Raw genomic sequence first — 144,179 nt, forward strand, 5'->3', positions numbered from 1 at the left:
AGGCCGGATCTGAGATCAGAAGACCTAGTTGTGAATCCCAGCTCTGCTACTTTTGTTGTTCTTCAGTCATTTTCTGTCACGTCCGATTCTTCGTGACCCCATTTGAGGTTTCCTTGGCAGAAACACTGGAGTGGGGTGTTTTGCCATTCCCTTCTCCAGCTCATTTTACAGCTGAGGAAACTGAGGTAGATATGGGTTGAGTGACTTCGCCCAGGGTCACCCAGCTAGTAAGTATCTGAGGCTGGATTTGAACTCATGGAGATGAGTCTTCCTGACTCCAGGCCCAGTGCTCTATCCACTGCACCATGTAGCTGCCCTCGAAGTTCTGCTGCTTATTATCTGTTCAGTCTTGGGTTCTTCTCTAGCTTCAGTTTCCTCACCTATAAAATGGGGAGGGGGAGGGTGCTAAATGTCCTTTCCAGCCTTAAACCTATGATCATAAAGGAAATTTGAGAAGCCTTGCTCCTACATCCTCCAACACCTTCAGTTTCTTCACTGGCTCCTCTCCCTCTTTCCTACAAATATACACGATTCCCCTAGCAAGAGGGGGAAAAAATTTTCCCTTGACTGCTTCCTATTTCTCTGCCAATCCACCTTACAAGTTGCCATCCAATTAATTCTCCTAAAGGAGGAAACAAGGGGGCAGCTAGATGACGCAGAGAGTAGAGCATCGGCCCTGGAGTCAGGAGGACCTGAGTTCAAATCCAGCCTCCGACACTTGACACACTTACTAGCTGTGTGACCTTGGGCAAGTCACTTAACCCCAATTGCCCTGCCTTCCCCCCTCAAAAAAAAATAAAAGAGGAAACAAAACATCATTCTCCTTTCATAGGCCACCCCCCTGCTCAAAAGGCTCCGCTGATTCTCCATTGTTGATAGAATAAAGTGCAAACTTCTTAGTCCAATGGTCCAGGCCAACATATAACCCTCAACTGTAAAATGTGGGGATCGGATGAGATATCCTCTGAGGTCTCTTTCACCTCTAAATCTATGCAACTGTCCGCCATAAGCATACTTCTTCAGAATTCCTACTTTTGCTCTCCTCAAACCTTCCATCTAAAATGTCCTTTCTACTCTTTTTCCATTCCTAAGTTCTCTTTCTCTTAATTCAACCAATCAGACAACAAGCTCGTGGTTTACCTTCTTCTTTACCATACCAGCCTGTACGTCATTCCTCTTCTCACCTGAAAAGCATTTATGTAAAGAGCACATTGGACTTGGAGTCGGTAGAATTGCAGTTGATTCCCATCTACTAGATTGTAACCTCCTTAATCATTAAATTATATTTTGCCTTATCTTTGTGTAGCAGGGGTTGTATTGGAACACACCAGGAAGCACATATGGGAATACGCCTGGGCAAGGGGGCATCCCTTGGAGTATGCATGGGGCTCAGCCGAGCTTCCCTCACCAATTTCAGTGGCATTCAATGCAGTGCTGACACACTTCTCCTTTGGGATAATGAAGCAGTCCTCTCATTGGAACCCTGGCCTCCATGTTGGTAGATCACATATTTTCTTCTGCACTATAGCTCTTGTGTCTTCATTCAATCAATCAATCAATGAATCAACCAACACACATTTATTAAGCACTCACCCTATGCCAAGAACTAGAGAGACAGACGTGAAACAGTCCCTGCCTTCAAGGATCTTATATTCTAATGGGAGAGACGAGATGTAAACATATAAACAGAATATACAAAAAATTAACTCCAGTAAGACTGAGGAATAATCGCACAAGGAACTGAGAGGTTTCTTGTAAAAAGGTGGCACTTGAAGAAAAACAGAGGTTCCAAAAAAGTAGAGGTGAGGAGGGAGTGAATTCCACGAATGGGGGACAATGATGGGAAATGGAGTATCCTTTAAGTGGAACTGCAAACAGGCCAGTATAGATGGCCCATAGAGTGTCTGGATGAGAGTAAAAAGTAAGAAGACTGGAAAAGAAGGAAAGATACAGGCTGGGAAGAGATTTAAATGACAAACAGAGAAGTCTGTATATAATACTGGAGGTAATAAAGAGCCACTGGAATTTATTGAGTAAGAAGTATGAATTATTATTTATAATCTATTAATATTGTTTGAACTTAGCTTTATGTGGCTAGAAAATTGTCTAACCCAAAAAGCTTACTGTGGAGGTTAGGCTGACCTCAGAGATGCTCCAGGGAAGGTGGATGGTTGTGAGGAGTGCTTAGATTCCACCCAATGCTTGTGCTGGGTCCCCTTAGGTCTTGTTTTAGGTGCACCCAAAGCATGTGCTCTGGATTCCCCAGAGCAGACTGACTTACCTGCTGATATACATCTCAAACTGCCCTTCTGTTGGAGACTACCTATTGCCCATATGAGGTCAATCAGGCAAATATCCTTCTGCCCTTGTCTGAATTCTGCATAACGTGACTTCACAAAGACCTGAGTAGGGAGCTACCCCTTCTTTACAGCTCCCTCTCTACCAAATGATCTAATGAAATTTTTTTTCTAAAGCTATTTCAGATTTTGGGGTTCATTCTCGCAAATAACAAGAGAGTACCATGTATTTTAGGAAAATCACTTTGGCAGCTATGTGGAAGTTGAATTAAAGTGAAGAGAGGTTAAAAGGAGGGAGGCTAATTTAGAGGCTGTTGGAATAGTACAGGTGAGAGTTAACGAGGTCTTGACCTTGGGTGGTCATTATGGAAAGAAGGAAAGGAATCAGTGAGATATAGAGGTAGCAATAGAAAGATATTGGATATGTGGGGTGTGAGGAGTCCAGAATGGCACCTAGGTTCTGAGACTGGGAGACTAGGAAGATGCTTATGCCCATAACAAAATTAGTGAAGTTTGGGAGGGGGATGGGTTTTAGGGAAAAGACAATAAATTCTCTTCTGGCCATGTTGAGTTTGAAATGCACATGGGACATCCAATTAAAAATGAACAATAGGTAGTTTTTGACATGGATCTGGAGCTCAGGAGAGAGATTTGGGCTGGATAAATGGGTCTGGGAGTCATCTGTATGGAGATGGCAATTGGGTGCTGAGGGTCACCAAATGAGAGACTGTAGAGAGAAGACAATGTTTGTCAATCTGACCAAGGCCTCTGATAATGTCAGTTCTGAGGACTTGTGGAAGATTGCCACAAAATATGGTTGCCCAGAGAAGTTCATCGGTATTGTACACCGGTTTCACAAAGGCATGCTCACATGGGTTCTGGATAATGGATGACACGCTTGCAGTTTCCAAGTCACCAGTGGAGTGAAGCGGGACTGTGTGCTTGCTCCTAAGCTTTTTAGTGTGATGTTTTCAGTAATGTTGGATGACTTCAATGAGGATGAAAACAGCTACTCCACTGACGGTAAGTTATTTAAAAAGACTACAAGCCGAGCCTAAAGTGTAAGGAGAGTTGGTGCTGACTTTGTTCGCAGGTGATTGCGCCCTCAATGCAGCCTCTGAAGCTGAGATGCCACAGAGTATGGATCGATTCTCTGCTGTTTGTGCTAATTTTAGCTTGACAATACCGAGAAAACAGAGGTTCCCCACCAACCAGCACCGTACCATCCACATGTGGAACCATCAGTTATAACATATGGAGAAATTCTGAATGCTGTAGATAAATTCACTTACCTTTGCAGGAATGTACACACAGATGATGAGGTCGATGCATACATTGGTAGAGCTAGCTCAGTGTTTGGGAAGCTCCAAAGGAAAGTGGGGGAGAGAAGAGCTATTAGACTGACTACCAAACGGAAGGTCTACAGAGCTGTTGTGCTGACCTCATTGTTGTATGCCTGTGAAACCTGGACAGTCTACCAGCGCCATGCCAGGAAACTGAATTACTTCCATTTGAACTCTTAGGAAGATTCTGAAGATCACCTAGCATGATAAAGTACTGGATACTAAGGTCCTTTCTTGAGCTGAACTGGCAAGCATTCTAACTCTACGGCAGAAAGCACAACTCTGAAGGGCTGGCCAGGTCGTTCAAATGCCAAACATATGTTTGCCTAAAAGATTATTTTACAGAGAACTCACAAAAGGCAGGAACTCACATGGAGGTCAGCAGAAGTAATATAAGCACACTCTCAAGGTCACTCTGAAACTGCATGACATGGAAGACCCTGGCACAGGACCATCCAGCAAGGCCTGTCTGCATCAAAGAAGGAGTTGTGCTCTATGAGCAAAGCAGAATTGCAGGAGCTCAAAAGAAACATGGGATGTGCGAATTTAGTGACTTCTCCATTCCAAATGTTCATGTGGACTATTTGTGCCCAATCTATGATAGAGCCTTCTGAGCTTATATTGGTCTGATCAGCCACAGTCTGATACACCATACCTTGACCCCTATGTTGTGAAGTCATTTTGGTCTTCTCTGAGCACGAAGGATGGCAATCAATCTATCTGGACAAAATGAAGAGCTCAGACCAGAGACTCCTTCACATCCTAAATCTCTGATTTTTTGGTGTGGTTTATAGCAACAGAGAATTGTTCCCAAAACAAAACAAAACCAACCAAACAATTACAGCCAAGAGCTACAAGCAATTAGAAATAAGGGCTGGTTTGACATTAGCTAACTTTAAAAAAGAAAGAGAAAAAAGCATAAAAAATTTAAAAGAAGAAACCTAAGTTTGGGTCAGCAAGTGCCTAAAGGCTGAACAAGCAAATTGCTAGCCTTTCAGAGCACTGAGCAGAATCCCTGGACACAGGTAGGAACACTGTTTCTCTTTTCTACCTTTAAGTGAAATCACCTTCCATACCTTTATGGTTTATAAAGTGCTTTCTTCACAATTATGGGGTGGGGGTGAGGATGGTCAGTAGTGTAAATATTATCATCTTTGTTCTACAGATGAGGAGACCAAAGCTGGGAGAGATGCAGAGGATTGCTGAGGGCCACACCAAGTAATTCTTACAGCCTGAGGTATAAGTCTCCAAGACCACAGTTCTTTCTTTTAGTATCATGCCTCTCTTAAAAGTACAAACCAGTTCAAATTATTTTTAATACGTGGGGGGTGGGAGTGGGGGCAGAACATTAATGTCATTTCTACATAAGAGCTCTGACCAAAGCAGCAACCAATCATGGATTCAGTAGACTGAAGCTCAAGCATGCCTCCCCCATTCAGGTAGAGAGGTGATGGGCTGGAGGAGCAGGGGTTCTTAACCTGAGATCCAGGAACTTAAAATAATTTTTTGATAACTATATTTCAATATAATTGGTTTCCTTCGTAATCTCATATATTTTGTTTTGTACACTTAAAAGATTATTCTGAAGTGTCCATGGGCTTCAGCAGATTGCCACAAGAGTCCATGACCCACAAAAAAATTAAAATCCCTTGGGCCAGAGCAACAGAACGAGACACACACTTTGAGACATGGCCACTGTGTTGATTTGTTTTGCTCGGCTATGTTTACTTGTTACAAAGGAAGACTTCTATTTGGAGTTGAGAGAGGGGAGTTGCTAAGTAGCAATAAAGATACAAAAAGGAAAAAAATGAATCAATGAAACATTTAAAAGTACACAGCAAAGAGCAGAAGGAATTTCATAAGGGGATACAGTCAAGCGGGTCAGTTATGTTACTATTAGTCATTAAATTTAATATATACTCATATACTGTAACATAAATTCACAGTTTGACATATATTCTTTTTTATTTTTTCATATATTGAAATGTTCAAGTTTTTTAGAGTCACAACAAGACAGTTCATCTTAAAAAGAAACCAAAAAACTCTAGCCATTAAAATAATATATTTTTAATTTTTACCACAGTGAATTTGGACCAAGTTTGAATGGTCTTAACCACCATGCCTGCCTCATCCTACCCTGCTACAGAGGAAATCTCAGTTCCCTAAATCTGAGAACCATTCCCAATGAATTCGTCAAGGTGGCCTTTGTGTACTCCAAGAATAGGAGGTTTCTTTATCTCTCAAGAAATAAAGGCTCTTCCCGAATTCAGAATCTGGTGTTTCTACTGAACAAGTCATTTCACAACTGCAAAAGTCATTCTGCCATTAGATCCAGTCCAGGGAAGGACGTGATCTGAACATACATTTCATTCATTTATTTATTCATCAAACATTTATTAAGCACCTACTGTATGAGGAGCAGTATACTAGGAATTTGCAAGAAATACTAAAATTTAGATGAGACAGCATTCTTTCCCTCCAAGGTAGTTGAAGGATAAGACACAGATACGGACAACATATGAAGATTGTTATTGACAGGGGAGGTCAGAGAAGGCTACAAAGCCTTCATTGTGTTGAATGCTGGGGGCATTTCTCCTTAGCCATCTCTGTCCCATTGGAGTTACTCAGAAGAATAAAGAGTTTCTATTTAAAAGTATGCACAGAAGTGGATATGGCTAGAGAAGGGACAGGAGGAAGAGCCAGCAGGAGACAGGAGGGGAACATGGGAAGCTGAAGGAAAGGAAGAGGACTCGGTCAGGTTGTGCCTTCATCTTCCACAAAATGATGACACGGGAAGACTGAAAGATGCTGGAAAGTGGCTTACATGGCCACAAGAAGTGCCATGAGCTAGGTAGCACCTTGAATAACACACAGAAGTTAGAGAAAGACTACTCACATTCCCTGTAGCTTTCCTGCGTTCCCTATTTTCCCCCAGTTTGGGTTCTCTCTCTCCTCAAATATTTCTAGAACCCTTTGTCTAGATCTCTCCTTTGACACATCACCATATACCTCGTGTAATGGGGGAATGGGCCAATGAGGGCCCAATCCTGAGAGCGTGAGGAATATGCCCTTCCTGGTACCAAACCACACGGAGGCCTGATGAGTATGCTTCAGGAAATAGGGGATGGAAGGATCTCCTCTGACTCAATGAACTCTGGAGGTACCGCGTAGTGATGAGAAATGTTTTAATTGATTACTGAGCTGGAATTGGGGGTACATAAGCAAAAGGCTTACTCATACAAGAGGTGATTTCTTGCTCTCTTCCATGATGGTGGTGGTGGAGGAGGAGAAGGAAGAGGAGGAGGAACATCTGTGGGCCTCCCAGTGCGGAGGGGGGGGCGGGTAGGGAAACAGGAGGCCCTCTCTCCCACCTGGCCAATGTGCGTACATCAACACATGGCACCTCTTTCTTTGGTTTCTTATTTTTTTCCTGACCTTAGGTGAATGGTTATTTCCAAGGTGAAACAAAGTTATGACCTTGTGAGTTTCAAAAGGTCAGAGGGCCATCAGAGTAACTAACCTCAGTAGCTAATTTTGCAGCAACTGGAGTCAGTAGCTGGGTTTCACAGCAGCTGAGTCCAATGAGACACCATTCTAGCGGAATGGCCTCCTTGACCCAGTCCGGCTGAGAAAGGGGGCAATTCATTCTTTTTTTCCCCCCCACTTAATAGTATTTTATTTTTTTAAAGATATTTTTCAATTAACCTTTATAAGATTTTGAGTTCCAAATTTTTTTCTCCATCCCTCCCTCCCTACCCCAATAGGGCAAGCAATCCAATATAGGCCATACATATACAGTCATATCAAACACACATTAGTCATGCTGTGAAAGAAGAATCACCCAAAAGGGAAAACTACAAGAAAGAAAAAACAATAAAAAGAGAAAATAGTATCCTTTCATCTGTGTTCAGACTCCATAGTTCTTTCTCTGGATGTGATTTTCCAACATGAGTCTTTTGCAGTTGTCTTAGCTCTTCTCAGAAATATAATAATCTAAGTCTATCAAAGTCGGTCATCACACCATGTTGCTGCTATTGTATACGATGTTCTGGTTCTGCTCACTTCACTCAGAACCAGCTCATAAAAGTCTTTCTAGGTTTTTCTGAAATCCTCCTGCTCATCATTTCTTACAGCACAACAGTATTCCAGTACATTCATATAGCACAGCTTGTTCAGCCATTTCTCAGTTGATGGGCATCCCCTCAATTTCAATTCTTTGCCACTACAAAAAGAACTGTTATAAATATTTTTGTTCATTTGGAGCCTTTCCCTTTTTTTATGATCTCTTTGGGGTACAGACCTAGTAGTAGTGATATTGCTGGATCAAAGGGTATGCACAGTTTTACAGCCCTTTGGGCATAGTTCCAAATGAGCAATTCATTCTTTAGGCATGCCATACTCAGAAGTCAACCTCATGGGGACTCTTTGAAGGGAGAAAAGAACTCCTAGGGGCCAACAAATACACTCTGCCCCTCTTAGGTCATGCAAGCAGGGGGTGGGGATGGGGGAATTTTGTAGCAATTAAACATGGGCTTTCCCCCATGTCTGAACTCTGTCTTTCTAGCTTCCCTATCTTGCTTTAAGACTCAACTAAAGTCTCATCTTCTGCAAGAAGCTTTTCTCCATACACCATAACCTTAGGGTCCTCCCTCTGAGACCACCCCAAATTACCCAGTATATTTGCACATTGTCTCCGACATCAGACTGTGAATGCCTTCTGGTCAAGGATGGTTTTTGCCTTTCTTTATATCCTTAGCGCTTAGCACAATGCCTGTCACGTAGTAGGCAATTAACAAATGATAATTAATTGACTGGCAACCACTTTAAGTTTGAGTCCACTTCCCCAAGAGTGGAGAGGGTGGTAGAATGGGGACAGCCTTCCAGTTCAGAGGATGCTGCTGTACTTTATTCTTTGCTATACCTTCTCAGTAAATATCGTTCTGTAAAAACTAATTGATGTTAATTGTTTAATTGATATTGGAGAGACGTTAAACTGTTTAAATGATATTAGGGGAACACACCACATGGGGGCCCATGAACACTAGTATCATGTGGCCCCCAAGCCCTCAGTTACCTTTAGAACCCCAAAAGGAGCAGTAGTCAGCCACTCTGTAGAGATCCCACCTTTTGTGAGTTGGGAGAGTGAGCCCAGATTATGAACTATATTTGTTTTATATTAAGCACTTGTAAACACTTCATTGAATTGAAAAAAAAATACATCTTGTCTACCTAATATAGAGGATAGATAATGATCTTGAATCCTAGATAAAAAAAATAAGTAGAGATGGGGAGGGAGGGAATTAACATTTATATAGCCATCTACTATATGCCTGCTAGAGGCAGCTAGGTGGTTCAGTGGATAGAGTGCCTGGCCTGGAGTCAAACATGACGCTCACTAACTGTGTGACTCTGGGCAAGTCACTTAACCTGTTTGCCTAATCCACTGGAGAGGGAAATGGCAAACCACTCTACTATCTTTGCCAAGAAAACCCCATAAGGGGTCATGAAGAGTTGGACACTACTGACCGACAAAAAATATTATCTCAATTGATCTTCACAAATAAATAACCTGCAAGGTGGGTGCTGCTATTATCCCCATTTTACAGTTAAGGATACTGATGCAGACAGAAGTTAAGTGACTTGCCCAGGGTCACACAGTTAGTGAGTATTTGAGGTAGATTTGAACTCAAATCTTCCTGAATCCAGGCCCAATCCTATCCACTGTGCCTCCTAGCTGCCCTTGAGGCTCAATTGCCTTTGGGAAATTATGCAGAGCTTTTTTAATGACCCAAGCTTCTTCAGGAAACAAAAGGCTATTTTTTTCTTTCCAAATTTTCTCTTTTTAAAATTGTGTACTTAACAAACATAACTATTTCTATTTACCAAGAACAGAAAAAGAAGACTATATGTGAAACCATGCACCTCCACCTAATGGTAAAAATTGCTTCCTTGTAAAAATATGTATGAAATTTAACATGGTAATACCAAACACCTTTAGTGACAGGACTTGTTTTATGCTTCATTTCATATCAGTAGTCAGAGGATTGAATAAAGTGATTAAGGAATTTTTAAAAAATGATTTTATCATATGCATGAGGAGCAGCATAGGATAGTAGATAGAAGGCTGGCCTCAAAATCCAGAAAATCTGGGTTAAAACTCTACCCTTGACTTATATTGGCTGTCTGTTCCCAGGCAAATCACTGAAGCTTTCAGTATTTTAAGCAACTCTAAGACAAAGGTGTCAAACATGACCCTGGGGTTTCTAAGTCAGTGGTGTCAAACTCAAATATAAATAGTTCCCTACAGGCTGCATATTGACCTAGAAAAACACACACATTAACATTATCTATACTGTATTTTTATTTATTTTGTTAAAGTTTCCCAATTACTTTTTAATCTGATTTGGCCCCACCTGGTAAGGCTTAATGCCCCTCCCCCCTTTCTATTTGAGTTTGACTGCTCACAGAAGATAATTTGGAGGGAAGAGGTAGACCTGAATTTGCTCATCTGAGAGTTCACTATACAAGCCCACAGATGCCGATCCCTATTCTGGTGTAATGGAAATATGAGCCCAGCCCTTATAAGCACGTACAGCCTGCTCAGCCTGGTGAAAAGTATGGACTTTGGAACACGGGCATTTCTGGTCGGCTAACCACATGGTGAAAAAAAAATGATCTTTTGGGTGACTGCTGAGCTGGAATGGGGTGGTACTAACAGGCCAAAGCAAATCTCTCTCTTTCCTAGATGGTTGTGTTTGTTCTAGTGGGAAAGCAAAGAATGCTGTAAAGTTTATGGGTGGGAAGAAAGCCATGAGCACGTGGCCTTTCTATTACTTCTGTGTCTAAGGCATCTGTTTTTTGCTTTAGGTGAGGGAGTTACTAGAGACAGAATGGACTAGGCTAGGACCTTGTGAGCTTCAAAAGGAGAGCAGCAGGATTCCAGGAACTGGGATACACGATGCCAAAGTTTGCAAGAGTCAAGCCTGGTAAGGAGCAAAGCCCTGCTTGACTCAGTCTAGCAGTGGAATAGGAAGATGCTGTTTTTGGAGCAACTTTGTTCATAGCTTTAGCCATGTTTGGCAGTGAATTGAGGGATTGGGGGAGGGGAATACTTTGTAGTGACCACTTTAAATTTGAGCTCATGGACACGGACCACAGTTTCACAGGATGAGAAGTCAATCCGTACAATGAGAGGTAGCATCTATCCTCCTTATCTAGATCCATTGAAGGAGATAAGTATAGAAGACCAGAGGAAGAAATAGAATAATCCTTCCCAATATTTGCATCCCCTACCCAAGGCAGGAATATTCATCTGGTTTAGAAACCCAATTCTAGCTGAATCAGCACAAGTGCCCAGTGTGTCAAGGAATGCTAATTAACAATCATATTAGCTGATGTGAATAGCTCAAAGGCTTACAGAGCATTTCATATAAACGTGATCCTTACTATATCCCTGAGAGATTGTTACAAAAGAAGCACTATCACTATTTTGCAGATGAATAAACTGAGGTGGTTACCTGCCTATGCACCCACAGCTAGTGTCAGAAGTAAAACCTGAACCCGGGTCAATTCCTGACTCTAGCTCAAGCAGTCCTCCTACTAGGCCAGGTTATCTCCCTATTGAAAACAGTAAGAATAAGACTGAAGAAGATGAGTTTATTCCATCCCTGGATTACTTTTCACTTTGGAGAAGGGCTGAGGGTGTAAGGAAGGAAGACATGGTTGGCTGGTTCCTCCCAGAGCCTGCATTTTTAACCAGGAGGCCCAGGCCAGCCTCATCTTCACTGATCCCCATCTCAATCCACACTCAGCTCCAAAGGATTTTCTCTGTCATTCCTCCCACTCCCACCCCCTTTCAACTCCCTTTTATGTGTTGTCTTTTCCCATTAGAATATGGGCTCTTTCAAAGTGGGGAATGAATATCTTTTGTTTCAGCTTTTAATAGTATTCCTAGAGTTTAGCACACTGTCTAGCACACAGTAAGTGCTTAATAAATGCTTGTTGACTTGAATTGTATTTGTGTACTGGCTTCAGGCCTCTCTGTAGTGAAAGCTATGCTTCTATATACACAATGATCATATTAAAGAAACTAACTGGCTAATTCAAGCTCCACCAACCAATAAAAAAAAAACGCCTTTTTCCTGAACATTTCAAATAAAAGTGGTACAAATTTTCCTAGTTAATGGTCTCAGTTCTTTACTTATTAAAAAGTTATTTTCTGTTACCTTTTGTTTTCCTGGTGCCTCTATTTCAGAATATATGTCTCCTCTCTTCCCTAGACAGTCAGTCAGTGAATATTTATTAAGCATCTACTATGTTCCAGGTATTGACTAAAGAGACAGGCAAAAGACTTAGTCCTTGTCTCCAAGGAGTTCAATCCAACCTGAGAGACATCCTGGGAACAAAATGAAGACTTGAAGCTGGGAAATGATGAAGTGACTACCATGGATCCCTTCCTTAAATGGAGGACCTGGGAAGAGTTCTATCAGGTCCATCCTTTACCTTCTTCAATCAGAGGAAAAGAGAGAGGGACCTCCCTCCCCTTGAGAAAGGGGATACTTAGTCAATGTGAGTCTCAATTAGGCAGACTATAGGCACAATAATCAGCCTGAATGTGAGTCTCAAAGTTGATGCACTCTGGCAGGAAGACGAGTTTCTGGAGACAATGATGAAGTCCAAGAGAACAGTTCAGTGAGAAATGATTCCCTACCAAGCAAGCCATCTCTAGTAACAAAGCATTAAAAAGGAAACAAAAAATTTAGGAAAATCAACACCAACCAAGTTTGACCACATAGGCAATATTCCATACTCACAGACCCCCATCTCTGTAAAGAAGAGAAACACTTTTTTAAAAGATTAATTTCTACTTTTTTCAAAGAAAGTCAGCTTTCTCTCCCACAGTCTCCACTCACTCACTCACCCACTTCAAAAGCAAGAAAAACAAAACCACTTGTTATAATGTGTATAGTAGAGCATAGTTAATATTCACATTGACCATGTCCAAAAAATTATGTCTCAATCTGCACTTTGGATCAATCTTCTCTATCCAGGAGTAGGTGGTGTTGAAGAAGTTGATAAACTGTGTACTGTGAGTTTTTTGGGGAAACATCTGCTTACTAGAAAAGCACCTTCTGAGACCAAGGAAACATAACTACAGGGTTGTGTAAGTAGGGAGACTCCCAGGCTATATTTTATTCCCTTCCACACTGTCAATTAAGAAATAAACCTGACTGATTCTTTTTAGAAGGAGGACTCCACTATCTTACAGATAACCTTGCCACATCAGGCTATTCCAGCAAGATTAACTTCAGAGAATACATCCCACAGAACAAACTTGATCTTTGACAACTCTTGAGACCCCCCCTCCCCCCACAAAGGACAATTCCATCACACTCAAGAGGTGCATTTTCTCAGTCCTTTTCCAGGGCCAAGATTTTTGGTCCCTATAATTATACGGTAATTAGTTTTGGTATTGGGTTGTTGTTTCTATTTACATTGTTCCTGTCACCACCTATAGTATTTTCCAGGTCCTGCTTATTTCATTCAACATCAGTTCAGGTAAGATTTAAATCAATAAATAAACACTTACTAAGCACTTAGTATCTTCTAGGCACTGTGCTAAGTACTAGAGAAATAAAAAGAGGCAAAAAACAGTGCTTGCTTTCAAGGAGCTTACAATCTAATGAAAAAGACAGCATATGCATGTATATACTCTATATACAAGCTACGTATAGGATATATAGGAAATAATTAACAGAGGGAAAGCACTGGAATTAAGAGGGGTTAAGAACACTAGAAAGCATAGGAATAAATAGAGCTTACCTTAAAATGAGAAGTAATATTTATCTAAAACCACCAGCAAGCATTATCTGTAATAGGGATAAGCTAGAAGCCTTTCCAATACAATCAGGGTGAAGCAAGGATGCCCATTATCACCTCTATTATTCAATACTATACTAGAAATGTTAGCTATAGCAATAAGAGAAGGAAAAGAAATTAAAGGAATTAGAATAGGCAGTGAGGAAACAAAACTATCACTCTTTGCAGATGATATGATGTTATACTTAGAGAACCCTAAAGAATCAACTAAAAAACATCTTGAAATAACTTTAGCAAAGTTGCAGGATACAAAATAAGCAAACAAAAATCATCAGCATTTCTATGTATCACCAACAAAGTCCAGCAGCAAGAGACAGAAAGAGAAATTCTATTTAAAATAGTTGTAGATAATATAAAATACTTTGGAGTCTACCTGCCAATACAAACCCAGGAAATATATGAACACAATTACAAAACATTTTTCACACAAATAAAGTCAGATCCAAACAATTGGAAAAATATTAATGGGTAATGGGTAGACCAAGTCAATATAATAAAAGTGACAATTCTATCTAAATTAACCTATTTATTCAGTGTCATACCAATCAAACTATAAAAAATTATTTTACAGAGCTAGAAAAAATAATAACAAAGTTCATCTGGAAGAACAAAAGGTCAAAGATGTCAAGGGAATCCAGGGAAAAAAACATGAAGGAAGGTAGTCTAGCCATATTAGATTTCAAACTGTATTGTGAAGCAGTAATTATCAAAATAATCTGACATTAGCTAAGAAATCAAGTGGTTGACCAATGGAATAGATTAGGTACACATTACATTATAGCAAATGACCATAATAATCTAGTATATAATAATCCCAAAGATCCAAGCTTTTAGAACAAAAAAACATTATTTGACAAAAACTTTCTTGTACAAAATGACTAAAATGGAAATGTTTTACACAACTGTACATATATAACCTATATCTGATTGCTTACCATCTTAGGGAGGGGGGAGGTGAGGGAGGGATAAAATTTGGAGTTCCAAACTTAAAAAGTTAAAAATTTTTTTAACATGTAATTGGGGCAAAAATAAAATAATAATAATAATGATGATGATGATGATGATGATGATGATGATGATAAAGAGGGGTTGAGGAAGGCTTCCTGTAGAAGGTGGGATTTTAAAGAGAGCCAGGGAGATCAGTAGTCAGAGTGAAGGAGGGATCATTTCAGGCATGGGTGATGGCCAGGGAGAATGCCTGGAATTTAGAGATGAGACTCTCTTGTCCATGGAAGAGCCAGGAGGCCAGTGCCCCTCAATCAAAGAATACATGTTGGGGGGTAAGGTATAAGAAGCCTAGAAAAGAAGAAAGGGGATAGGTTATGAAGGGCTTTGAATGCCATACAGAGCATTTTGTATTTGTTTCTGGAGGCGATAGGTAGACACTGGAGTTTACTGGGGAGGGGTGTGTGAGTGTGTGTGTGTGTGTGTGTGTGTGTGTGTGTGTGTGTGTGAGAAAAAGAGAGAGAGAGAGAGAGAGAGAGAGAGAGACTTGATTGTGCTTTAGGAAAATCCCTTCAGTGACTGGAGGATGAAACTTCCAAAGCTTCTCTTAATTCTTCATCTATACACTTTCTTATGGTGAGTTTCTTATGGCCATGGCTTTTATGGGGAATGATGGGCATTTACTTTTTTTCCAGTTCTTCTGTACCACAAAAAGCACTACTATGAATATTTTGGTGCACGTGGAACCTTTCTGTCTTTGACCTTCTTAGCTAGCAATGGCATCTTAGCAATGTAGACACAAACGAGTGCCCTAAGGGTTAAAAAAGAATCCATTTTTGTCAATTTGGGGGCATAATTCCAAATCCCTTTCCAGAGCTGGACCAGTTCTTTATTGAAAAAATAAAATTGTTACTTTTTTTTTTACATTGCTGTCACTTACTAATGACTTCCCATGACATTGTACAAGACCTATTCTTTTACCAAAGAAGTACAGTTAAGCAAAAACAAATGAGCAAAATGGCCTTATGTGACCACTTTGCCTCATTCTGCACAACTAGAGTCGATCAGCCTTCTAGAGGCAGGACACTTCATCATCAATCCTCTGAATTCTCTACTAGTGACTGCATTGATCAGAGTTCTTTGTTCCTCACTTTACTTGGAGGGTATGGACAGTGCCTTAGGTCCCTCTGCTTCTTGGGATCATAAAACTGGAGCTAGAAGGAGCCTCAGAAGCCACGAGGCCAACCTTCTCCTGCTATATATGAGGAAACAGGCCCTGAGAGGGTAAGTGATTGGAACAGGAAGGAAGGAAACAAAGATTTAAGAGCCAGGCACTGTGCTAAACACTTTACAAATATTATCTCCTTTGATTGATCCTTATAGCAACCCTGGGTGGTAGGTGCTATTATGATCCCCATTTTACCGCTGAAGAAACCAAGGCAGACAGAGGTAAAGTGATTTGCACAGGGTCAACCACCTTGGAAGTATCTGGGGCTGGATTGGAACTCAGGCTTTCCAGACTCTAGGCCCAGCACTGTATCCATTGCAACACCTAGGATTTAAACCCAGGTCATTTTATTCCAAATACAGAGCTCTTTCTACTAAACCCTTATATTCCCTTCAATCTCCATGAGGTTAATAATGTCCCACCAACATCATTATGGAGTTAGGTGGCTAAATTTAGAGATTCACAGGAGAAAAGCTTTTGGTTTAAAAGAAATGGGGTGGGGGGCAGCGGGAGTGATGCATACAAAAAGAATGAGTGTTCAAACTTCATTTCTTTTTATTTTTTTTTACTTTCTGTACTTGTTTTGCCCTTGATAAACACACAGTAAAACTTTCAAAGCATTCTAAAATTTGCTTTGTATTTGTTTGGTTTTTTGGGGAGGAGTAATTTTTTTAGAGTTTGTCTTTCACTTCCACAGAAATGGTGGTTTTGCAACCTGGTGGGTAGGCCTTGACTTTACTCACAAGTACGGAAGGATCAAAGAGGCAAACACCTGGGCAGCTGGGAAACTGGAAGCAGGGCTATTGACTTCCCTCCGTTGTTCTTTCCTGGGTTTCTCTTCAATAAACACCTAAAGTTGCAAGATTGGGTCTTAGGACGGGGAGGAGAGCCTGCCTTGAAAAACAAAGCCAGATCTGGGGAAGAGAGTATTTAGCACTTGAAAAGGAAACTCTGGGCTTGGTGCTATTATTTGGCTGAAATGGTAACAGGAACTTTGAATAGAAATTATAAACGGGTTAAAACTACAGTGATCCAGGTCACTCTAACCCCACAGCACTTGGGACCTTTTTTTTGGAGGGGGGGCGGGAAAGGGGCAGAAAAGGGCTTGCTTTGTAACCCTCACCCTTCGCACAATGCCAGACACACAGTAGGAGCTTAATAAATGCTGGCTGATTTTCTCTGAATACCTCATCTCAGCTATATGTCTGATAACGTAGCGGTCATTGACTTAAGTCTTACATACTGTATTTGTGCTTACCTATTAAATGGAAACATTCTCCAAAGCCTGTCTTCTATTTCCATTTAAACTTCCAACCATGCCTAAAACAGTGCCTAGTTCAGTAAATGTTATGGAATAACAGATGATCTGCAAAACAATGAAAATATGACTCCTAACTTCCTGGGGAGCATTTGTTGCAAGGTCTTGCTAGGGTGCCTGTTTACTCTTCTGAATTTACCTCTCTATTCTTAGATTGCTTCTGCAGGGATGAAAACAAAAGTTAGGGTTCATTTTTTAAATGTTCTATTAAATTGGCACCAAACTTTTTTCTTGTAAGAAAAATTATTGCAGACATTATTTGGAGGGGAAGGGGCAGTCAGGAGGAACTTCTATTTGACAGATGGGTAAAAGAGGTACTAAAGAATAAACGTGTGCAAATTTTAATCATCTCTAACACTTGGACTTGTGAAAAATTGCTTACTATCTTTCTAGTGCCTTTATACAAAATAAATGGGTCTGGGAGCCTGAAGCAAGGAACCAAGCATTTATTAAAGGCCTACTATGTGCCAGACACTATGATAAGCCAGCAGAATAGTTTTCAATGGGGTCAAAAGCAAATTTGCTTGCATGGAAGAGTTTTTACTACTCCATAGTCTCCTGCTTCATGACCTTGAGAATTATCCCCACTGGCAAAGACAGTCAGGCAACTGACTCCCAACTAGAGCAACAAACACACAGCTCAACATTTTTTTTTCCTTTCAGAGAAACTGAGAATAATATTGGCTCTTTTTATAGCACTTTAAAGGTTATGTGGGGCTTTCTGTGCATTTTCTCATTTCAGCCTCACAACAATTCTGTGAGGCAGGTTCTACATGTCACTTCCATTTCACAGATGAAAAAACTGAACGTTCCTCAGGTTAAGGGACTTGAGCATGATCACATAGCTGGTCAGTGTGAGAGGAGCATATAAACCTCATTCTTCCTGGTTTTCACCACACTAACCTTCAATTCCAGTGCCTTCCCTCGGTTAATTATTTCTGACTTTTTTCTGTAAGTAGCTTGCTTTGTATATATTTGTTTGCATGCTGTCTCCCCTGTTAGATTGTAAGGGCTGGGACTGTCTTTTGTCTCTTTTTGTATCCTCAAAGCTTAGCACAGTGCTTAGTGCTTGGCACACAGTAGGCACTTAATAAATATTTCCTGATTGATTTCTATTGCTTCTATGTCCCCATCTACAAAGGGAGGACAATAATACTTTCGCTGTCTACCTCAAAGCATGGTGGTGAGCAAAATATTTTATAACCAAAGCACTCTAGGGGAAAACCGAGGCACTAAAGGCATGAAGCTTGAACACCGGATGAAATGACCTCTCTAATGAAGACTGAGAAGACATCCATGATAACCTGGTCACCAGACAGAGTTACCAAAGGTGGCAGATCAGTTCTGACTCACTGCAGCTACACCTTTGGAAAGTCAGAATGGTTTCTTCCACTTCTGGAGTGTTTTCCTCTCAGCAGCTCTGAGCTACATATTATTATCACCATCTCCATTTTATAAACGAGGAAATTGAGGTTGATTGACTTGGACCGGACCTGCGGTCACACTGCTATAGTTTGAGGAAACTCCTTCTACCCAGGAGAGTTGGGACTTTTTTACTTTGAGAGAGCTGCCTGGAGCACTAAGTTAAATATTTATTACCCACTGTTACACAGTCTATGTGTTAGAGGCAGAACCTGAATCCACATCTTCCTGAAACACTACATCGTTATGAGTGTGACAGACAGTAACAAACTTGGACATTTCCTTATGCAGAGAACAGAAAAAGGACAACCCATGAAACTATGAATCTCCCCCATATACTGCTTGTCTTTTTTCTTGTTTATTTCAAAGTTAACATGGTAGTTACAAAGTCTGCCTTGCTTGCCTGTGTCTCCTTCTGATCAGTTCTCGGGCAAATTCTAAAAATGTGGTTCTTATGGTATGAAAGAATACCACCAGTAATACTTTTGGTGCCTTCAGTGGTCCCCCAGTCTTAGGATACCTAATCTACACAAGTGGTTGAGGCTCAGAACTATACCCTACAACTGTTGCCAGAATTTCTATACACTAGACAATTAAAAAGAAAATGAAAAATGTCAAGGACAGATTGCATTAAGGGTAATTGCTCTAAATAAGTGGATTCTCCCTGTGGCCTGTAGAGCAGGAGTTCTTAACCTGGAATCTGTGACCTTAAAAAAGATTTTTTTTATAACTATTTCAGTATGATTGGGTTTCTTTTGTATGCATTAAAAACATTATTCCGAGAACAGGTCCATAGCCTTCACCAGACCTGCCAAAGAGATCCAAAGCACGCAAAAAAGGCTCAAGGAATGTAGTATGATTTAAGGTGTGAGGACCTGGGACTATAAGAGCCTGTATTTCTTCTTTCACTGTTGACCTGAACCACAGCAGGTCATCTGGCCTCTGAGAATCTCAGTTTTGTCACAGATGAACTGCAGGCTGCCTCAGTGCCACAGATGTCCTGGGTATTGCTTCCATTAAAATCTGGCTTTATTACTTCTTGTCAGGAGAAAGTGCTGCAGAAGTCATCACTACTGCTAAACTGGGAGAATCCACCCTCAGGAGGACACTAACTCCCGGGAGAACGCCCAGCTAGGGTATCTTTTACCCACAGACAGGCTTTCCCAAGCTCTTTCTCACACGCTGGACCCTCTGGTCTGTTGCTGCTCCGTTTCAGGATGTCAGCTTCCCAGAAAAGAGGAGCTAGACTGTTTGACCAACCTAGTGTTTGGTCTAGCACCTAGCAGGGTACCTATGATGGTGACTGGTTGGAGAGAGGATAGGTCACGGAGTGTCCTGGGGAAAACGTGGCAAGTCTTCTCTCTCTCTAGGCTCTTTTTTCTTGAGTGGCCATGAGAACCCACGGGGAGAGGAGTCCCCAGACTTCAGTCTTTCGCTTGTGTCCGCTGAACTCCGTGGGTCACTCTGGGCCCCAGAATCAAAAGTTAAGCTTTAGAGTTAGGGATGTGGATTGGCCAGGCAGGGACTGGGGGAGGTGAAGGAAGGAACTGTCCTCAGTAGGAGGCTGGGGGACCCAAGTTCACGCCTCCCCCTAAATCCCTCCCTGGACTTGCAGACCAAGCCCCGCCTACGGAAGCGATTATCACCCATCGGTGTCTAGCGGGGCCGGGGGTCAGGGGGCCCCGGCTCTTCCACTCTGCGCTTTGATCTTCCCTCTCCTGTACCTTCCCGCCCCGCCCTCGGCCCTGGGAACTGTATAATAGCGGAGGGGTCCCCGAGTAACTAACAGGATGAGCACCCCGTCTGCACCACGATGGCAACAGCGGCGCCCAACCAGCTCCAATTTGGGGAGAGCCCCCAGTATCCCGCTTACCTGCCCAGCTTTCCTGGGAATGCTTATCTCCCTCCCCCAAGCCCCGGGGGTGCCCCCTGCCAGCCGCCCCCATCGGGCTCCGGCCCAGACCTGCGACCCTCGGCGGCTGCAGCCTATGAAGGGTACCCGGGACCTGGATCCGGTCCAGCTTCACTTCTTCCAGTCAGCCTGGCGCCTCCAGCACCGCAACTCAAGGGTCAGCCAGCCACGTCGGGGTCTGGGTCGGGGTCGCAGCGCAGGAAGAGAACGTCTTTCAGTCCTGAGCAGCTGCAGCTACTGGAATTGGTGTTTCGAAGGACCATGTACCCAGACATCACCTTGCGGGAACGCCTGGCCGCCCTCACAAGGCTTCCTGAGTCCAGGATCCAGGTGATGATGCGCCCGGAGGAGCGAGGGAGGGATAGGGCGGGGAGGGTGGAGAGAATGGGGCACCTGGGGAAAGGAAGAGCTCCGGGAAGCCTTTACCTGTCCTCCGCCCCGACCATGCGAGTAAAGTTGTCTGTCCTACCTGAAACTCCTCTTCGCACGTTTCTCTCCTGTATCCTAATTATTTCTGGATATAGCTATCGTCTCCCTCTCCCTCCCTTAAGTGTAAACATCTTGAAAGCAGGACCCGTGCCCTGCTCCTAGCATAGTGACTTGCACCTTTTTTTTTTAATTGAAGGGTGGGGGAAGGAAGAAGTTGATTTAAACCGGTGATTTGGTGATTTCTTCAGCGCGCGGAAATTCCCGCCACCAGTGCAAATCGGGGACCCACTTGTAAGTTCCTAGGATCATAGATAAAGCGCAGGAAAGGGCTTCTGAAGCTATCTGGGCCGACCTCGTTTTACAAATGAAGAAACTGAGCCCACTGAATGACTTGCCCCGTGTCACCGAGGTAGTAAGCATCAGAGGTATCAAGTCTCCAGGAGTAGGAAGTGCTCCATTTTGGGGTATCTCTATCCCCAGGGCCGGGTGTCAGTATGTTATTCATAAATCCTTGCTGATGATTGTGGAGGCAGAGGGAGGTCAGATTCACCATGCCAGACTGCCTCTCACACCTTAATGTTTGTTGAATTGTACTGAATTGTATTTAAACCACTTCTATCGATCAGCAAGCCTTTAAATGCTTGCTTTACGTTTACCACTGACCTAAGGGCTTGGGGTGAGGGTTAAGGTTTTAGTTATATTAGGAGAGTCTAAGGTTTCTCTTAGAGGGATCAGTACCTTTGTTAATAACACTAGAAGGACCAGGCTGGAAGAAATTTGCCTGGTCCTTGGAAGTATTTTTAAATTCTGATGCTTCTTCAAAATAGGGAAAAGAGGAGACCGGGAAATGGGAGATCAGAACTTTCTAGTAGCTGCTCCTCCCTGTGATCAATCAAATAAGCATTTACAGAGGGGCCCACATAGGCTAGGCTTTGGGGATAAAAAGCCAAAAGAGAAAACAGTCTCTGCCCTCAGTGGGTTTATGGTGTAGATACGGAATGTCTATAGACCTATGGTATACATGCAGGTTTATACAAAATAGATAAAAAGTGATTTTAAAGAGAATCAGAAAGGACCTCAGGTAAAGTGAAATCTGCTGTGAAGAAAACCAGGGATGCTGAGAGACAGGTGAGGAAGGAGTGCAAAGACATGAATGTAAAAGATGGAATCTGCTATTTGGAGGGGAGAATAAAGGAAAAGGGAAGAGGCATATATATAGCACTTATTTTGTGCCAGGCATTTTGACAAATACTATCTCATTGATCCTTACAACCCTGCAAGGTAGGTGTGATTATGATCCCCATTCTACAGTTGAGGAAATTGAGGCAGACAGTGGTTAAGTGACTTTGTCCAGGGTTGCACAGCCAGTAACTGTGTGAGGCTGGATTTGAAGGAGGATCTTCCTTACTCCAAGGCCAATTCTACTCTCCACTGTGCCACCAGCAATCTCTGTTGCCCCCTTCTGAGATATAAATGGCTAATTTGTGTACACCCAGTGTGTACGAAGGGTGGGGCTTCTTCAGCGATACATCTGTTAAAAGTTGAGAAGGGAAAAGGTGGGGAAAATGACCTGGAGAGACCTCTCATTGCTGGGAATCCAGTGTCTGATTCTCCTTCGGAGTGTAATGATTTGGTTTAAACTCCAGGGCTTTGGGAGAGATTTCCAGACTAAGACTATATGCAGAATTTAGTAGTAGATGGAGGGCACATACAAATGTATATAAGAATGGGGCATAGGGTACTTCCAGTTAGTTCCTGGGCTATCTCAAATAGGGAAGTGCTTGGTGGGGTGTGGTAGAAAAATCATTGAAATTCACCTAGAGTCAAGAGACTAGGTGGGTGACCACAGGCAAGTCACTTAAAATTAATCAAGTCTCTTTGTAAGCACTTACTATGTGCCAGGCGCTGTACTGAGAATGAAACAATCTCTATTTGTAATGAACTTAAAAGCATAAATATAAATGTAATAAATATATACACATATTTATTAGGCTAATAATATATAAAATATACATAGCAGAAATTGAGAATCGAATTAGATAACATGGACAGTGCTTTGCAAACTTTAAGGTGCTATATAAATGCTATTAAGTATAAATTTAATACTTATATTATGTACAATGCTCTCTGAGCCTTAGCTACCTCATCTGTAAAATAAGAAAAATATCTGTATTATCTCCCTTACAAGATTATTGTATGGCAAGTACTTTAGAGCACTATAGAAATGTGAGCTAATTTATAAAATGCCCCTTTTTATTCCTGGTCTATCATATTTTTTCTCAGTTAATTCAATTTAACTGAACAAACATTTCTACTGTGTGTAATTTTTCTGTTTACCCATCTGAAGTAACTAAGAGCTTAAGGTGAAGTTGATTCAATTTAACAAATTTTTTCAGCATACCCACTGTGTGCCATGAACTGCCCTCGGCAATGGGATTACAAAGACAAAAATGTTCCTGCCCTTAAAGTGTTTACATTTCAGTGGATGGTTTTGCTTTTTGTGGAGGAGTGAGAACTTGGGGAACAACCTGTGTGCTAACAAATTCTTGCCATGACAGACACCATTAGACACCAAATATTTATTGTGTCTATTAAGTATAAAGAACATATTGCGAGCTGGTTGAGAGAAAAAGGTGGATGTGACACACACTGTTTTCAAAGGATTCAGAAGGATTTCACCTAATGGGGAGACAGCATCCTAGCTGAAACCCTAAAGAAGTGAAGGGAATCCACTTAAAGTAAGCAGGAAAACTAATGCACAGAGAGGACTGGACAAGGATAGATGACAGTAGCATGAGAATGGGGAATGTGATGGAAGGAGAAGTAGTACATTTTGGTTGAGTATGGGATAGGTGTGTGGGGCAAGGGTGAGGGAACTGTGTGAAATAAGGTCGGAATAGATGTTGGATAAAGCTGGATCCTGAAGGGTTTTGAGTGTGAGGCTGAATTTATACTTACTTTGGTAGGCAGTTGGGGATCAATAGAGGTTTTTGAGTGACAGGACTAGAATGGTGCAGTAGGAAGATTTACTGGGGCATCCACAATGTAAAAGATGGATTGGATCAGGAATAGGCTGGAGGCAAGACAATTAGCAAGGCCAGAGAGGAGATGAAGTCCTGAATGCTAAGGGTGCTTATGGTAGGAGTGACAAGGTAGGGAAGATATTTCAGGAAGCAGGATCTAGAAGCTAAGGCACAGCCACTTTAAATGGTTATGGAGAGTAAGGAAGGAGAAGTCAAAGAGAGCTTAAGTTGTGAACCCAAGTGATTGACCACAGCTGATATCAATACAAATAGTAAATGAAAGAGGAGGAGGCGGCTACAGAAGAGGATGTGGAAGAGGAGGTGGAGGAAGAGAAAGGAAGGAGGAGGAGCAAGGGGAGGAGGAAGAGAAGCAGGAAGAGGAAGAAGAGGGATGGGTTTGTGGGAAGGTGATGAGTTGCTTTTTTATGCATCAAGTTTAAGGTGCTGGACAGACAGCTAGGTGAAAATTTCCAGCAAGCAGCTGGAAATGCTACAACTGGAGTTCTGGACACAGTTTAGGGAAGGAAATAATAGTTTTGGGAGTCATCTGCATGGCAGTGATAACTGAACCATGGGAAGAACTGACCTCTCCAAAAGAGAGATGATAAAAAGGGCAAATGAGAAGAAAGCCCAGGGCAGATTCATTAGGTTGTTTTTTTTTTTTATGTCAATGGTATGGTTATTGTATTTGTATAGAGCTCTATAAAAAAGCTTTTGGGAAAAAGTTTTATGTTATCTTAAATGTGGCACACTTTTACCTCTACAAGAGTACTTTTTCCATAAATGATCTCACTTCATGCTCACAATGTCTCCACAAGACACAGAAGTACAGGTATTATACTTATCTGGCAGTTGGAGAAACCGAAGCATAAGACAGTTAAGTGACATCCCAAATCAGCTGATGGGTACCCAGCTCTTTCTATTAAATCACAGGGTTTTGTATTGAATGTTTATTTTGATCATCCCACAGTGGTAATAAAAACTAAATCAAATGCAAATTTCTCCTCATGTTCTCCTAGGTATGGTTCCAGAACAGACGTGCCAAATCCCGTCGGCAGAGAGGAAAGTCTTATAATCCCTCAGGAGGACCAGAGCTCTTCCTCAACCACCCTCCTCTTGGAACCGAAGGGGAGCATCTGGTTCCCCTGCTGCCTCTTGAGGTAGATGTGAACTGCCTGCCTGATCCAAGCAGGGGTGGAGTTGGGCTCTCTGGCCCCAACAGCCAAGGACAGAGTTTTGGAACCTTTTCCCCTATATCTGAAAACACTGGTTCAAAGCTAGACTTATGGGAGGAGCGTATCTTATCTACCTTCAGCAATTCTTGACCAAGATCACAGGAAAATGTTGGCCTATGATCTTGGACAGGTACAATGGACTATAACCCTGGATCAAGAGACCTATCAAAAGTTTCATCTATTCTTTCTAGCCTACACATTAAGGCCACTGGGTTCAGCTTTCTTAGTTTTTAGTTTGAAAAATGCGCTTAATTCTCGGTCTCATTTGTCTTCTTTGCTGGGCCTTCTTCTCAACTATAAATCTTAGTCATGTCTTTGTGTCTTTCTATACTCTAAGAATTCATTTACTCAGCTTTACAAACCAAAGTTGCATGTCCCAGGCACAGCCTTTCTTCTCCTTGTCAAATCTACATTTTTATCTGTTTACACAGTATTTCCAGTTGGATCTTTGGAGATCCTTGACTTCTCAAAATAAGTCTTGTTTCATTTACAGCAAAGCAAAGTAGATGGGTGTTGGATTTAAAAAGTCAGGAAAGTCTAGTTCCAGATCCCACCTTTGATAGTTACGTGAGCACGTGACTATGATGGCCAAGTCACAATGAGCATGCATGCACCTAGGAACACCTACCTCACAGGGATGTTGTGAGGGTCAAATAAGATCACATGTAAAGTGCTATGTATACTTAACATGCTATTAAGGAATGGCTAGTATTATTACTGATTTTAGCTTCTCCTTTGCCATCACTAGTATTCAATCTTACCAACCCTCAAAGTCTTGACGTCTGTCATCTTTGTATATCACTCCTCCTGGACTATCTACAAATCTTGCTGTTTTCTGGGTTTAGTCCTTTCTCTCTCTATTCATAATCATGGCCCTAGTCCAGGTTGTAATCCCTTGATGCCCTGGCCACCTCCTTGCCTCTGGCTTTTCCATCACTATCTTAATTTGTGTCACTCCCGGCTGCTGAGTCTAGAAAAAAGACAAAGTAGGTGGTTGCCTTTGGTGCAACATGTCAGGCCATCACAATTAGGGTCACCTGTTAATAATTTTTAAAAAATATATGCAGATTTTTAAAGGTCAGAAAATTCCACTCTTCGTAGCACACAGGTAAAAGCCTCAAAGCACCTAAAGGGCAATAAACAGGGAGCCCAATTTTCAAATCTTACCTAGAAGCCACAGTGAAGAATGCCTCATCCAGCTATGACATTACTTTTTAGAGAAATGGTAGTTCCTAATCACCTTCTACCAAATTAAAACCTTTATTGGGTAATCTTTTTAGTCTATATAATTATGCTTCCTGTCTCCTACCCACAACCTAGTCCCTTCAACTACAGCTATTGTTGATATGCTATTCTTCTCAATGGAAAAACAAAACCACTTTCTTGCAATATGGGTTAAGAATTACCTTAGAAGGCTTTTTGCTTCAGCCACTTTGGGACTACCCTTAGCACTTGTGAATATGGACTGTACTTTTGCAGAACTTTTGTTGGGTTACATAATTTTAACATTGATGTTTTTTATGCCACAGCACTTAATACAGTGCTTTGCACACAATGGATGCTCAATAAATGCGGATGATGACAATATAAATGGTGGCCATGGAAAAACAGTTTAAAAGAGTAAAATAAATTTCTGCCAAAGAAAGTTTAATATACACAGCTATCAGCACTGGTGAGAGGGGAGATACTGTTAACACTAACACAAGTTAGTGTTAACGTAACAGATTAGTAGTTTGGGGAATAGCTTTGTTTGTTTTTTTTAAAGGCATTTCTCCTTTCAAGAAAGCCCTCATAAAGGTGGTTGTTTTTTAGGTTTGTCCCTCCCAAATTAATAACTATTGATATAAGTATGGCACTATTTATAAACCAGAAACCTGTTTGAGTTTCTAGAACCTCAAGAATTTAACAAACTTTTAAAATCTAACTGTATATCAAAGTTTGCCTTTAACTCACGTTTTAAATTATAATCATAAGAAGCCATAGGAAGGAACTAGACACACTTGTCATACTGCTTCCAGAAAGTGTGACGAAGCTCTGAAACCACTGTTAATGTTTAGGTAGAAATTTTAGAGTTAGAAGGGACCCCAGAGCTCACTTAGTTCAAGCCTCACAACTGAGACATGAATTCTCTATACAATGTACCTGACAAATTATTTATTATTCTATCTTTTCTAAAAGACCTCTATAACCTTATATGGCAGACTACTGCATTTTTGAACAGCACTAATAATAATAATTTTTTCATTAAAACTGAAATAAATTCACATCCTTGTAGCCTCTTCTCATTGGCTCTCGTACAGGTATTTGGGTCCAAGCAGAATGACTGACTTTAGTCTTCTATGTGATAAGCTTTCTTAGCTGAAGACAGCTATCATGTTTACTCCCCACCTTGCCTCCAATTCTTTCATTTAAGGAATTCCTATTTCACTCAAATTGAGATCCAAATCCCCCTCTAAAGCACCAAGGTTACAGATCCCAAAATTCTTTTGGGACTCCTTTCAGTTTATCGATGTCTTTCCTCAAAAGTGGGAACAGGACTGGACAGGCTAGTCTAGATGTGATCTGACCAAAGAAGATCACATCTGGTTATCATGTCCCTCATTCTGCACACTGGGCTTATGTTAACATTCATTCAATATTTAGCTTAAAGTTCACCAAAACCTTTTGGTCTTTATCATATCGACTGCTTTCTAATGGTATCTGGGCAGTTTATGTTTTTGAACCCCAATGCAAGCTTTTACCCTATTATGTTTCATCTTGCATACAGCCAAGTGTATCTGATTCTTATGCGAATGAAGGTTTTATTCAAACATTTTGCTGCTGAAATCCAATAATCAAATGCAGTAAAAAAAAAAAATGGATAGCACTCTAGGGCAGTTCAGACGTGAGGACAATGCTTTGAGTTTTGCAGCAAATTCAGAGTTCTGAAACATTTAACTAAAATTGATTTCAAGTCCATGTTAAATGAAATGACACATTTTTCTGCAACTCTAACTTTTTTGGCCAGTATTAGTATTGGGTGTGACTATAAAATTAACATGATGACTAAACAAGAACAATACAAGAATTTATCCATCCAAAAGTAGTCATCTCTGACTTAGTAAGAAGAAGGTTTGTTTGGGCATTTATTGGGGCTATCTGTTGTATCAAAACTATCAATAATTGCTCACCATTTTTTCCAATGAGTATATTCTCATTTCAAAGGCTGTCACTGCTCAAAACATTCTTGAAACTCCCTTTGAAATCATACATAGGGCCTATAGGATATTCTTTTAAAAATCTTCAATGATGGCAAATCTTCCTCCTTTGAAGGGGAATTTGGTTTTTATAAACACAAAAAGGCCATTTGGAGTAGGTGAATACAGATGATCAAACTGGTTAATATTCTTTTGAGTTAAACTAAAATGTGACCCTAAAATAATGGTTTTTTTATTTCCTCTACGTGGCTAATTGACTTTAAAGATAATTCTAAAAGGCAGTTCTAAAAAACATATCTAACAATGACAGCATTACTGGAATCCAATGAATAGCCTCTCAATGTAACTATGCTGAAGGGGACAACACTCTTTTGGATAGATATGTTTTGGTATGTTTGTTAAAAACAGCTTCATTATTTTGAAGATAGGGAAGAACTGCCCTCCTCTAATCCAACCACATATTCAATTATGCTTAGAGAGTTCTAGGAAGACTTTAATAAGTACATGGCCAGTCTGTGGCTAAGTACCAGGGCATTAACTCATTTGTTTCTGCTGTAAAATATAACACACAGAATTTTATTCACCAATATGTGAAAAATAACTAGTGACAACCAACACTATTAAATGGCATTAAATTCTTACTTCCAAATGACTTGGATTAATTTCTATGGTTTCCCTTCAAAATACTGAGTTACTGTTAATGCACGATTTCAAACCTTTTCTATGTCAGAGAATAGCTTTGTTTATTAAATAAGATTTTTAGAAAAATACCAACTTTCATAGGTCAATTTATTTATAATTACAAATGTCATTGAGAATAAAAGATTTATGGATTTCTTAATTAACTGAATAGTTTAGCTAAATATATACTCTGCCCTAAAGTTTTGCAGTGGCACCATACCAACAAGGAATACAGAAGCATTTTTTAACTATACAAAATTTTCAAGTCGAAAATAACCTTGTTTAAATTTCTTTATACATTAACATACAAAAAGCCTCATTTTATGAGACGTTTAAAACAATCAAAACCACTTCTACAACTATTTCCTAAATTCCAAATCTGGAAAAAAATTATTACACTGAAACTTTACAATACTCTATATTAAACAAAAAGAAAATCCAAATACATACTTTTTACAAGATTAACATTCCAGAATAGCCTAGGTAAGTTTTTCTTTTTTTAAAATTTTTTTTTCCTTAATGTTTCATAGCACTGGTTATTTTTGTTTTCTTTATAAAAATCTTTATATAAGTTGTATACCATTAGATTATAACCAGTTATCTAAATTTAAAAGTTGTGCAAACAAACAAAAATATGAAAATAGTGTGTTACCAGTCATTCTTATAAATTCCAAAACAAAAGCACCTTTTGCCCTGAACTGAGGGGAAAAGACATGCCAAATCCACTCGTTGGAACTTAGCATTCTGCAGTACGTTTTTTCTGCTCCTTCATTTTCCTTCAACAGACAAAAGACAAAGGCTTCTTTCATAAATTATGATAAATTAACATATTTCAAAAGCTATTAACTCATCTACAGAACTACACCACACTCTCAAGCACACATCTTGTCCACTTTTATAGTCCATATTTTCCATTCATATTCCAGTGGCATCCTTAAAACTAGGAATTCACACACCTCATTTTATCATCTTTTGAAGACCGAGATATGGCAACCAACTAGAACAACTAAAGTTGTAGTTTTCTAGATGAAGCAGCTTCCATTCATTTAGCCACTGATTCGCACCAAGACCCTTTCTCTTCTCATTTTTCACTGTGAGCTGTCTGCATGAGCTGTATTACATTCGTCCATATTTTTAAAATGGTTTATATAGTCTTTGTGGAAGTTATATTAAAATATATTCAGACATTTTCAGTTTAAAACAATACTTGCTAATAAACATATGTACCTTAAGCAAAGCTCCTGTACTTGTAAAATAAACAATAAAATAAATATAATGCTGGTCAGTAATGCTGGTTTATGAAGCAGCAACGGTATTTTTTAAATGCCTTTTTTTGGAGAGTCTTTCTTCTTGTTTACCAGCAGATAGGTTATTTGGTGTTGAAAGCCTGTATAATGGAGCAAGATTTTCCAAAACTATGTCTTGTACATTTGGAATAATTAAACTTTCTTTTCAGTCTCTGTTGGTGTTATTAGCTGCAAAGGCATGTAAGTTTCCCATCTGACTCAGGCCACTCTGAATATGTGCAACATGGATCTCAACATTATTCTGAAAACAACTAATGAAAGAAAAAACATAGTTAACTAACCATATTTCAGAATTCGAAGGAATATGTTGGAAAAAAAGTGAGAAGTTACTTAGGAGTTGGCCAAGCAAATGAGCTAGCTGACAGGAGGGAAAAATAAATTCCCTCCCATTAACACATTAGCTATAATTACACTGAAGAAACACTTGAATATAAGGATACGACTTCTATGCATTCTTTATAAGCTAATCAACTTTACAAAGTGGTACTTCAATGTTTTTTAAAAACAGATCAAGTAGGAAGGTACACTCACTATCTGTACCTCACTGAAACCTTTATGTAAAAAAAACAACGACCCAGTATTAAGTTCCTACTCTGTCAGCAGATTCTGTCAACGAAAAGCTATTGTAAATTTATTTAAAGGATATTACAGTCTAAAAAATTTAGATCCATGCATGCATATCCATTTTCAATAAATTAGTATAAAGAAATGTCATGACAGCTTAATAGCAGAGTAAATGTAAAATAAGATTACAGTAAAAGTTAATTACCTGATATTGGAGGCATCTATTGAACTCTTAATGTCATTTAGTGAATCAGTAAGTGATTTGAATTCAAAGGAATTCAGGTCACCTCCTTCTGCTAGACACTAAAAGAAAGGGAAATTTCAAACTTAACTACAGCTTATTTGCTAAAAAATAAAACTTATTAAAATATAACCCACCAATTTAGCAACAAAAATTAATACTATTCTTAGCATGAAATGAAATTTTTCCCAGTGATTCACCTTGATCTGTAATAATATTGCTGTAAGTCTAGAAATCAATTCAGTAAGATTTTCATTTTCAACACAGGGTTGTCCTGTGGATGCATTTGCATGCCTAACAATTTCCTGTGCTTCTTCTTCACACCTGCGTCTCATATCTGTTGGCTGGTCTGCAGGTTGGAGTCCTTGGTCTGGAGCAAGCTGAATGAAAAAAAAAAAAACCATTCATTTACAAATCCTTAATGTTTTCTACATTTCTTTTTTTTCTTCTTAAATTATAGCTACATATATTTTTTAAGGTGATGTACAGGTATGTAAGAAGAAAAATATCTAGAGACCATGTTATCTTCATCTGTGATCACAATAGTTTTCTAAGAAATAAAATGCTTTAAAATATAAAATAAAATGCTTTAAGAAATCCAATCATCATAAACTGTCTTTGGGGCATACAAAAATTCAACACAAAATTATATATTCATGAATGAAAACTTCCAAATACATATAAGTTCTACTATAATGTCATTTTGTTTATATTCTAGCATAATGTTATCAAACTCAAATACAAATGGGGCTACTAATCCATACTTAAGAATCCCTTTGGGTCCATATTGATTCAGTTTCAAAATGTTATTTTTGTGTTATGTATGTTTTATTGTACTTCTATTTATTTTGTTAAATATTTCCCCATTACATTTTAAACTGGTTCAGGTCATGTGCTGCTGGTCACATGTGGGCAGGCAGCATATCTGACACCTCTGTTCTAGAGAACTATTCTAGAATTTCTAGGAGAAATAATTATTTGCCAGGATAGGAAGGATTCTTTGACACTGAGATTAAGTCAGCACATAGGAAGAAAATGAAGGTAATGATATCTAATGGAATGAACCTTTAATGTACCTACTATAGGATTTGGGGAACTATAATTCTTTCCCTTCACACAGTTTGAGTGAGCTGGTAAGACTATCTAAAGAAGTTGGAATGTGTCTGCAAAAAAGTTCACTTAAGAAGTCAATCAGAAGTGATTTCCTTCAAAACTAAAATACCTAGTTTCCAGAAGTTCAAGGTAAATTGATCTCAATTACTGAGTAGCATAAAGTGAGAAAGGGAACCAAAAAAATTTAGTCTTGAATTCTCCTCATATTGCAATAATATATACATATACAATGGACAATTTTCAGAGTAACCCCATACTTAAATGTATTAGAAGTATAACAAAATAAAGCCAGTCATTATAATTAAGTGCCACTTGTGTACACATTACCAGTTCTGAACAGACGCTGTGGGGAATTACATAGAAAATATAAGTCATGTTCTTGTCCTTAAAAAAACTTACAAGCTAACATAATTATTTCAAAATGCAGAGATAAGATGAGTGAGGGAGAAAATAAAAAGAAATTTGAGGCTATCCCCCCCCAGGTAAGCACAGGAGGAAAGTACCTCATAACAGTACTGCTGAACTTTATGTAAAACTTTGTTTAGATCCTTGTTCAGCTGCTCAAGATCTAGAACAATAGTTGCATATCTCCTCTGAAATTCAATGCTGATGGGCATAGAATAGGATTTCTGTGAAGAAAAACATTTTATTTTTAGAAAGCTCCTACTAAAAGAACAATGCAATCATACATAAAAGGAGAGAAAGATTCAGCTTGTATTTTGCTACTTACATTTCCTAACAAAACCAGGGTGACTAAAAAAGTGTTTTCAAAAATTAACTAAGGATATCACATTTGTATGTAATCAGTCACAGATTTACGTAAAGCTTGAAGTAAAACAAACCTAATAAAGAACTTAAGTTTTCTCCCTTGGATGTAAAACCTGAAAAAAAAAATTTAAAAACCCTATTTTGCTGACTAGCATTCTTTTCCCCTTACTTTCAGTTTCTTATGTACATTCCCCTGCCTGACTTTCAGGCCCCTGCCCACCCCTGCCACAAACATCTTCTGAAACATTTGTATTCCCCCAATGTTGGATCTCCATTTAAAAGTATGGCTAAAAGAAATTTCCAACAACACTGGGATGAACTTTTTATCTGTATCTCCAAGTTGCCCCTGCCATTATTATTACACTGAAGGGGGGAAGGAAGGGAAGTCAAGGGAGAAAAAGGAGTAGGTATCATACTGGCTTCAATAAGGTGATTTCCCATACATGTAGTTACCCCTGACCCTTTACTTCCCTTCATTTGAACCCCTCATGCTCTCCTTTATTTTTCCCAATATCGTTTCTATCTCTTTAGATGCTTCTTCAATGATCCCCATCACAACTGTATTTACTTCCATCAGTTTGTATCTGTTTATGTTTACTTTTCCCATCTTTACTCATGATGCTATTTTTGGTCCACTAGCAGTGTTTTCGGTGTTATTTTACCAGCTCCTAAATCCTAACTGTGTTATTAGGCCTACCGGATTATCAAACAGACGGTTCACGGAAATTAGAAAGAATGTGGTGATTGGTACTCGTCAAACATGGCTTCACTAAGAATGAATCTTATTTTTGCAAAGTCACCCAATTTCCTTTCTTCATGGGTAGATGAGGTGAATTTTTTATCTTGACATAAACAAACCCCTTATCTCTTATAATATCTTTGTGGATAACATGATGAAATGTGGGCTGGATGACAGGATGGTTACGTGGATTCAGAACTGAGTTAACTCTAGCCAGAGGCTTGATTACAGATTAATGACTTTGTAGGGAGGTCTATAGTGGAGTGTCATAGGACTGTTCTTTCCTGTTCAAAAATTCTATCAATGATTTGATGAAGACATAGAAGGGATATTCATCAAATCTTCAAAGTGGAGAAAGAGTTAATATGACAGATGACAGAATCAAGATTCAGAATGGTTGACAGGCTGGAACAAACCAACACGATGAAATTAAACGGGGGTAAATATAGGACAGGTGACCATTAAGTAACGAGACTCATTTTTAAACAAACATACCAGAACTTATATATTCAAATGAGTGCTGTCCCCTTCAAAGTAGTTACCTTGGGAGGCTTTATACTTTTTCCAACGATGCTGCCATTGTTCAAAACACTTTTGGAATTCCTCTTTTGAAATTGCCTTCAGAGCTTGCAGCACATTCTTTTGAAAATCTTCAATGATGGCAAATCTTTGTCCTTTGAGGGTGGATTTGAGTTTTGGGAAAAATCATTCGGAGTCAAGTCTGATGAATAAGGTGGGTAATACCATTTTTGTTCACAAACGAGGTGTTACTATAAAGTAATGAGACTGATTTTCTTGTGTGGCTCTTAATAAACTGGCTCTGAAGGCAAACATCTCCAAGTCCTGCATTTTAGGTTCAACCAACCAACTATACAAATACAGGATGGGAAAGACCTGGCTTGGCAGCAGTTTATGTGAAAAAGATCTGAGGTTTTAAATTGACCATAAGCTTAAAATGAGCCAAAAGTGTAATAAGGCTGTTAAGAAAGCTAGTGCAATCTTAGGTTGCATGAATGAAGTATAGTATTGAGATCATGGGAAGTAATAGTCCCACTGTACTTTGTGTTCAGCAGATTATACCTGGAATATTGTCCTCAATTCTGGATTTCACATTTTAAGAAAGACATTAACAAACTATAGCCTAACAAGTATAATGAGAGAGGTCCTAGAAACCACATTATACATAAGCAACAGTTAAAAGAACTATGGAAATTTAGTCTGAAGAAAAGACTAAGGGGAGACAGAATAGCTGTTTTTAAATATTAAAGGATTGTCACATAGAGGAAGGAGTAGATTTGTTCTGCATTGCTCCCTCCAGAAAGCAGAACTAGGACAAGTGGGGAAGTTGGTGGAGAAGGAAGTTATAAGGAGGCAGATTTTGGTTCACCTTTAAGAAAGAACTTTCTAATAACTTGTGTTATTAAACAAAAGAATGAGGGTAATAATTGCATTGTTAAATATTGAGTTATTCATCATTGGAAATATGTTATAGAGGCTGGATCTGTCATGAATGCTGTAGAAGGATTTCTCCATAGGTAAGAGGAAGAACAAATGATCTGAAATGTCTCTTCTAATTCTGAGTCTATGATTTTGACCTCTATCCTGCCAATCTACTTGCCTTCTAATGGAGACTATATTTATTCTGGGAGCAGAGCAATTGAACAAACAAATTTGAACTTGTGCCTTTAACTTTTCCCTTTCAGGACAGAAGTAGTGATACCTGTTATAAAAGTATCCCTTCTAGGTACACAGTGGTCATGATATCACCTAGACTGCCTCCAGAATAAATAGAGCTTCCACTCAAAGACAAAGACCATCTGAGAGCTCCAACAACCCAGCTCAATGTCCTCTCCGGAGTCCTCATGGCTGAGGTGTGCAAACACAGAGATCTACTTAGGGAAAACTGACAGAGGAAACATGGATTTAACACCACAAGAATTTAGGAGCCTGGGAAAGAAGTCAGGGAGTTCTGCCAGCAAGTTTAAAGTTGTATTATAAAGATGGGTAGATGAAGAACAGTTGGGATTATTAAGAGACATCTTAAAGAGTATTGGGGAAAACATAGGAGAGAAGTAAATGTTTATTTTAAGATGAGGGATACTTAAACATTTTTAGATTTTGATAAAAAGACTATGAAATGGAAAGTCACCTTATATTCAGGCCTGTATAATAGGTATGCCAATCTTTTAGTTCACAATATACTTTGACCTATATAATAGGTGGAGGCAATGTAGTGTGAATAGTGCTAGACTGGGAGTCAGGAGACCCAAGTTCTAGATTCTGCTTTGATACTAACTAGCTGTATAATTGTGGGCAAGTTGACTTATCTTTCCTGAACTGTTTTTCATCTGTGAAATGAAAGTGCTGGACTAGATGGGGGGTTCTTAATCATTTTAGGGGTTCTTAATCACAGACACCACCCCTCCCCTCCAACCACGCCCCCAGCCATCTGGTGAAGCCCTTGAGCCCCTTCTCAGAATAGTTTGTAAATACGTAAAATAAAATACATAGAATTACAAAAGAAACCAATCATATTGAAATAGTTACCAAGATATTGGAAAAAAAGTTACCAGACCTCAGTTAAAAATCCCTGGGCTAAATGATCTTTAGCACCCCTTTCAGCTCTAAAATTACATGGATGCTTGAGTAAGAGTTCCAGTTTTAAGTGGATCACAAATTTAGAGCTGGAAAGACTCTTAGAGGTCGTTAGGTCCAACCCCCTCATTTTACAGATGAGGAAACTGAAACCCAGAGAGGTGAAGTGACTTGCCCAAGGTCATACAGGTAGCATCAGAGATGTGAACACAGGCCCTCTGGTTTCAGACATGAGGTTCTTTCCACTGCACCATACTGCCAACCCCTTGATATGACCCACTGTTTCCACCATCTACCCCCTCATGATCCCCACTACACACACACACACACATGTATATGCAAACATTTGATAAGAATAAAATGTTGTTATAGTTTCCCTATCTTTTTCTTTATGTAAAATTTTTTTAGAGTATCAGTTATCTCTCACTATACAAAAATCTGGATTTTTATGAACTAGGGGATAAACTTTATCTTATTTGAAGATTCTGAAATAGCTACTTCCCTGTCTTATCAATTCTAAATGAAAAAGTTTTGTTTTGTTTAACAAACCATTTAACTGTAGCTAACCATTTTCAAAATGGGAAGCTAACTTTCCTTCTTGCTGTTGTTCTATATATGCAGATGAATCAGTATCAACTAAAGTAAATGTGTGACCAGCTTCTTGACACTGTGACTAAAGTGAGCCAGACTTAGAGCTCTCAATGACATAGAGACAAAAAAGTCTCCAGGTACCAATATCACCTCATTTTCCTAGAACCCCCATTTAAATATGAAATCAAGGGGCAAGCGGGGTTTAACTTCTAGAATTTCATCTTATGGTAAATCTGTCCAAAACATACCTGCTGCATTTTGTAAGATACTTATGTTAAACAAGGACTTGTAAAATATACCTATTTCAACATTTTCTTAAATAAGGCTTTAAAAAATCCTTGTAAATAGCAAAGTTCAATATTTTAAATTCAAAGAAACAAAAAACTGAAATGTCCTTACCAATTTTTCTGCTTCTGTGTTCATTTCCCTTAATTTCTTGATGTGCTCCTTCTTAATCATGAGAATTTTTGATAATCTAGTCTATAGACAAAAAAGAAGAAATGTTTTGGAAATAAAATATAGATAGAAAGTAATACTAAAATAAAATGTGTTTTATTTGTTTATTACAAAAGGCCCAGATAAGATATAAATTTTAAAAGGCAGCAGATTTCCAACTTCTCACTCAGTAATTTTAAACAATGGATTTTGGTAGTTCTCAACAAAAGATATAAAGACATAAGGTATCTGATTTTTTTCCCTACAGGTTTTTTTTTTCACACAGATGAAAATATAGTTAAAAAATTAAGCTAATGCTAGCTAAACGGCTAGTATTTTAAGTTCTCACTACTGACTGATGTCAAAATACATTAAAAATTATGAGTCCAAGTATTACATAGGAATATAATATTGACATTTTTATCTTCATTATTCAAAGGGAAATATCAAAGACTTTAGTTCCTTTAACACAGTCATCTTTCATTTTAAGTCATTCCATATACCTGTTAAAAATTAGAATAGATCCTCTTTTAAAAACAAGCTATATATGTTACAAATTGCATGAACTTTTAAATGACTAGTGACTCTTATAAAGACAGGTAATTAACTAGTGATTTTTATGCTACATCACTTGTGTTTTAGTTAACAGAAAATTTCAGTTACAAATGTGGATTACAGTCTTTCCATGAGAATCAAACTTGCTTGTAATAGGGTATACTTCTATTAAAACTTGAAGGAGATATAGTTTTTTTAAATTTATTTGATATTTTAGTTTTCAACATTGATTTCCACAGGATTTTGAGTGACAAATTTTCTCCTCATTTCTACCCACCCCCCCATTCCAAGATGGCATATATTCTGATTGCCTCGTTCCCCAGTCAGCCCTCCCCTCTTTCACCCCACTCCCCCCACCCCCATTCCCTTTCCCCTTACTTTCTTGTATGGCAGATTTCTATGCCCCATTCCCTATATATCTTGTTTCCCAGCTGCATGCAAAAAACAACTTCATTTTTTTAAGCATTTACTTTTAAAACTTAGTTCCAAATTCTCTCCCCTCTTCCCTTCCCACCCACCCTCCCTAGGAAGGCAAACAATTCAACATAGATCATACATGTATCATTACGTAAAACACTTCCACAATGCTCATGTTGTGAAAGGCTAACTATATTTCCTTCCATCCTATCCTGTCCCCCCCTTTATTCAGTTTTCTCCCTTGACCCTGTCCCTTTTTCAAAGGTGTTTGCTTTTGCTTACCTCCTCCCCCTATCTGCTCTCTCTTCTATCATCCGCCCTTTTTTATCCCCTTCCTCTTACTTTCCTGTGGAGTAAGATACCCAATTAAGTGTGTATGTTATTCCCTCCTCAAGTTGGATCCGATGAGAGTAAGATTCACTCATTCCCCCTCACCTGCCCCCTCTTCCCTCCCAAAAGAACTGCTTTTTCTTGCCACTTTTATGTGAGATAATTTACCCCATTCTATCTCTCCCTTTCTCCCTCTCTCAATATATTCCTCTCTCACCCCTTAAATTTATTTCATTTTTTTAGATATCATCCCGTCATATTCAACTCACCCTGTGCCCTCTGTCTATATTCCCTTCAACTCCCCAATACTGAGAAAAGTCTCATGAATTACACACATCATCTTTCCATGTAGGAATGTAAACATAACAGTTCCACTTTAGTAAGTCCCTTATGAATTTTCTTTCTTGTTTACCTTTTCATGCTTCTCTTGACTCTTGTATTTGAAAGTCAAATTTTCTACTCAGCTCTGGTCTTTTCACTGAGAAAACTTGAAAGTCCTCTATTTTATTGAAAATCCATGTTTTACCTTGGAGCATGATACTCAGTTTTGCTGGGTAGGTTATTCTTGGTTTTAATCCTAGCTCCATTGACCTCCAGAATATCATATTCCAAGCCCTTTGATCTTTTAATGTAGAAGTTGCTAGATCTTGTGTTATTCTGATTGTGTTTCCACAATATTCAAATTGTTTCTTTCTAGCTACTTGCAGTATTTTCTCCTTGATCTGGGAGCTCTGGAATTTGGCGACAATATTCCTAGGAGATTTCTTTTTGGGATCCTTTTCAAGAAGTGATCAGTAGATTCTTTCAATTTCTATTTTACCCTCTGGTTCTAGAATATCAGGGCAGTTCTCCTTGATAATTTCTTGAAAGATGATGTCTAGGCTCTTTTTTTGATCATGGCTTTCAGGGAGTCCAATAATTTTTAAATTATATCTCTTGGATCTATTCTCCAGGTCAGTGGTTTTTCCAATGAGATATTTCACATTGTCTTCCATTTTTTCATTCCTTTGGTTCTGTTTTATAATATCTTGATTTCTCATCAAGTCACTAGCTTCCACTTGCTCCAGTCTCATTTTTAAGGTAGTATTTTTTCATCGTGGCCTTTTGGACCTCCTTTTCCATTTGGCTAATTCTGCCTTTCAAGACATTCTTCTCCTCATTGGCTTTTTGGAGCTCTTTTGCCATTTAAGTTAGTCTATTTTTAAGGTGTTATTTTCTTCAGTATTTTTTGGGTCTCCTTTAGCAAGTCCTTGACTTGTTTTTCATGGTTTTCTTGCATCGCTCTCATTTCTCTTCCCAATTTTTCCTCTACTTCTCTTACTTGCTTTTCCAAATCCTTTTTGAGCTCTTCCATGGCCTGAGCCCAATTCATATTTTTCTTGGAGGCTTTTGATGTAGGGTCTTTGACTTTGTTGACTTCTTCTGGCCGTGTGTTTTGATCTTCTTTGTCACCAAAAAAGGAATCTAGAGTTTGAGTCTGAGTTCATTTTTGCTGCCTGTTCATGTTCCCAGACAACTACTTGACCCTTGAGCTTTTTGTCAGGAATATGACTGCTTGTAGAGTAGAGAGTACTCTGTCCCAAGCCTTAGTATCCAAGCACTGCTGTGTTCAGAGCTACTTCTACTCCACCATCACCCCAGGCTCTGTCACAGCAGCACTCCTCCTCCCCCAAGAACTGCCTGTAATCCAGATCCACGCAGGGCACAGCAAGAGAATCTGCCTTTGTGCCCACAAAGTGATCCTTGCACTCCCGCTCTTATCTGCTGCTAGATTCCTCCCACCATGTGAGCCAAGGACTCGGGAAGCAGCTGATGCTAGAGTTCTGGAAGCAGCCTCAGGAGCTTCCTGCTTCTGCTACTGCCACCACTGCACCACCTCCTTCATCCCCAGAGCTGGTGGCCGGATAGCTCTGAACTCAATCCCGCAGTTTCCCAGTAACCTGCTCTGCATTTGTGGGTTAAGAAGTCTGGTAACTGCCACGGCTCACTGTTTCATGGCCCCAAGGCCTGTTCCATGCTGGCTGATTCCAGGTCTGGTCTGTCCCGGCATGGTGCACGCTGGGCTGCCCTCCACTCTCAGCACTGTGCGATAGACCCTTCCTGGTGACCATCCAGGCTCTCCTGGGCTGGAGACTTGTTTCCCTCTGCTATTTCATGGGTTCTGCAGCTCTAGAATTTGTTCAGAGCCATTTTTTACAGGTGTTTGGAGGGATTTGGGGGAGAGCTTAAGCAAGTCCTTGCTTTCCAGCTGCCATCTTGGCTCCCCTCCAGGAAATACAGTTCTAAATATAGCTTCCTAATTTATCAAAGAAATATGCTATTTTAAAAAATTAATTAATTTTTAGTTTTCAATGTTCACTTTTATAAGATTTTGAGTTCTAAATTCCCTTCTCCCCTCCTGAAGAAAACACACAATCTGATACAGGCTATACAAGTATGATCATATTAAACATTCCATATGTCATGTTGTGAAAGAAGACTCAGAACAAAAATCAGAACAAAAGCATGAGAAAGAAAAAACACAAAAAAGAGAAAACAGTCTCCTTGGAGGTGCATTCAGACTCCATGTTATTTGTCTGGATGAGGACGGCATTTTCTATCAAGAGTCTTTTGGAATTGTCTTAAATAAGAAATATGTTATTTTCACAAATGGCTCTAAGTTTTAATGTCACAGCTGTTGCATTGATGTGAACATGACAGTTGTTATGTACCACTATAATGATACCCCATCTACACCAACTCAAAATTAAAGTGCTGTCTTCAAAAACTTCAAATGGATAAAGATCAGACAACATACATAACCCATTTGATCACTCATAGATTCATACTACTACTTCAAGAACCAATTCTTACTGCAGGTAATTAAGGGATAAAATGGGAATAATATATTAAGATATGTGACAACCAATATCCAGTTAATAGGTTATATCAAAATAGCTGTTTAAAAAGCAACTGCTCATGTCCAGAAAAAAGAGCTTAATTCCTTCTGCCCATATAGGTAATAAAGGTATTATGAAATTCAATAAGTTGATTGGTGATCGTGAAATGATTTGAGGTAACAACATATGTATAAAACATAATTTATTAGTATACTGAAAAATGTCATGAGGTTTTAATAATAAAATGGCAAAATAATAAGAACTAGAAAAAATAAGTTCAACACGAAAGATGAAAGATTTTCAAATATCAAAGTCACTATAAAAGTTTTTAATTTACTTTTTATTAGAGGTTAAAATCAGAGTTCTTAGAACCAGTATGTGTTGACAAAAAAAAAACACGTAAAATAAATTTATTTTGATACTGTTTTGAGTATGAAATGATACTGTTTTGAGTATTAAAATATTCAGTTATAATAGCGATAGCATAAAATGTCTGACAACAAAAAAACTTGCTATTCATGCTATTTAAAGAAATACTTACTACTTGGATAAGGAATTCCACTGGAAAACCACCTAATGTTTCAGTATCTGAACCAGGAAGTTTGCTTCTCCACGGTGACTGTCCTAACAACGGATCATTATCCTACAAAAAAGGGGGGGGGGCACAGGGAAGGAGAGAGTTGGAATAATTTAACAATTTGCTGCATAAAAGAATATATTTTAATTTTTAGTATTTCAGATACAGAACAAATTTCATTATCCCAAATCCCGTTTCATTGAAATCCTAATACAACGAAAAATATTTCTAAGTATTTCCTAACTGTTCAAAATTCAATTATTGTCCTATGGAATAAAATAATATGTTATGACATATCACCTATATCCCATATTAATAATGTACCCTGAATTACTGAAATCCAACATGAACACAAAACACTGACAGAATTTTCAAAACTTTACTTACTGTAATTGGCGACTGGAGAGGAGGAGTGTAATGTAACCGTGGTGGAGTCATGAAAAATCGAGATGGCCGTTGTTTTTGTCCAAAGGCCGCAATTGGCATTGTTTCATGAGGTTCGTTACTCTTTTGGGAGATGGAAAATGCTTCATGTTAATTTCCATGAAAGTTCAAAACATCCTACCAGTAATTTAAGCTTCATAGAATTTATATTATTATGTAATCAGTACGCTAATTAGGTCATAGCTTATCTGCTAACACATGTTCAATAAGTTGGTCATCAAAGATCAAAAGTTTAACTTTTCTCAAGAGTTTGAAAATCATGTTTTGTTGAGGATAACAAGTTGCATCAACTAAAAAGGGAGGGAATAGGGCAGCCAAACAGATCATTAGAAAATTTAAGACTGACACAGGCATTCTTTATGCCAATCTTTAGAGATTTCTCGGTCAGTCCAGATGTAGATATTTTTCTAATGAAAACCAAAGTAAAAGGTTTTCTGTCTAGGGAAGAATAGTTATTCATCCTATGAAGAAATTACATGGATAAAAGAAATCCTTTTTTGAAAAGCAAATTTAAAGACTTTATCTATTAACTGCGATAACCCTAAGGTTAGTATACACTGACCTATAATCAGAGAGGACTAGAAATGAGCTATTAATTTTGCGAGGAAGCAAACTTAGATCACTAAGTATTAAAAATAATTATTTGTAATGTTATAAAGTTATTATAATAAAAAGTGAATTATTAAAAACATAATCATCCAAGTCTCTTCCCCCTGTAAATGTAAATGGGTGAAGCCTTCAAAGTAGATAAGTATAATGATTTACTTTTTGAAAACAAGAATGGTTACTTTCTTCTCTCTTCTTGTTTCAAAGGTTAAATAATCTATTTCGTAAATAACAAATTCATGTCCTTGACTTTTATCAATGTTGTAATCAAGAACGGCGGCACCAGGCTGAAAATTGATCTTTCAACTTATAGCATAATGTTATATTATATTGATCTTTCAACTTATAGCATAATGTTATATTATATTATAATATATATATTATATATATTTATATATATTATAGCATATTTCAACTTATAGCATAATGCTTAGCAGCATTAAAAAAGCTACAGCTACACTATCTTTTTTGGGGAGGAGGGCACATGTGATTACAATAATATGAGAACACTGGCAATTTATTTTTAACTTGAGGTTAAGAGAGTTGCTTGGATCACTGGCTTTCTTTAAGTCTTAGCGAATGTCCCACTTTCTGCAAGAAGCCTTTCCCAGTTCTCCTTAATCTTAGTGTCTTCCCTCTGAGATTTTCTCCAATTTATCCTATCTACATCTTGTTTGTACATACTTGTTTGCATGTTGTTTCCCTTACTATAATGTGAACTCCTTTGGAACAGGGACTGGGTTTGTTTGTTTTTTGCCTTTCTTTGTAATCCCAAAGCTTAGCACAATGCCTGGAAGACAGTAGGTACTTAATAAATGTTTTTTGACAGTTCATTCCTAAGAAAAGCAAACTACAATTATTTTAGTTATTTGAAATCAATTCATTCCAAATTAATTTTAAGGACCATTAACTTGGAGATATTTTTAGGAATAAGTAATACAAGTAATGATCACATTAGCTCATAATATACTCAATTAATATAAAATTGCTGAATTAACTCTGATCATCATGATCACGAAACAATGATCTAGTAACTTGGGAGGAGTACTTGACCATTAAGTTGGAAGATTTGTATGTGGGCCCAGCTAGTCCATTAATTAGCTCTATGACCTTGGATATATTTGGAATACAGATAGGAACTAGATGTGTGATTTCACCAGGGAACTCCCTGGTAAGGAAATTCCCCCCATGAAGCAAGTCAGGCCTTTCTATCTCAGAGAGCTGCCTAGAGCACTGAGAGGTTGAATGATTGGCCCAGGGTCACATAGCCAGGGTGCATCAGGGGCAGAACTTGAACCCAGGCCTTCCTAGCTGCCTGTTCCCTAAGCCACACCGCTTCTCTCTAGATGCATTATTTGTCTTTATGACTCACTTTACTCCTCTGCAAAATATGAACCAAAAAAAAAATACTGTTCCTCATTCCACACGATTATATTGGTAATTAAGGTGGGCTTTTAGCACTTATTCAATCAAGTGCCCTTGAAGAGTTTGGCCTTTGTTTCATTGATTAAATTAGGAGTCATTGATGACCTCCTTGCCTCAAGGGAAAACCTAATTTACATGGGTCTGAGTGACACATTTGTGACAGCAGAGGCTTTAGTGAGTTTAAGCCACATTGTTGTGATGCTTTTATGTCACACGGGTAAGTTGCATGTGTGACTCGCCTTTGACCCCTAACAAGATATATAAACCCAGAGGTTGGCATTCTCCCTTGGGGCTCTGAGCCACAGAAGAAGTGGCAAGTGACTCAGGGCCAGCCATTGTTAAGAACTCCCCGGCTCATGGACCCAGATGTTGATGCTTTTTGGTAACTATGAATTGTGATTTGGTCTGTTTTTAATGTATGTTTGTAATTTGTTTGTATTTGCTCTGAAGTTCAGGATGCTGGCTTTTCCGCCTGAACTAAGTGAATGATATTTGTATGTTGGATTAAAGTAAGATTGTTAACCCCTTAACGTTACTTTCCTTAATAGAACAGATCAAAAGAACCTGGGCTGGCAGCATTCTTGTTGTTGGGCTTGTGTTGGTCTTTCACCCCCACAACAGCTACTAGCCAAATTGTTACTACAACGATATAGGACAGCATTTTTAAAAACAGAAGATTCTACACAAATACAAGGTACTTTTATGCTTGAGAGCTACACAGGACCTAGACTAATAGGCTTTGAGGCATAATCCTGAAGTCATTACAGCCATTACACATTTAAATCCTGCTTTGGGTAATGGATCACAACTGGAGTTTACCTACACAAAGGGACCTGTGAGCTACAGAAAGTTCAAGCACAGTTTGGGTCTATGGGATTTCTCTGTAGATCTACGTAGTCCCAAAGAACAGGACTATGCATTTACTAATCACTCTTCCCATATTCTCAAGTTTTAGATCTATCATGAAATATAATTTATGTGAATATTTTATATCCTATACTTAATAGAAAATCACATCCAAAATTATACTAGAAATACTACTCACCAGGACTTCATAATCAGGGACAGTATGAGTTCCAAGTCCTGCTCTATCAAACGTAACTCTGTAAGTAGCATTAAGTGTGTCTACAGCATCTATCTGTCCAGTAAAGAGGCCATCATGAACACCACGCAATCGTGCTGAGAAAAGAAATAAAGATATAATAATGGTTGGAGGATGCAGAGAACCTTAAACAGAAAACTTTACTATATGTACTTTATATACTTAACAAGTATATAAATGGAAACACTATGATTTATACCACTGAATACCATTTCAAAGGTGGTAGTAAGAATAAAAATGGTGGAAATTAGTTTTAAAAAGGGAAGCTGATGATCAGTTACTTTGATAATACTTTACGTGTGTATATCTCAATGATATAATTTGCCTTGTGGCAAACTAAAAAATAGTCACAAAAGGACAAACTGGGGGTTGATCTAAATGATTTCTAAGAGTTCTTCAGCTCTAAATCTATGATCCTATGTTAAGTACATGCACTTTCAATGCAGTTGAATTCAAAAGTTTATTAAATACCTGTACATACAGAGCACTATGCTAGGTGGTGGGGGAGATAAACATATAAATAAGCTCAAGTACCTATCTACTTTAATGGAGTTTACAATTTAGTAGGGGCATGTGACACATACAGAAGAAATACAAAATGTTTTGTAAATGTGTGAGGAGTATAAAAAGCTAAGGAAGTATATGAAAATTATTTCTGATCTTTCACAGTAAAACTGAGAGTTCCACCAATAACTTGCTACGAATTCAAAAATAACAAATACACCAAACAAATCCAAATTCATTCTTCATCTTAAATATGAGATCACGGGTTGCAAAAATTATAAGATTCTTTTAGTAAAAGGAGCTTTTTCTATATGGAATATTATGTTGCACTGAGTGATCAATCAGTATCCTGAGTTTTAGGACTAACAGGTCCTCTAAACACCTATCTAAATCTTTTTTTTTTTTAGTTTTTTTGGGGGGCAGTGCAATTGGGGTTAAGTGACTTGCCCAAGGTCACACAGCTAGTAAATGTGTCAAGTGTCTGATGCTGGATTTGAACTCAGATCCTCCTGACTCCAGAGTCGGTGCTCTACTTTCTGCGCCACCTAGCTGCCCTTACACCTATCTAAATCTTAAGTGTACATTTACTTATTGACACTTCTATGTCTTCTTTCACTTCTCCTTGTTCTAATATAGCTCTCCCATATGAAGATTATATCATAGAGCACTGAGAAGTTAGGTGAATGGTCCCCAGTCATACAGTCAGCATGTGGCAGAGGAGGGTCTTGAATACAGGTCTTCTTGACTCTCTGGACAGTTCTTTATCCATTATGATACACTAATTAATAACTGATTTTGGTCCTTTGCCCACTTGAATCTTCGTTCAATTTATCCTAAAACAGCTTTCCTCTAGAACAACCCTTCCTCTAATGTTTACCTTGATATTCCCTTACATCTGTATAAAATGTAATAGGTCTACCTCCTTCAGGAAATGTTCTCTGATTAATACTATCTATTCTCCAATCACAATATAATCATTAACTTACCTTTCCTTCCCAAAAACATACTTGCTATTTACTAACTTTTTATTTACATAAACTTAGGTCAAATATTTATCTTCTATTCTCTATTGGATAGTATAAGCTGTTAAATCTAGCTCAAAGTGGGTATGTTTTGTGGTACTTCTACAATAATGCTTTCTTATTTTACCATATTACATAGTCACTGCATGTCTGCAAAGTCATTGGTACAAATCAGAGGAATGTGCATAAAGCTATATTAAATTAATGGAATAATTTAATATTATTCAACTAAGAAGTAGCTGTTTCTAATTTCAAGGACTAGAGAAAGCAGCACTTATGAACAAAATATGTAAACTAGAAAATAGGTGAAATTTATTAAGATTAGAAAATATCAGGATGAGAAAATATCTAAAACATTTTTATGGACAATTTAAAAAGTCTTGAGTCGAGTTATTTGGCAAGTGTTAAGAAATTCTAAATTTCAATTTAGTGTTAGTATTTATTAATTTGTTGAACTCTATTTTGAAACAAATATGGATATACAGTTAATCCTCAACATTCACGCATTAAACTTTCATGACTTCAAGCACCTGCATGATTTTTTTAGTAACCTTATTTTCACTTTCACATTGGCAACTATGCACATTTGCAGTTATGCAAAGCAGAGAAAAAAATTGAGAGGTACGATGCCCACAAGTTTGTGGAATAGAATAGCTGGTATCCTACTGGGCACTTCACTTAAATTGTCTCTAGAACTTAGTTTCAGTCTAAAATGCCTACTTCAATTTGTTCACCTTATCATTGTAAAGAGCTCCCTGGGCACTTGATACATATTTTCATTATCTGCCTTTAAAACTCAAGTTTTGCATTACAATTATGCCCCCAAAGTGTAGTACAAGTCCTTTAGACTCTAAGCCCAAGGATGCAGAGTTAGTGATGTGGCTTAGTGAGAAAATAAAGATGTGAGATAGACTTCATGCTGGAATGTATGCAGCTGCTGTCAGCTGGAAAACCCTTAAGGCCGTCAAACAGCACATGAAATGGACATCACTGACTGATTATTTCAAGCTGGTGTGTCCTTCGTGATCTCCAATGCCTTTCCCCAGCCATGAAAGACAGAGTGTCAGAGGCGATATTAAAAGCTCATCAATTTTGGCATCTTTTTTTTTTTTATGGAGAAGAACCGTGATCAATGAAATGAATCATGCAAAAGAAGAAACAGGACCAAAAAAAAAAAACCCAACCCAAAAACAAAAAGAGAGAAAAAGGAAAAAAAAAAAGAATGAAGGACAAACAACGAGTACAACATTCAATAATTGTGGTGATAATAGGCATTGTTGCAAGGAAAGCTCCATTTATTCCTACTCTCTCTAGTGTTTTTAATAGAAATGAGTGTTGTACTCAATTGGGTATCTTATCCCACAGGAAAGAAGGAGGAAGGAGATAAAAAAGGGGGGATGATAGAAGGGAGGGCAGATGGGGGAGGAGGTAATCAAAAGCAAATACTTTCAAAAAGGGGCAGGGTCAAGGGAGAAAATTGAATAAAGGGTGATAGGATAGGAAGGAGCAAAATATAGTTAGTCTTTCACAACATGAGTATTATGGAAGGGTTTTATATAATGATACACATGTGACCTATGTTGAATTGCTTGCCTTCTTGGGGGGGGGGTGGTTGGGGAGGGAAGATGGGAGAAAATTTGGAACTCAAAAGTTTTAAAAGCAGATGTTCAAAAAAAAAAAACTTTTTGCATGCAACTAGGAAATAAGATATACAGGCAATGGGGCACAGAAATCTATCTTGCCTTATAAGAAAGAAAGGGAAAAGGGGATGGGGGGAGTGGGGTGACAGAAGGGAGGGCTGACTGGGGAAAGGGGCAATCAGAATATATGCCATCTAGGAGTTGGGGGGAGGGTAGAAATGGGGAGAAAATTTGTAATTCAAACTCTTGTGAAAATCAAATGCTGAAAACTAAAAATTGCAAATAAAAAAAGAAATATGTTGTATTTTGTTAAAAAAAAAAATCTTGGCATCTTCTGAGAGCAATGAGTCAAGTCCCAGGAACCTCTCCCTAGGTTTTTAGAGAAGTTGACAGCATTACAGAATACAGTAGAATGCCCTCACAATGCCATTTGACACAGTGGAAGGCAAGATTCTAGTTAAAAATTTTTTTTTGCAGAATTTTATTTGCTGTATAGTATTTCTCATATTGTAGATTTCGTATGTTATGAAAAGTGAATATTGTCTGAAATCAATGTTTCAGGTTTTTTAAAATTAAGATGTTAGCACAAAAAGTACCAGAATTCTAGGGAATTACTAGTGATAAAAATGTTTTGTATGTTACCAATTTTATTCTGTGTACTGCATTTTATGGGTTATTTCATGGTTCTGTGTTAGGAAAAGTGAATATTATAAGAATTAATGTTTTATTATAAAGAACTGTATGCAGAAAAGGGTGAAACATTAAGTTTTTGGTGGTTGTGGGAACCTAATATTCTATTTCCCATAGGTTCAGGGTATCAACATTCACATTTTTCCTTGGAAGGAACATTACCTCCATGAAAATTAAGGAGTGACTGTATATATAATTTTTTTCTTGATGACTAAAAATCATGTATGTCAAACGTGAAGAAGCAGTCTGTCTTCAATAAATAATTGCCAAGTTTGTGAGCTTAAGCCTCTAATTTGTAATTAGCTGCTCAGTTCATGCTCTTCCTGACACATTTTCAGATAACCTCTTTATTGGAGTGTGGTGTGTCTGCCTTCTCTTACCTGTGACCTTTGTCCCAATGACCAAAGGGAGAGGAATCTCATCTGGAAGATCTTTGAATTGGGAAACATCTGCAACCTTCCTTTGTTGTAGGAGTCGAATTTTTTGCCGCTTCTGTTTTAATGCTGCTCGTTCCTCCTCAAAAAATGCAGAAGAACACCTAGGATACATCATTAAGTTAGCTAAATCGAATCCTGCTTATTTAACTTAAATTCTGACCTCCAAATCAAGCTCTTATTGGGCCCCTTATTCAACCTCATTCACAAGAAGAATGATCTTTTATTTGTGAAAAGCACTTTTAATGTTTTTAAAAACAGTATCTCACCATGTTGAACAATAAGTAGGCATGGGGATTATCTATTTGTTAAAGATAATCTGAAGCAGGAAAGTGACTTGTCCAAGATCATTTGATTAAATTGTCAGTCTAAAATGCCTACTTCAATTTTCATTTCAAAAAATTGTGCTATGTCTCTCAGAAGCCAGGGATCATAAATAACTTACATCATACTGCTAGAATTAAAAGAAGAGTCATCATCATATTTAAAAGTCTGAAATGCTTTAACTGAACTAAAAGTCAAAACATTTAAGTAACTATTTCTAAAGTTTGGCTGGCTCTTGTTCTCAAATACTTGGGTGAACACAAAAAACAATGAGTCTTACTATTAGTAGTGGGCAGATAAATGATTTAACTTCATACCTAACAGAGAGGGAATATGGTGCCCTGATGATACTACAAAGTGGTATTAGCAAAACTGATAAGAAAGACGACAGCAGACAATGAAGGAGGAGGGGGGCTGATCATGTGCTTAATATGGAAGTAGTATAACACATTGGGGTATTAACCTTATATTAATAATATCTTATATTTATATGGAAATTTAAAATTTGCAAAACACTTTACAGATATTATTTCATCTCATCCTCACAATAATCCTGGGAGGTCAGTAATATTATTATCTCCATTTTACAGATGAGAAAACCAAAGGAGACAGAGGTTAAGTGACTTGCCCAGGGTCATAAAGCTAATAAATGTCCAAGGCTGGATTTGAACTCAGTTCTTCTTGATTCCAGTTCTGGCAATCTACCCACTAAGCCATCTGATTGATTCCTTAACATTATTACTTCAAAGTATTTGAGAGAGTGAGAAGTGTGTTTGAAGGAAAATAAGAGAAGGAAGATAAGGGGATATTGCTCTATACAACAGCTTCATTGACATTAAGACTGAAATAACTGGTCTCTGATGGTTTGAAACTATAATTGCTTGTTTCTTCTTTTTATGTAGCTTTCCTTTTTATTTTCTTTCTTGTTCTGATTTTCATTCTTAATTTCCAAAATTCTGAAATATTGATTGTGACAGTAATTTGTTCCATACCTTTAATATGTCAGAGAAAAAGAATAATAAAATTACAAGTATTAATAAATAATGCTATGTCGTTTCAGCCTAGACAAGTAGGGTGAAGGATAAAAAGAAAAATAAACTGTTCTAAAGAAGTGAACAGAGGACAAATGAAAACACAGACATTTTTAAAAAAATTAAATAAAATAGTGTAATAAAGTGGTAAAATGATGAGTAGTAACTAAGGTCATTCCAATGGATGGGAATGAGAAAAAGTGTGACTAAATGTGATCAAACATACAAAGTTAAAGCAAAAGTGCTATAAGAGAGTACCCTAAAATAATTACCCAAATGGGTACAGTTAGGTAGAGTTTTTGTTAAAGAATTTTGAATGTTATTCCTAGAGTCCATTAAACTGGGTGGAACAATTCCCTAAAACATGTAGAAGCTACTACAAAAACAGGTGGAATTACCTGAATAAAGTCTTATGAGGTTAGTCTTTTCTGTACCACAGAGCTGGGGACAGGAAAGAAACAGGGAGAAAAAAAAAAGGATTGGGTTGAGCCTTAAGAAGAAGTCCTTATCTACTCCCACCTCCAAAATGAAACACACAACACAGGAAATTGGGAAGAATTACAAAAACTGAGCTAATAAGTAATTTAGAGGAAGGATTTAAGAGTTGGGATTATCATGTAAGACAAGGACAAGGGTCTCTTAGAAGGGAGACAGCACAAAAGAGAGAAAGTCCATTGAAACTATGGCTAGAAATTTCTGGTGTTTATTGATGACATCTGCTTCCTCCGGTTTTGGCCACCTCAAATGACTTGTGATTATTATGTGTGTGAGTGTAAAGACCATAAAGAAAGTGTCAGGGTAAATGAAACTTTGTGATTAAGAAATCTTTGAAATTCCATGTTTAGTGGTCATTTGTCCTACCTAATCTTACCCTGATTTTGTTTCACATTCTAATATCGGCTGGACATTTGACATTAGATTTGATAGCTGACAAAATGACACTACAAAACAAACAAAAATCAACCGTGTCAAAAATGCTAAGTTTATATACTAAATATTTTTGAAGACGAAGTATAATAAAACATTAAGAACTTGATAGAAAATGTTATAAAATTTATGTCTGCACTTCTGATACATAAATTAGGAAAACCAAAATGTATCTTAATTAGCCAAATCAAATAGATTTAATAGTCTTCAAGTATTCCCACTAGTAAAATGGAGAAATTTCTATGTAGAATAGCTCTATTAAATAGTAAAACAGAACAGTAAAGATTAATCTTTTTAAAAACTCTAGAATTTTTCAATAAAATTAGCATAAAATACCCTTACTTAAAAAAAAAATCAACACTGCACCATAAAAGTCATTCTATACAAATAAACAATTCTCGAATACTACCTAGGTTTGCTTCAGGTATTTATTAGAGTAAAATGAAAAAATAATTTGTGGGAAAGCTCTTCAGAAGATAAAGAACTTCAGGGAAGACAGTAACAGGCAGCATCATAACAATGTAACCTTCTGTCAGGGGGATCTCATGTTACTTGTAACATTTTAAACTAAAGTTAATAAAATACATTTAGGATATAAGAATGTAATCCCAAAGTTAATGGTATGGTATGGATTATTACACATACAGTTATAATGATAACAAATCAACTTAAAACTAAACAAAAAACCACAACTCTATTTTTACCTCCGTGGTTTTCCCATCAGCCGTCTAATTTTTCCCCATTCCACTCTTGTTAACTTTCGGGTCTTCAGATTAGGAAAAGACTCTTTCAGACAGACACAAAAGTCATTATCTCCTTCAAATAGTGGTCTGTTAAAACAAAGGTGACATTTTAATAATTTTCAAGTGATCGACTACATTCTTAAAATGAATAACAAACAATGCACACTAACTTTCTATGATCACTTTTGTTAGTTAAATGGTAAACTTTTCATTATAAAAATAACTGCTATTGCTAGCTACTATGTATTAAGAACAATAGCTAGCATTATTACACAGTGCTTTAAGATTTGCAAAGCACTTTACCAATAACTCATTCGGTCCTTATGACCACGAGAGGCAGCTGTTATTATTACCCTCATTTGTCAGATGAGGAAAGTAAAATGTCTGAATAAATTACTCAAAATGCTACTGCTTAAGATATATTAGTCACTAACACTTATTATGTTAAACTCAAAAGTTGGACAAGATTATTATCTGCAAAGGAAATATGACAAACCAGGTTGCTGTTTTTGTGTCATTCAGTTGTGTTTTACTCTTTGTGACCTTGTGGACCATCTGTCCATGGAGTTTTCTTGGCACATATAGTAGAGTGGTTTGCCATTTCCTTCCCCAGTGGACTAGGGCAATAGGGGTCACACAACTAGTAAGTGTCTAAACCGGATTTGAACTCAGGTCTTCCTGACTCCAACTCCAGTGATCTATCCACCTAGCTGCCTCCCAGACAGACCATATCACTAATTTAAAATTAACTATAAATATATTTAATGAATGTTCCTGCAGAAAGCATATATTTTCTTGTCTTAAGGATCATGTCTTAGCTGACTTCAAAACTGCCTCGAGCCCACAATTAACACCAATTAACCAACAAGTATTTACCAGTATAACAAGTATACACCTACTATGTACAAGGCACTGGGTAAACAAAAACAAAAAAGAAACAGTTCCTGACTTTGTAGAACTTACCTTCTAGTAGAGGAAATAACATGTACATGTCCAAGTATAATACAAAATAAAGCTATAAATAGAACAACTTTTTTGGGGGGGGGGTAAGATGAGGGGGTGGGGGTGGCAGGGAGGAGAGCACTAGAAGCTGAGAGAATCAGGAAAGGCCTCATATAGAAGTGTAGTGCTTAAGCTAAGCTTTGTGATGGAAATGAGGGGTTGGGGGGGGGGGGATATGCATTCTTGGTATGGGAGACAGGATAATGTATGGCATGTGAGGAATAGAAACAAGTATATTTTGGTTTAACTGCAAAGTGAATGAAGGGTAGTCCTGTAGGAGATTAATTCAGTTCTAGGTATCCAGGAGTGTGGATGATTGATTAATGGTTCTAGGAGTTTTGACTGGCTCCTGGGAGTCCCAGTGGAACTTTTGGGTAGGAAAGTGAAGACTTGAGTACCACCAGTAATGCTTTCATTACTGTGCCCAATGCTTCATAGGGGAAGGGTAGATTTGGAAAGTGAATAGCTGGTTAAGAAGAAGGTAACTTAGAAATGAGCTTGGATTTCTGGAACACGGCTTAAAATGCGGGAATGCTGGGATCTTGACTCATAATAGAGAGTACTTAGAGAAAGAACTGCTTAAAAAAAAAAAAGTACTTGCCAGTAATCCTATAAATCTAATCAAATGGGTTCTTCCCATTGGGCTTCACTCATTTTGGAATGTTTTGACTTTTCATTATGCCCCAAGAAAATTCATCATTGGGAAATCTCATCATCTCATAAGAACTAATTAATTAACCTTGTTACTTTCACCTAATCAAAGGCTGCCCCTCTGATTTGAAGGTGGAACTACAAAATTCTTCATTTATGGAGAAGACACAGGACAGACATCTCAAAGATGACTTGATTTCCCACCTGGCTGCACTCATTTTGGAGTGCCTTGACTCCTCCACCAACCCATCTCCTGGGTACTTCCCCATTTCCCTGCCTGGTCCCCTTTTCAGCTTTCTTTTATATATAATCTTCCCTCATTAGATTGTAAGCTCCTTTAGAGCAGGAATTTTTTTTCTTATTTGAATCCCCAGTGCTTATCACAGTGCCATATAGCAGGCACTTAATGTTTAATGACTATTAACTAACTTTAAATGAAAAAGGAAGAGAAAACTTTATCTACATCTAGACACACACACAGACACACACACACAGACACACACACAAGTGCGTGTGCGCACACACACAAGTATCCACCAAACTAGACAACAGAGAGGGGACCTACAATATAGGGAGAAATAGTATAGAGATGCCAAGAAATGAACAAAACAAAAACCCAAGAAAGCAGGCATTAATAATGACTTGCCTCAGATGTCAACACAAAATAAACAAATTATAATTAACAAATAAGGTAAAAGTATATAGACAACTAACAGGAGTATATAAGACCAAAACCCATTCTCCAATATTTAAGTAGCCAAAGGATGAGGAAGAAATCATTCTCAAAATAAGAATTACAGGCTATTAACAACCATTTCTTTCTCAGTTCTGCTTCAGACTCTCCAGACTTCACCACTATTCCTCAGCTGCCTTCTCACTCTGGATATCTTCTGAGGGCTACATTTTGGGGAGGGGCCCAAGCTAGCCATCTTTCATTCCTTTCCCAGTTTGCTTCTGACTCTCTAGACTTCCTACCCCACTGCAACCCCCATGCAGGTGGTACTTCTCCTTTTCTTCCCCTTCTTTCAACTTCCTTTTATATACTGTATTTCCCCATCAGAATGTGAACTCCTTGATGGCAGATACCGTCTTAATTTTTGTTTGTATTTGTATCCCTAGTGCTTAGCACAATGCCTGGCACATAGTAAGCACTTAATAAAGGTTTATTGACCTTATGAGAAAGAATGTTCCAAATCATTAATAATAAGAGAAATAAAAATCAAAACAATCCTGAAATTTTACTTCAAAACCAGTAAATTGGCAGAGATGATCAAAGATGGGAATAGTCATTGTTGGAGGGGTTGTAGAAAGATAGGTATACTGATGCATTGTTGGTGGAATTGTAAATTGATTTATCAGTTGTGTGAGGTAGTGAGAGAATAAAGTGTGAAGGCTTCATAAGGAATATGTGTGTACATATATATGTGTGTGTGTGTGTGTGTGTGTGTGTGTGTGTTTATATCTAAAATGTCTGAGAATCAATATTTAGAGAAAAGGGAAATGGGATAAATCTGAGTCTGTGAGTCTGTGGGAATCTGATTATTTAGCCTTTAGGAATGTCTTTCTCCCCCTCCTTCTTCAGATTTATAGATGTCACCTCAGCTGTGACTGGAATATAAGATTATGAAAGCTTCCCTATGAATAGCTCAGGCAAGGCAATATTCAAATAGAGATAGTACAAATTTAGTTAGGATGTGAACCTCACTAGGCCTAAGTTTCGTTTTCCTGTAAATCATATGATTTCGGGGAAACTAGATGATATTTCCCTCTCCCCCTCCCCTAGCCTACTTACAAATGGTCATCTTAGCATTAAAATTTCCCTATAAGGTAATTCTGTAGTTTCTGTGCTTGTATTGGGTAAAAACTTATTCCTGGTTAGATTGTGAGGCCACTCATCTCTGCAAATGGCGACAGGGGTCCAGCCTCTGGGGTGGGATTTCTTAGAATTGTTTGTACAAGGGTATATATCTCCCTGCTTGCCTTCTTTCCCTCGCCTCTCTTCACTGCTATCTCTGCCCTGGTAGTGAGAGATGCCCAATTCTCACAAGACTTGATCAAATAAAGTTTCTATTTTTTTTCTGCCTTGAGAAACTGAGACACCTCTGTTTTTTTTTTACTTGAGTCAGTAGTCTTTTGACCCACACACAGTCTAGAAAATAATTGGAATAATGTGAGTAAAGTAATTAAAATATCTGTATCTTTTGACCAAGATTCTTCTTCTAAGGCATATACCCCCTCAATGAGGTCAATAAAAAAATGAAAGCTCCAAACATACCAAAATTTTTAGAAACAAAGTAGATGCTCATCAAATGAAGGAATGACTGAACAAATTGTGATACATGAATGTAACAGAATATTACTGTTCAGTAAATATGATAAACAAGATGAATACAGAAGAACATGGATAAAGACATACATGAAAAAGTCCAAAATGATATAAGTAGAGTCAGAAAAAATCTATACATTATACAAAATGACAACAAAAATGGTTAAAAACAAGAATCACAAAACAACTGAAACAGAATACTGACAAATCATAAAGAACAAGCTTGGTTTCAGAAGAGACAGAAGACATTAGCCAGGGGCCATGAATATGGGACATTACATATAAGATATCGGATTTTTTCAATATGTTCTTTTTTTCAATGCTTTGTTTTAAGGAATGCATCTTAGGGAAGGAGGAAGAAGGATACAGGAAGAAGTCTAGGCAATGTAAAAATGAAATATATCACAAAAATCCATGTTTAAAAAGTAAGATTAACTAGAGATTCTAGTGCAAGAAGACAAATTTGGCCTCACAGATACAACTGAGATCTGGCAGGAGAGGATTTACATCTGGAATATGGAAGGGTATTCTTTATATCAAAAGAATTATAGGTAAAAAGATGTCAGAGTAGCATTGTCTATTAAAAAGAAATATTTGCAAGTGGAATAGGAATAGGAGAGAGCAGGATAAAAGGAATTTGGATGAAGATCAGTAGAAGTAAAACAGAAGTGATATTGTCATCAAAATACAGTTCTCCAGAGAGAAAAAGGAAATGGATGAGTTTGGAAAACAAATCACAAGCCTGGCATAGAAGAATAATATAAGAGTCACAGAGAACTTGAACTTCCTAGACACTTAATTCCATACCACATTTATTAAGTAGTTATTCTAGAACAGGTACTATGTTAGATGCTAAGAATACAAAGATAACTGGATGGAACTCTCTTCTCAAAGCAAAATAGTCACCTATTTCTTGCTTACTGATGACTTGCTTCTTCTTTAAAATTAAATTTGTTTTTAATTATGAAAAATTATTTTTTCTCCCTCCCATTTTCCCTCAATCCCATGGGAAAAGAAAAAGGAAAAAGGAAAAAGAAAACCCTTCTAACAAGTAAGCACAGTCAAGCAAGACAAATTTCAATACTGGCCATGTCCAAAAACGTGGGCTTCATTCTACATATAAGTCCATCACCTCTTTGACAGGAGACAGGTGGCATTGGTCCTCTTAAATCGATCCTTTAAAAAGAAGAGTAACCAACAAGAGAAACTACTATTCTGAATATAATTCTTGCAAAAAAAAAAAAAAGTGGGCGGGGAGGGTTTGCTTTGGTGGGTGAAGTGGAAATAATGCTATTTTGTTTGTGGTGAAGTGACCACAACATCTGAAAATTTGTGATAAAAAAAGGAAAGGAAAAACAAGTCTAGTCTGATATGTAGCCTAGATTTGAGAAAAGCTAATTTCAAAGGTTCAGAAAAATGATAAGCAGAATCCTTTCAGTTTTGCAATACAGCTCTCAAAGGGTACATCTTACTGAATAAAAAAAGAGATAGCTTTGTATATTCAATGCTACAGCACTGTATATGCTCTAGGTGAAGCCTGCCCATGAAGAATGGGAGACTCTCAAGAATAAAATTATGAAAACACAAAGAAAAACAATTCTGATGATGAATAAAAGGGACAGCTGTCTAAAGAGGTCAATAAGGATGCTAGGAAGCTAATCAACCAAATATGAGTTTCAAAAGATATGCATGTAAGATGGGAAAATGTCCCAATTCTTGCGCTTGGTTTAAAAACAATCAACCTCACAAGTAAATGATGGGAGAGGCATGGCTTGACAACAGTTTATCTAAAAAAATTCTGCAATTAGTGCAATGGATGGAATACTAGGACTGGAGTCAGAAGAACAGAGCTCATCTGGCATCACATAATTACTAGCTGTAAGACCCTGGACACATCAATTAACCTTTGTTTGCCTCAGTTTTCTCAACTGTAAAATGGGAATAATAATAGTACCTACCTCCCAAGGTTGTTGTGAGGATCAATTGTAAAGTGCCTAGGAAAGTGCTTGGCCCATAATAAGCATTATATAAACGTTACTGATGATGATGAATCAAAAAATGCCAACAGGATCTTTAGGTTGTATTAAGAAAAGCAGAGTGAGAAGGATGATGAAAGTGATAGTCCTACTGTAGTACGCTCCAGCCATACTACATTATGTAATATTGTCTTCAGTCCTAGGTGTCATAAGAGAGTATATTCAGAGTAAACCAACAAAAGTGGTGGCGGCCTAGAGATGACGCTATATGAATTTCAGTTGAAGAAACTAGGGTTCTTTAGGCTGAAGAGAAGACTTAGAGGTGGGAGCAAGAAGCTATGGTAGTAGTCTTTAAGCATTTGAAGGGAGAGACTTGTTCTCCTTGGCCTCAGAAGGCAGAATCTTACAAGGGCAGCTGACAGAAGTGTTAGAGAGGCATATTTATATGCCTGATTCAAGGAAAATATTCTTAACAACAAGAGCTACTCCCTGTTATCCTTTTAAAATTGGAATAGGTTTGCATAGGTACTAGAAAATTTCAAGCAAAGGCTAGATATTGTCAAGTATTATTGTAGAAAGAATTCTTGTTCAGGTACAGGTCACCACTCAGGTCTCTTTTAGTGCTGAGATTCTATGATTTTGATTCTGTGGTTCAGATAAATTATTACCCTCAATAATCTTTCCAAACTCATTAGAAACCTGGAGAGAGGCACGAAACCATCTCACTCACAAGTCTCTAAAACCAGCAGCCAACCTGGGCCCAGAAATCATTCTATTTCTTAACACAAAGTAGTTGTAAATCCCTTGAGCCTGACCCAATTAAAATCTAAATCTTCATGGGGCTCAGAGTTTCTAGACTAGAGTGGAATTAGATTACCAGGTAGATGACCAATAAATCGGAGAAGTTAGAAGAGAGTGATTAGTTAACAAAAAATAGATTTCTAGCAGGTGACTATCAAAATCCTCAGAATTTTTCCCATAGTTCTTATAGCTGTACGGCCAAGTCTCAATCAAATATTTCCCAATTTCTTCCTATTTCTATACAGGACATCTACTAGCGAGTTCTTTAAGTACCTCTTTTGAAAAAAGTAAGAATATTTTCCGAAATGCTATCTGAATAATTTTATCACCAATCATGTCTGTATCATCAAACTAACATAAAACCCCAAGAAAATAGATCTTTCACTGCAGATATTAATCTGTCTTTGAAGAATTAACAGACTGTTCCTTTTTGAGTATCTCTACTATTGTCCTTTAAAAATCACATTAAAAAAGATACTTTCGTTTAATTTATCAACAGATCTTCCAACTCCTCTCTCAAAAAGGAAGAAATAAAAATCAAGAAAACTATGGGCAAAGCAGAAGGTTTATTTAAGAAGGAACAGAAAATTTTATCTAGACTGAAGAGAATAACCATTTATTAAGCACCTACTATGTGCAAGACACTATGCTAAAAGCATTATTAAAAACTATCTCATCTAAAAAAGAATACCAAGGACCAAACATCTACAGATAAGGTTTCAATTTCTATTGCTTGAAAAACTTAAATTTATGGTTCAAAGTAATATGCCGCAGAATACATACTTGTCTATATTTGAGTAGAACCATTCATAGATGCACCACTTGTGCGCTTTGGGAAGTTTGAGAAGGTTGCGCAGGCGGAAGCCAATCTTCTGTGAAGCTTTCTTGTCTGGGGTTGACATTGTTGCTGTGAATTTCTAGGAAATAAAACACAGAGAGTATTTGAAGACAGATATCTGTAATCTTCAGCAGAAAAGGCAAATAGTTTTATAAAACTTTATAAAACATTCAAAATTCCTAAGCTCAAATTTTTTTATTTATATGAGTTTTGATTATTTTATTCCTATTTAAAGTCTAAAGGTTTTCATAAAACATATCATGAAAATCAAAGTTGATAATCATCTTCTTATTATCCACTCCAGATAATGTCCAAGATCTTATCACTATGGGCTATACCTACAATGATAGTTTTATTGGCCCCTTTCTATGCTATGACTGTTTCCTCCTAACAAATGGATGCCTATCTATCTATAATCCTTCATTTTGCTCCGTGACCAACCCGCCTACTTTCCCAGTCATGTATTTTAAAAATATATTTTGTAGATCTCTTGCTTTCATGTTGCCTTTATTCCCAAATCAGGGCTATTATATATGACAAAGATTAAAGAGGCCAAAAGAAAATATCATTTTTATTTTTCAAATTCAGTGTTGATTTTGATCTTTGCTCTAACAAGTCAATGGTCTGACTATACACAACTAACTCTGGAATGCTGTTACCGTATTTTTTGAAGAAGCTTTTTCTAATGGAAGCAAAAACCAAAATTCTCAGGGAAAGAATAGGTTTTAAACCAGAGGACTGTTTTTATTAGTAAATTCAAATTCTTTTTTTTTAAAGTTCATAATTTGTTACGACATTCCATAGGGTATTCAAGCTTTTTTGCTGCAGTGTAATTTCAATAGAAGTAGATAGGTAGATAGTAGAGTTGCTAGAAACCAGAATCCTAGAGTTGGGGAACAAAAATTCACAATCAGCATGTTTCTATAAGAGTGAACTATCAAATGAAAAAACGTGTAACGGACAAAAAAGGAACATATCTATAGACTATATACAGCCTTTATTCCTACACTTTTCTTCCCTCAGACTCTTAGATCTTTTTGCCTACGAGCATTCTATGATTATAGTGGTGCAGTGTTGTCTACTTCCACAGCCTTTGTTAGAGGCTATTTACTCATTCCAGTCATGCTCCAATTGCTCAAGAATTTGGAAAGCCTGTTTTGGAATGGTCTTCAAACTCAGTTTACAAGCCATTCAGTAATAATGATCACACTATAGAAATTTCTGACAAAATGTGTTCAAAATGTGCTCCTCTTTTGACTCCCTATTCCTCATATCGCCAATTTCACCCAGCCAAGCCTCAACCTTGGATCATTCCCATCATTCACTGCCTTCCCTCCTACACATGTGCCGCTAAATGAAAGTGGACGTGGAGAAAAATCACTTAACTTTTAACTATGTCCATTATAAAATTATGCTACACAATCTCAACTGAGCCCTCACTGCCACTAAGCAATCCTCCTACACCTACCTACCTTATCAACTCACTCTCCATTGCAGCAATCCCCAAACTTTTCATTCTTCCTCAAACATTCCATGGTTCCCCGTACTCACTCAGCTGAGAAGTTTGCCATATATTTTACTGATAGCCCTCTGTCATCTCCACTCTTTTCACTCATTTTCATTCTTTCCCTGTCTGGTAGCTTATCTTCTACTGCCTAAAAATATGCCCATGTCTGCCCTATCCTGAAAAAACTCTCACTTAATCCTTCTATCCCTGCTAACAAACATCTTATATCTCTCATGTCCTTGTAGCTAAATTCCTAGAAAAGACCATCTACCATAGGTGCTTCTACTATCTCTTTCAATCTCTTCTTAACCCCTTACAATCCAGTTTCCAATCTTTATCATTCTACTGAAAGTGCTCTCTCCAAAATTATTAATGATCTCTTAATGGCCAAATCCAGGGGCCTTTTCTCATCCTCATTCCCCTTGACCTCTCTGCAGTCTGTGACATTGTTGATCAATCTTTCCTCCTTGATACTCTCACCTCTCTAGGTTTTCAAGACACCACTCTCTTGCTTCTTTGCCTACTTATCAGACCACTCCTTCTATCTCCTTTGCAGGATCTTCTTATGCCCTTTAACTATAGGTGTCCTTCAGGGTTCTGTCTGGGCTCTCTTCTCTCTCCCTCTATACTATTTCATCTGGTGATATCAGCTCCCATGAATTTAATTATCATCTCTGTGCTAGTGATTCTCAAATCTACCTATCTTGTCCCAAACTCTCCGCTGACCTCCAATCTCACACCTCCAATTGTCTTTTGGACATCTCAAACTGGAAGTCCAGTAGACATCTTAAACTCACTATGTCCAAAACAGAACTTGTTATCTTTCTCCCTAACTCCTGTTCAACCTCCCTCACCTTCCCTATTACTGTACAGGGCAACACCATCCTCCCAGTACCTTGGATTGAAAAGCTATCCCAGACTCCTCACTATCTCTCAACCCCCCACCCCATATCCAATCCGTTACTAAGGCCTGTTGATTTCACCTTTGCAACATCTCTCATATACCTATTCACATGTATATGAGTATATATACTTCTCTCCTCTGGTACTGCCACCACTCTAGTGTAGGCCCTCTTTACCTCATGCCTGGACTATTGCAGTGGCTTGTAGGTGGGTCTGCCTGTCTCAAGTCTCTCCCCACTCTAATCCATTCTCCATTCTGCCACTAAAGTGATTTTCCTAAGTGTGGGTCTGATCATGTCATCCCCTTCTTTCTACTACTCAATAAACTCCAGTGGCTTCCTAATGCCTCCTGGACCAAATACAAAGTGCTCTTTGGGATTCAAAGCCCTTTCTAAGCTAGTCCTCTCCTACCTTTCCAGTTTTCTTACACCTTACTCTTCAATCTATTGACATTGCCCTCCTGGCTGTTCCATGAACAAAACAATACACCTCTCAGCTCTGGGCATCTTCTCTTGCTCTCTCCCATTCCTGGAATGCTCTTCCCTCCTCTGCTTTGACTACTGACCTTCCTGACTTCCTTTAAGTCTTAACTAAAATCCCACCTTCTACAGAAAGCAATGGATAGAGTGCCAGGCCTGGAGTCAGGAAGACCTGAGTTAAAATCTCACCTCAGATACTTACTGTGTGACCCTAGGTAAGTCACATAAACCTGTTTGCCTCTGTTTCCTCATCTGTTAAATGAATTGGAGAAGGAAATGGCAAACCACTTCAATATCTTTGCCAAGAAACCCCCAAATAGGGTTACAAAGAGTGGGACACAACTGAAACAACTGAACAACAAAGCAGGAAGCCTTTCCCAACCCCTCTTAATTCCAAGGTGTTCCGTCTGTTGTCCTCCCCACCCACCCCATTCAAGCTCCTTGAGTGCAGGGACTGTCTTTTGCCTCTTTTTGTATCCCCATTGCTTAGCACATAGTGATAATAAACATAATCAATGTTTACTGTTTGACTGATGAAGACATTACCACACCCAGTTTATTCAGCAGACTTGACTCTCAAACTTCTATTTCCAAAAATCTAATACAGCCTTAGAGGCTGAAGATCTGCCACCATAGCAAATATTCTGAGTCCTAATAACAGTACCTTTGCACATTTTTTCCTCTGATGCACTCTGATATTCTTTGTACTATATTTGTCCCCGCTAGATTGAGAATAAAGTCACATTTCATTCATTTTTGTATATGCTCTAAAGATCTAACTAATAATAGATGCTCAAAAAATTTTGTTGAATTAAATAAATACCTTGATGACTGTATCACAGACACTGAAAACAACTGAAAAGTAGTTCAAAACACATTTTGAACAACAGTAACACTGTGTATAAGTGCTTATTATAAGCTCCCAAGGAGTCTGCTTTGAACAGAATAATGATCATTTGGATGCATAAGTTTGGATATATTTCCTTTTGGGGGTAGAGAGAAAGGAGGGGTATGTTTCCTAATTTCCAAGTCCCACTCCAATACTTCATCATAGTGTAAAAGGAAAACTACTTTCTCACTGTACCTGAAATCGGTAGCAGTTTACATAATGTATGCCAATAAAAAGCAAGGGGACTCTCCTTGGGTTGTCCTATGGACACAAGTAATCCTAACTGTGTGTCAGAAATAAGACATATAGTTCTAGATCTCATAAAAATTGGAAAATACATCTTCTGCAGAGGCCCAATTCCAGCTCTGCAAGTGGATGAGAGCTCTTCCATATATTCAAAGCCAGTTCCAGGGATAATGATTATGCTATAAGCACCAGCAATATGAAACAACTGTCTCACCATGGGAACTCCAGTCTGAAGAAAAGCCAAACAAGTATATGATTCTGGAAGAACACAAACCAAATACAACATGGCATCTTAACATCAACCTCTAGCACAGTTTACAAGGCTAACAGGAATGGGGTCCCCAAGGAGCAGGAAGAATCTATGATCCTACAAGTCAGAATGTGTATTTTTAGCTTTGAAGCTCAGGCCTATGGTTATACTGTAAGGGCTTTTATTAAAGTTGCACTGATCTAATTCATAAAAAAATTAACTTGAAATGGCAGATCCCGAGCCTTTATCTCTACTTCACCTACTACCATGCAAATCTCTGAAGGCAGATCTTCTATGGAGAATTTAGAGGAAAATATAGATTAGAATCACAAAGAAAGTGGTACGGAAGGATTATAACAGGAATACCAATATTGATTTTAATTTTTTTCAAAGAAGCAGGATGACAAATCATCTGCTGTAGGAATGAGTTAGTGTTTGGAACAGTTGCACCAGAGAATAAGACAGGGAATGGGTTTGAGTAAAACGATTGCTGAGTAGCAGTGAATGCCCAATTGAAGTCATATACAATTAATTTTATAGTAAGCGAAATCCAATTAGTTTTATCGCTTTCAACAGAAATGTTGAACAACTGAAAAACGAAATGAATGCTAGGTTTACCAAGGATTACAAAACCAAGGAGGTCTTGAAGGTGAGGCATTCTAAAATTAGTTTAGATATAAAAGCAAGTGAATTAGCAAGTGAAAAGCAAACAGTATAATCAGGTGTGTTTTTCTTTTAAGGTAATTATCTGTTTCATCAAAGATATTAGAGCAGTCATTCAGCTGCCAAGTATTTTCTAAGTGCTTACTATGGGCTAGGCACTATGCTAAACACTGGGGATACAAAGGAAAAGAAAGGGAAAAAAAGTTCCTGCTCACTTTAATGGAGAAAACAAATAAAAATAGCTAGGTAAACACAAGACAGAAAGAAGGTACTGTGGGAGGAAAAGGCAAGAGCAGTTGAAGGGACATGAAAAAGCATTCCACAGAAGGTAGAATTTGAGCTGAGTCTTGAAGTCTAAGTGAAGAGGTGAAAATGACTAGACAGAAACCTCAGAGTGGGCATGAGGGGCAGCCAATGCTAAGCCATGGACATGCGATATAGATGGAGTCCTGAGTTTGAGAAACTGCAATTAAGTTATTCTAGCTAGATCATAGCATATGTGGATGGGAATAAAATATAAGAACCCTGAAATGATAGGAAGGGGTCAGATTATGAAGAGCTTGAAATGCCAGATGAGTTTATACTTGATATGAGAGATAGTAAGGAGTCCCTGAAGCCCAGTGAACAGAGGATATGGTCAGACTTGTGCTTTACAAAAATCACGTTAGCAGCTGAGTGAGGACAGAGTTGAGGCAGGGAGACCAGTTATAAAGCTATTGCAGAAATCCAGGTTGAGAAGTGATGAGGTACTGAACAAAGATCGTGGCTATGTGAATGGAGAGAAGGGAAGGTATATAAGATGTAAAGATAGAAAAGGCAAGGCAATGGAACAGATATGTGGAGTAAATGAAGGTGAAAAGTCAAGGACGATACAGAGGATAAGGGCCCAGGAGGATAAAGGGAAGTCCAGAAGAGGTAAGGGTTTAAGGGTAGAAGGGAAGATAATGAATTGTTTTAGACGTGTTGAGTTTGAGATATCCCTGGGACATCCAGGTTGATAAATCCAAAAGGAATATGGTGATAGAGAACTAATATTTGGCTATATAATCTGGGAATCATTTGCATAGAGATGATAATTGAACTTGTGGGAGCTGATGAGATCACAAAGTTAGATATAGAGAAGAAAACAAAATCCAGGACAAAGCCTTAGGGGACAACTATGATTAGTTGCTATGACTTGGATGAAGAATCCACAAAGCAGATTAAGAAGTAGAGGCTGGACAGATAGGAAGAGGAACAGGAGAAAGTAATATTATAAAAGCCTAGAGGAAAAAATACCCAGGAAGGTAATTAAAAGGTCAGTGTACAGAAGGATACAAGGATGAGAGATGAAAAAAGACCATTAGATTTGGCAATTAAGAGATCATTGGTAATTTTGGAGAAAACAGAGATAAATGATGAGGGCAGGTGCCAGACTGCAAAGAGTTTAGAAGAGAGTGAAAGGAGAGGAAGTTGAGGCACTTAGTGCAAATGGCTTTGTCAAGGAATTTAGCCATGAGGCAGAAAGATACAGGATGACAGTAAATCAAGTATAGCAGGACCAAGGTAAGGGTTTTTTAAGGATGAGAAAGACAAATACATATTTGTCAGCACTAAGGGAGAAACCAGGAGGTAGAAAATGAAGATTAAAGAGGACAAAAGGCCAACTCTTCATCTGAGACAGGAGTAAATGAGAAGAAAGGAGGGTAATGTGTCTGGATGATGTGAGATAAGGAGAAGATGAAGTGTCTGCAAATGTTTACAATGGTTTTTTGGGTGAAGTATAAGACAAAAGTCCTCAGCAAAGAGGGTGGAGACGGTGTTTTATAGGACACTTGAGAAGAAATAAGGTTTGGAAAAGCTAATGTGGAAAGTGCAATGGTGGATAGAGAAGGGAGGGGAAAAATGCCTTACTGAAATGAGGGCCCAGTTGAGATTAAATGTTATAAATTTGTAGTGGACTCAGCATAGTTTTGTGATTTTTTCCAGCTTTGTTCAATAGTATATGAGTAAGAACAAAGAAGGTAGATAGTGGGAGTAATCCAAGGCTGGGGTTTGGCAAGGCAAAGTTTATTAGAGAAGGGATGGAGACAACAAATGCAAGAGAAGTGGAAAGCGGAAAGCTGAGGTGCCTCACCCAAAGGTTGAGAGAAGGCAAAAAGGAGAGTAGTGCTCATGTGGGTGTAATGGTCTAAGAAAGAAGTGGGGGGTAGAGGGAATGGAAGTCAAAGTTACAGTGAGAAAGAAGAACAAGGTTAGGGCTTGTAAGGTACAGGGAAAGGTAGAATAAAAAAGCATTACTTAGAGAAAACATTTGTTACACTGTATCACAGGAAAATTAATTACAATCAGACAATACAGACTGTTGCTACAGATTATATGCAATTGTATTTTAAAGAACCCTTCGTTGTAAAGATACCAGCTACATACTAGAAATTTACCTGTTAGTAAAACTAAGATTTTGAAAAAAAAAAGTTTTCTAAATAGCATATTTTCTTATTTTGAATAATCTTTTAATATAATTTGCTTTAGCATAGTCAGTCCCGAGATACAGTGGTTTTGAATTTCACTAGGCTTATTCACCGTTATCAAATTAATACTTAATATCTGATTTTTCAAAGAAGGTTGGAGGCATAACGGAAGTTAAATCAGTTAATATTTTTAAAATGTTGGGGCTTATGGTCATATAACCAAACCCTAAAACCTTATCACAATCAAAGCAAAGCAATAAAATTTCTTTCACTCCCTACAAAACACACTCTTCAATGTTTTATGACTCCTTTCCCCCTTCAATACTGCTCTTATGTTGTCTAGGATGCAGGAGGTACTTGGGGTGGTTAAGAGTAAGAACGTAAAAAACGTGAATTAAGAGGACTATATTCAAGAGACAGAACTAACTAAAGTTTCATGAAACCTTCAAATATTTGGACATACGGCTACTTTTACAAACAACAACCAAAACTTTGAGTTCAACTCTAATCACTACTGAAAAACTGAAAAACTTAGTCAAGAGGAAAAAAAAAAGACAATGGTTGAAACTTAAGAAAAAGCTTAAGATCATTTCACAACCATCAAATTGGGACAACTGACAAAAAGGGAAAATGATGAAAGGTAGAGGGGCTTAAGGAAAAAACTAGATATATTAATACACCTTTAGGGGAATTGTGAAAAAAATTGTTACAGCATTCTGAATTTGGGAATATGCCTCCTAAATTACTGAACTCTGAATATCCTTTGACCTAGCAGCATCACTACTAGGTCTTTACCCCAATGGGATCAAATGAAGAAGAAAAGGACACATGTACAAAAATTTTTATAGTAGCTCTTCTTGTCATGGTAAAGAAATGGAAACTAAGAGGGTGTCCATCTGTTGAGGAATAACTGAACAAATTATGGTACATGAATGTGATGGAATACAATAGTATTGTAAGAAATGATGAAAAAGATGGTTTCAGCAAAACTTGGGAAGACTTGTATGAATTGATCCAGACAGAAGTGAGTAGAATCAGGAGAACAATTTATACGATAACAATGTTAAAATGAACAGTTTTGAATGTCTTAAGAACTCTGATCAACACAATGATTATCCATGATTCCATAGGACTGACAATGAACACCTCCTGACAAAGAGGTGATGGACTAAAATGCAGACTTAGACACACATATCTGGGCATGGCCAACATGGGAATTGTTTTTGTTTGACTATGCATATTTATCATAAGGGTTTTGTTTTCTTTTTCTTTTTTCCTTAGGGATGGACAGAGAGAGAAAATAAAATTTAACTGAAAAAAGTAAAAACTTAAAATAAATGGGCCATTAAAGAAGACACCTCATTCTTTCCTCTGTATAGGTGGGGAAGAGGTGTCTATGGATGCAGAACACCATATATCACATCAGTTTTTCTTTTGATGTATTAATTGCTTTTGCTGAATTTTTAAATTCTCTTCTTCTGAAAAGTTCTTTGTTATGGGGAGAGGTGAGGATAAACGGGAAAATCTAGGTGATGTAAAAAACAAAAACATTAATAAAAATCTTCTTAAATGAGGAAAAATGGGCTATTCAAACAATTCTCCCCTCCAATCTTTCTAAATTCTTAGAGGGCAAGCAAAATTAATACTAAATGTTCAGCTGATATTTATTATGGCTTTCATATCGGTTTTTAAAGCTCAAATACACCATGCAGTAAGACTAATTTTTGTGTGTACTATATGTAAATTTTAAAGCTCATTAGGGAGCCTATCAATTGTAGAAAGGCTGAACAAGTTGTGTTATATGATTATGGTGGAATATTGTGCTGTAAGAAATGACAAGGAGAATGCTTTCAGAAAAACCTGGGAAGACTTACAAGAACCAATGTAAAGTGAAGTAAGCAGAAACACGGTTTCGGCAATATCGTATGATGAGCAACTATGAACAACATAGCTACTCTCAGCATCCAAGACAATTCCAAAGGACTTATCATGAAAAATGCTATCCACCTCCAGAGATATAACTGAATGCAGATCGAAGTATATTTTTTTTTAACTTTCCTTATTTTTCTTGAGGGTTTTTTGGGTGTTTTCTTTTGCAACATGGCTAATATAAAAATGTTTTGTATGGCTGCACATGTATAATCAGTATCAAACTGCTTGCCTTTTCAAGGAGGGGAGAGGAAAGGGTAGGAATTTAGAACTCAAAATTTAAAAAAATGAATGTGAAAAATTGTTTTTACCTATACTTGGAAAAAAAAATGAAATATAAAAAATTTTCTCCATAAAAGTGCATTCAAGCTTCTTGTATATAGACGGTTTTTATTTTTGTTGAGTTATTTCAATTGTTTTACTCTTCATGACCACATTTTGGGGTTTTCTTGGCAAAGATACTAGAATGGTTTGTCATTTCCTTCTCCAACTTATTTTACAGATGAGAAACTGAAGAATACAGGGTTAAGTAACTTACCCAGGGTTCTCACAGCTAATAAGTGTCTAAGGCCAGATTTGAACTCATGAAGATAAGTCTTCCTGGTTCCAAGTTCAGTGCTCTATCCACTGTACCACCTAATTACCCATAAGGAAGGTTATATTTACAGCCATTTCATAGGACTAAGGACATGGTTTCACTATTTTAAATTTCTAGGAGTGTACTGTTGCTATATCTTCAATTTTATAAAATACTTTTAATCACCTCAATAGGTCTACCTATGGTCTGAAACACAACTCAGTCATAACAATGTTCTGATGGGAAAATAAAACCCACATTACAATGATTCATTTTTTGAGGCTATTGTCAGAAATGTGATTGTACTGAGAAGCAGAATTTGCCAAGAAAATTAGATTGTGAGTTCTAATAAGCAATAGTATAGCATTACTAAATTCAATACTTCTTGTTTAGCTTCCATTCCTTCTTATATGCCCCTTTGATATACAGATCATCAACTAAGGAACAGGGATGGTAACAGTGAAAGAGATTAATTGATTTCATTCCATACGCTATCCTCTTTGAGCTAAAAAAGAAAAAGAACTACATGCTCCCTCAGTAGTAGTATGCATGACTTATTTTTCCTCATTTCCATGAGAGGAAAAAAAGAAGGCTCTCACATTGCCAAATCTATTTACTTAATGTGTGCTATGCCTAAGAAAGAAGAGGAAGGGTGTAGGATTGACTTTCAAGTTCGAAGTTTATAATAAAGTAATAACTTTCTATTGATAACTCTGACACAAAAACTGAGCTGGAAAACAGAAATAAAGAGTATCACTTTGAATCTTGGACACCAGTTTCTACAAATAACTTATTTCCCAGAAATTTATAAAATGCTGGTTCAAACTGTTTTATGCTAGACTGCTATTCTTCTTTCATTTTAGGAAATGCTTTTGACTCACACATACCTGTGGAACCATTGCAACTCTCTGATTTCTTTTAGGGGACCTTGTATTTAATTGTCTGTCATCATCTTCACAAAAAAGACGGCTTCGTTTTGAATTTCTGAAGGGCTGTATGACATAAATGTAAAAGAATTAAATGAAAAAATAAGAACAATTTTCCATTATATATGATATATATTCCCACAACAGGGTGATATAGCATAACTTCATTAGAAATGTCAATGGAAGATAAAATGCCAAAGATAATTTATAATTTAGAAAGCAGTCAGACAAATACTTTCACATGATTGGTCTCCAAATCCTCCTGTTTCAGTTCTATTCCATCAGCCTGGGACCTGGTTGGGCAGGAACAGAAGGAAAGCCCCGAAATGGCAATCATACCAATTATAAGGTTATTTACCTTTATCATCTAACTCTAAAATGTACTTTTGCTTGGCATTTAAAATGTAGTTTATTATCCATTACAGCATTATTTCTATTTGATTGTTTAAATGCCCCTATTTGTTTTTAGTGTCAGTTTCTTGTGCACAAAATTCTAAAGTACTCAAAAAGATCTATGATCTCATTAGTGCATATTTCCTTTTTAAAAATACAAGTTGGCAACCCATCGTATGCAATGCTTGACTTTGTATCCCACAGATTTGCCATAGGAGGCTTATCTAGTATGCTGGAAGCCTTCTTCACTTTCTCCTGATACATTGTAAAGTAGCAGTAGAATACAAGGGTTGGCTATCCTTTGGTCTTGCTTTTGTCACATGATTAACCTGTCTTCTTCAATCATACAAGTATTGATGATATTCTTTATTCTAGTTCTTCATTGTTACTTATTTGTTACATCGTGCAATGTACTTACCAACATCATGTATGACTCCACTGAATTATATTCCTGGTTTACTTCTTTGAAGACTAGTGTTTCAAGGCTCACAGACATGCAACAATACCAGAAATATGCTGGCATTAAAAAGATGGCCTTTGTTTTTAGGGGAAGTGTGAAATCATTAAACGAATTTTAGAAATGGAATACTATTAGGCCAAAAGAAATAATGATGAAAGGAACTATTTCAAAGAAACCTGGGAAAACTTGTATGAACTAATGGAAAGTGAAGTGAGCAGACCCAGAACAATTTATACAATAACAACAACATTGCAAAGGCAAACAACTGAAAGAATTAAGAACTCTGATCAACAAACACAATGACCAATCCCAATTCCAACTGATAATGGAGCATGCTACCCACCTCCTAAGAAAGAGATGATGGACTCAAGGTGCATAATGAAACATGCATTTTTTGGACATGGCCAAAGTGGGAATTTGTTTTGCTTAACTGGGCTTATTATAAGTTTCTCTCCTAGCCTTGAATGGGGGAAATGGAAAAGAAAATAGATTTTTGCTAATTGAAAAAAATTAAATGCATTTTTTTTTAAAAAAAGAGAAATCAGAAGGAGATACAGAGCAATTAACACATCATTGCCATATTGCTATTCAAGTTTATGTTTTTTCCTTTTGGCCAAAAGAAAAAAAGGAGCTATACTCTTTCCCAAAGACAATCTAGACTGTTTATTTTGGGTCCAAGTTACCCTACATATGGAGTGGCTTGACAAGATTATTTACATACACAAAAATACACACACAGATGTAAAGATTCTATAGACTTTCAATCTAACTGTATTTCTGGACAATATATATTCTTCATCCATTTGGTTCTTCATGGTTATGCCAAACTACTGAATGGTAGGTTCTCATCCAGGAGGCTCTGCAGCACTACAGGGCCAGTACATGCAATTAGCATGATGTCATTAGCAAATAGAAGCAACTGGAGACCATCACTTGCCATATGGGATCTTTCTTTAATTTGAACTCTTTCTTGGGTTTTCTCCATGAGAGGAGCAAACACCTTTGTTAATGACACATCTCCTTAAGTTATGTCTTGCTTCACATAAATGATCAGTAAGTCAAATAAGATTCCTTCTGTTGCATTATCTTTCATGGAATCTTGAATAATTTTGATATAGAAGACACCTTGTTGGAAGAAAATTTTTAAAAAGCAATGTTTTGCACTCTTCTCAATCAAAGGCTTTTTAAGATAATAAACAGTAAGCACAGCAAGAGCTACATCTTACATTCAATTGTGTAATGGTAACTGTCCTCCAAGTGGGAAGCTACTCATAAAGCCTGACTCTAACGGTACTAATACTTTTATTGAAGATGCCCTCAGTTCATGTGCATACTGCCATCATAAAAAATGCAAATAGATGGGAAAGTTGGCATGTAAGTTATTAATATTCTCTAAATAACCTTTTAAAATATTAATACAGCCCAGGATTTTTTATATACTTTTGCTATCTTCCTTTCCTTCAAATGTCTTATGAATCTATGCATGAGCAACTTTATCACCTTTAGCATGGAACTCTTTTATATATAAATTTGGTTTAGTCTGGCTGTTTTTATTATCTCTATTCTCTTTAACACCATTTCTCTCTATAAACATATCTGGGATGTTAGTATGAGTATGTGGTTCCAATGTCCTTGACTGCCAAAAAAAGTTTGTCATCAATATCTTTGTAAATCTTTTTCATTTTTCTTTTATTGTCCTACTTCCATTTTCATCCCCAAATGCTCTCTGGAGGACATTGCTTAGTTGAGTCTCTAACCAAACTTTCTTTAAATTGCTTTTATCCTCCATTATTTCTCTCTGTTTTATGAGGCGATACTGTTTAAAAAAAAACCCTCCATTATTCTTTTCTAAAAATTTTTTTGTTTCTAATCTTTTTGAAAATGAACTTAACAAACACTAAAAAAAAAAAAATTTCCATATACAATTTTACAAAGTAGTCTGTATCATACAGTGGTATATAAATTTTGGCTGTTCTCTCATTCCACTTGGAAGTTAGTCAAGTGTCAGCATACAAAGGTACTTTTTAGGCTCTTTGGTCACCTTGTTACAGTTATTCATTTGTATGACTTAAACTTCTGCATGAAAGTATTATAGTCTGTGTCATCTTCTTTTTCATCCACATTTCATTTTTTGTCCTTGATAATCTGTTTAAATAGTTGTTTTAATTGTACAAAATTGTCTTTTCCTAATTCCTATTTTCTCAGCTTTGTATAATTGCCTTTGCTCTAACTGTACACAAATAGATCTCTGTTCTAACAAGTTGGTGATCTGATTATATATACAAATAATAGATTCAAGAATGAGTCTCATGTCGCCACTGAGTCATTTCCTACCTGTTAAAATATGATTAATTTCATTTTTTGTGAGTTTATTTGCTCCTCATTGAGTCTAGCACTTTCTAAGAGGCTTCTAGGTACTAAGTCTTTGACTTCTTTGATTTTTTTATTTGTAATTCATGTTTTCCAACATATTTCTTGTTGTTGGGGCATGTTTTGCACTGAGATCATCAAGCCATCAAAGTATATGTTGATTTAAAACATAAGGCATCACTGAATTCTTTGCAGAATTTTTCTTCATTCTTTGCAAGAGATATTAGTGCATAAGCTATAATTACTTTCATGGTGAGCTTTTTGCAAATATTTAATATGATCAAATACAAGATGATCAAATGTTCCATGAAATGATTTTTCTTGCCACCACTGGACACACAATAAAACCAACTTCCTCAACCACTTAACATTTGCTTTTTCATAATTCCAATTTGCCACAATTTTATTTCTTATGTTTTCACTTGTAGTCAAAACTGACACTCACTGGTCATTTGACAAATATCTCACATTCAGAATACCCACAGCTACTGATGGTCTAAAAAATGGTGTGAGTCTTAGCACTGTGCTGGCTGTCCCCCTTCTCTGTCACTGTCATTGTGGAAGTCAGAGGAGAATACAAAGGGTTCATGCTTACTTTGTATTTTCCTTTGTTTCATGTGTTGCCATGACCAAAAAATTCATCACCAAGTAACCAATCTACTTCTAATGAAACTCTACTTACCTAGATCAATCCTTAGGGAAATAGGGTTGGACTGTTACTAGGATTGTACTCAAAACATTTCCAGCATGACAGCAAGGTAAGCCAAATATATGCAATTATTTTACATACATTACCTAACATAGAACCACACACAATAATATACTCAGAAAAGTTTTTGAGAATAATAATGAAGCAGCAATAAGAACTGATTAAATTTTCACTGATTGAATTATGCTTGAAAAAATAACAAAGTATCCACTACTTTCATCTAAGTACCTCAAATATTCTAGGGGAAAAGGGAACCTTTCAGCAATTGTATCTGTAAGAATTATTATTCTATAATAACATATAAATGATAATTTCACTATCATTACAAATAAGAAAAAAAGTATTCTTTACCATCTCCACTGAAGAGGCTGTGTTCTTGCCTTTCCAAACTGGCGTTTTCTGTAAGGAACTGTATTTTTCATTCCATGTGCTAGATAAGCTTCCCTCTGTGATAAAATTATACATCATTAATACAAATTTGAATCTAATCCAATGGAGACATAAAATTTAAAAATACTTCAAGGAAAAGAAAAAGTGTTAAGAGTAAAAAAAACACTAGGTTTGAAGTCAGGAGATCCAGTACTAATCCCATCCTTTCTACTAACTTGATAGGATAGACAGACATCTATCTATCTCTCTCTGTAGTGTGTGTGTGTGCATGAGAGAGAGAGAAAGAGAAAGAGAAAGAGAGAGAGAGAGAGAGAGAGAGAGAGAGTGTGTGTGTGTGTGTGTGTGTGTGAGAAGACAAGGGTTTAAATCCTGTCTCAGACTTTACTAGCTGAAATAATGTATATAAAGTGATTTGTATATCCTGTAAGGATACATATGAGCTATCACTATTAAACACCTTAGTTTACTCATCAATAAAGGAGCTGGACCATATGATGTTTATTTTTGCTTTCGTTATTTATTATGTGACTATTTTCTCTCATAAATTAAAATAGCTCCTTCATACTTGAAACTGAAAGGCATATTAACACAGATCAATTTTTAAAAATTGTCCTACATATAAACAAAATACATTTTTTTCTGTGTAACTCCAAAAATAATCTGAAAAAGACATAGTAGATCTTTAACATTCATTTATTTGACAGATGTTTACGGAGCACTTACTAAATGCAAGATATTGCAACAGGTGTTACAGAAAATTCAAAGATGTTACAGTCATTGCCCTCAAGAAACTGTAAAGCCTAACAAGATATAAGGATGAAAATGACAACTGTATAGGACAGAATATGAAAGTGCCATTGAAATTTAAAAGGACAGAGATTACAAGTATCCAAGAGACTCCATGGATGGCTTCATGAACTAGGCCTTGAAGGAAAGACAGAAGGAACAGAATAAGCAGAGCCATGACAGTAAGGGTGGAATATATTGCAGGAAATTGAACCAGTTAGGACAATATTCAGGAACAAGTTTTTTAATTTGATAGGAATCTGTAGGATACAAAAGTAAAATAGTGGAAATAAGACAGCATAGGTGATGCTAAATCATAAAACACCTTGAATACTAAGCAACATGAAGCCATGGAAGACTTTAGGAATTGGGATGAGGAGATAAGAGGTAATATGATCAAAGATGTGCTTCAGGAAAATTAATCTGGCAGGAAGATGTAGGAGTGATTACACAGGAGTAACACTAGAGACAACGAGATGTGCTGCAAGAGTTCACGTAAAAGGTAAAAATGTATTTAACTAGGGTGGTAGTGTGAACATAAAAGACAATTTGAAAGTCAAATTGACAGGAATTAGCAACACATTTTTTTAAAAAATTACGCACAAGGGAGAAGGCTACTTTTGAGTTTATGTCTTAGGGAAGGATGGTAGTACCATTAACTGAATTAGGGGGGTCAACAGGGGAATAATATAGTTAAACAAAATTTCTGAATGGAAAATATCTATACATATACACACATATATATGTATGTGCACACACACACACACACACACACAAACACACACAGACACACACACATATAGAGTATGCTTTAAAAATGGAAATGTCCCTAATCAAATCTAATAGTATTTGTCGAGGTCTTACAAAGAATCTCAAAAGTCATCTAGTTCAACTCATAGAAGAATCCTTTAAAATAGAGCTAATAAGCAGATGGAAAACTTCAGTTCTGCTACCTTATAAAGTATCCCATTCTGCTCATGGCAGATTTAATTGCTATTAAGGTTTTTCTTATGTCTTATGCCTAAATTTGTCTTTTTGCAATTTTTATTCATTGTTCCTAGTTCTACTCTCTGGGAACAACAGAAAAAGCATAATCCTTCTTTTATATGATAGGTCTTCAAATACTTGAACGCAGCTGTCACACATGTTCTTGAAGTCTCCTCTATTCAAGGCTAAATATCCCTAACTTCTTCAGCCAATCCTCATATGGAATGAAATTGAGGCCCTTGTACCCTGTACCACTGAATCACCCATCTCTGGACACTCTCCAGCTTATTACTGTCCTGCCCTTGCTACTACCTTTGTACATTTCTTTTAAAGTCTAAGTTGGTTAATGAGCTCCTTGTGCATTCATACTTTTTTTTAAAAGGACAACTCTCACTTTTCCTCATCACAATTACTTTTCTTTGTACCTTCACAATTTCATTCTTGAAATCTTTCCACTCTTGGGAATTTTAGTTCATGAGATCCTATTTTTTTTTTTAAACTCAACTTTCCAAAAATCTAAGCATGTGTTAGATTATGTCTGGCTTTTCTATCTTTAAAATTAATCTTGGCTAAAACCAGGAAGGTTGGCAAGAAGGAATTCATCAATGGTCTTTCTAATAAGTCTTATTTTATATTATTTACCTTGAAATTTTTACATCAATATCTTAAATACCTGCATATGAAAATTAAATTAGATTGCACATACTCATTTTCTGGTGCTAAAAATTGCAAAGTAAACAGACAGTATACTAAAGTCAGTATACTAAAGAAAAAAACCTCATGCAATAAAAACCTAATATATTAGTTACTTTGTGAAGGTAAATAATAATGTGTACATTTCCAGAGCTGCCCCCTTGAAAAGGAAATAAGAAAAGAGGGTATTTGTTTCTGCCAGATAAATAAAAATCAGACATACATCTTTGAAGACACAATGTTGCTTTAGGCTGTAAAAATACTATTTAGTATGTTACTATTCCAGAGTGCTAAAGCAGAAAATTTATCTGAAAAAATTAATGCAACTCGAAAAATGTTTAGGTTGGTTCTACTGATTAATTTCTTTACACAACAAATCCTGTCCAACAGCTATTCTAATAGCAGGATTATATTAAGGGTCAGTATAATGCACTTGAAGTAGGACAAGACCAAAGAAGAAAGTGCAAAAAACTAAAATATTTAGTCCTTAATATACCCTTTTCTTCAGAAAAATAAAAGTAGCATTGTGCATGTATTCTAATTAGCTCTGAGTTAGTATTCATAACGAAAAGTTCCTTCGGACCAAGAACGTGTAATAATACTCTAAGTACAGATACTTTAAAAATATGATATTAAATTATAATTATACAAGAACTATACTGTGTAAGAAAAGTCTGCAAAGCTGAGAGTATTATCTTTCTTGAGATTTTTTTTAAACTCAAACGATTTCCCTAATTGTAATTCCCCAGGCAGAGGTGGGGATCTTGAGGCCTCAAGGTGACATGTGGCCCTCTAACTCCTCAAGTTCGGCCCTTTGACTGAATCCAAACTTCACAGCCCAAATCCCCTTAATAAAAGGATTTATTCTGTAAAACTTGGACTCAGTCCAAAAGCCACAAGTACCCAAGGACCTAGAAGGCCACATGTGGCCTTGAGGCTGCAGCTTTCCCACCCTTTCAGACGCAGTGATAACACTTCCTAGAGGGCAGCATTTGCATCTTATCTAACGTTTGTGTCAATTGAGCCTTTCACAGAATAAACACTTGAAAAATATTCATTAAATTCAATTGAACTAATGAAGTTTCTTACATATCTAATGATTAATCCATCTAAATTATATTGTATAAATCAAAAGTGCTCATGTTATCTAAATAATAACTACAGCCATATTGTATAAGATTGATATCTATTAATAGAAAAGAATAGACATTACGGGTATATCCCACATAAGGTTCCAATAACATCACTACTACATTATAGCTAAACATAAAGATGCAAAACTTTGTGGAAATACTGTTTAGTCAATCACATTTACAAACATTGTGTCTATGTGATAATCTCCTATACTATCATTTTACCTAATATCTGTGGAACCAATTAATGACATTATAGAGGCTGCACTTCTAAAACTGCTTTGCAATAAGTGCACATGCAGATTAATCTTAATTGGTTAGTTACCAATACTTAATTTAGACCATGTTTTGAAAAAATCACACTTCTTACCTTTTAAACTAACAAGTGCTTTTGCTGAAGAACCTGAAATTAAAAATAAAATAAGTTAATAATCATACCCATCAAAAAAGTCTTTGTATCAAATATACGATAAGAATTTAAAATCTAAAAGACATAGACAACTGACAGAAGTAGGAAGAGTCAATATTTGAAGGACTGTGAAAAGATGGACACGCTAATGCATTGTTGTGGAGCTATAAAAAATTCTAAATCCATTTGGAATGCAATCTGAAGTTGTGCAAAGAAAATCACTAAAAAGGTCTATATTCTTTAACCCAAAGATACCACTGCTAAGAATATATTCCAATCAATCAATCAAAATTCACTAAACACCTACTATGTGCCAGACAGCAGAACTAGGGATACAAAAAGGGTCAAAAGACAGTCTCTGCCTTCAAGGGGCTGGCTCACAACCCAATGAGGCAGAAAACAAACAAATAAGTATACTGGATAAATGGAAAATAGTTAGCAGAAGGAAGACCCTAGAATTAAGACAGTTTGGAGGTTTCCAATAAAAGATGAGATTGAATTTAGGTCCTCCTGAACCTAGCTTCCATAAAAAATGATGGACATGATGAAAACAAAAAAAACATGGACTTATATGAACCAATGTAAAGTGAAATAAACAAAACCAGGAAAACACAATGCAGGATTACAAAACTGTAAATTCAGAGCATAATAATAATAAAAAAACTGAAACTTAATACAGTAAGACTGACCAAATTTGTCAAGAAGAAAACTGATCCTGCTTCTTTGCAAAAGTGGAAAAGGATAGATACCGAAATACTGCATAAAATAAGATTTTTTTGATGTGTTGGTTAGTTTTACAGAACTTTCCCCCTTTTCTTCCTCTTTTTTAAATGTTTTATTTAAAAAAAGACAGGTTGGGGGGTGGAGCCAAGATGGTAGCTGGAAAGCAGGGACTCGCTTGAGCTCTCCCCCAAATCCCTCCAAACACCTGTAAAAAACAGCTGTGAAAAAATTTTAGAGCTGCAGAACCCATGAAAGAGCAAAGGAAGCAGGTCTCCAGCCCAGAACAGCTTGGATGGTCGCTGGGAAGGGTCTATTGCATCATGCTGGGAGCGGAATGGAACGTAGCCCACCTTGGGCCATGCCAGGACAGATGAGAACTGGAGTCGACCGCAGCAGGCCTTAGGACCATGAATCACTGAGCTGCAGCAGTTACCAGACTTCTCAACCCACAAACACCAAAAACAGAGCAGTTAGTGAAAAACTGCTGGATTGGGGTGAGAACAGTCCGGCCGTAGTGGCAGAGGTGGTGAGGCCAGAGGCAGCGGCAAGCAGCAGGAAGCTCCTGCGACTGCTTCCAAAGCTCCAACATCAGCTGCTTCCCGAGTCCCTGGCCCACGCAGTAGGAGGAATCAAGCAATGGATCAAAGCGGGAATGCAGGGAGCATAGGGTTCTCTTGTTTTGCCCTGCTTGGATCTAGGTCACGGTCCTGCTTGGCAGTTCTTGGGGGAGGAGTAGCACTGCTGTGGCAGAGCCTGGGGTGATGGTGGAGCAGAAGTAGCTCTGAAAACAACAGTGCTTGGACCCTAAAGCTTGGGACAAAGTACTCTCTATTCTACAAACAGTAATACCCTGACAAAAAGCTCAAAGCTCAAATAATTAGCTGGGACCATGACCAGACCACACAAAGGAACTCAGACTCAGACTTTAGAATCTGTTTTTGGTGACAAAGAATATCAAAACATATAGCCAGAAGAAGTCAACAAAATCAAAGAGCCTACATCAAAAGCCTCTAAGAACAATATGAATTGGTCTGAAGCCATGGAATAGCTCAAAAAGGATTTGGAGAAGCAAGTAAGAGAAGTAGAGGAAACACTGGGATGAGAAATGAGAGTGATGCAAGAAAATCATGAAAAACAAGTTAATGACTAGCTAAAGGAGACCCAAAAAAATACTCAAGAAAATAACAGCTCAAAGAACAGACTAACCCAAATGGCAAAAGAGCTCCAAAAAGACAATGAGAAGAAGAATGCCTTGAAAGGCAGAATTAGCCAAATGGAAAAGGAGGTCCAAAAGACCACTGAAGAAAATACTACCTTAAAAATTAGATTGGAGCATGTGGAGGCTAATGACTTTATGAGAAATCAAGATATTATAAAACAGAACCAAAGAAATGAAAAAATGGAAGACAATGTGAAATATCTCATTGGAAAAACCACTGACCTGGAAAATAGATCCAGGAGAGATAATTTAAAAATTATTGGACTCCCTGAAAGCCATGATCAAAAAAAGAGCCTAGACATCACCTTACAAGAAATTATCAAGGAAAACTCCCCTGATATTCTAGAGCCAGAGAGTAAAATAGAAATTGAAAGAATCCACCAATCGCCTCTTGAAAAAGATCCCAAAAAGAAAACTCTTAGGAATATTATAGCCAAATTCCAGAGTTCTCAGGTCAAGGAGAAAATACTGCAAGCAGCCAGAAAGAAACAATTTGAGTATTGTGGAAACACAATCAGAATAACACAAGATCTAGCAGCTTCTACATTAAGGGATCAAAGGGCTTGGAATATGATATTCTGGAGGTCAATGGAGCTAGGATTAAAACCAAGAATCACCTACCCAGCAAAACTGAGTATAATGCTCCAAGGCAAAATATGGATTTTCAATAAAATAGAGGACTTTCAAGCTTTCTCAGTGAAAAGACCAGAGCTGAATAGAAAATTTGACTTTCAAATACAAGAATCAAGAGAAGCATGAAAAGGTAAACAAGAAAGAGAAATCATAAAGGACTTACTAAAGTTGAACTGTTTTGTTTATATTTGTACAAGGAAAGATGATGTTTATAATTCATGAGACCTTTCTCAGTATTAGGGGAGTTGAAGGTAATATAAATATATATAGACTAGAGGGTACAGGGTGAGTTGAATATGAAGGGATGATATCTAAAAAATACAATAAAATTAAGGGATGAGAGAGGAATATATTGAGAGAGGCAGAAAGGGAGAGTTAGAATGCAGTAAATTATTTCACATAAAAGTGGCAAGAAAAAGCAGTTCTGTTGGAAGGGAAGAGGGGGCAGGTGAAGGGGAATGACTGAATCTTGCTCTCATCAGATTTGACTTGAGGAGGGAATAACATACACACAGGAAAAAAGGAGGAAGAGGCTAAGGAGGGGGGTGGGGTGACAGAAGAGAAGGCAGATGGGGGAGGAGGTAATCAAAAGCAAACACTTTTGAAAAGGGACAGGGTCAAGGGAGAAAACTGAATAAAGGGGGACAGGATAGGATGGAGGGAAATACAGCTAGTCTTTTGCAACATGATTACTGTGGAAGTGTTTTGCATATCGATACATGCGTGGCCTATGTTGAATTGTTTGCCTTCTTAGGGAGGGTGAGTAGGGAGGAAAGAGGGGAGAGAGTTTGGAACTTAAAGTTCTAAAAACAAGTGTTCAAAAAAAAAGTCATTTTTGCATGCAACTGGGAAATAAGATTTATAGGCAATGGAGTATAGAAATCTATCTTGGCCTACAAGAAAGTAAGGGGAAATGGGATGGGGGGTGGGGGAGTGAAGTGACAGAAGGGAGGGCTGACTGGGGAACAGGGCAATCAGAATATATACCATCTTGGAGTGGGGGGATGGTAGAAATGGGGAGAAAATTTGGATTTCAAAATCTTGTGGAAATCAACGTTGAAACCTAAAAAGATTAAATAAATAAATTATTTTTAAAAGAAAAATTCTCTATGAAGGTGTAACAACAATGTTGTTTGCAGCTGCTGTGGAGGTGTAAGGCCAATAACACCAGCACACAGGAGGGCTGCTAGCACAGGTTCTTTGATCCGCCTTTCTAAAGAAAACCAACTTTATGGGGTTAACAATCTTACTTTAATTAAACATACATATATCATTCACTTAATTCAGGGGGAAAAGTCAGCACCCTGAACTTCAGAGAAAATACAAACAGAAATTACAAGCAGAAATTATAAACACAGAAAATAAACACAAATCAACAGACGGGGCTTCTAACTGTCTGACCAAAAGCGATATATACACAGTTACCAGAGAGAGAAGCACCAACATCTGGGTTTTCAAAACCAGGGGGCCTTCTTAACGGCTACCCAGAGCCTCATCTGGCTACATCACACATTCTTCCCATGAGTGAAACCCAAAGCAAAATTCTAACCACTAAGTATATATACATTTCTTCAGGGTCAGAGGGTAACAGCCCTCATGACCCAGGTTCATGTGACTCAGGCTTTCTTGTGACTTAAGCAGGTCATCAAAGACTCTTGACTCAATCAAAGGGACTTGACTGCCTCAGTGCTGAGAAGAACTAGAACTCCAAAAGAAAAAACAGCAGAAAGTCCCACATTGCTTGCCCTTACAGAGGGAGTAATAGGAGAGCTAAAGTAGAAAATGTAAGAAATGTAAAAACAAAAAAGAAATTTCAACGAAAATTTAAATTAAAAAAGAAAAACGACACCCCTCTATCCCAGTCAGATTATGATTTTAGCACAGAACATCTCAAATCACTACAATTTCCCTAATGAATAATGACGCAAAAATTTTAACTAGAATACTAGCAAGGAAATTACAGCAACATAACACAAAGATTGGGCTATATCAATATATATCAATTTACATCAATATATTTATTACAAAGATTTTTTAAAAAGAAAACCAAATTATCAGTATAAAAAATGAAAAGGGTGAATGTTACAACTGATGAAGATAAGATTAAAGCAATTATTAAGAACGATTTCGCCCAACTATATGCCAATAAAACTGACAATCTAAGTAAAATGGGTGAATGGTCACAAAAATATAAACTGACCACTATGACCAGGCTAGATTTATACCCAGAATACAGGGATGATTCATTATTAGGAAACTATAAGCATAATAAGTCATATCAATACCATAACAACAAAACCATATGGTTATGTCAATACATGCAGAAAAACTTTTGACAAACTACTACACCCATTCTTATTAAAACACTAGAAAGCACAGGAATAAATGGAATTTTTCTTAATATGATAAGTAGTAGCTATCTAAAAACAGGAGAAAGCATTATTCCAATGGGGATAAACTAGAAGCCTTTCCAGTAAAATCTGGGGTAAAGCAAGGTTTTCCATTATCACTATTATTATTCAATATCGTACTGGAAATGCTAGCTATAGCAATAACACAAGAAAAAGAAAGTGAAGTGAATAAGCACAGGCAATGAGGAGACAAAACCTATACTTTTTAAGTGGTGCAATGGATAGAGAAGTAGGCCTGGGGTGAGGGATGACCCAAATTCAAATCTGGCCTCAGAAACTTACTAGTTGTGTGACCCTGGGCAAGTCACTTAACCTTTATTTGCCTCAGTATTTGCTTCTTCATCTGTAAAGTGGGGATGATAATAATAATAGCACCTACCTCCCTGGGTTGTTGTGAAGATCAAATGAGATAATAATTATAAAGCATTTGCCACAGTACCTGGCACACTAAGTGCTGTATACATGTAAGCTTCTAAACCTAGAGAATCCTGGAGAGTCAACTAAAAAACTGGTTGAAATAATGAACAACTTTAGAAAAGTTGCAGATATCAAATAAATCCACATAAATCACCAGCATTCCATATTACCAACAAAATTCAGTGGGAAGAGATAGAAAGAGAAATCCATTTAAAAATAACTGCACACAGTATAAAATACTTGAGAATCCACATGCCAAGATACACACAGGAATTATATCAACACAATTTCAAAATATTCTTCATATACATACAGATCTAAATAGGGAAATATTAACTGCCCATGAAAAGGCTGAGCCAATAGAATAAAAATGACAGTACTACCTAAGTTAATTTACTTATTCAGTGCCACACCAATCAAATTAATAAAGAATTACTTTATAGAGCTAGAAAAAACAATAACAAAATGTATCTGGAGGAAAAAAAAGTCAAGAATATCAAGGAAATCTGTGAAGGAAAGGGGCCTAGAAATACCAGATCTCAAACTATATTACAAACCAGTAATCATCAAAACAATTTGTTAATTAGTAAGAAACAGTGGGGTCAATCAGTGGAACAGATCAGGTACACAGTATACAGAAGCAAATTAGCAAAGTTGCCTAGTCTAATGTTTGATAAACCCAAAGATCCCAGCTATTGGGCAAGAACTCACTGTTAGACAAAAACTGCTAGAAAAACTGGTATAGTCCAGTAGAAACTAGGGATTAGGGATGGACCAATGTCCTCACACTGTATACCAAGATGAGCTCAAAACGGGTAGATGTTTTAGACACAAAGGGTGATATTATAAGCAAATTAGGAGAGTATGAAAGAAATTACCAGTCAGATATACAGATAGGGGAAGTGTTCATGACTAAGCAAGAGATAGAGAAGTTCACAGGAGGTAAAATGGATAATTTTGATTATGTAAAATTAAAAATTTTTTGTACATACAAAACCAACACAGCCAAAATTAGAAGAAAAATAGGGCAACTATTATTTTTTTTGCAGCCTTTTTTAAAAATTTAATATTTTTAGTTTTCAGCATTGATTTTCACAAGAGTTTGAATTACAAATTTTCTCCCCATTTCGACCCTCCCCCCCCCACTCCAAGATGGCATTTATTCTGGTTACCCTGTTCCCCAGTCAGCCCTCCCTTCTGTCACCCCGCTCCTTCCTATCCTATCCCCCTTTATTCAATTTTCTCCCTTGACCCTGTCCCCTTTCGAAAGTGCTTGTTTTTGATTACCTCCACCCCCATCTGCCCTCCCTTCTATCATTCCCCCATTTTTCTTTGTCTTCTTCCTTCTTTCCTGTGGGGTAAGATAGCCAATTGAGTATGTATGGTATTCCCTCCTCAGGTCAAATCTGATGAGAACAAGATTCACTCATTCCCCCCCTCACCTGCCTTCTCTTCTCTTCCTACAGAACTGTTTTTTCTTGCCACTTTTATGCAAGATAATTTACCCCATTCTATCTCTCCCTATCTCCCTCTCTCATTATATTCCTCTCTCATCCCTTAATTTGATTTTATTTCTTTCAGATATCTTCCCTTCATCTTCAACTCACCCTGTGCCCGCTCGCTCTCTCTCTCCACATACATATATACATACATACACATTCACTTATATATGTGTATATATATATATATATATATATATATATATATATATATATATATGCATATTCCCTTCAGCCACCCTAATACTGAGGTCTCATGAATCATACACATCATCTTTCCATGTGGGAATGTAAACACAACAGTTCAACTTTAGTAAGTCCCTTGCAATTTCTTTTTTTTTGATTACCTTTTCATGCTTCTCTTGATTCTTGTATTGGAAAGTCAAATTTTCTATTCAGCTCTGGTCTTTTCACTGAGAAAGCTTGAAAGTCCTCTATTTTATTGAAAATCCATATTTTGCCTTGGAGCATGATACTCAGTTTTGCTGGGTAGGTAATTCTTGGTTTTAATCCTAGTTCCATTGACCTCCGGAATATCGTATTCCAAGCCCTTTGATCTCTTAATGTAGAAGCTGCTAGATCTTGTGTTATTCTGATTATGTTTCCACAATACTCAAATTGTTTCTTTCTGGCTGCTTGCAGTATTTTCTTCTTGATCTGGGAGCTCTGGAATTTGGCGACAATATTCCTAGGAGATTTCTTTTTGGGATCCTTTTCAAGAGGCGATTGGTGGATTCTTTCAATTTCTATTTTACCCTCTGGCTCTAGAATATCAGGGCAGTTTTCCTTGATAATTTCTTGAAAGATGATGTCTAGGCTCTTTTTTTGATCATGGCTTTCAGGGAGTCCAATAATTTTTAAATTATATCTCTTGGATCTATTCTCCAGGTCAGTGGTTTTTCCAATGAGATATTTCACATTGTCTTCCATTTTTTCATTCCTTTGGTTCTGTTTTATAATATCTTGATTTCTCATCAAGTCACTAGCTTCCACTTGCTCCAGTCTCATTTTTAAGGTAGTATTTTCTTCAGTGGTCTTTTGGACCTCCTTTTCCATTTGGCTAATTGTGCCTTTCAAGGCATTCTTCTCCTCATTGGCTTTTTGGAGCTCCTTTGCCATTTGAGTTAGTCTATTTTTTAAGGTGTTGTTTTCTTCAGTATATTTTTCAGTAATTTTTTGGGTCTCCTTTAGCAAGTGATTGACTTGTTTTTCATGGTTTTCTTCCATCCTTCTCATTTCTCTTCCCAATTTTTCCTCTACTTCTCTAACTTGCTTTTCCAAATCCCTTTTGAGCTCTTCCATGGCCTGGGACCAGTTCATGTTTTTCTTGGAGGCTTTTGTTGTAGGCTCTTTGACTTTGTTAACTTCTTCTGTCTATATGCTTTGGTCTTCTTTGTTACCAAAGAAAGAATCCAAAGTCTGAGACTGAAGCTGGGTGCGTTTTCGCTGCCTGGCCATATTCCCAGCCAACTAACTTGACCCTTGAGTTTTTCAGGGGGGTATGACTATTTGTAGACTAAAGAGTTCTATGTTCCACGCTTGGGGGGATGCGCCAGCTCTGCCACACCAGCACTCCTCCTTCCCCAAGAACCCCCAACCCAGACTGGACTTAGATCTTCAGCAGGCTCTGCACTCCTGCTCTGATCCACCACTTAATTCCTCCCACCAGGTGGACCTGGGACCAGAAGCAACTGCAGCTGTACTTCTGTAGCTGCCCCACCTCTGCTGCCCCCGGGGCGATACTCCTTCCACTCCCGCAGCTTTTCCCACTAACCTTCTCTGTTGTCTTTGGTGTTTGTGGGTTAAGAAGTCTGGTAACTGCTGCAGCTCACTGATTCAGGGTGCTAGGGCACACTCCACCTGGCTTCTGGTCTGGTTGGTCCGCACTGCTCACGCTGGGCTCTGCTCCGCTCTGCTCCCAGCTCCATGCGGGATAGACCTCACCCAGAGACCATCCAGGGTGTCCTGGGCTGGAGCCCTGCTTCCCTCTGCTGTTTTGTGGGTTCTGCAGTTCTAGAATTGGTTCAGAGCCATTTTTTATAGGTTTTTGGAGGGACTCGGCGGGGAGCTCACACTAGTCCCTGCTTTTCAGCCACCATCTTGGCTCCGCCCCCCTTGGGATCTTTTTCAAGAGGCGATTGGTGGATTCTTTCAATTTCTATTTTACCCTCTGGTTCTAGAATATCAGGGAAGTTTTCCTTGCTAATTTCTTGAAAGATGATGTCTAGGCTCTTTTTTTGATCATGGCTTTCAGGTAATCCAATAATTTTTAAATTATCTCTACTGGATCTATTTTCCAGGTCAGTGGTTTTTCCAATGAGATATTTCACATTGTCTTCCACTTTTTCATTACTTTGGTTCTGCTTTATATCTTGATTTCTCATCAAGTCACTAGCTTCCACTTGCTCCAATCTAATTTTTAAGGTAGTATTTTCTTCAGTGGTCTTTTGGACCACTTTTTCCATTTGGCTAATTCTGCCTTTCAAGGCATTCTTTTCCTCATTGACTTTTTGGAGCTCTTTTGCCATTTGAGTTAGTCTATTTCTTAAGGTGTTCTTTTCTTGAGTATTTTTTGGGGTGTCCTTTGGCAAGTCCTTGACTTGTCTTTCATGGTTTTCTTGCATCACTCTCATTTCTGTTCCCAATTTTTCCTCTACTTCTCTTTCTTTTCCAAATCCTTTTTGAACTCTTCCATGGCCTGAGACCAGTTCATGTTTTTCTTGGAGGCTTTTGATATAGGCTCTTTGACTTTGTTGACTTCTTCTGACTGTGACTTTGTCACCAAAGAAAGATTCCAAAGTCTGAGTCTGAATCTGAGTCTGTTTTTGCTGCCTGGTCATGTTCCCAGCCCACTACTTGACCCTTGAGTTTTTTGTCAGGGTATGACTGCTTGTAGAGTAGAGAGTACTTTATTCCAAGCTTGAGGGGACGCACTGTTGTTTTCAGAGCTATTTCTACACAGCTAGCTCTGGCACACCAGCGCTACTCCTGCCCCAAGAATTGCCAATCCGGATCGCGACTCAGATCTTAAGCAGGCTCTGCACTCCCTTCTGATCCGCCACTTAATTCCTCCCACCAGGTGGGCCTGGGGCCGGAAGCAATTGGAGCTGTAGTTCTGTAGCTGCACCACCTCCGCTGCCCCAAGGGTGGTGGCCGAACCGCAAACTCCTTTCACTCTGTCCCGGCAGCTTTTCCCACCAACCTTCTCTGTTGTCTTTGGTGTTTGTGGGTTGAGAAGTCTGGTAACTGCCACAGCTCACTGATTCAGGGTGCTAGGGCCTGTTCCACCTAGTTCCTGGTCTGGTTGGTCCAGGTGCAGCTGCAGCTGGGCTCTCTGCTCTGCTCCCAGCTCTGTGGAATAGACCTTACCCCATGACCATCCAGGCTGTCCTGGGCTGGAGCCCTCCTTCCCTCTGCTATTTCGTGGGTTCTGCAGTTCTAGAATTTGTTCAGAGTCATATTTATAGATGTTTGGAGGGACCTGGGGGGGGGGGGGCGGTGCCTCATGCAAGACCCTGCTTTCCAGCTGCCATCTTAGCTCCGCCCCCCAGGGGAACAATTTTTGCAGCAAGTTTCTCTGATAAAGGTCTCATTTCTTAAATATATAGAGAACTGAACCAAACCTATAAAAATAGGATTTGTTCTCCAATTGATAAATGGTCAAAGGATATGAATAGGCCATATTCAGAGGAAGAACTCAATATCATCATTAGTCTTATGAAAAATGCTCTAAATCACCAATAATTAGAGAAATGCAAATTAAAACAACTCTGAGGTACCACCTCACACTCATCAGACAGGCAAAGATGACATAAAAAGAAAATGCTAAATATTGGCAGGGATGTGGGAAAAGAGTACACTAATGCACTATTGGCAGAATTGTAAAATAGTCAACCATTCTAGAGAAGAATTTGGAACTATGCCCAAAGAGGTATACAACTGTGCATACCCTACAATCCAGCAATACTGTCACTAGGTAGATGCCCCAAGGAGATGGAACAAAAAAGGAACAGGACCCATAAGTACAAAAATATTTATAGTAGCTCTTTCTGTGGTGGCAAAGAATTGGAAAATGAGGGGATATCCACTGTCTGGGGAATGGCTAAACAAATTATGTTCTATGGATGTGATGGAATACTATGGTACTGTAAGAAATAATGAAGGAGATGGTTTCAGAAAAACCTGGGAAGAACTATATGAACTGATGCAAAGTGAACAGGCAGAACTATGTGAACAATCTGCATGGTAACAGCAACATTATAAGGAAAATCAACTGTGAAAGACTTAGTAACTAATCAATATAATGATGCACCACAGAGAACTAATGACTCAGAGTGCAGATTAAGGCATTTTCCTCTGCTTTTGCTTTTTTCCCCCCCTGGAACACGGCTAACAAGGAAATATGTTTTTCATGACTGTATATGTATAATGATATTGTATTTCTTGCCTTCTGAATAGCTGAGAGAGGAAGTGGACAAAGGAAGAGAATACGAAACTTAAAAAAAAAGAAATAACTCCTCTATTTCTGTCACTATTTAAAGTTCCTCTCCCAGGCATGATTATCAAAATCTCAAAGTCAGCATTGAAATATCCTTGGCTCCCACAAATGTGCAATCAATCACTGAGTTTTATCAATTAGACCTTCCTAATCCTTCAGTTAGATACCTGACTTAAAATCAAAAAAGTAATATTAACGGACTAATGCCTACTAAAGTCCTATTCAAATGTCTCATTATGGTGTAAAGGTGATCTAGGGTTTCCGAAGGCTATGCTAGCCTAGTACAAACTATGGCAGATTCTATAATGGAGAAAAGACCTCCAGTACACTGGCAAGCAAGAGGCAGCTTAGGTGGCTCAGTGGATAGTGTGCTGGGCCTGGAGTCAGGAAGACCTGAATTGGCCTCAGACATTCACTACATGTGTGACCCTGGATAAGTCACAACCTCTGTTTGCCTTAATCCACTGGAGAAGGAAATGGTAAACCATGCCAGTGTCTTTGCAAAGAAAACCCAATACAGGGTCATAAAGAGTTGGACATTACTGAATAACTGAACAACAACATTCTTGGAAATGAATTATATCTGTTTTCTTACTAGACTAGCTAAAAATGGAAAGACTCCTCTTCAGTAGACTGGTCACCAGATGATGAATTATTTGGCAAAGGCAATCCATATAACAAAGAAAAATACAAAATGGTCTTTAGTCCTGTATTATCTTCCTTCTACATCTTTAGTGATGGTAATGAAGCAGCAGAAAGGTGGGGCAAATGGTTCTAAGGATCACAATAGCTCCTAGATAACCTAGAAACATTAACTGAATTGTTCCTATGATGAATGTAAGAAACTTGTTCAGGGACTAATGAACGGACATACTAGTTAAGGAAATGAACGATATTAATTTCAATAGCCTCACTACAAATTAAACCAGAAGATAAAAGGAAGTTGCTATAAAACTGAAAGATGGCTCATAGGTTCTCCTTAGAGAAGCAAATAAAAGAATTTGAAAAGCTGGTTTTATCATGTGTCCCAAAGCAACAAGAAATATTTAATAGGACACTTGGTCACCTTGTAGAGTGCAGTGTTTGTGTTAAGCATGTGTAAAAAGAACACCATTAAGATAATGACCAAGTTGTGCCAGTTTGTGTGAAGCTGCTGTATAGTTTATGCACCAATACTGTTTTGCAGGTAAAAAGAAATTCCAAACTGAATAAGACTTACCAAATTAACATATGGCTGAGTACTCTATGACAATGCAAACAGGAGCCTAGAGGAAGATGATGTAAAATGTTGGAAAACATGGCTGAGAATAACAATATTTATCAAGAGGAATTAAAAAAAATCAATAATTTCAAAGGAAATCATGAAAAAAGAGGGTAAGAAAAATACCAGGTCTCAAACTATACCACAATAAAAATAAAAATCAATACTATTTGGTACTGGTTAAAAAAAAACAGAAAAGTTGGCTGGGTATATGGCAGCACATTTCTATAATCCCTACTATTAGGGGAGACTGGGACTGGTAGATTGAGCTCAGGAGCTCTGAGCTATAAAAATGCTAAAACCACATTAAGTTCAGCCCAACATGATGGGGGGTGAGAGGTGGGTACCTAACAAGGGTACATAATGAGGAACAGGCCAAAGTTTCCTATCAGCAAAGCAATGAGGCCCCTGCATTCCCAACCTGGGTGAGATAAGGAGACCCAAGTCTCAAATAATGATGATGATAATAATAATAAGAGGAACATATTAGGTACACAAAACCTAGAAGCAAGAGAACCACAGGTTCTCTTGACACAAAAGGTGTCACCCAGCTTTTCCAGGTTAAAGGTTAAACTGCTAGAAAATAGACCAACATCTCATACTACATCCCAGAACAGTGCCAAATGGAAATAGGATCTAATATATCACAAACATATTAGAGGAGCAAAGGAGATACTTTTTCACAGCCAAGGAAAGGGAAAGAGTTCTTGACCAAACAAAGGGTAGGGAGGATCAAAGGATACAAAATGGACAATCGGAAAATTGAAAAGTTTTTGTACAAACAAAATTGATACACTTAAAATTGTGTGTAGGGGAGAAGGTCATGAAACACAAGTATCAGTTAAGTGCCTACTATTTTCTAGGCACTGTGCTAAGTGCTTTACATTTGATTGATACTCACTAACAACCCTACAAAATAGGTACTGTTATTATCCTCACTTTATTGTTGAGGAAAATGAGGCACAGACAGAGGTTAAGTGACTTGTTTGGAGATCTCACAGCTAGTGTCTCAGGTCAAATTTTACTCAGGTCTTACTGACTCCAAGTCTAGAGCTCTACCCACTATAACACATAGCTGCCTGGAGAAACAGTTAGCTGGAGAAATCTAGGAAGCTTCTCTAACAAAGGTGTCACATCTAAGATATATAGAAAACTGCTTTACTATAGAAAAACAAGAACCATTCCCCAATAAATAAATGACAAAAAGATAAGAAAAGAAGAAATCTAAGCTATCAACATCATTTTAAAATGCTTTAAATCGCTAAAAATAAGAGAAGTGCAAATTAAAACAACTCTGAGGTTTTACATTACATTCATCAGATTGGCAAAGATAACAAAAAAGAAAATGACAACTATTTTTGCAGGACAGGCACATAAATGCATTGTTGGTAGCACTGTGAAGTGGCCTCACCATTCTGGAAAGCAGTTTAGAGATATTTACTCTTTGTGGTTGTCTGACTCTTCAGGACCCCATTTGGAGTTTTCTTGGCAAAGATACTGTTGTGGTTTTGCCATTTTCTTCTCTCACTCATTTAATAAATAAGGAAACTGAGGCAAACAGAGTTGAGTGACTTGCCCAGGGTCACAAAGCTATTAAGTGTCTGAGGCCAAATTTGAACTTAGGTCTTGACTCCAGGCCCAGTGATCTATCTATTGTGCCACCTAGCTGATATACTCCTAGAGATACACTCAAAAACTACTAAACTGCATATACCTTTGCTATTAGTGGTCAAAGAAGGTGGAAAAAGACCCATATGCACAAAAATATTTATAGAAGCACTTTTTTCGTTACAGCATAGCAAAGAACTGGAAACAAAGTGGATTTCCAGTAATCAGGGAATGGCTGAACAAATTAAGGTACGTGAATGTAATGGTATGTTATTATGGAATAGTAATGGATTATTATTATGAATGTAATGAAATATTGTAAGAAATGACAAAAACATAGGAAAACCTGGGAGGTCTTCCATGAACTGGTACAGAGTCAAGTGAACAGAACTAAAAGAACTTTTATTTAATGACTACAACACTGTTGTTATTCAGTCATTTCAGTTGTGTCTGACTCTTCATGATTCCTGCAATGCTATAAAGGAAAATAATTTTGAAAGACTTAAGAACTACGTTCAATGACCAGTTAAAACTCCAAAAGAACAATGATGAATTATGCCTTCTACTTCTTAGCAGAGAGGTAATGGACTAAAAATGAGAAAAGATACATTTTAAGATGTTAAGATTTCTTGTACGTGACCATATATAAAGGAAAGCTTTCTTGGGGGGGGGGGAAGTGAGGGGGGCAGGGAGAGAGGCTTGAAAGTGAGGAGGAATAGTGATTTTAAAAAAAGGAAGAAAAAAGTGTTAATGAATCATTTTTGAAACACAGAGAACAGATGGAGGGTCAGAAGGGGCGCAGACAAACAAGGCAATTTTATAACTACCACATTAAATTAGAAATATACTTTTAAGAAAAAACTGTACATAGTTTCATGCTTTCATGTGCACTTTTCTTCTCTTGTTCTTTGTATACAGAAATGTGTGATTTTTTTCTAGTTCATAATAATAGAAGGGAAAAATTTTTTAAAGGAAAAGGAAAAAATTTTGGTTGAGTCTACAAGCCTTTGGTCTCTCATTCCTTAAACAGAAGTCTCATGCTTATATTGAATGAATATTTACTTCCGGATTTTCCCAGCTCCTTACCCCGCCTCCAAAAATTAACCTTGTATTTATTTTGTATATTGTTATTTATTTAGATGCCTTTTTCTCTAACAGTCCATCAATAAACATTTATTAAATGCCTCCTACATTACAGAGATTGTGCTAAGGGCTGGGAATACAAAGAAAAGCTTAAAAAAAAAAACACTCCCTGCTCTCAAGGAACTCACCATCTAATGGGGGAGACATGAAAACAAATATGTACAATCAAGTTATATACAAGATAAACTTAAAAGAATCAACAGAGGGAGGGTTCTAGAATTAAGGAGAATCAGGAAAGGCTTCCTACAGATGGTAAGATTTTAGTTGGGACTCGAAGGAAGCCAGGAGGTGGAGATAAGGAAGAACATTTCAAACATGGAGGAGTAAAGAATGAAAATAGCAGGGAGTTCAGTGATGGAGTATCTTGTTTGAAGAACAGTGAGGAGTCCAGCGTTACTAAATCAGAGTAAACTTATTGAGAGCAAAAATTGTTTCATTTTTCTTTTGTATTCCCAAAAGTTAGTACAGTGCCTGGCATATAGAGAGTTGTTGTACCAGAAGCGAGCAAGATACACCACAGAGTGTAAGTTTTAAGTGGAGAATTATTAGCCGGTGGCCATTGGGGTACGGCACCACAAATCAATGGCAATGTGTTGGGGTGATGGCTTGGATTATATAGGATATGGGGGTACAGAGTGCGGGGGCGGGGGGAACAGGAACAAAGGTCCCGGCTGATCAAAAGATTCAGTCAGGTTATCTTACTAGTGGGATAATCTCATTTACATTCCTTGGTGGAGTCACGGAGCCCCAGAGATATCTGCTAGAAAGCGTCTGCCAGGTGGGATGGTCCTATCTATTGACATTCCTTGGTGGAGTCATGGAGTCCCAGGGGGTTTGCTAAATGCCAAAGATATCTGAGTCCATTCTTTCTGGGAGTGCTTGTCAGTGGCTAGGGGTTTCTCAGGAGTTCCTAATTTTCCTTGTATTACAGAGTAAACATTTAATAAATGCTTGTTGAATGACTGAAGCAGAGAGTTGGAACATAAATGACATGGTAAACACAGAAGAATAACTGACTTGTGTATATACAGCGCTTAAAGTTCGGCAAAGAGCTTAAAAATTATCTCATTTGATTCCTGTAACAACCCTGTGATGTAGGTACTATAGGTATTATTATCTCCACTTTATATATGAAGGAAGGACTCTAGAGATTAAATGACATCCTCATGGGAAAGTCACTTAACTTCTCAGTGCTCTAGGCAACTAAGTCTATGAGTTACAGAGAAGGTAGCCACCTACATGGGTTGAGGGAGTTCACTTTACCTTTGAGTACCTTATACCAAAGAAATCGCAGCTCCAGTCCCCTATCCCTATTATAGAGAAGAAAAAACTGAAGCTGAGATTAAGAAGGTTATCCACATCATATAGCTAGTTAGTGTGGGAGGCAGAATTTGAACTTAGGTCTTTTTAGCATCTAAGTCCAGTGCTCCTTCCACTATACTGCTTAACAGATGCTTTTCAAATTTGCAGATGAGGAAAAGTTGGGCTGATAGCTAATATGTTAGATGACATCAAGTCAGAATTCATCAGCCTCATTTTAAAGTTGAGGAAACTGAGGCCAAGAATGATTTAAATGACTTGACAATGTTCATAGAAATAAATGGCAAAGTAAATGGCAAAGCCAGGGTTTGAACCAAGTTTTCCTAAATCCAAAGACAAGATTCTTTCCAATATACCATGTTGCTAATTGATTAAATGAAACTGCCTAGGGGCCAATGTAAACACTTGGGTTGAACAAAACTGCAAAATTCAATTCAACAAACATTTATTTAGGTCCTATTATGTGTTAAGAGAAGAGGCAGTGTAGTGGTATACAGTGTACCGGAGGTGGACTTGGAGTCAGAAAGGCAGTCAATAAATATGTATTAAGTGCTTCCTATGTGCCAAGCACTGTGGTAAATGCTAGGCATACAAAAAGAGGAAAGACAATCCCTGCCCTTAAGGAGCTCACAATCTAATGGGCGAAACAAGCAACAAAGATATACAAAGTGTAAATGGGATAAACAGGAGAAAACTAACAGAGTGAAGGCATTAGAATTAAGAGGAACTGGTTGGGAAAGGCTTCCTATAGGAGGCAGGATTTTAGCTAGGACTTGAAGGAAGCCAGGGAAGCAGAGAAGAGGAAAAGCATTCCAGACGTTGGGGGCAGCCAGTGAAAATGGCCAGAGTATAGAAATGGAATTTCTTGTTTGTGAATAGGCAAGAAGGCCAGTGTTACTGGACTGAAGAGTGAGTATATGGGGAGGAATACGGCATAACACGACTAAAAAAGTAGTGTGGATAGGGAGGTTGGTCATAAAGGGTTTTGAACCCCAGAGGATTTGATCCTAAAGGTGACAGGAGGCCAGTGGAGTTTACTGAGTAGGTTAAACTACATGAGAAGCCATGATCAGACCTACACTTTAGGAAAATCACTTTGGTAGCTGACTGGAGGTGGACTGAAGTAGGGAGAGCATTAAGACAGGCTGACCCACTAGCAAGGTATTACAAAAGTCTAAATGTGAGGTGATGAGTGCTGGTAGTATGAGAGAGGAAAAGGCAGCATGTTAGAGAGATGTTGCAAAGGTAAAATTAACAGACCTTGGAACAGATTAGGTATAGGGGGGTGAAGAATACAGGATAACACCTAGTTTATGAGCTTGGGGGACTGGGAAGATGGTGTTAGCTTTAACAGGGACAGAGAAGTTAGGATTGTGAAACTGTTTACGAGGAAAGATAATAAGCTCAGTTTCAGACATGCTGAATTTAAGATGTCTACTGAAGTTGTCACATGGAATGGCTCTCTGGGAAAGTGAGGATAACAGATACATGGAATAATTATGGGGATGTTAAGAAACAGAAAATATCAACAAAAACTTATTTTAAAAATGTCTACTGGACATCCAGTTTCGAGAAGTCTGAAAGACAGCTAGAGATGTGAAACTGGAAGTCAGCAGAGAGATATGGGTAGGGTAGGCAGATTTAAGAATCATCAGTATAGAGATGATAATTAAATCCATGGGAGTTGATATCACCTGGTGAAGCAGTGTAGGAAAAGAAAAGCAAGACCAGAACAAAACTCTGTGGGACTCCTATGATTAGAGAGTGTGATTTGGATGACAATCTAGCAAAGCAGAATGAGAAGAATCCATCAAAGTGGTTCCAAAATCCTAGAGAAAAGAAAGAAATGAGAAGAGGGTGATCAACAGTGTCAAGGGCAGCAGACAAGTTAAGAAGAATGAGGATTGAGAAAAGGCCCCTGGATTTGGCAGTTAAAAGGTAACTTTGGAGAGAGCAGTTGAGGTGGGATGATGAGGTCAGAAGCCAGATGTTAAGAAGAGAGTTAAGTGGGGGCAGCTAGGTGGCACAGCGAGTAGAGCACCAGCCCTGGAGTCAAGAAGGACCTGAGTTCAAATCCAGCTTCAGACACTTGATACATTACTAGCTGTGTGACCTTGGGCAAGTCACTTAACCCCAACTGCCCTGTCTAGCCCCTCAAAAAAAAAAAGAGTTAAGAGTAGAGAAAGGGTAGGACCTACTGTAAACTGACTTCTCAAGCAGTTTACCACAAAGGGCATAGGAGATATAGGAGAATAGTTAGGTGGGGATGGAAGAAAGACTTCAAATATTGCCTCTGGTACACACTAGCAATGTGACCCTAGTCAAATCTCCTATTTTCTCTCAGCCTCGGTTTCTTCATCAGTATAATTCTGAGTACCCTTAGTCAAGTCTCTAAGACTTTAAGTTAGACAAGAGTTGCTGAAATGCACTGGTAGAGGGAACTTTCAATTTAATTCAATTCAACAAGCATTTATTAAGTAAAGAATCCTTTTCAACAAGAAGTCTTTCCTTAATCTTAGTGCCTTCTAAGATGATCCCCAATTTATCCTGTATCTATCTTGTTTGTACATAGTTGTTTAACTCGTCTGACTGAGGTTTTTTTTTTTTGAGAGGAGGGCTTATTTTTTGTCTTTCTTTGCATTCCCAATGCATAGCACAATGACTGGTACATAGTAGGCAATTAACAAATGCTTATTGACTGACTACTACATCTGAGGATACAAAAATAACAATGAAAACAAGTCCCTGAACTCAAAGAAGTAGACATTCTTCTGGGGCGGGGGGGGGGGGGGGGGGGGGGGGGGGTATGGAGGTGCAGGGACGACAATGTGTATACAAGTACATGGAAAATAAATACAAAGTAATTTTGGAAAGGATGTACGAGTTGAGGTACTAAGAACTGTGGGGAGGGGTTAGGAAAAGCCTCCTGCAGGAGGTGATATTTGAGCTGAGCTGTGAAGAAAGCTACAAATTTCAAGAGAAGGTAAGGAGGAAGAGCATAGCAAAAAGAGGAGAAAGCCTGTGTTTGGAGTAGAAAAGTAATTGTACAGAGGACAGCAAATAGGCCACTTTGTATGGACCACAGAGTACATGAGGAGTGGTAATATAAAGTGAATCTGTAAGGATGAGAGATGTGGAGTGGGAGGAAGGGACCTCAAGAGATCATCTAGTCTAATACCCTCATTTTAAAGACAAGAAAACTGAGGCCCAGTTAAGTGATTCAACCAAGGTCACACAGGAAATCAGGGGCAGAACTGAGATTAAAAACTAGTCCTGACTCCAAATCCAGCTCTCCCATGTATCAAGAAGTCATTTTGAAAGGTTTTAAATGTCAAAGATATTATATTTTATTTAAAAAGGATAAACTGGGAGCTAATAGCGTTTCTTAAAGAACAGATTTGTCATTCCGTTGATCAGGAATACCAACTGGCTTGGAGAAAAGAGATTGAAGATAAGACCAAGCTACTACAGAAGACCAGGTAAGAGATCAAAAGGGTAAGACCTAGGGTGGCAGCCATGTGAGTAGACAGAAAGTGACGGATGCAAGTGATGTTGTAGAAATAGCATCACCAAGATTTAGCAACTGATTACATATGAGAGAGAGAAGAATACAGGACCTCAAGGCTGAAAACCTAGATAACTAGAAGGATTTGATAAACCTCAACAGAAATAGAGAGATTAGCAAGAGGAATGGGCTTTGTTGAATTTGAATGTCCACAGGACATCCAGGTGGAGATATCCAGCAGACTGTTGATGATGTTGGACTGAAGACCAAGAGACAGAAGAGAGATGGATATGTTTATCTGCGAATTGTATGCACAGATATAAGAATTCAACCCATGGAAATTGATCACCAAGAGAAAGCAAAGGTGGGGGGGGGGGCAGGAAGAAGGCCTAGAACAGGACTTTGAAGTTACATGGATGATGACCCAGCAAAAGGATCATCTACAAAGGCAGAATTGGTAGGACTTGTCAACTGATTGGATATGGAGGGTAAGAGAATGAGAAGTAGAGGATGATATGTATGTGATAAGCCTGGGCAACTGGGAGGATAGTGGTACCCTTAACAGTAATAGGTAAGTTAGAAATAGGGGAGGATTTGGAGGGAAAGATCATGAGTTCGGTTTTGGACATGCTGAGTTTAAGATATCTCTGGGACTCTGGGTTTAAGATGACCATTAGGCAGTTGGAGATGTTAGACTGGAGGTCAGAAGAGAGGTTAGGGCTGGACAACAGACTAAGAATCATCTGCATAGAGATGATAATTGAATCCAGAGGAGCTGATGAGATGACCAAGAGAAATAGTATAGAGGGAGGTCAGAACCTGAGAGAGAATGCCTTGAGGTAGTTAAGCCCCTGGGGGAAGGGAAGACTGGGGGAGGAGCATTAGTGGACTAAACCTGGATGAAGATCCAACAAAGAAGACTGAGAAGGAGCACTTAAGACAAGTAGGAGAACCAGGAGACAGCAGTCAAAAAACCTAGGAAGGAGAGAGTATCTTAGAGAAGTGGATGACCAATAGTGTCAAATGTTGCAGAGAAGTCAAGAAGGATAAGGATTGAGAAAAGACCATTAGATTTGAAAATTAAGAGATCATTAGTAACTCTGGAGAGAGTAGTTTCAATTAGATGATAAAGTCAAAAGCCAGACTACAGGGAGTTAAGAGAATGAGAGGAAAGGAAATGGAGGCAAAAATTGTAGATGCCTTCTCAGGAATTTAGCCATGAAAATGAAGAATATTACAGGATAATAGTCAGGGATGGACAAAGGTCAAGTGAGGGCTTTTTGAGGATGGAGGAGACATAGGAATGTTCATAGGCAGCAAGGAAGCAGCCAGTGGGCAGGGGAAGATGAAGATTAATGAAAGAGTGGAAATGATAGAGGTCAATTTGTTGGAGAAGATGGGTAGAATGGGATCACTTGTGCATGCAGATGACTTAGCCTTGGCTAAGAGAGACCTCAGTCTCTTTATGTGACACTGAGGTGAAGGAGATAGTGGTGGAAGGCATCTGAATGTATGAAATGAGTAGGGGAAAAGATATAACTCTCCCCAAATAGCATCAGGTTTTTCATTGTTCTTAGCTTGGGGAGAGGGGGAGAAACCATGAAGAAGGTTGAAAAAGTTTGGAAAAGCTGCTGTGTTGGGTGGATTAGTGACTCTATTAGTAAGATTTAAAGGACTGCCTTGCTGCAGCAAGGACCCAATTGAGATTATGTAACATAAACTTATAATGGACCCCCGCAGTGTACTTCCACAATTTTCTCCAGCTCCATTCAGCAACAAATGAAATAGGGATGGTGGAAGTAATCTTAGGCTTAGACTTGGCAGGCAAAGTATGGCAATAGGGTAAGAGGGCAAGGGAGATTCAAGAGAAGACAGTGTAGAATTGAACTGGTTCACCAAGAGGTCAATAAGGGGGAAGGGAGGAGAGTCTAGTCAGTGCAGGAGTCATAACCTGGGAAAGAACTGTGTTGTGGAAGGACTGGAGGGCACAGTAAGCTTACAGTGACTTGTTGACTTAACTAATAATTAGAGCAGTCCCAAAATTTAATCAGCTACCTTAGAAAGTAGGTTTCCCTTCCCTGACCTTCTAGTAGAGATTAGATGATCACTCATAAGAGATATTAGAATTTCTGTTCAGATACAGGTCCAATGATGTGACCTGAAGTCACTTTTATCTCAGTCTGTGATTTTACCTTTCCAATCTATCCACCACCTTTCCAAAGGGCTTTTGTAACCCAGGCTTTATGGGTAGCTGAGCACCACAAGTAGGTTCTAGATGGGGGAGCTCAAAAAGAGAGTCTTAGACCAACCTGAGCCTGGGGGTCTGGGATTAGTCTGAGGGTATGGTGGGAAGCCTGAGCTGGGAAACCTCTGGGCACTGAGAAGGAACCTAAGATGGAACTTCTACGAATTGTAAGTAGCCTCTAAATAGCCAGACCTAGGATCCTGCCTCCCCAAGAAATTCCTTACCAAGGCTGGGCTCCTCTCCCTGTGGTCCCCTCCTTCCTATTTCTCTTTTTTCTTCTTCTATCCCATAATTTCTTCCCCTTCTTCCTGTCTCCATCTCCCTTCCTATCTGTCTCCTTTTCTCTACCAATCTGTGTCTCTGTGCATGCCTCTCCCAAAACATCATAGAATCAAGCATGGCTCTGGAATCAGAGAACTTGAGTTCAAATTCTACATGTCATATGCTACCTGTGAGACCATGGGCAAATTCTGCCTCTTGACTCCAAATCTACTATTCTTTTGAGTGTACTGCACTGGTATACTACTTGTTTTCTCATCAGTAAAATAAGTGGGTTGGACTAGATGGTCTCTAAGGTGCTTTCCTGTTGTTTCTAGATCTATAATGCCATAATGGCTTCTACTCTGCTGGGCTTCTAATGCATCTCTGGGCCAACATGTTTGATGATAGGTAGGTATACATGTAAATGTTTAAACTGTTTCTGTTTCAACTAAATAGGTTAATCCAGAGTGGAAGGTAAACTGCAGGAAACTCATCATGTTCAGTCATTTTTCAGTAGTGACCAACTCTATGTGACCCCAGTTTTCATGGCAAAGATACTGGAGTGGTTTGCCATTTCCTTCTCCAGCTCATTTCACAGATGAGGAAACTAAGGCAAACAGGGTTAAGTGATTTTCTCAGGGTCACACATCTATTAACTGTCTGAGGCCAGATATGACCCCAGGAGAATGAGTCTTCCTAACTCCGGGCCCAGCACTCTGTCCACTGTGCCACCTAGCTGTTTCAGATAGAAAACTAGCTTCCAGTGACAACAGGATTTCTTGGATTAGAAGCTCCCTGATATTCAGTAACCTACAAAGACTCCTTTCTTGGGCTGGAGTGTTGGCCAGGACTCACAAAAAGCCAAAGTCTACTCCTCATATTTTGGGTACCTATCATCCTGCAATTTGGGTTTTGCACAGTACAAAACTGATACCATGCTTTGACTGCCCAGAACAGTTTTCCTTATAATCAGCCCTTCTGGAAAAGTACCAATTCTGTATAGGCAGTGTCCTGCCCTGATAAAAGGAATGCATCATACTAGAAAGGTGGTATAAGACAATGGAAATAACAGTAGATGTGGAGTCAGAGGGCCTAGGTTTAAATCCCAGCTCTGTAACCTTCCTACTTGGGTAACCTGGGGCAAGTCACCTTTCTCTGGATCTCAGTTCCCTTATTTGTATAATGAGGGAGTTATACTACATGATCTCTGAGGTCCCTTCTAGCTTTAAATCTATGACATCATTACCAAATAGCTGTGTGTCTTAACACATCACAACCTATCTTTGATTCAGTTTCGACATCTATAAACAGACAAGATTTGAACTAAAATACTCTCTCCAAGGTCCCTTACAGCTATAAAATGCTATAATTCTATTCCCCTACAAGAACTTTCTGTTCCAAATAGATTGGCCTACTCACACATGTGCTTTCTCATCTTTGTTTATGCTGCTTTCCCAGACCAGAATTCCCTGTACTTTCTTCTCTTCATATACAAATTCTTCCCATCCAACTCAGATCCTGCTTTCATTATAAAGCCTTCCCTGACCATTGTAAAATATAGCAGTTCATCCATCTTAGGAGTTTTAACATTTATCATTCATTTGCATTTAATCATATGCTACCCTGTAACATATACCATCAACTAACTTTTTACATGTTTATATATTTTTCTTGGTAATATATATGTGATTCTATTGTAAGTACCTTGAAAACAGGAATCTTGTGTTATACTTCTTCATATTTCTCACAGGACCTGGCACAATGCAATGTACACAACAGATTCTCAATAAATCTGCTAAATGAATGAATGAGATAACAGTTGAGTTAGACCAAGTATTGATAGTGTTTAAATAAGCAGAAAAGAGATGGGGGACATACGGAAAGTGAATGAAACTGTATGAGTAAAGCAGAGAGTAATGAACACAGTATGATTAAGAGACAGTAGAAAACAGGCTTGGTTGGAGTAGAGAGGTTACATGAAAAAAGGAGGAGGTAAATCTGCAAAGAAATGTTTTGGTTTGGATATAAGGAATTTACTATCTTACCTTCCTGACTCTTATTAATCCAGTCTTTTCAGTTTCTTTGATTATTTTCTCTAAAATGCATGTTACCATTCCTTTTTTAACATCTGGAATAACCTGTTTCTCCATCTGCCAAATCTTATATTGTCTGCTTGTCACTTAAGTACAGTGTGACCATTTCCTAAAAGTTTATTAGTAGTTGTAGTGGTAATATTTACATGATTCCAAAATAAAACATATTCTCTTTCCAGCAAAAAAATAAAAGTTCAATGAAGTGGTAAAGAAAATTCTTTAAAAAAAAATTTTTTTATCATATACATTGAAAAGAATGATATAGGATGAGGGGGTAGGTGTAGGTTATAATATGCAACAATTCTGGAATCATCCATACCAATGAGATCCACTCAAGTATTAAAATAACTCTCTAACTATAGAAATTAACATTTGGTACTTAAAGAAATCAGGTAGCAACTCCAAAAAGAAATATGGAAGCTCAGTCTTTTATTCTGTTGTTAAAAATGTTAAATATGATTAGCGGGGGCAGTTAGGTGGCTCAGTAGATAGAGTGCCAAGCTTGGAGTCAGGAAGACTCCCCTTCCTGAGTTCAAATCTGACCTCACACACTTACTAGCTATGTGACCCTGGGCAAGTCACTTAACTCTATTTGCCTCAGTTTCCTCATCTGTCAAATGAGCTGGAGAAGGTAATGGCAAACCACTCCAGTATTTTTCTCAAGAAAATCCCAAACGTGGTCACAGAGTATTGGACATGACTAAACAATGACAAAATGATTAGCTGCCAGAATAATGACATCTTGGGTAATAAAAGATGGAATTAAAAGTAAAGGACTATATTGATAAACATAGGCAGAAGCCAGGGAAGACTGTGGAATTGTCCATAGTTTATATTTATCTATGAGGCTGAAGTAACCTAAATTTCTCAGCTAAGTCTTTTACATTGATTTAGTATTATTTTCATTAATTTTATGTGTAATAAGTCAACTAAAAGAGGTCTATAAAAAAGCAAATGGGCTATGCCTCAAATTGCCTTCAACTGTCACTCCTCATATAGTACTTCATATTATTATGCTTTTTTAGATATCCTGTCTTTTCAATTAGATTGTAAGCACTCTAAGGTCAAGAATGGCATGGAAAAAGCATTAGCTTGAATTATAGGATTTTAGAACTAGAAGGAATTTTGGAGATCATCTTTACTCCAATCCTTTCACTTCACAGATGAAGAAACCCTCAAGGTTCATTGGTCAAAAGGCTGGTAATCATACAGTTTACAGTTCCTATAAAGATTTCACCAATTTCCTCCAATGTTGCACCAAGAACATACCATTTATCACACCTTAGGCAGTCAAATTCTAACACTGCCATGTTTCACATAGAACTTTTTTTCCTATATGAATTTAAGTTACTCCAGTTTTTAATCTTTAGAGAATCAAACATAATCCATAATATAACATGTATATATTTATAAACCATATATAGATATACTTTTGACAAATTCTTTTCCAACATATTTTCTGACTACTAGAGTTGGATATCAGAAGACCTGGGTTCAAGCCCTAGCTCTGCTACTAACTGCTTGTGACGTTAAGCAAGTCATTTTATCTCTGCGCCTCAGTTTCCTTGCCTGTAAAATTAAAGAACTGAATTAGATGATTTCTAAGCTGCCCTTCAGCTCTGACAGTCCATGATTCTATGAAAAATTATCCTTTATACTTCTTTGCATCGCACACAAGCAAAGTGTGCTGGCATATATTAGATGTTCAATATACATTTGTCTGTTGAACACATAAAATGAGAACACACCAATTAACTTAATCCAAATAGAAATAGATCTCATTTTCAGCATATGTTTATATGTGTCTCTGTGTGTATATGCATATATATGTATACACACATATATGTAGAATAGCAAATTAATAACTACAGCTCTATAGACTTTTATGGGTTAAAAGAAGCACAAAAATACCAGTGAGGATATCAGCTTTAGAGGAAAACACATTCTTTTCAGAAGATAAAAATTCCCTTATTTTAGAACATCTGAATTACAATGAAGACCTGGTAATGCAGGTGACATTATTGAAACAAGGATATACAAAAGTACTTTGACAATGCTATAAGGACTTGTCTGTAGTGATTTTAAAACCTATGTAAGACACTATTGTTACTACCTTTAACTTTTTAATATCACTTTAATGGAGAGTAAATTCATAGAACCTGTGGCCTTTTCTATAAATACGAAAGAATCTAAAGTTCCACCCAAAGAAAAAGAAGACATTCAACAGTTTCCTAGTCCTCACATTCAATTGCCTCGTGCACTGTGAGTTTTCACTAGCGATTGACACTCTATCATCTCTAATTTATCCTGCAGATAAGTTTATTTGTACACAGCTGTTTGCATTTCGTCTCCATCAGACTGAGCTTCTTGAGAGCAGGGACCATGTTTCTTTGTATCCTAACTCTTGGCAAAGTGTCTGTCACATTGTAGGCGCTTAATAAATGCTAATTGACCAACGTAAAAAAAATCCTTCAGAAATTGTAGTTGTAACAAACTAAATTGATGACATATATCAGTGTCACAAATATATCAACATAACAACACTGGCCACTTACAAAAGGAATTTATGAATTAAAACATTCTGCATATTTCAACATGTGAAGTACACAAGGTCCCCTTGGTAGTTAGTTTCTTATAGCTATTGCATTAGAAGTAGGCATAAATACCATGAACGTACATACTTCACAAAACACAAGGGTGTCTTGGCATAACTAAACCGAAAGGTGAAGTGAACATGATCAGGAGGACACCTGCACATAGATACATGTGGCCATCACGTAAGCCCTGCTGGCCATGTCTGTATGTTGACATAGAACTCTGGGATTCTTCTCGACAGACCCACGTACACACAGCGGGGCGTCTGGGATGGGGATGGGTGAGGGGCTGTCTAGACACCTGTGTCACCTGGGGAGGGCAACGAGGGCCACCTGTACACCCAGGGGAAGGGACCAGGGCCCTGACACGGAAATGTTTCAGTGGGGTGGCCACCCCACCCGGGCTGCTGCGAGGGGGTGGGGGGGCGCGCGAAGGAAGGAGTCACGGGTGACTGAAGAGCCTGGGGAGGGGGCCGGGGCAGGATGCGGGGTTAGGGGGCCGGGGCCGGGGCAGCGCCCTCCGGCCGCCCCGGCCCTACCTTGCCCCGGCCCCGGGACCTGCGACTTCCACAACTACGTCTTAGGAGGCTGCCTCCGGGAATGCCCCCCTCCCCCCCGCCCCCGGCCCAAGGCCCTGGCCCGGGGGGTAGTTGGGGGTGGACTGCTCGGGCTCCCGGGCTTTCGGTTTCCGGCCCCGGCGCTCTCACAACAACACAACCCAACACCCAGAGACACCATAACAAAGGCGGCGACGGCAGCGGCGGTAACCCCGGGGTGCGGGGAGGGCGGCAGGTCCGGCAGCCCGCAAGCCCGTCGGGCGCGGGGCAGGGGCCTCAGCCCCCCGTCCGGGCCCAGGAAGCCCCGAGGCGGGCTGCCGGCGGGGAGGAGGGGGAGGGGGGCGATTGGAAGTGCTACTCACTCTCATCAGGCAACTGGTCGAGCTCCGCCATCTTGAATGAGCCGCGCCGCTTTTTCAAAGGCTGCCCGCCGCGGTGCATTGTGGGGCGGAGAGAGCCTTTGCGAGGGAGGTTCGAATGCGGGAGCTCACTCGCTCTCCCGCTCGCCCTCTCTCTCCCTCCCTCCCCGGGCTCCCCCGGCTCGCGGCCTGGCCCGCGCGCGCGGGGACACCCCGGCGCTGCGCAGAGGGCGCGCGGGCGGGCGCGCGAGGCCTCGCGCCGGCCCCGGGAAGGGGGGAGGGGGCAGGAAAGCGGAGCCGGCGGCGCGAGCCCACCCGCCCAGCGCCGAGGTGCCCCGTGGCTCCCTCACCTCAGCCGGGGGCTGCGGCTGCAGGCACTGCGAGGGAACCGGAAAGTGGGTGGGGGAGGGAAGAAGGGTAGGAAAAGGGGACAGACCTGGCGACCCCGGGCCGAGGATGCCCTACTACAAGTCTACGTTTCTGCAGGTGGCCTGGCCTGCTTGGGACCTCCCCCATTTACACTGCCCGCCCCACTCCTCCACTGGCAGCTTTGCCTGACCCTGTTTACGCCTTAACTTCCTCCTGCTCGCCTTCCCTCCCCGCCGCGGGATAGGGCCGGGGAGGGAGGGAGGAGATGACGGCTCCGGTGACACCCGGATGGCTCTGGCTTTGTTGCTGCAAGCACCAATGTCTCCTTCATGACAGGTGGCCTGAAGTGCTTCCTGCCGCCGGAAAGTGCGTACCTCCTCCTAAAAATGTGCTCCTAAAGACCACAGGATCCAGAATCTGGAATCTGGATGTGAAACCTGGTGCAGGTCTTGACTACCTGTGTGAACTTCAGCGTGTCAGCCTGTTTTCTTATATTTCAAATCAGGGATATAGATTAGATTGGGGTTCTAAACCAGACGTAAGTGAACTTTTTTTTTATTGTTTTGATAACTTTCAATATAATTGACTTTCTTTGTAATCCATTTTACCTTATGCATTTAAAATTTCTTTCCTTGGAAACTGGATGATGGATGCCCATCAATTGGGGAATGGCCGAATAAGTTGCAGTTTATGATTATAATGGAACTCTATTGTGTAATACGAAATGTTGAGCAAGATGGTCTCAGAAAAACCTGGGAAGACATAGATGAACTGATGCAAAGTGAAGTGAGCAGAACCAGGAGAACATTGTACACAGCAACAGCAATATTGTAATATTGATTAACTGTGAAGGACTTAGCTACTCTGATCAACACAATGATCTAGGACAATTCCAAAGGACTTATGTTCAAAAATGCTACCCACAAGTCACTTAACCCCAATTGCTTTGCCTTCCCCCCTCCAAAAAAAAAAAAAAGAAAATGCTATCCACTTCCAGAGAGAGAACTGATGGATTCTAGGTGCAGAATGGATTCTGGGCTTTTTGTTTTCAACATGGCTAACAGAAATATTTTGCACAACTTCATATGTATAATGAGTATCATATTGTTTGCCTGGAGGATGGGAGAGAATCTGGAACTCAAAATTTTAAAAATGAATGTCAAAAATAAATAATTAAAAATGTTTAAAGGTTATTCTGAGAAGAGGTCCATAGGCTTTAGCCAACTGACAAAGGAGTTCATCACTGAATAAAAGGTTAAGAACACCTGGACTATGTAATCTCTAAGGTCCCTTAAACTTCTAAATCCTAAGATTCTAAATCGGTTAACATGAATAGTAATGCTAATTTTTAAAAAGAATTTAAATAAATTTTTATTGATGTTTTCTGTTTCTTAAATCACCACAGTTATCCCAAGTATCCTCCCCTTTCCCCCTTCCCAGAGTGCTATTCTATATAACAAATAGAATATTTTTGTAGAAGGAAAAAGTACAACGGATAAATATGAGAAAGGCCAAAAACATATGCAATATGTAAAACCCACCACAAAGAGGCAGGTTGGGGGTGTCTTCTCTTATCTCTTCATGAATCTGGCTTGATTTTTATAGTTTTGTTACATTTATTTTTTATTTTTTGATCAGTCTTTGCTCTTTCCATTTACATTGTTATATTGGCTGTGTATATTGTTTTCTTGTCTCTGTTTACTTCACTTTTGCGTCAGTTCATATAGCTTTTTCCATGCTTTTCCAGCTTTCTCTTCCAGGCTTTCATGTATTCCTTACATCCATTATTTCTTACAGCGCAGTTATAGTCCATTACATTCATGTACTACAATTTCTTTAGCCATTCCCCAGTTGAAGGGTATCAATTTTGCTTCCAGTTCTTAACTATCACAAAAAGTGCTTTTATTAAATATTTTGGAGTATATTAGGTCTTTCTTCATATTGCAATTACTAACGCAGCATTTTAAGGTTTGTAAATTGCTTAAAGAAGTTCATAAGGCTAGAGAGGGGCTTCAGAAGTCCCTTCTTGCTATTTCTAAGCTGAATTACTCCTAAATCATCCATCCTAAATAGAGAAGAATTTATCCTAAAGGAAAAGACACATCATAAATTCTCTCTCTGTAACCCATACCAATGATAACTACTCCCACTTTTAGAAAGTGCTTCATATTTTAGCTATATTCCTCCTGCCATAATAATAATAACTAGCATTTATATAAAAACTTAAGATTTTCTAAGCATTTAAAAAGCATTATCTCATTTATCCTCAGGACAATTTGGAGAGTTATGTACTATTATCCCCATTTTGCAGATAAGGAAAGAGGCAGATTGGTTGAGAGACTTACCGAGGCTGTAGTATGAACTCATGTCTTCCTGATGCCTTGTCCAGCACTCTATCCACTGGACCATCTAGCTGCCTACGGGTTTTTATCTCACTTTTTCTTGATTTGGGGGAGCAACCAAAAAAAAAACAAACAAAAAACTTGTGTCTCATTTCCTTCCCATATACATGAAACCTCTTACTTGGTTGCCCTTTAACCATTTCCCCTTTTCCAAATGGTTACTGACTCTGATTGAGTGTGTGACTCTGAGCACATAATTTTCTCTCTCTAAGCCTCAGTTCTCCTGATTGTCAAGAGCATGCCAGACTGGATGGTCTGTAAGGTCCCCTCCAGCTCTGAAATTCTATGCTTTTAATAATAACTTTATGGTTTTTTTTTCTTTCTAAAAAATCTTTCAGTCATCTTACTCATTCTTGGCAGGAAATAGCAAATTTGAAGTTCAATACTTTAAAGTGGGTCAGCCAATAAGTATTTATTAAGCACCTACAATATGCTAGCCACTGTACTATGCTGGGGGTGCAAAGAAATTACAAAAAAAAAACAGTGCGTGCTTTCAAGGAATTCAATCCTTCAAAGACTGGTGATTTCATCAGCGTGGGTACTTCCTTCACAGATTAAATCTATAATTACTCTGTTTGGTAGAAGGTATTTGAGAGTGGTTGTGACTGAAAATTCATTGCCCTGTGGTGAACCTGGTGGCCAGCCTCTCCCAATTGAACTGAGCTTCTCTGAACTTAGGGAGGCTGGTCCTCAGACAACATAGTTTGTCACTGGGCTCATGTTCAAAACCTTTTTACTATGATAAAAGCTGCCAGAGTTTGTGTCCCTCTGGCATAGTTTTCAAGAGGAGCACAATATCCATTGTAGTAGGACTTTAGTAGAGGAGAAAAGCAAACACTATTAACTTCAGTTTTACATGTTGGGAGACAGGCCTGAGGTGCCTTATCTTCTTTCTCAATACTAAGCATATGAAGGAAATATTTCAGTTTGGAAACTGATGCTATGGTTGGTTTGTCAAAGATTCCCAGGAATATGTAACACAGTTCTTCAAACAGTGCCAATGTTTCATCATCTCTAAGGCAAAGTACAAAAAACATGAAAAGAACAATGTCTCTGTTCAACAGATCAAATCACTATAAACACCCAGTGTCTAGGTGTGCTTAGCCAGTGGAGAGGAGGGTAATACAAAGTTCCTGCTCTCAGGAAACTTACAGTCACTCAGGCTGAAGACCTAAGTGTCATCTTTGACTGCTTGCTCTCACCCCTACCAGATTCAATCTGTTGCCAAATCATAGCAATTTTACCTTCATAGTATCTCCTGAATACTTCTCTCCTTGAATCCCTATCTTTTCTGACACTGCCAGTACCCTGGTGCAGGCCCTTGGCACCAGACATCTGGACCTCTGCAATTGTTCCATGATTGGTCTCTCTGCCTTAAGTGTCTTCTCACTCCAGTCCATCCTCTACTCAGCTGTCAAAGTGATCTTCCAAAAGTGCAGGTCTGACCATGTGAACCCCACTCCCCCCACTCAATAAACTCCAGTGGGTCCCCATTACTGTTTCCCATAATTCCCTCTTTATCTCTGCCTCTTGGATTCTCTTGCTTCTGTCAATCCCTTCTTCTGCAGGAAGCCTTTCCTATTCCCCCTTAATAATAGTGCCTTCTCCCTGTTGATTATGTCCTGTTTATCCTGTATGTAACGTACTTGTACATAGCTCTTTGCATATTGTCTTCCTGGTTAGATTGTGAGCCCTTAAGGGCAGGGACTGTCTTTTACCTCTCTTTGTATCCCCAGTGCTTAGCATAATGCCTGGCATATTAGCAGGAGATTAATAAAGTTTTATTGACAAATTTCCAGCAATTTGGGGAAGGATTATTTCTCATCTTGGCCTCTCAGCAGCAACAGCAGTGACAATTTGAGCAAAAGGCAGCAAGAGTATGTGCTTACCGAGATGAGTCTGAGACTGTACCTCATGTCCCTGACCACCTCTTCTTTTTTGATTCTTTCCCTGTCACCAAATAATGATGAGAAATGGATGTTTCTAGCTCTGGAAGTAATCTTAAGAGTCTGAAAGGCCAGGAATTCCTAATTTAGTGCTGGCAGCCCAGCAGGAAGTGCTTTCTGTTACTGCATGATTTCTTATCTCCTGATAACCACTGCCAGGTCACCTGCCACTCAGATGACACTGCCATCAGTGAAAGAACTAAGAAATCCTAAGTCATGCTGGGGCTTCTTAGAAGATCTGAATCCTATGAGTCTCTCAAATAGTACAGGCATTAGCTGAAAGTGAAATATCTGTTCAGTAGTCTCACAAAGTTGTCTTTAGCTCCCAGGAGAATAGAATAGCTGTGATATGTTATTGTTTTATGTGTTAATGTACACTTATTGAGTCTTTATGAGTTTTAAGGATTTCTGTTGAGATTTCTGTTCTATAATCGATATATACTTTGTGCACTAAGTGCTTTTTTGAGAAGGGGCCCTGCTAATTCATTTTGAGGAGACCCTAGAGATTAACTGTACCTAAATTTTGGTTAAGAGATTTTCCCTGGAGTTCTGTCCGGGGGATTAGGTTATAATAAGCCAGAGATAAGGGAAAATCCTGATCCCCTCTCTTTGAGGTTAGGTTCTCCCAGAACTGAAACTGATTCATGTGAGTCCATACCAAGATTCTCCCAAAAGGCAGGCCCCCTGGGCAGAAAGTAACAAGCAAATAGAAAGAAGCAATTGGGAAGGAAGAGAATGGGGATGCCTAGCATGGGAGTTACTGTTGGAGTAAAGTCTGAGAAGAGGTAGAAGGGAATGGAATCAAAACCGCAGGTAAATATGTTTAACCTCAGAGAGTAATGGAGATGTTTCTCCTGAAAAGGAAAGAGTAGTGATGCTGAGATAAGGGGAACCTCAAGCTCAGAGAAATAGGAGGGTGGGTGGAATTTGTGATGAAAGAAGAAAAGAAAGGCTTGGAACAGTGGTTACCGTAAGAAACAATATGAAAAATTCTAAGAAAATTGGTAAGTGAGACTTATATGAAGTGATGGAATAGTAAGCAGAAGTAAGTAGAAGGAGAAAATTTACAAGATGACAACAAAAATGTGAAAGAAAACAATACTGGAACATTCTGGACTCTTAATGATGTAGTGACCAATTGTGACTTCAGAAGATCAATGATGAAACATGTTTTCTGCATCTCATCAGAGTGATCAGATTTCTTGATCAAATAAGGAATAGAGAGGATTACAGGACATAAAATGGACAGTATTTATTACCTAAAATTGAAAAATTTTTGCACAAACAAAATCAATGCAGTTAGAATTACAAGGGAAACAATTAGCTGGGAAAATATTTTGCAACAAATTTTTTCTGATAAAGTCAACAACCATTTATTAAGCTATTGGCCAGGCATGTGGTAAGTATTAGGTATAAAATGAAAGGAAAAACAAAAACAAAAAACAGTCAAACTCTTGAAGAGTTCATAATTCATTGGGGAGACAACATGCAGACATCCATGTACAAACAAGATAGATACAAGATAAATTGGAGACAGTCCCAAAGAGAAGGCACTAGAATTAAGGGGGACTAAGGAGTGAGAAGATAAGAATGACAATGTGGTGAGCCTGGGTGCTGAGGAGGAGGATGGTACTCTTGACACTAATAAAGAAGTTAGGGAAAGGGGAGGGGTTGGAGGTAAGATAATGAGTTCAGTTTGGACCTGTTGAGTTTAAATATCTATGAAACACCCAGTTCAAGACATCTAATAGGCTGTTGGAGATAAGACAATGGAGGTGAGGAAAGAGGCTAGGGTTGGACAAATAGATCAGAGAATCTTCCCTGTAGAGATGATAACTAAATCTACCAGAGGTGAAGAGATGACAAAATGAGATATGTTAGAAGAAGAGGGCTGAGTACAGAGTCTTGGAGGATACCAATGGTTAGCAAGTAACCTGGATGAAAATCTAGCAAATGAGACTGAGGAGGGCAGAGCCAAGATGGTGGATTAGTAGGAAGAAGTACAGCAATTTCATCCCTCCAAAATTTCTCCAAATAGACCTAGAAAACATCAGACCAAATCCTGAGCATAAAGTACAAGGAATGGGGTCTTGCTAGGATTTTAGGGCTGCATGGAGCATTTCAGCACCTAGGCACTATGCTCAAGAACAAGAATCATATAGGGTGACTGTGTAGAATTTAGGAACAGGTGCCAACTTGTAGATGCCAACCCACCACTCAGTTCTGAGCAACAGATCCAGGGACCTTTGTCCAGTAAGTGATGGCATTCTGGAGTCAGGAATAGTTATGGGCTCAAGGCTGTGTACTGACCTAGGAACAAGTTCAGAAACAAGCTCAGATCTCAGGAGCAGAATGGAGTCTCATTTCTAACTTCTATCATAGTCTGAAGCCTGCAAAGGAATAACATGGGTAGGAATCCCAGACCAGAGAGGAACCTATAGTCTTATCACTGCCGCAGAGTTTCCCAGCTGCCTGACAGTCATTGAGTCCAGGAGCAGTCTACTGTTGCTCAGATTCAAACCTAGCTCAGGAATTAGAAGGGCTGTGGTGGGTGAATGAAAGAAGTGATCAGACTTTGTCATAGATCAGACCACTTTGGAAGCATCAAAACTTCAGGGCCCCAGCCCGAGTTTTTCCTAAGACCCTGGAGCAGTAATAGGACTAGTTCAGACTTTCCCTCCAAAACTGCACAGAGTCTGGTCCTAACATAAAGTCTGAAACCAAAAAGTCAGCTATGAGAATGAGCAAACAAAAAAAATGAATGCCATCATAAAAAAACTATTATGGTGACATGGATGTTCGACACAGATCTAAAAGAAGAGAATGATTCTAAAACATCTACAAAGAAAGCTTCAAGTCAAAACACATCTTGGACACAAATGAATGATTAGCCATCATAAATGAATGCCATCATAAAAAGCTATTGTGGTGACAGGGATGCTCATCACAGATCTAAAAGAAGAGAATGATTCTAAAACATCTACAAAGAAAGCCTCAAATTAAGACACATCTTGAACACGAATTCAATGAGAATTCCTATAAGGGATGAAACAAGGTTTAATTTAAAAAAAAATGAAATGAGAGTCCTAGAGGAAAATTTTGAAAAAGAAATGGGAGCTATGAAAGAAAGAATTGGAAAGGGAATTAATAGCTTGGCATAAAAGGTGCAAAGCCTTGCCAAAGTAAAAAACGTCCTGAAAATTATATTGGGCCAAATAGAAGCCGTGGAAGAATTCCATAAGACAAAAAGAAATAGTGATGCAAAGTCAAAAGACCGAAAAAAAACAGAAGAAAAGGTAAGATATCTCAACGCAAATCTATTGACATGGAACACAGATTGAAGAGAAAAAAATTAAGACTTGTTAGGCTTACTGAAAGATAATACTCTTCTTCCTCCCCCAAAAAGAGATAGACCCTAGACATCCTATTTCAAGAAACCTTAAAAGAAAACTGCCCGGATCTTTTAGAACCAGAGGACAAAATGGGTCACTTTCTAAAAGAAACCCCCAAATGAAAACTCCCAGCAATATTATAAACTCAAGAATAAAAATCTAGTGCTTCTAGGTCAAAGAAAAAATACTTCAAGCAACAAGAAGGCAAGTATTTGACTACCAAAAAGCCACAATAAGAATCATACACTGTTTAGTAGGCACTATCATAAAAGAGCAGAAAATTTGTATAACATTATTCCAAAAGGATATAGATTTGCAGCTAAAAATAAGTTACCCAGGAAAAAATTGAATATAAACTATGGGTCAGGGTGGGGTGGAATGGATCTTTAATGAAATAAAGAACTTCCAAGCATTCCTGATGAAAATGCCAGTGCTGTGTAGAAACTTTGAAGTGCCATTACAGATATTAAGGTTAACATGAAAAGGTAAACATGAACAAATAATTATAAAGGAGAAACTGTTTACATTCCAATATGAGGAGATGATACATATGTCCCCTCTGAACCCTATCATCATCAGGGATCATAGTGGGAGTCTAATTAGACATAGATAGAGTCTAATTAGAGGACCTAGGAGTAGTTCTATTATACCCTGATGATCTTAAAAGAAAAATAGAAAGAGCAGGGAAGATGAATACACTAGAAGGCAGGAGAAAGTAAAGTTGTGGAAAATTATCTTACAGAATCAGAGCATGCAACTATAAGTCTATATAAACAAGGAGGAAGGGGTGGAGGAATGGATGATACATGAGGATCCCTGATATGAAATGGTCAAAGGAAGGATGAATACATATGCACAAAGAGTTCAGTACAGAAATGTATTTCAGCCAACAGGGAAATAGAAATGAAAGAGGAAAATGAAGAAAGGAGAATCAGAGAGTGGGTTAAGGGATGGGTTAGTCTTAAGCAAAACAAACTAAGAATTTATAAAAATATTTGTAACTCTTTTTGAAGTGACAAAGAATTGGAATCTGAGGAGTTGCTTATCAATTGGGGAATGGATAGACAATAATGTTAGGTATATAAAAGTGATGGAATACTATCATTCTGTAAGAAATAATGAAAATGATGGTTTCAGAGAAACCAGGGAAGACTTCTATGAACCAATGCTGAGTAAAGTGAACAGAACCAGTAGAACAGTTTATAATAAGGACAACAGTATTGTACAGACAGACAACTTTGAAAGACTCAGGGACTCTGATCAGCATAATGACCAACTACAATTCCAGAAAGCTAATCATGAAACATACTGTCCACTTCCATATAGAAAGATAAAGGACTCAGAGTGCAGAATAAGACATATGTATATATTTACTTTTGGATATGGCCAATATGGAAATGTTTTGCTTAATTATACATATTTGTAACAGGGGAGTTTTGTTTTTCTTTCATTTTCAATTGAAAGGAGGGAAGATTGAAGAAGTTGGATTTTTCCTGATTGAAAAGAGTAAACTAAAAAAAAAAAAGAAAGAAAAGAAAGGGCATGGGAGTCAGAGTTGAGGAGATATATCCTCCCTACTATATCCTTAAAATGAGAAGGGTCTTAGGGATAAGTTTGCACAACCCCTCATTTTGCTAAGAAAGAATTCAAGTACCAGAGAAGGGAAGAGACTTGCTCAAAGCCACACAAATTGTATATAGTAGAGGCTGAATTTGAACCTAGCTCAATGCTCTGACCAAAGGCATGAAATGCCATCCAAAGACTACCTGCCCTTTGGCAGGGCTGGCTATGAAGTTGTGTGTCGTAGAAGAAAAGACACAACTTGAGGTCAGGAAGACCTAGGTGTCTGAGATACTTACTGAGTCTCTGAGCCTCAATTTTCTCATCTGTAAAATGAAAGGATATTAATAGTTGTCTATATTCCAGCCATACTGGCCCATTTTCTATTCCTACTACATAATATTCCACCTTGCATTTCCATGTATTTGTATGGGCTGTCCCCTAAGTCTACAAAACACTCCCTTCTTGCTTCGCCATCTCAGAATATCTAGTTTCCTTCATAGCTCAGCTCACACGCCACCTTCTAAATGAAACCCATTCTGATCCCTCCCAGCTACTAGCTGCCCTCCCAGAAATTACTTCATATTTCCTTTGCATCTGCTTATATAAGTATATGCCACCAACTCCATAAGGGTAAGGAGTTTTATTTTTGGTTTTGTATTTCCAGTGGTTGTTATGCGGTAGATGCTTAATCAGTTCCTGTTGAATGATTGACACCTAAATCACAAGTGTGTAATGAGGATTAAGTAGGATAATGTATATAAAGTGATAGAGAATTTGGACCAATTTATTTCACCAATAACAAAAGAAGAGGAATTTCATCAAACTTTCCCTCAAGGACCCAGAATTTGTAGAATTTAGCTGTTGTTATTTTTTGAAAGGAGACCGAGAAGCACTCAGACCAGTAGGAAGAGGAGGAGAGAGCACTGTCACAATAACCTAGAGAGAAGAGAATATCAAAGAGCTCACAAGCTACCACCCAAGTTCAGATCTTAATCTTCTCTCACTCTGACTATTATAATAGTCTCCTAATTGGTTTCCCTGTCTCAGGTTTCTCACCACTCCAATCCATCTTCCACAAAGATACAAAAATGATTTACCTAAAGTACAGGTCTAACTGAGTCACCCTCCTGCACAATTAATTCCAACAGCACCTTTTCCCTCTAGGATCAACTATAAACACCTCTCTTTAGAGGTAGAATGAGCAGATGAGAACGATTTGTTCCAGCAGCCATGGAGGTGGCTGAAGCTTGGTCAGACATCAAAGACCCCAAAGGCATCCACTACAACCCTGGGCCATCACCAATTGTCTTGACTTTTGTCTTGTCGCTGGACTTTGATGACTCTGGAAGAGAGAGTGAGGCTGATGACTTTGTGCAGCTCTACCTCACTTAAATCCAGTTCAGGCATGAGTCAAGGCAACCCCCCACGATGTCTTCAGTCCTCTTCCAAAGAGAAGGATGGATGATAGCAATGACAAAATCCATTGCAACCTGACTCCAACCTACCTTTAGTCTTCTATGTTACTCCCTGTTATGCATGGGCTCTTCCAAACAAGTGTCCTTGCTGTTTTTTACATATGACATTTTATCTCTGTTTTCTTTACCTTGTCACAGGTCGTTGTCCATGTCTGATATGTATTCCCTTCTCGTCTCTTCCTTTTAAAATCCTAGCTTCCTTTAGAGTTTAGTTCAAAATATCATCTGCTATAATAGGACCTATATAATGTCTTTCCTGATCCCCCCCAGCTGTTAATGCCCCTTTATCTAAAATTAGTGTGTTTTTTGTATTTTGTGTATACATATGTGTATGTATATAATGTGTGTGTGTGTGTGTGTGTGTGTGTGTGTGTATACATATATATGTATGCCTTGAGGATAAGGACTATTCATGTCTGTCTTTGTATCCTCAGTATCTAACAAAAAACATCACACATAGTAGATGTTTAATAAATGCTTGTTGATTGATTGATTCCAGAGCCCTCTTTAAAAATGTAGATAACCCTAGGGTATTTGTACCTAAGTTGTTTGGCTGAAAATCCTCTTACATACTACTTTTTGCCAGCTGTGCCCTTTGTTTTGTGGGAAAAGCTGCAAAAATGAGAGTCAGATGATCTAGGTTTGAATCATGATTTCGTGTCTCTATGATATTGGATAAGTGAGTTACCCTCTCTGTGCCTCAATCTCCTCATCAACAAAGCAAAGATAGTAATGACTGCCTTAGCCACAGATTTGTGAGGAAGAGATGAGATACTAATTTGAAAAATGCTCTTTAAAAATTGATGTATCACAGATGAGGTGCCAGAGTCATAAGGTAGTTGAGTAATACTACCTCCCCTGTGAAAATGAGGGTTTTAATTTTTGTTGGAAATCTTATTCTTTCATGTATATTTTGTTTATCTGCTTAATTTTGCCTGAATCGAAACTTGTCAGTGTTCAATGTTCAGGATAATCATGGGTGTAGTCACTTTCATCATATTCGTTTCTGTCAAATTCTCTTGCACAAAGAGAACATTTAGGTAATTCAATTCATTTCAACAAACATTTAGTAAAACCCTACCCTACCTAAAATATGTGTCTTAAAGCCACAGTATTTAATGTAAATTCAAAATAAGGAAAGACTCCAGTATATATGTGAAATAATCACAGCAAATACAGACAAGAAAGCCTACAGTCTTGTTTTCACAATCTTTTTCCTGCTTCTCTTGCCAAACATGTAATTTTCCCCTCTGCATAATATTCTGGAAAGAGAAGCAGCTCACACTGTTGGTCCCAACCAGCTGCATGAGTCTCTTGCAACTGAATCCCTGGCATATTCTGTCTGTTTCCTCAGCAACATCATCTCTAGGAGGGCCACTGTTGTATATTGCACATCTGTACCACACTCCATCCCAGATGAAATAATAATCCTTTTTTGAGGTGAATCAAATCCATTAGGATTTAAGGGCTGGAATTTCCTATTCTAAAACACTGGCTCTAAACATCTTCCCGGCAAATATAATTTATTGGTATCAAGAAAGCTTCAGAATCCTTTGGGCTGCCTAAGGTGCTACTCCTATTGAGAATTTGGTACCAAATGAGCCAATCACCTAGCATTTACTAAATGCCTCCTACGTGCCAGGCACTGTGCTATATATTAGTGATACAAAGAAAGGCAAAAGATAGTTCCTGCGTTTAAGGAGCTCACAGTCTAATGGGAGAGACAGCACGCAAACAATTTTGTATCAACTCTCTAATTCTTAGGATAAATTGGGGGCAGTCCCAGAGGGAAGCCACTCAGAGTAGGGACTGGGAAAGAGTTCTTGCAGAAGGTGGGATTTTAGCTGAGACTTGAAGGAAGCCAAGATGGGGCATGAGATGGGAGAGAATCCCAGGCATTGCAGATAGCCAGTGAAAATGGTTGGGGTTAGGAGATAAAGTGTCTTGTTTAAGGAAAAGTAAGGAAGACTGGATTACAGAGTATATGGAGGAGAGTAAGGTGTGAGAAGTCTGGAAAGGCAGGAAACGGCCAGGCTGCAAAGGACTTTAAAAACCAAACAATTTTTATGTTGGATCCTAGAGGCAACAGGGAGATTCTGGAATTAATTAAATACGGGGCTAACTCGGTTAAACACCTTTAGGAAGATCAATTTGACAGCTGAGTGGAGGATAGATTAGGGATAGGAGAGACTTGAAGTAGGAAGACCAACCAGCAGGCTATTGGAATAGTCCAAGTGTGAGGGAATGAGGGCCTGTACCAGGGTGGTGGTAGTGTTAGAGAAAAGAATGTACAGCACAAAAGATACTATGAGGGAGCAATGCTAGGACTTGAGGACTGGCTGTAGGATGGGAAGATTGTGAGGAGTGAAGGAGGACACCTCAGTTTTGAGCCTGGTGAGCTCTGCTCTCCTTTCCTTCCTTTATTAATCTCATTTGCTTCCTTTAACACTCATCAAGCACAATGTAAACTTCAGAAATAATGAGATTTGAAGGATCGTAGATTCAGATTTATAAGCTAATATTTGCAAACTGCTTTGAGTTCTTTTGAAAAGGGCTCTGAAACAAATATATTATTTAATAGTATTCATTTCCTTTGTTAACTTTGGGTTCTTTTCTTGAACCCCGTTAATACCCATCTTTCTTAAACTCTTAAGCTAAGGAGTGGTGCATAATATGTATACAAAACCAATACAACTTTGACTGTCTTTTTGAGATTAACTTTACATTTATTCATGCATGCATCAAACATTGATTTTGCATCTACTTTGCTCTTGGCAATGAAGGGGACAAAAAAAAATGAATAAGGCACAGACCCTTCCTTCCTGTATGAAGCATATAATGTAATAGGAGAGACAAGCCATACATAAGTAACTGTAAAACAAAATGGAGCTTAATAAGCATATAAAATAAGTATTTCTGTAAAGTTTTATAATAATTTAGAGGGAGAGATTAATTCCAGATCCAGAATTGTTTCCTTGACAGATACAAATGATTTCATAGGCTGACATAGGGTAGGTGGAGATTGAGTGGGGAGGAGAACATTCCAGTCACTGGGCTTCAGGGTGAACAAATGCAGAGGCAGGAGAACTGTAACAGAAGGTACTGCTCTTTTTGTTTTGGGAGAATCATACAGTCTAAGCATTGGAAAGGACCTCAAAAGCCATCTTATCCAATCTATATTTCAACAAGAATCCGTTTGACCACTACCCAAGTGGCCATCCTACACTTGATGCAAGACCTTCAAGTGAAAAGGGATCTCACTTCTCATTGTTGGGAAATTTTTCCTTCTATTTTGACCTCTTTGCAACTTTGACCTCTTCTGCCTAGTTCTGTCCTCCAGGACAAGCAGAATGTCCGAGTCCAAGTAAGCTCTCTTCCAAACAGTAGTCCTTCACCTACTCCAAGATAGTTAACATGATCTCTCTAGATTTTTTTTTCTCCAGGCTAAATATCTCCAGTTCTTTTCATCTTGAGGCTTTTTACCACCCTGGTCACCTTCTTCTGTATCTTCTCCACCTTTACAATGTCATACTAAAAATGTGTTGCATAAAACTGAATATGAGGGAGAGAATAAGCATTTATATAGCCACAAGCATTTATATTTGCCAAGCAGTTTTACAAATATTATCTCATTTGATCCTTATAACAACCTCCTGTGAGTTAGGTGGTGTTATTATCCCCATTCTACAGTTTGAAAAAATGAGGCAAACAAAAGTTAAGTCATACAGGTAGCAAGTGTCTGTGTTGGTAAGCAAAGTGGGCTCCTTAGCACTTAGTTCAACCAAGTGCCCTTGAATAGTTTGGCTTTTGTTCCCTTTGAGTAATTTAGTGTATTTCATTGAGCCTTACTGGGTGCTAAACCCCAGGCCCAAACCCCTATTAGGTGTAAAACCTTAGTGGGTGTGGATTGGCAACTAAGGTGGGGCCCAAGGGGGGGAAGTATAAGTAAGGAATGTAAGGAAACATTTCCCAACCATCGGAGCTATCCAAAAACGGAACGTATAACTTGACCCACCTCGGGAGGTCATGGGTTCTTCTTCACTTCTCAGTCCAGGGAGGGCCTAGTTTACATGTCTGGGACAGCAGAGGCTCTTAGACCACGTGGGTTTAAGTTGCCTCTTTGTGATGATTTTAGGTCATATGGGTGAGTAGCATGTGTGACTCACCCCTGATGCTGAAAAAGATATAAAACCAGGGGTTGGTCTCCTCTTCCTTGGAGCTCATTCCTGCAGCAGTGGTGGCGTGCATGACTCTGGGCCAGCCCTTGTTCTGAGCTCCTGGGCTGAACCTAGATGCTGGTAACTATGAATCTGTATTGGGTCTGTCTGTTGATGTTTGTACTTTGTAATTTGCTCTAAAGTTCAGGGTGCTGGCTTTTTCCCCTGAACTAAGTGAATGATATTTGTGTGCTGAATTAAAGTAAGCTTGTCAACCCCTTCACCTTGCCTTCCTTAGTTAAGCAGATCAAAAGAACCTGTGCTGTTGGCAGCTTTCTAGGTGCTGGCTGTAGGTGGATCTTACACCCCCACAGAAGCTGCTAGCCGGATTTTTGAAACAGTGTCTGAGGTTGGATTCAAACTGAGATTTTCCTGACTCCAGGCCTAGCACTCTGTCCGATCTGAGTCATTAGAAAGATATGAGGGGGTAGCTAGATGGTACAGTGGCTAGAGCACCAGGCCCTGGAATCAGGAGAACCTAAGATACTTACTAGTTACCTAAGACCTCAGACATTTACTAGTTGGGTGACCCTGGGAAGTCACTTAACCCTGACTGCCTTCCCCACACCCCCAAAAAGAAAGATATGAGGGGGCTCCAGGAGAAACTCATTAGGCTTTTCAAATGGTTAGTCTCATTCATAGAATTGCAGAATTATATTATTGTTAATGTTAATAATTGTTAATGTTAACATTAGATGTTAATATTCCAACCCTATCCTGCATCATCCCCAATAAGTGATCATTGAGCTTCAGGGATGGGGAGCTCACTACCACGTGAGGCAATCCATCCCGCTTTTGAATAGCTCTGTTAGGAAGTGTTTTCTTATGTTGAACTAATATCCACCTTTCTATGTAACTGCCTACATTGGGCCTATTCTTTCCTCTGTGAGCAGGCAGCACAAGGCCAATTCTCCTTTACGATAACCCTTTAAATATTTGAAGGATTCCTTGATCTAGGATCAACATCCCTAGTTCTTTAGCTCACCTCTAGTCTTCTGGCTTCTCTTGATTCACCAGGATTTCTCAGATATCATTAATAATTATTCAGCAATCACAGTTGAAAATTCTTTCAGTAGTTTAGGATATAATTATGCAGGGCAAGGTGATTTGGACTTACTGAAGGCAGTTAGATGCTGGCTTACCTCTTTTCACTTAATTAGGCACTTTATAGGATGACAGAATCTCAAAATTGCAAAGGACCTTTGAGTACTTGTACCTGAACAGTAATTAAACTTATTTCACCAAGTACTTATTAAGCACCTACCATATGCAAAGCACTGTGCTTGGTGCCAGAAATCCAAAAAACAAAATGAAAATTAGTCCTGGCCCTCAATGAGCTTTCATCTTGCTAGGGGTGGGAGTGGGGCTGAATAAAACACTTACACAGCTAAATATGTATAAGGTAAATTGAGGACAGAGAGAAAGAGTATTAAAATTGGAGGGGAAGTAGAAAAAAAATTTGGAAATGGCATTAAACCTTGAAGGAAACTAGATTGTAGTATTAATAACAACAATAACGATACTTATATAGTACTTTAAAGTTTGCAAAACCCTTTACATATCTTATTTCACTTGAACCTCACAACAGCACTGTGAGGAACATACTATAATTACCCCCGTTCTACAGATGAAAAACCTGAGGCACAGAGAAGTAAGGAACTTTCCCAAGGCCACACAGCTATTTAAACCTAGTATTTAATCCTAGATTTTCCTGATCAAGCAACACTTTATCTACAACTCTCTCAGAGATGGAATTGAGGAGAGTGCAAATGAAGGGATGAGGGGCAGTCCAGGCAAAGACCAGTCTGGCTGTAATGTACACAGGAAGGTGGATAATCTGAAACAAGTCTGTAAAGGTAAACTGGAGCCAGACTGTGAAAGGGCTTTAAATGCTGAGCTAAGACATTTTTTTTTTATCCTAGAGGCAGTGGGGAACAATATTTTTGAATAGGCAAGTGATGTGGATAGACCTGTACCTTTGGAGGATTTCTGAGAAAAAATGGATTGGAGAGGAGAGAGCCTGCAACAAGAATGCCCATTGGGAGGCTATTGCTATGGTCTAGGCTAGAGGTGATGAGGATCTGAATTAGGGAAAGGGGCTGGGGGTGTGGATCGAATGGAAAGAAGGCTCTAAATGGTGATGGTAGAGCTGACAGGCAGTCAGACAGCCTCTGAGGAACTCTAGTGAAGAAGAACCCCATGGCCTCCCGAGGTGGGTCAAGTTGTGCGTTCCGTTTTTGGATAGCTCCGATGGTTGGGAAATGTTTCCTTACATTGGACCTAACTCTTCCTTTCTATAATGTCCAAATACTGCTCCCGGTTCTGTCCTGTAGAAGCCTGCAGATCTAATAGTCAGACGTAATCATGCCTGACAATTATATGATGTTTTATGGTTGGCAAAGTGTTTTTATGCATGGTCACATTTGAGCCTCATAGCTATCCCGTAATGAAGATTCAACAGGTATTATCCCCATTTTATAGGTGAGTTGGCTGAGCCTCAGAGAACATGCATCATCATACAATTAGTAGGTTCTCAAGGTGAGATTTGAACCCAGTTCCCTGATTCCAAATCTAATACTTCTTGCATTATGTTATGCCTACTGATATAAATATGAATATAAATATGTAAAGTACCATAAGATCAACTGAAGGAAAAATCCTTTTCATCAGGGACTAGGCAGAGGTGTCGTAGGGGAAGCTTTGATGGTGGGGTTGACGTTTGAGTTGTGCTTTGAGTAAAGTGCCATGTAGCTAGATATTTGATCATCAAAATAGCATAAGGGTATAGATTTTAACCTGGAATAGATTTTAGAGAGAGTCTCATCTAACTCTCATTTTATAGATGATGAAATTAAAGCTCAGAAGGTGACTCCTGTAACAGGGTCAGGATTTGGATAAAGGTGCTCCAACACCAAATCCAAAAACACGTTTTCTACAATATTTTGCCTCATGGTCAGCTCAATTTCAGAAGAAAAAAAATTGTACGACAACAAATAAAACATAACAGTTAATATGTATCCATTGATACATGATCTAAGGGCAGAGAGATGTTTTTTGACAATGCATAAATTGTTTCAGTTCCTACCATATCTCTCTCATAGACCCTTTGCAGTTAATTCCCCACTACAATTGTGTTTCATTTTGCATTGTTTCCTTTTTCTTTTGAAGAGTTAATATTTTACTTGACTTTATTTATTAGCATTGTTCAAAATTTAAAGGTAGGCTTTCAGTTGCAAACTTACTAGAGAATTTTGGGCTTCTTGGTGACAAGTTACCAGAGCACCCCACCATAAAATCTAAGCATGTTTTACATTATATTAGTACCCAGGTACCCAGGACAAGTTGAATGAATGGTAATAATACTTCTGTAATGCTTTAACATTTTGGTACCTAGGATAAGTCGCATGAATAAGAATATTATTTATGCAGTGCTTTAACATGTTTGCAACAAACTTTATCTATGACATCTAAAATATCAATATTACAGTCATTGGAGCTTCACAACAATTCTGCAAGGTAGATTCTGGCAGTATTATTCCCATTTTACAGATGATAAAACTGAGACACAGAAAAGTTAAGCAAGTTGCCCATGGTTACACACATAGGAGCTATCATGATCCTGACTCCAAATTGGGCAGTCTATAAATCGATAGCATACTGTCTCTCCACAAATGGGCCTTTGAGTCAACTTTGTAATTCAGGATATAATCATAAATCAAGAAGTAATCAAGACAAATTCTATCAATAGGAGTGGGAGAGGACTAGTTATTTTAACAAATTATTCTTGCTAACTAGGTGCTAAATTTTTTATGGTGCATGTTTTAAATTTTTGTACCCTCTATATTTTACTGTCCTAGGGCAAAGTCCCAGATGCCCTGCCCTAGTTATAGTTCTTTATCCATTCTGAAAATGGATTTTCATTTCAATGGAGGAAGATGGCTCATACATGAATTAAACATATAATTCTCTTTTAAAGGTGACATTGCTGGCATTAATTACAATCTGTATTTTTGGATATGACTAAATGGCACAACGTGGGAGAATAATAGTCTGTTCCACAGTGAACACAATGAAAATAGTCCTATGGTTTTTAGGCTACAAAAGAGCAACTGTATGCCTTTAACCTTAAGCTGTAAGTTCTGTTTGTTATAGTTGTTTTCCAGCCATCCAGACACGTCAGCTTATTTGGTTCTGTCTTTCCTCTCCTTTTCCTTTCCCTTCTTTTCTTTTCTCTTCCTTCCTTCCTTCCTTCTTTTCTTTTCTTCTCTTTTCTTTCTCTCCCTATCTCTCACAAGCTAGATGAGAACTGTTTTGGACACTCAAGGGCCATCCCGTCTTTGATCAGTATGAGTTTAGCTTGGGGCTATTTTTCAATGAAGTTTTTAAGAGGTCTTTCTGTCCTTTCAGCTCACCATACTGTGGTTTCTCAGGCATCCTGTGGATCATTCTTCACACATGCTCAGCTCAGAATAGCTAAGTGCTGATGAGAATCAGCTAGGGGCAGCTAGGTGGCTCAGTGAGTAGAACACCTGCCCTGGAGTCAGGAGGATCTGAGTTCAAAGTCCACCTCAGACACTTGACACACTTACTAGCTGTGTGACCTTGGGCAAGTCACTTAACCCCAATTGCCCTGCCCTTCCCCCTTTCAATAATAAAAAAAAGAGAATCCTGTCCTTATCAGGTTCTGGAACTCTTATGTAGGCATTCCAATGTACCCTGTGGTCCAGGTAGCCCCTGCAAAGGACTCTTGGCTTACATGGAGCTAGGTTCAATCATGGGCAGGGAACGGCTGACCACAAAGAGTGATCTGAGTAGCTCTCTTTCTGGTTCTGTCCCCACCACAAAGTGCCTACAAGAAAATCTCTAAAACTAACAGATATAGGCTCTCTTCTGCAAAAGTAACTCAGCGTAGAATACATTTATAAGGCATAGGATGGCTGTTTATTTCCTCCATCACAGAAACGGTATAAGATAAAAAAGTTGCATAGGCAGGAATTTAAAAATGCAGAAATTATAAAATATTTCAAATAGCCCAATATATTCATTTTTACTCTGGCCACCCATCCCCCGCCCTCCAAATGGTAAAGACATTTTTGTGAGACTACCGGACAGATATCTTGAATTCACCTCAGACTTATACTTTCTGAACAACTTATAAGGTCCAGTTCTCCTGACCAGCCTAGTGCTATGTATGGCTCATTTTAGTCCTTTTGCTAGAGGATGTTCCTAGCAGAGGTAATTTTCTCCTCAAAAACATGCCAATGCAGAAATCACCTCCTTCCATAAGTTAATGCTCATCTCCTGAACTCACAAGCTAGTCATCTAGGCAGGAAAGGGCCATTTCTCTGGTTCAGGGAAGTAAACAGAAAGAAAGAAGTGGGCAACCAGGGATCCACAGGCCCATCTTAGGCCCATCTAAGCAACCATCCACTTCTTGCTGCTGTGTTATTATCGTTGTTCATCTTTCCTTCTCGAAGAGGGCCAATGACATCATAAGGGTAACATCTTGACTTTCGAGTGAATTGAATTTAATTAGTGAGGCAGAACTGCCCAGAGTCATTAGCCTCACTCTCTCCCAAAGAGTCTTTGAAGTCCAGTGGCAAAACCAAAGTCAAGACAACTGGTGATGGCCTGGGATAATCTTGGTCTTTCTAAATTAAGGTCTTTCCCAGGCTTCGGTTTGTCTGAGACAACACCCATTCAATGACTAAGGGCTAGGTAAGAATTGAGACAAAAGATGCTCTTTAACAAAGCCCAACTTACTCTGGTTTTCATTTAATGGCCAATAACAGCCCTTGTCCTGGAAGCAAACATTACTACTGTCTGGGAGCAGGAGAGAACTGGCCTCTGTCTTTTGTTGGATGTAATATTCCACATCTGTAGGTAGTACCACCCTTCTCAATAATCCATTTTTTAAAAAGTGTTTGGTGGTGGTGTTTTTTTTTAAGAAATCTATTTTCTCTCCTTTCCACTGTTCACATCTTGTAGAGATGAAGAACTTATCTCTCCAAAGTGACTAATGGTCTCTTTATTGCTGAGTCTAATTGCCTTTTCTTGAACCTAATCCTTGATCTCTCTATACAGCATTTGGCAATATGGACTACCCCCTCCTTTTAGTCCTGGGGTCCCTATCCTGGGGTCTATAAACTTTTTTAATGCTTTGATAACCATATTTCAATATAATTTCTTTTATAATCCTGTGTATCTTATTTTGTGCATTTAAAAATATGCCTCCTCAGAATCACGTTTTTAAATGCACAAAATAAAATACACAGGATTACAAAGGAAATCAAATATATCAAACGCTGAAAAGAGAGCAAGGAAGAGGATCAAGAAATGGCAATTAGACTTGGCAATGAAAAGATCCTTAGTAACTTAACTAACAATCCTTTATCTCTAACATGTGGATAACAATACTTGCTCTACTTATCTTACAGGAAATCAGTTTATAAAGTTTAGAAGACTGTATAAATGTGTGCGTATTGTTATGACGTCTAGGCTTAGTCCTGGACATGGAACTTTTTACACACTTTCTTCAGTGTCACAGACTGGCCTGTCATGATTAAAGTGTAAGGCAGACTTATCAACCATAAAATCCTTGAATCTAGTGTTGAGCTTATACCAACTGACAGAACTGAAATTAGGGTGGGGTGACAGGGACTTTGCTCCAGATTATCCACATTTAGAAGGCACTGGTGACAAAACAACAGCAATAAAGAAACACCTGAGTTTAGTATCTACTTAGCAAGAATAATTCATTAAAATAAGAAGTGGCAAGCCAGTACGAGAGCAGATGCATGCCAAGTGAGTTCTTCTTTCGTTATTGCTGTTATCCTAGCCTCAGACATACTAGGCAGCTGCTGGGTGGTGAAATAAATAAAATGTTCCACCTGGAGTCGGGATAGACCTGAGTTCAAATCCAGTCTTGGACACTTCCCAGCTGCGTGACCCTGGGCAAGCATAACAGCAACTACACTGGGGCATATGAAGGATGGCTGCTAGCACAGGTTCTTAGATCTGCTTTACTAGGAAAGATAGCTGCTTAAGGGGCCAACAATCTTTAATTACATTCACTAGTTTGGGGAAAAGTCAGCACTCTGAACTTCAGAGAAAATATAAGCAGAGAAATAAAGACCAACAGATGGGGCTCTACTGCCTGAATCAAAGCAATATTGCTATACACTTTACATACATTCCTGGTTCAAGAGAGCACAAACATCTGAGCAGTCGGGGGGTCTGAACATATGGCCACTCAGAGTCTCGACCAGGGAATCACAAGATCCTTCGCATAAGTGAGCCCCCAAAGCAAACTACCAGCTTAGAGTATATACACACTTCTCAGAGCCAGAAGGCAGCACAACCCTCCTGGATCAGCATCTAATTAGGAATTAGCAAAAGGTGTGAAAGCCTTCCTACAAGCAAGCTTCCCCTTAATGGGCTCCACATGAGGCTTATTGATGGGTAGGGAAGATCTTATATCCCATTAACATTACAGCAAGTCACTCAATTCCTAACTGCCTCAGTTTCCTCATCTATAAAATAGGAATGACAGAAATTACTTCCCATGGTTGTTAAGAGGATAAAATTAGATAACGCTTGTAACTTTGCAAACCTTGAAGTGCTGTATAAAGGCTAGCTATTATTACTTCATGCTGCCTGCCCCTGGTACATTTTGTGCTACTTGCTCTGAGAGCAAAAATTGCTAGTTATTGCTCTATTGACTGAAGCCTGGCTCTGCTGAGGGGGATACAGGAACAGGATGGAGGACACCAGATTGCTCAAGCATCAGCTGAACCAGAGAGCCTGAGTGGTAGAAACACTTGAAGGACACCCTGAAGACCATCCTTAGACGATGTGCTATATAACTCTGGAATGCTAAGAAATCATGGTAGCGAACAAGAGATCATTTTAAAATTAGAGAGCAGGGGGCCTCATGACTGTGGTCAACCAACACATAGGAAGCTCATAATGACATTATTGGGAGAAATAGTTATTAGAGATACATGGAAATTGTGGGGGAATGGAAAGAGTGCTGGCTCTGTGTCAGAGGACCCAAGTTCAAATCCCAGCTCTGTGACCCATGACCTTCACAAATATGGAAACTATCACTTGCTGTTTCCGTGGAAAAGACAATGATACTGGTAACAAGCTAATTCCATTTGTCAGAAATGCCAGAAAATAGGAACCCTGAATTCTTCATTTCCCAAAGCCACTCCAATAATGGTTCAAAATAATAATGGCTAGTATTTATATGGAGCCTACTATGTGCCAGGCACTGAGTAAGTGCTTTACAAATATCATCTCATTTGATCCTTACAACGACCCTGGGAAGGAGGAGCTATTATTATCTCCATTTTACAGATAAGGAAACTGAGGCAGATAGATGTTAAGTGACTTGCCCAGGGTCACACAGCTTACTAGTATCTTCAGGCTAGAGTTAAGCTCAAGTCTTTCAGAGTTGAGGTCTGAGTATTCACTGTGCCACCTAGCTACCTTGGCTGTTTAGGATTTGCTCATTGACTTTTTTGTAGAGAGAGGGGGAGGTAGAGATATACACTTACACAGGACATGGTGGAGTGTGAGAACAGGGTCTTAAAGTCTTTCACTGCCAGACTATTGCTTCAAATTAAGCTCAGTCAGAAGTACAGAAATTTGGTTGCACCATATTAATATCACCTCTTGTTTATGAGAAAATAAATGGAGCCTCAAATTTCAATGGCACTGAGCACCACTTAAGCCTAAGGATGCTTCTGCCCCCCAGCTGCCCAACCTCTCTCTTCAAATAGCTAATGATCCAAACCAAAATGCAGCAGGGGAGCTCAGCATTTAAAGGAAGCCTGGGGAGAATTATTTTGTAAAGCAAAAATCTTTTTGTAATGCAAATAATCACCACTACCCCTAAATTATCTGTTTTGTAAGTTTCTATTTCTAGATTCCTAGCAGTTCTTAAAGCAGACACATCTGTACTTCTCTAAGTCTTTTTGGGCCTCACTCCAGAACCTTTCTATTTGCTAAATATGTATAGGAAGGAGTTGGTGTCTTTTATAGTGGGCAAGGCATCCAATGATTACCTCATACTCAGCCAAAGTCATTTGCCCAACAGCAAGAGGCCAAAGCCTCTTTCATTAGAGAGGTCTTAAAGCATCATGTTCTAGTTATCAATTAGTCCTGAGCTGTGGATCTCCTGGAATAATGTTGAGCTCATAGGTCATAAAGTGCAGTAGGAAATGGAATTGTGCTTAACAGGGACCATGAACGGCACAAAATTGGGACCATAAATAGCACTTTTTGTTCACTGCCCCCTCTGGTGACACTGGGAACCACCAGGTTTTTATAAAAACAGAATTTAGGACAAAAAGGGACCTTAGCAAACTGCCTAGTACAATACCCTCACTTCACAGAGGAGGAAATTGAGAGGCCCATGGTTAAGAGACTTGTCTAGTTCAAATTCTGGAGCTCTGGGAAATTGAGGTTCCTTCCAGACTTTATAAAACTCAGAGGGGAGAAGTCCCAAAGGCCTCTCTTCTTACAGCATGGTCTCCCACCAAACACAGTGGGCAAAGGAGTGACTCCACCAAGAACAGAGAATGGCAGCAGAGGAGAAATGGCGGAAGCAGGCTAGGTCTTTTGACTGCTTCTTGTTGTTGAGTTATTGTAGTTGTGTCTGACTCTTTGTGACACCATTTGGAGTTTTCTTGGCAAAAGTACTGGAGTGTTTTGCCATTTCCTTCTCTAGCTCATTTTCCAGATTGAGGAAACTGAGGTAAACAGGGTTAAGTGACTTGCCCAGGGTCACATAACTATTAAGTGCCTGAAGCCACATTTGATCTCAGAAAGATGAGTTTTCCTGACTTCAAGCCTCACTGTGCCACCTAACTGCCCCCTTGAAAGCTTCTGCAGCCATTCAAAAGATCCTCTTCTTCACCACAGGGTTAGCCACCTAGAATCAATTATAAATCATCTACATACACTCCATAGTATCTCCAAGGCATTTCCCTTACATGTCATAAGGACTCTCCAGGAAACAGGCTCCTGACATCTCCATATGAAGGGTTATCAGCCAAGGAAGCTGATGGGGTCTGTGCATGAACCAGACCCTGGTTACATAATATACTGATTGTTACAAAGTAGCTTAGGAAAAGTGCCTTAGTAGCTGAGGGGGAAACGGAAAGTCTCGTGGAGAAGGTGATGCTTGAGCTGAGTGTTAAAGGAATAAGGGACCATAGCAGGCAGAGGTGAGGAGGGAGTGCATTCCAGGCATAGAGAGTGGTTAGACTGTGCAGTGAGAGAAGGAAAGTAATGTATAATGAGGGCAGTCCAATACTCTTTCCACTACCCCACACTCTCTCACCTGCATGCGATCGTAGAACTCAGAACTAGAAAGGACCTTCAGTGTTAAGAACTTTCTTTTCTGGGTCTTCAGTAGCTCTGCACTTGTCAGGTTTCATCTTTGCAGGAGCTGTTTCCTGGGGTGATGGCTGAGGGCACTGGGCTGGAAGGATTCCTATTCCCAAGGCTCATGGCCTGGCCTGGCTGTTGGTGGCAGCTGGCTAGCAGTTGTTGCTGGTAGTAATGAGGAAGGTGGGTTCCCTTTCCACAATGATTTATTTCTCCCCTCAATGGTGGTTCTGGGGTTTTGGCTATAGCTTCAGTTGTCTGGGGGACACTGCTAGTCCCAAGGCTCCGGGATTCAGGATCCTGGGTTTTCTCCATGAGTCTGGTGAAAAATGGTGGTCAAGGTGGTAGTTGTAGCTTGCTTTGCTTGACATATGCTAACTCCTTTTTTTCCTTCAGGGAGTCTTCCCGACTAAAATGTATGAATTACTCCCTTTTCATGTGTGTTCTCTGTACGTGTAACTGACCTCCAATCTACTAAGCTGGAGTGCATTCTCCCTATGGATATTACGTGTATTTGTTAGAAAATGTACCCCAGGTTTTTTGGGGGGAATAGTTTATGCTAATCATTCTTACTATATTTCTGTAAGTATCCCTTCTAGAAGCCAATTGTGCCTATTGGCTCATTGTTTATGGGTATCATGCCAAAGGGAGCTTGGGAGCTACAGTACTAAAAATAGTTTCTCAGGGTTACTCCTGGAACACTGAATAAGTAATAATAATCACCCTTTGGGGAACCTAGTGTGCAAGTCTGAGTACTAGTTGGGAGCTTAAGTCTCAGAGGGGGAACTATATTTCTAAGAAAGTTGAGAATTCATTCATTCATTCAACAATCAACAAATTTAATCGTATGATTCTAAGAAATATTTAAGCGCTAACAAATACAAGGCACTGTACACGGTGCTAAGGATACTACTGATAGATAGAATACAGGTCTTGCTTTCAAGGAGCTTACATAATTTAATAGTGGAAGCAGAGAAGTACACAGATAAATACAAAGTTAAGGATTATGAGGACAAATACAAATAAGAGAGAAATATGGGTAAAATATCATGAGAAATTTGAGGATGGAGTGAATAATTTCACCTGGGTAGGAATGATGTGGAGTGGATGTGTTAAAGAATGCTTCAAAGAAGAGGTGGGAGGCTGGACTTTGGCCCGAGAGTTGTGGGGGATGAAGCGGAGTCCATTCCAGGAGCTGACAATGTGAGTAAAAGCAGAGAGGTAAGATGGATCAGAACAGAGACTAGAATTTTCTGCTTTTGGCTGAAATGTAGACTACATGAAAGGAATTGTACTAGATGTCTGTGAAAAAAGGCTGGACAGATAGGTTCAAATAATCAACCAATTAATTAATAAACAATTATTAAGTGACTACTATGTGCCAGGCATTGTGCTAGGCACTGGGGAAACAAAAACAGAAAAAAAAAATAGTCTCTCCTGCCCACAAGGAACCTAGATTCTATTGCAGTTTAGCTAGAATGTGGAGGGTCTTAAACGTCACTCATTGACAAATAAAATATCTCAATTTGCACGTTGCACTCAGTTTGCAATTTATTCTACCAATTTCAAAAGGATCTACTTCTGAATCAAAGCAGCTGAATTTAATATAAATACAATATGCAGGTTTTCTCTAATAGTAATGTTATGGTGGAGCCAAGATGGCAGCTGGAAAGCAGGGACTTGCGTGAGCTCCCTGCCCAGGTCCCTCCAAAAACCTATAAAAATTGGTTCTGAACAAATTCTAGAACTGCAGAACCCACAAAATAGCAGAGGGAAGCAGGGCTGCAGCCCAGGACAGCCTGGATGGTCACTGGGTAAGGTCTGTCACGCATGGAGCTGGAAGCGGAGCAGAGCTGAGGCCAGCGTGGGCTGCAGCAGGACCAACCAGACCAGGAGCCAGAGCTGGGCGGAACAGGCCTTAGCGCCCTGAATCAGTGAGCTGGGGCAGTTACCAGACTTCTCAACCCACAAACACCAAAGACAACAGAGAAGGTTAGTGGGAAAAGCTGCCGGGACAGAGTGGAAGGAGTTCGTGGTTCGGCCACTGCCTCGAGGGCAGTGGGGATGGTGCAGCTACAGAACTACAGCTCCAATTGCTTCCTGTCCCAGGCCTACCTGGTGGGAGGAATTAAGTGGCAGATCAGAGTGGGAGTGCAGAGCCTGCTTAAGATCTGAGTCACGATCTGGGTTGGCGATTCTTGGGGGAGGAAGAGCGCTGGTGTGGCAGAGCTGGCTGTATAGAAATAGCTCTGAAAACAACAGTACATCCCCTCAAGCTTGGAACAAAGTACTCTTTACTCTACAATCAGTCATACCCCGACAAAAAATTCAAGGGTCAAGTAGTTGGCTGGGAACATGGCCAGGCAGCGAAGAATGACTCAGATGCAGACTCAGACTTTGGAATCTTTCTTTGGTTACAAAGAAGATCAAAACATACAGCCAGAAGAAGTCAACAAAGTCAAAGAGCCTACATCAAAAGCCTCCAAGAAAAATATGAACTGGTCTCAGGCCATGGAAGAGCTCAAAAAGGATTTGGAAAAGAAAGAGAAGTAGAGGAAAAATTGGGAACAGAAATGAGAGTGAAACAAGAAAACCATGAAAAGCAAGTCAATAACTTGCTAAAGGAGACCCAAAAAATACTGAAGAAAATAACACCTTAAAAAATAGATTAACCCAAATGGCAAAAGAGCTCCAAAAAGCCAATGAGGAGAAGAATGCCTTGAAAGGCAGAATTAGCCAAATGGAAAAGGAGGTCCAAAAGACCACTGAAGAAAATACTACCTTAAAAAATAGATTGGAGTAAGTGGAAGCTAGTGACTTTATGAGAAATCAAGATATTATAAAACAGAACCAAAGGAATGAAAAAGTGGAAGACGATGTGAAATATCTCATTGGAAAAACCATTGACCTGGAAAATAGATCCAGGAGAGATAATTTAAAAATTATTGGACTACCTGAAAGCCATGATCAAAAAAAAGCCTAGACATCATCTTTCAAGAAATTAGCAAGGAAAACTGCCGTGATATTCTAGAACCAGAGGGTAAAATAGAAATTGAAAGAATCCACTGATCACCTCTTGAAAAAGATTACAAAAAGAAAACTCCTAGGAATATTATAGCCAAATTCCAGAGTTCTCAGGTCAAAGAGAAAATACTTGTTTTAACAACCCAGCTAGCAGCTCCTGTGGGGGCGTAAGATCCCCCCACAGCCAGCACCCAGGAGGCTGCCGGGACACCGGGAAAGCACAGGTTCTTTTTATCTGCTTAAACAAGGAAAGCACGGTGAAGGGGTTGACCAGCTTACTTTAATCCAACATTCAGTTAGCATACAGACAACATTCATTTAGTTCAGGGGAAAAAATGCCAGCATTCAGTTAGTTCAGGGGAGCAAAGAGACAAGCATCAAGAGATATACCAAATACAGATTCATTCATGTACTTCAGGAGAAAAAGCCAGCACCCTGAGGTTCAAAACATTCATTTAGTTCGGGGGAAAACAAACCAGCACCCCGAACCTCAAAACCAAAATACAAACAAATTACAAATATCAACAGACAGACCCAATACAATTCATAGTTACCAACTTCTGGGCTTGGCCCAAGACAAAGGGCTGGCCCCAAGTCATGCTCCCCACCACTGCTGCGCCAACCAGAAAAGGAAAGGGGGATCTTCAAGCTGTCCTCTCCCCTCTTATAGAGTTTTTGACATCATCAAGCGCTGCCTGAATGACCAGAGCCGATTGGTTCTTGAGCTGGCACCTCCCCCTAGCATAGACCAGGTTAACACCCAATAGGGCATGGCTCTGGAGTTAACACCTCCTCTCAGCCAGCCCCATGACTCATCACACAGGAAGTTCTCTGATTCCTGGCATGGTCGCTGGGCTTCCTGCCCCGGAAGAGCAAGTCACAGCATCCAGCAAGGCTCAATGAGGTAAGCTGAGTCATTCAAAGAAAACAAAGGCCATTCTGGTTACAATACTGCAAGCAGCCAGAAAGAAACAATTTGAGTATTGTGGAAACACAATCAGAATAACCCAAGATCTAGCAGCTTCTACATTAAGGGATCAAAGGGCTTGGAATATGATATTCTGGAGGTCAACGAAGCTAGGATTAAAACCAAGAATCACCTACCCAGCAACACTGAGTATAATACTCCAAGGCAAAACATGGATTTTCAATAAAATAGAGGACTTTCAAGATTTCTCAGTGAAAAGACCAGAGCTGAATAGAAAATTTGACTTTCAAATACAAGAATCAAGAGAAGCATGAAAAGGTAAACAAGAAAGAGAAATCATAAGGGACTTACTAAAGTTGAACTGTTTTGTTTATATTTGTGCAAGGAAAGATAATGTTTATAATTCATGAGACCTTTCTCAGTATTAGGGAAGTTGAAGGTAATATAAATATATATAGACAAGAGGGCACAGAGTGAGTTGAATATGAAGGGATGATATCTAAAAAAATAAAATCAAATTAAGGGATGAGAGAGGAATATATTGACAGAGGGAGAAAGGGAGAGATAGAATGGGGTAAATTATCCCACATGAAAGTGTCAAGAAAAAGCAATTCTGTTGGGAGGGAAGAGGGGGCAGGCGAGGGGCAATGACTGAATCTTGCTCTCTTCAGATTTGACCTGAGGAGAGAATAACATGCACACTCAATTGGGTATCTTACCCCACAGGAAAGAAGGAGGAAGAAGATAAAAAGGGGGGGATGATAGAAGAGAGGGCAGATACGGGGAGGAGGTAATCAAAAATAAACACTTTCAAAAAGGGACAGGGTCAAGGGAGAAAATTGAATAAAGGGGGATAGGTTAGGAAGGAGCAAAATATAGTTAGTGTTTCACAACGTGAGTATTGTGGAACGGTTTTACATAATGATACGCATGTGGCCTATGTTGAATTGCTTGCCTTCTTAGGGAGGGTGGATGGGGAGGGAAGAGGGGAGTGAATTTGGAACTCAATATTTTAAAAACAGATGTTCAAAAAAATCTGTTTTTGCATGCAACTAGGAAATAAGATACACAGGCAATGGGGCATAGAAATTTATCTTGCCTTACAAGAAAGTAAGGGAAAAGGGGATGGGAGTGGAGTGGGGTGACAGAAGGGAGAGCTGACTGGGTAATGGGGTAACCAGAATATATGCCATCTTGGAGTGGGGGGGAGGGTAGAAATGGGGAGAAAATCTGTAGTCCAAACTCTTGTGAAAACCAATGCTGAAAATTAAATATATTAAATAAATAAATTTTTAAAAATAGTAATGTTACATATGATCCTGTCATTCAATTATGAATAGTCCCAAAATGACTCTAAAAATAATCTTCCTCCTCAAGGATTTTTTTTATTTCATAATCTCGTTAGGACTTTGGTTGACCCTGGCAATTTCTAAACCATAGACATCTACTTTTGTAGCAGGATTCAAAAAAAGCTGATTAAAGGCGGAGTTGGTTCCTTAATGTCAAATACTGTAATATGAATAAGTAATGGTAAACCTAGAATATGTTGATTTAAGAAATAGTTCTATGCCCAAAGGTTTATAAAACTGTGCATACCCTTTGATCCAGCAATACCCAAAGAGATTAAAAAAAGGTAGGGGGGAAGGACCTATTTGTACAAAAATTTTTATAGAAGCTCTTTCTTTAGTGGCAAAGAACTGGAAATTGAGGGTATACCTATCACTTGAGGAATGGCTGAACAAGTTGTATATGATTGTGATGGAATATTACTGTGCTTTAAGAAATTATGAGCAGACTAATTTCAGAATAACTTAGAAAGACTTACATGAGCTGATGTAAAGTGAAGTGAGCAGAACCAGGAGAACACTGTATACAGTAATAGCTATACTGTACAATGGATGACTTAGCTATTTTCAGCAGTACAATGAGCCAAGATAATTACAAAGGACTCATGATGAAAAATGCTATCCACCTCGAGAGAAAGAATTGATGGAATCTGAATGCAAGTCAAAACATACTATTTTTCACTGTCTGTGTTTTTGTGTGTGTTTTTTCCCCCTTTGGTTCTGTGTCTTCTTTTACAACATGACTAATATGGTAATATGTTTTCCTTGATTGAAGATGTATAACTGATATCAAATTGCTTATCATTCCAAGGAGGGAGAGAGAGAAAAGATTTAGAACTCAATTTTTTTAAATGAATATTAAAATTTGTATTTACGTGTAACTGGGGAAAAATAAAATATTATTTTTTAGTAAGACATAGTTCTTCATTATTAATGTAGTACTCAATAGCTACTTGCTAGTTCAAGGTGGCTGTTTGGGGGGGAGTGGTAACTAACCAACTCATGGGAACAGCCTCCATATAATGTATTATTCAATAAGCATATAAAAAAACAAACAAATCCAAGAGTGAAACACTTGATTAAAATATTGAATAATGCAAATAACAAGAAAGGGAATTAAATAGGAAGACATTTTCTGGACCCATGCAAAAAGGATACAAATCTCATGTGTCTCTATTGGTGCTATAGTCTAATTCCCCTTCAGTTCCTCTGATTTTCTAGCATAGTGGGAAGGCAGTCACTTTAGGACAGTTCATGGGGTGATGATATCTACTTCTTGGAGTCTCTTCCAGGAGCTGCTCAAGACAGGCTGGAGAAAAGATGAATAGAGAAAAGTTCCAACCTGGGCTCTGTGTCACTATCATGGTCCAGATGGCCATCATTAAAGATGCCAATGATGGCTGCTCAGTGGAGTCATCTGTCTCTCTACTTTGACTAGAGCTACATATCTTGCTTCTGCTGAATGCATATACTTCTGGTTCTTGCAACACTATGTCAGAAATCTTCCTCCCTGGGAGCAAAGTCGAGATGGTAGAGTAGCAGGAAGCAGCATAATAGGGTTCTTCCCTTGGACCCACCTACTCCAAAAAACAAAACAAAACAAAACAAAATGAAACAAACAAAATCTCCTTCAAACAGATCTAGAAAATGCACCAGATCAAATCCTAATTAGGAAATCCAAGGACAAGTCTCAATGAATCAATTTTCCAGTGTAGGCTCACATAGGGAGACAGGGAGGTCTGAGGACACTTGAGATAGGGTCTGACCAGGAGCTTAGGAATGCATGGAGCATTCTAGAGGCCAGGGAGAGGCCCAAGAAAAGGTCTCAGACTACTGAACAGGTGCCAAATGACAGCTTTGTTCTTCACCACTCTGTTCTGATTCACGTATCCAGGGAGGATTGAGGATGGGACCTGAACCCAGTCCACGGTGATGTCTGGGGTAAGGAGCAGTTGAAGGTCTGAGGCAGTGTGCTGAAAAAGAAGCAAACAGCACAGTTAGGTCTCAGTTCCAGCTTTTAGCACAGTATGAAACCTGCAGAGGAATAACCAGGGCAGGAATCTCTGGAGACCAAAGAGAAACCTGCAGTTTTATCACTGAACCAGCAGAACTTCCTAGTTGACTGACAGCGGTCAGTCCAGCAGCAGTTTACTGTTGCTCAGATCCAAACTTAGCTCAGGAATTTGAAGAGCTTGGACAAGGTTGGGGGGATGGAGAAGGACAGTGATTAGTTTTTGACCTGGATAAGACCACTTTGGAAGTACCAAAAGCCCCAGCCTGGCTATGCCTGAAAGCCTAGAATAACACAATACTTAATACCCCAAGAAAGTGGACCAGTCCAAACCTTACCTCCAGAATTGCACAGAGTTTGGCTCTAACACAAAACCTGAAGTTAGGAAGTAGGCAAATGAAAAATGAATGCCATCATAAAAAGCTATTGTGCTGACAAGGATGCTCAAGGAACAAATCCAAAAGAAAAGAATGATTCCAAAACATCTATAAGCAAAGTCTCAAATCAAAGCACATCTTTAATACTGATTCAATTAAAATTCCTGGAAGAGATGAAGCAAGAGTTTTTAAAAGTTAAAAAAAAATGTTATGACATGAGATTTCTAGAGGAAAAAATCGGAAAAGTAGTGAGAGTTGAAGAAAGAATTGGAAAAGGAATTGACAGATTGGCACAAGAAGTGCAAAACTTTTCCAAACATTGAACTCCCTGAAAATTTGAATGGACTAAATAGAAAACAATGGCTACATGAGAAAACAAGAAATTTAAAGTCAAAAGACTAGAAAAATAGAAGACAATGTAAGAAAATGACCTGAAAAACAAATTGAAGAAAAAAAATTTAAGACTCATTAGACTACCGGAAAGCTATCACCAAAAAAATAAAAACAGAAAAATAAAGCCCAGACATCCTATTTCAAGAAATCACAAAAGAAAACTGCCCAAGTCTCTTAGAACCAGAGGGCAAAATGGAAATAGAAAGAACCCACCAGTCACCTCCTGAAGGAAACTCCAAAATGATAACTCTCAGGAACATTGTAGCCAAAATCCAGAACTCCCAGGTCAAACAAAAAGTACTGCAAGCAGCCAAGAAGCAAAAATTCAAGTACTGAGCAGCTACAGTCAGGATCACATATGTTTCAACAGCTACAACTTAAAGGAGCGAAGAGCTTGGAATACCATATTCCAGAAGACAAAGGATATGGCCGTACAGTCAAGAATAATTTACCCAGCAAAACTGAGTATAATCCTATAGGGGCACAAATGGATCTTTAATGAAACAGGACTTCCTGGCCTTCTTGACAAAAAGATCAGAGCTGTATAGAAACTCTGGAGTTCAAACACAGGAATTAAAAGAAAGATTAGAAAATAAACAGACAGAATCATAAGGCACTAAACAAGGTAAAAGTGCTTCCATCTAATGTTTGGAGATCTGAGGAAGTGCCTATAAATTAGAGAAAGTCTGAATAAATTATAGTATATGAATGTGCTGTAAGAAATAACAAAGAGGGTGGTTTTGGAAGACCTTGAGAAGTCTTATAGGAACTGATGCAGGCTGAAGTGCAGAACCAGAACAATTTGCATAGTAAAAACAATATCGTAAAGACAAACAACTTTAAAAACTTAGGAACTCTAGTCAGCATAATGACCAACCACAGACTAATGAAGAAACATGTCTCCCTCCTCCAGAGACAAAGGTGAAGGACTTGAGTACAGAATGAGATATTTATTTTTTTAAAGATATGGCCAATGTAGAAATATGGTTTGCTTGACTATACGTGTTTATAACAGGGATTTTGTTTCTCTTTCATTCTTTGTTGGAGGGCAGGGAGTAGTGGTTTGGTATAAGAGGTAGAGAAGTCAGTTTTTTTCTGATTGAGAAAACTACATAATTTTACAAAAATAATATAAAATATAATCTTTCTCCCTGTATAGCCTCCTTGCCAATCAGAATCTTTACTTTATGACATCACTATCCTGTAGGTTTATATGCCACCCTTTGGCAGATTCTTTTAGCCCAAATCATTGTGGAAAATGATACCCAGTATAGCAACATTACCTAATAGATTTATAAGCAATAGTGTTGATAATACTAACCTTATTTTCTAAATAGACTTTTCATTAAGCACAGAAAGGATAAGGGACTTGCTCAAATTCACATAGAAAGTTAGTAGCAAAGCAATGACAATAATTCATCCTTTTGAGTGTGATTTTCTTCATCTTCAAAATTCCAGAGTGGACTTGATCTAAATATTTTCCCTTTAAAAAAAGTTTTTTAATTAACAAAAATTCACCTTCTCTCCCACTCACTCACCCTCCCTATTGAAAAAGAAACAAAAACAAGCCCCCTGCAACAAATATGTATAATCAAGCAAAATACTTCCCACATTAACTATGTAAAAAAAATACTTCTCAATCTGCATCCTGAGTCCATCACCTCTTTTTTAGGAAGTGGGTAGTGTGTTTCTTTAAGAGTCCTTTTTAAGAGACTTTTTCTATCAATTGCCAACCTAAAATTGAAATGGCTTCTCATTAGAGAAGACCTTCATCCCCAAGGTTAGCACAAAAAAGTTCTTTCCCTGTGATTAAGAAATGATCACACGTTTTATTTTCTTACAAGGTGAGGATTTTTGCAAGAATATCGTCATAACTACTTGGAAAAGTCATTCTGCTCTATAAAATGAGGGAAAGGAAGCCCTGACAAGTCCTTTGGGCACCAGCTTAAATACCACCATGAGATAGATGGGTATGTTTCGTCAGTTGGAATACAGTCTGAAAATTCCCTCCAATGACATATTGCAACCCATCTACACCCAACCATCACTGCCATTCTTGTCTCTGTTCTCCCACAAATTTTCTATATTGGGGAGGGGAGCATAGGGTCTTCACGGGACACCTTGACGTTATTAGTAGTGTATTTGGGCTATCTATCTATCACTCCTCACTCTCTCCAAGTGGCCAGCTCATGTTCTTTTTCAATCATGCATTTCCCTTTATTCTATTTCTTCTTTGAAGTTCCCTGTTTTTTATAGGTGGCAGCCCCATCACATCTGGCACACAAGCTCACACCTTCCATGAACCTCAACAGCCTTCAATGTAATACCCTTTCTGTT

The 144,179-nt window shown here is 38.6% G+C and overlaps 2 protein-coding genes across 2 annotated transcripts; one reads left to right on the forward strand and one right to left on the reverse strand.

Moving 5' to 3' along the window:
• The first annotated feature begins 20,245 nt into the window (after nucleotides 1-20,245).
• Nucleotides 20,246-25,121, forward strand: MIXL1 (Mix paired-like homeobox). Its single transcript, XM_036755544.1, has 2 exons — nucleotides 20,246-20,674; nucleotides 24,816-25,121. Exons 1-2 carry the CDS (start codon nucleotides 20,246-20,248, stop codon nucleotides 25,119-25,121), a joined length of 735 nt encoding a protein of 244 aa, XP_036611439.1.
• A 3,876-nt stretch (nucleotides 25,122-28,997) lies between these two features.
• LIN9 (lin-9 DREAM MuvB core complex component) lies at nucleotides 28,998-108,083 on the reverse strand. The gene is made up of 15 exons (XM_036755899.1): nucleotides 108,005-108,083; nucleotides 79,617-79,649; nucleotides 75,609-75,703; nucleotides 71,287-71,391; nucleotides 60,452-60,585; nucleotides 52,874-52,999; nucleotides 49,834-49,991; nucleotides 45,541-45,674; nucleotides 42,408-42,527; nucleotides 41,985-42,086; nucleotides 37,227-37,307; nucleotides 32,638-32,763; nucleotides 31,222-31,401; nucleotides 30,986-31,083; nucleotides 28,998-30,467 (listed from the first exon to the last, which is right to left on the reverse strand). Exons 1-15 carry the CDS (start codon nucleotides 108,081-108,083, stop codon nucleotides 30,362-30,364), a joined length of 1,677 nt encoding a protein of 558 aa, XP_036611794.1. The 3' UTR covers nucleotides 28,998-30,361.
• Between the last annotated feature and the right edge of the window lie 36,096 nt (nucleotides 108,084-144,179).

Source organism: Trichosurus vulpecula, chromosome 4 (assembly GCF_011100635.1).
Source record: "Trichosurus vulpecula isolate mTriVul1 chromosome 4, mTriVul1.pri, whole genome shotgun sequence".
Taxonomy (NCBI): Eukaryota; Metazoa; Chordata; class Mammalia; order Diprotodontia; family Phalangeridae; genus Trichosurus; species Trichosurus vulpecula.

What these genes read in the sequence shown, in the direction of transcription:
- MIXL1 (XM_036755544.1), top strand. Translation starts at nt 20,246, where the DNA reads ATGGCAACAGCGGCGCCCAACCAGCTCCAATTTGGGGAGAGCCCCCAG. An exon ending in TTCCTGAGTCCAGGATCCAG is followed by an intron (nt 20,675 to 24,815) that starts GTGATGATGCGC and finishes ATGTTCTCCTAG; the next exon opens with GTATGGTTCCAGAACAGACG.
- LIN9 (XM_036755899.1), bottom strand. Translation starts at nt 108,083, where the DNA reads ATGCACCGCGGCGGGCAGCCTTTGAAAAAGCGGCGCGGCTCATTCAAG. An exon ending in AGCACTTGTTAGTTTAAAAG is followed by an intron (nt 75,704 to 79,616) that starts GTAAGAAGTGTG and finishes ATTTTATCACAG; the next exon opens with AGGGAAGCTTATCTAGCACA. An exon ending in CAATATTATTACAGATCAAG is followed by an intron (nt 31,084 to 31,221) that starts GTGAATCACTGG and finishes CCTTTCTTTTAG; the next exon opens with TGTCTAGCAGAAGGAGGTGA.